At 38.5% G+C, this 129,006-nt stretch overlaps 1 protein-coding gene across 2 annotated transcripts; it reads left to right on the top strand.

The window, feature by feature from the left end:
- The first annotated feature begins 8,675 nt into the window (after positions 1-8,675).
- Positions 8,676-71,300, top strand: Ythdc2 (YTH domain containing 2). Of its 2 annotated transcripts, XM_041660489.1 has the most exons (30): positions 8,676-8,952; positions 10,281-10,371; positions 14,196-14,392; positions 15,944-16,143; positions 19,051-19,217; positions 20,403-20,505; positions 21,511-21,667; positions 24,911-25,018; positions 26,460-26,608; positions 28,547-28,682; positions 33,432-33,558; positions 33,969-34,034; positions 34,786-34,964; positions 35,176-35,272; positions 35,381-35,468; positions 35,555-35,635; positions 38,411-38,493; positions 44,655-44,760; positions 46,265-46,384; positions 46,669-46,941; positions 49,110-49,236; positions 50,732-50,937; positions 51,231-51,426; positions 56,153-56,262; positions 57,890-58,182; positions 60,219-60,396; positions 66,684-66,887; positions 69,370-69,552; positions 70,725-70,818; positions 70,931-71,300. In XM_041660489.1, exons 1-29 carry the CDS (start codon positions 8,754-8,756, stop codon positions 70,803-70,805), a joined length of 4,305 nt encoding a protein of 1,434 aa, XP_041516423.1. In that variant the 5' UTR covers positions 8,676-8,753; the 3' UTR covers positions 70,806-70,818; positions 70,931-71,300. The 2 variants fall into 2 exon arrangements, with proteins under 2 accessions (XP_041516423.1, XP_041516424.1); XM_041660490.1 differs by lacking the exons at positions 8,676-8,952; positions 10,281-10,371 and having other exon boundaries at positions 14,316-14,392; positions 15,912-16,143.
- The last annotated feature ends 57,706 nt before the right edge of the window (positions 71,301-129,006 follow it).

Genomic DNA, 129,006 nt, shown 5'->3' with positions numbered 1-129,006 from the left:
CTAGCAATGCACACAGAAAGCTATTAGCAATCAAGACTCCACACACAAAATTGAGCTGCATGTATGTTCAACATCAAACAATGGAATATGTTTCTTTTCCTGGAGATAATCATCAAAAATGCCCCTTGGTGGACAATTTCTATTCAAATATATTTCAAAATACATCTGGCCTAGACTGGTTTGGTGTACATGTCTGTAAAACAGAGATTACAATATCATTTATTTCAAAGGGGTTTGTAAATTATTCATATAAACCACATTGCATCACTAGAAAGAGCCCAGTGGAATTTATATATCATGAGTTTTATTTGAAACTAGATCAGCTTGTATGTCACATTTTCATGACTTTTATTGTTTGAAATCAGCTGTCATCAGTGCTCTCTTTTAAAATATTTTCTATCCTTTTAAAATTTAGCACGTGTAGTGTTTTGCCTGTTTGTCTGTCTATGCACCATGTGCATGCCATGCCTTTAGAGGCCAGAAGAGGGTGCTTCCTGGACCTGGAGTTTTGTGGTTTGAATGAGATGTTCCTATAGTCTCAAGCATTTAAACACTTGGTTCCCAATTAGTAGTACTATTTGGGTAAGTTTAAGGGACGTGGCCTTGCTGTAAAGTGTGTTATTATGGGAGGTTTCCAAGCCGAGCACTATTTCCAGTGTGTACTGTCTGCTTCATCCTTGCAGAACCAGCTGTGAGCCCTCAGCTTCCTGCTCCTCCCACCGTGCCTTTCTTCTGCTATCACGGACTCTAACTCTCTGGAACCATAAGCCCAAATAAACCCTTTCTTCTGTAAGTTTCCTTGCTCATGGTGTTTTATAAAAGCAATAGAAAATTAACAAAAATAAATGAATGGTGTTACAGATGATTGTTAGCCATTATGCGGGTGCTGGGAGCCAAACTCAGGTCCTCTGCCAGAGCAACAAGTGCGTTGAAAATTGCTGAGCTGTGTCTCCACACTGATGGTTTCTCGTCTTATTCCTAGGCTCAGAAGTAGGAAAGTGGTTTCTTCTTCTGTAGCAAATAGCACAGGGGACAGGTAGACTGGACTGAGTGCACATGGCTATGTGTCACCACCACTTTCTTCGTACTCCTGTGATAATGGGGTTTCCAACCCTCTCCACCTCTCTCTAGTTTGGTGGGCCAGCCATGAACTTTGTGGCAGGTAGTTTATGTTAGTCAAATTCAAGTCATTCCTAGCCAAATATTATGTCTTATGTGGTGGTTTGAAAGAAAATGCCCATTAAAGGGAGTGATACTATAGGAGGTTTGACTTTGCTGGAGTTGGTATGGCATTGTTGGAGGAAGTGTGTCACCATGGGGAAGTGGACCTTGAGATCTTATTTGTTCAAATTTTCAAAAGTGTGACACTCAGACTACTTCCTATTGCCTGCTGTCGGAGCCCATATGTGACTCAGTTTCTATCTGGAGTAATTTCTGACTTAAAGAAGTCATTTGAATTCAAGCTTGCCTGCTCTACTTTTTCTTATAACCTTGAGGGCTACGAGAGACTTCTGATTTAGCCCGAGAGAAAAGAACACTCTATCCAGTAGACCGTATACTGCTGACACAAACCTCAGGAACATCAAGATATAAAGTAAGGCTGCTTCCAAGCAGTAAGCACCTGCTGGAGAGGAGGCTGCTCACTCAAGAACAGGAATGGTCTGTGGATGGTAGGAATAGTTTAGCAACCAGAACTCCCTCGGCTTAGGCTATACACACACCCTCCTTTTAACAATGCATTTGAAAACCTTAGAACATCACCTCCATGTACTATGAACCAACACCCCTATTCTAGCAATGCACACAGAAAGCTATTCGCAACTTAGGTAGGAATGGTAGGAATACTGACTGAACGTCTGTGCTATGCTTTGTTCTGCTTTTGTATATAAGCAAGTTCTGAAATAAACACGGGGCTGTTTGGCTGCTTCGGCATGACCAGACAGACCTCCTGGTTCTATCCTGTCTTCCGTATCTTCTGACTTTTCTTTGGCCTGGAGGATCTCCTCTCCAGGAACCCTAGCTGACTTTGTAGGAGCAGGCTCAGACAGCCTGCAAGTCAAGATGTAGGACACTTGGCTACTGCTCCAGCACCATGTCTCCTGAATGCCACCATGTTGTACCATGATGATAATGGACTACACCTCTGAACTGCAAGTGAGCCACCTCAATTAAATGTTTTCCTTTATAAGAGTTGCCATGGCCATCTTCCCAGCAAAAGAAACACGAAGTGCAAAAGATAGTTTTCTACTACCACCTTGTGGTAGACCTATAAATGCCTATTTTTAGGTTACTTGCTATAAAGATAGAAGAGTTTGTAAATATTCGTGCAAACCAACAGCATATACATTTTGGTGTGTCCATCATTATATATACATCACATGAAAGTGTTAGAGGTGATTTTACAATTACTTAAGCCTAGGGGAATAAGAAAATTTGCATCAGATTTAAATAGGGCAGGGCTTAATTTCCCTGAGAGTATTTCAGGGTCCTTCAGTTCATACTTAGATTTGCCTCTAACATCTAAAGGAGTTGTTACATATCAGAAACAGTGCGTGTCTGATCCTTTGCTGTCTATACAGATCAGTGCCAAGTCACTCATTGCTTATTCCCAACTACAAGATTTCTTCAGGCCCTGGTATCTGCCTTTGCCAATGCTAGACCCCTCTACTGATGCTTATCACAGTGAGTCCCACCTGCCTATACATATCCCACCATTATTCTTTCTTGGGGGGCGGTGATTACTCCGGGAGTGTGAACAGCATCTGTTTTAGCTCATTTTCTCTTCATAATATAAGACTGAAAAACCGGATCCGTTATAATGAAAAGAGGTTCTTTTTGGCTCAAAGTTGTGTTCTCCAGCCAAGGGGCCAAATTACATAGGATTGTGGATGACTGAAAGCAATGCAGAGAATCACATGACAAGAAACAGGAGTCCGGCCCTCCCGGCCTGAGGCAGGTCAGGGAACTAGCCCTGAGGTCATAAGAGTAGGAGCGCTGCCCCTGCCCCTCACCAGAGGCTGCACTTGGAAGAGTGGCCCCCGCACCTTGCCTGGGCAGCACAGTACAGCTGACCTTGTGGTTAAGTGTGGGACAGTCAACCCAGAAGGTTTGAAAGCAGGAGAAACGGCCCCACCCCTTGCTCATTGCTGCAAGGGCTGAACTAGCCTGGGAAATGCTGGAGAGCTCACCCTGGTGGTGAGGATGGGGGAGAACTGGTGAGCTAACCAACCTGCAACTACCCAGGTTCAGAACCTGGGTTGTGAGTTGGCCCACTCCAGCATCCACCCCACCTATGATCTGTGGGTGCACATGAAGAGACTGGTCCTGCAGACCCAAAGCTGCAGGATCTTCATGACACAGGACAACAAAAGGATATCCAAGAGGATTCCCAGTGAGGGCTCAGCATCAATAACATAGCAGAAGCGAGGGTGGTGGTGGTGGTGCACACCTTTAATCCCAGCACTTGGGAGAGAGAGGCAGGGGATCTCTGTGAGCTCGAGGCCAGCCTGGTTTTCAAGAGCTAGTTCTAGGAGGGGCTTCAAAGCTAGAGAGAAACCCTGTCTTGAAAAACAGGGGTTAAAAAAATAGTAGCAGAAACCAGAGGCTTGAACCAGACCAATGTCTCTTTGCAGCATTTGCAAGCAAAGCTATACAGAGAAAAGGGCTTACTGTGTGACTCAGTGTGTCACACTGCAGCTTTCATTATGACATCTTTTCTTCTTTTCCTTTCTTAAATTTTATTTTATTTTGTGGGGGAAGTTGTAGGGCAAAGGGAGGATATGAAGGGATGGGGAAATGAAAGGGATTGAGAAGCATGAATGTGAAATATACAAAGAATAAATAAAAGAAAGCTAAAAAGGAAAAAAGAAAGAAAGGGGGAGTCTACATGTATGCTTAATCCTCCTCCTGCCTTGTTGTGGTTAGAATGAAAAATGTCCTCCATAGGCTCACCCATTTGAACATTTGGTCCCCAGGTTGTTTTGGAAGTTACCAACCCTTTATGAGGTGCAGCTTTGCTGGAGGAAGTGTATCATTCAGGGTGGTCTTTGAGGGTTTATAGCATTGGCCTCACTACCTACTCTGTTTCTCTGTCTGCCTCTTCTCTCTCTCTCTCTCTCTCTCTCTCTGCTCTTCTCTTCTCTTCTCTCTCTCTCTCTCTCTCTCTCTCTCTCTCTCTCTCTCTCTCTCCTTCCTGTATGTGTTTGAGATGTAATCTCCCATTTTCTGCTCCTGCCATTATGGCTATCTAGTCCTCTGGAATTCCAAAGCAAAATAAACTCTTCCTTGAGTTGCTTTTGGTTGTGGTACTTTTATCTCAGCAACAGAAAAATAAAATAACTAAAGCATGTCCATTCCCCGACCCTTCTAAAGCCAGCAGTAGTCAACCTTGGCCGTCTATTTAATCCTAGTCACTTGTAAAGGCCCGACCTCTGAACATTACAGTTGGATTTTGTTTCTGTTGTCTTAATACCTTGTAATGAAGATGAAACTCCATCATGAATTCTAGTGGTGATGACACACACCCAAATCCTAACAGCAGCAAGTCCTTATGAGTTTCTACATTGGTTTTTGGCCCCCCAAACCCTCCAAAATTTTTGTTGTTGCTTTTCCTAATGGGACTCTAGATCAGGGTGCTTTTTAGTGACTCACTTGCCCACTATTATGTGACTTTTCTCCTTCAAGTTTTAGGGAGCCAACACCAACCTAAGACATAAATCCTTAAAAATAAAAGACCCCAAACAAGAAGGGGTTGGAGGGGTTTTAAAAAAGTGGGTGGTCAGGGGACATAACATGGAAGAAAATATTTGTAATGAGAGTAACTCCACGGCTAGGCTTCTCCTGGTCCCAGCCCCTACTAGGCCTGAGTTCCAGTAAAGTTTCAGCTTCTGTTTCTGTACCATTAGGTCTCAGTTTCTGTTTCAGTTTTAATTTCTGTACTGTGTTAAAGCAGGAAGAGGAGCCCCAGCCAATCATGTTCAGGATGAACTAATCCAATCCTGGATGCCTATAAAAGAAGCCTGCATGCTCCATTGGGGTCGTCAGCATTCTGTTGTGTGGTTGACCCCTGCATGCTGGAAGAAACAATGTTCTTGCCAGTTGCATAGGCGATGGTGGTCTTTGTTTTGTGGGGTGATCTGATGTGAGGACGCTAACAGTAACAGAAATAACAAAAGCAGTGTGGTTCTATCTTAAGAGTTTAACTCTAACAGGATAATTTCATAGACAGAAGAGAACCAACTTTCTAGAGTTCTCTGCTATCACATGCTGTTATGCAACGAATCAAACCTAAACTCATTGTAATATGCATTTTATTTGCCAGTGTATTCTGTGAGAAAAAAAAAAACAAAACTTGGGATGTGTGGCCAGGAGAGCCTTTTGATCTTACCTTGAATTATACATGTGGCTGCATTGACTACTCCCCTCTCTGCAACTTGTGGGAGGCTCTATTTTTCTAATATGTTGTCTTCCACATATCTAGTCATTGGTGCTGACTAATGGTGTGTCATAAGCCTTTGTGGGCTAGCCTCGGCTCCTTTACCTGGTGGAAGCAGAAAGCCTCACAGTCAAGGAGGGTAAATACGAAATCCTAAGTATCATTCAAACCTCTGTTCACTGATGTCATGCTGGTGAAAGGTAAGTTCAGAGTCTAAGAACAGAGTCAGTATAAGTATAGAAAGATACGAGCACAAGGAAGTGTGATTCATCAGGAGTAATTCATGCAACAACTGCGGTGTTATAAACAAACACTCCCAACAATCTCAGCGGCTCCCACAGTCTAGTGTTAGTTCTCACTCAGATCAAACTGTGTAGGTAAGGAGACTCTATCACGATCGTCACGGAAAGCAGCATCTTTCTAAAGGGTGTCTCTATCACTGTCTAAGAACTTTCAGCTGACCAGGAAAAGCAGAAAATGGAGCAATGATGGAAGGAAAGCCCAGAAGTGGTGTATGTTGTTTCCACCAGCCTTCCAATGGCTGGCACTCGGTCATGTGGCTTACAGCTAACTGCTAGGGAGATGGGGTTAATAAAATGTCCAAAGACAATGAACACATCTGTTGGTGACCACTGCAATTTGTTGACATCATTAGCGATGTCAAATGAAAATTAAAACCCAACCCAAACAAAAAACATTATTTGGGGCTAAGTTCTTGTACCAGAATCCAACAAACCAGAAATCAAGAACAAATAAAGTTCTATGACACCAAACTGAAGCTATCTTATCCTCTGGTTTTCTGAGAAATCCTGGGAAAGAGAGGGGAAAGAGAGTCAAAGAGAGAAGGGAAGAAGAGGTGGAGGAGCAGGAAGGAGAAGGGAAAGCAGAGGTGGGGAGTGAGAGAGCTGGTCAACAAATTTTTCAGTTGGCCTGTGAAAATTTTCTCTAATCCTTACCCTAAATCAATCAAAACAAAGGAAAAGGAAACGCTAAAAGTAAGGCATGCCTACAACCCCAGCAATCAGGAGGTTAAGATGGAGGACTATGAATTTGAGGCTAGCCTGCTCAACATAAGACCCTGTCTCAACAGAATCAGTAACAAAAATAAGCCACCTTGTGTGAGCCAGTCCGTTTTCTATTGTTGCACTCCTCTTTTTCTGTCTCAAGGCAAGTCATTTTAAAATGACCAATCTGTTCTTTGTTTCTGCCTTCTCCAGTTCTTCTGTTTTCATAAAACAACATCTTCTATGTTATGAACCAAGATATTGCCTGAGTCTAGAATCATAAGAAAAATTAAAATCTTTATAAACAAAATGGTTGTAATTTTTTTCTTCTTGCCCCACATACCCCCAACTAAGAAAACCAGGATCTACTTAGTCTCCACCACCAGGGTCTGTCACTGAGTCACAGTCCTTTAATCATGCCCAGAAGTCCTACCTCGTGGTAAGTTATGCAATGTGTAAATATGTACGCTGTGTGTCTCCACCCACATGCTGTATGTAAAATGATAAGCAGAGCTAGAATACATGTATTAAATATCCTTTTTGAAATCCTATCTTAAAAAGAGAGGAACGTAAGACACAGTAAGCACTCAGTGTCCCACAGACCTTCTGTCACACTCCTGGGCACACATGCAAGAGGCCTTTTCCTGTGGTGTGATGGTTAATCTTGACTATCAAGTTGACAGGATTTATAATCACCTAGGAGACAAACTCTTGGCATATCTGTGAAGGCATCTCCACAGAAGTTTAACTGAGGTGGGATGACTCACCCGAATGTGGGCAGCACACACCGTTGGCTTCGACCCTACACTGATACAGGAGAAAGCGAGTTTAGTGGCAGCACTAAACTTCCTTCCTATACTGTGCATGGGAATGTGACCATTCACTCCTGTCACAACAACCCAGCTTTCGCACAGCTATGCCGCTCTGTGGCGTGATGGACTATTCCCTCAAAAACAAACAAACACAAAAACCTATTTCTGCCAACGGGACAAGCAAGGTGACATTCGTGCTTAGGAGCTTAGAACTTTTGGCAAGAGCATATAAGACCCTTTCAAATGTGGCAAATGATACATGAGATTAGAAAGCATGTCTATGTAAAGGACAACATCATGTTTTAAATTATACTACAGAGGCATCCTTGTGAAATTCTCGGAGGAAGACTGCCTTCTCCGAGACAAAAGCCATCAAAGCAAAACCAAACAGAACAAACTTGCGCATCTGAGCAAAATGAGGGTGAAAGCGTGACCCAGGTTGTTTCACCGAGGGTCTTGAGCGCCATACTGAGAAATTCACGGCTTGTTCCAGCTGCAGTGGAGAGCAACTCAACGTTACTACTCGCTGCCTCCTATTTTGAAAAAAAGAAAATGATCACTTTGGTTGCTCTCTCGAGACTGACAATAGTAATACAGAGTGGAAGCAATTTAGAACATTGGAATTAGATTTATGTTAGCAGGATGCTATTTGAGTCAATGGGAGTTCTCATAATCTTCCTGACTGTTGAGAAGGTTCTATCTTGCCACAAAACATTACTGTTCTCATTGCTATGCCTTCTGCCTCCACAATGGGCTGGCTGTTCCTTCAAACTGTGAACACTTAATAACTATCACGTAATCACGGAAACTATCACGTAAATTACTTTTTTTTTTCCCTTTTGGGTGTTGTTACGCGCAGTTAGGGTTGCCAGGTGGAACTCAGCTAAATCTTTACTTCAGATAACCACGTTTTCGTGTGTCTCAGAACGAGAGATACATACTAAGGACTTACTCGTTATTCAGAATTAAGCCAGTTGATTTACTCATCGTACTCTGTTCCCACTAGAACATGAATTCCAGAAAGGCGGGAAAACCCTTGCTTCAATGCATTCGTTTTGTGAATCTATCCTTGGGCAAGAAGCCCGCTCTGAAGGAGTGAAGCATTAAACAAACGAGGGGGTAACTGAATAATGAGTCCTCCAATTAAATTATACTAAGAACCAAAGCCTCAGGGGCGCGAGAACCGCACCACCCCTCCTGGGACCGCATTCCCTAACGCAGCACCCGCCGAGCCAGCGGCCGGGAGTTCTGGGGTCACGCGCGTCGCCCCTCGGTGACGTCATCACGCGCGCGCCCCGGGCTTCCCTGGGCTTTCGCGGTGCCGGCGCTTTCGCTTCCCCGGCTGCCGTGAGCGGAGCTCTCCCGCTCACCGCCCGCGGCGCTGCCTGCCTGCCTGCCGAGTGGTCGGTCGGCCCCGATCCCTCAGGCTCTCTCCGTCTCTGTCACTGCCCGCTGGCAGCAGGCCTGGCCGCTCCCACGAGGAGCGAGCTTCTCCTCAGGGCCATGTCCAGGCCGAGCAGCGTCTCGCCGCGTCCTCCGGCTCCTGGCGGAGGCGGCAGCGGAGGCGGCGGCGGCGGCCCCGCTTCGTGTGGTCCTGGAGGCGGCGGCCGGGCCAAGGGGCTCAAAGACATTCGTATCGACGAGGAGGTGAAGATCGCCGTCAACATCGCTCTGGAGCGCTTCCGATATGGTGACCAGCGAGGTGAGGCTCCTGACGGGGGACCCGGCCGCCTGACACCCGCCCCCCAGGCCCGCCCCGGGCTGGGCAGAGGAACCGAGGGCCGGGCCGCAGAGGTGAAAACCCCGCGCCTGTCGCCCGACTGTCGCTCTTGGAGTGGGATGCTTTGTGGGTCTGGCGGGTTATGGAGCAGGGCCGGTGAAGGCAGAAGGTGAAAAGGTTGGGTTGCTCCCGGGTGGGAGTTTCTCTTTTCTCCTGGGTACTTTTCTGCAGCCCTAGGCTAAGTCAACATTTTTTTAAGGAGTTGATAAGCCCCTACCATCATCATCAACGTCCCCCTCCTCATTATTATTGAAAAGGTGTAGCCTTACTTTAAGCTGCAGAATCTTCAAAGGAGCGGGAGGAAGTGGAATAGATAAGTAAAAATACCGGCAATATAAAGGGCTTTTTTGAAATTCTAGGCGCATCATATCGAACACAAATTAAACTTCTTTTGACATTTTAAGCGTGTTTCACACCTCATCAGGCTAGAGACCTATTTGCCGCAGTCCTTATAATATAGTACTGAAGTGACCCGTAGTGGCTTCCTAGCTCAATTCTGATTAGCTGGCTTAAATAGGAGACCTCTTGCTGATGAGGCTTAACGGTTGAAAAGGGTAAACGAAATGATTTTGAACGTATATTTGACAGAAGCAATGCCTTGGCGAAATGTCCCAACAAATCCAATGCGAAATAGTGAGTAGGAGCACTGCACAATTTTAAGAACAGAGACATAGGAGTTTCGGCTTGAGAATTCCTAACGCTTGAGCTTACATCATTACTGAAGGAAAGAAATTGTGTCAAGCAAACCAGGAATAAGTTAATCAGATATGTCCTTAGTTATGCCAATTCAAGATTTCAACACAGATGAATAATCTTTGGTGAATTTTAGAGTCATTTATTATATATAGGTTTTTGTCCATAGCTTAAAAAGTAATTAATATCAGATTTCTGGGCTGGAGAGATGGCTGAAGAGTTAAGAGCACTGGCTGCTCTTACAGAGGACCCAGATTTGACTACCATCACCCTCATGATGGCTCAGAACCATTGAAACTCAGTTCTAAGGGATCTCATACCTCTTCTGACCTGTGGACGCTGCACACATATTGTGAACATTTATATATGCTCAGACACACAATACACACACACACGATTAAATAAATATTAAAAATTAATATTAGAATTTTATTAAACATGAGGTACTGAATTAATATATTTTCACGTGGATGCATAATTTGACTGTATACTTACATGTAGTTTTCATGTTTTACACCTATAATTATCTCTATGTGGAACCCTTTTTTCCTGTGTAGAAATGGAATTTCCTTCTTCTTTGACCAGTACAGAAAGAGCCTTTATTCACCGACTGAGTCAGTCTCTTGGTTTAGTTTCTAAAAGTAAAGGGTAAGTTTACAGCTTTTCTTATTTTTACAAAGTTATGTACTACAGAAAAGGATAAATACGTCTGATTACATTTAAACCATTATTTCTGTTTTAACTTCTGTGTTCTTAATTATAGGATATGTAGATAAACTCATTTAAGTCTGAACCAGGGTCAGCTTTTCTTAAGACCCTCTTGGTGAAAGGGAGCGGGAGGCTGCAGAATGGGTCAGAGGTTTGCACAGTGGTAGAAATAACAAGTGAGACCCAACCTCAACTAGGTGAAAGGAGAGCAGGAACTCCAAATAGTTGTCCAGTGACATCTATGTGAACCCCTGAATTTACATATACTCAAATAAGTTTGAAAAAAAAATTAAATTTAAAAGTGAATATACTTTCCATTATTCATTTTAGGTTCTTTACTATAAGACTGGTAGATGGCAGATTTGTCAGAAAAATAAATAAGGTTATTTATTTATTTTAAATTTTATTTTATTTATTTATTTTGAGACAAGTTCCTCTGTGTAGCCCTGGCTGTCCTGGGACTCACTCTGTAGACCAAGCTGGCATCAAATTCAGACTTGCCTGTCTCTGCCTCCCAAGTGCTGGCATTAAGGGCATGTACCTCTACACCCAACTGTGAGAAAGGGATTGATTTATTAACAGCTGCATATAACATATGCAGAGGGAACTTCTTGAAGACATGACAAAGGATAGATCCTTGAATGAAAAGTTGCAAGTTATGGGAAGGGAGCATGGGATATAACTGTGAGAATTAGAGGTTTTTTTTTTTTTTTTTTTTTTTTAGCAAGTTTTGTTATACAGGCTCCTCTGGTACTCTTTCTAGGTTAAGTCTACAGTAGGCCTTGCAATTGAATTATGTAGGTGTTCCTGGTAATGAGTGTTGAGTGATAGATTTTCCTTGGGGTGATACAACACATGCACCCTTATTCACTCAGGAAAAGAATCTAGGACAGACTAAAGATTGCACTGAAGTCCAGCTTGGAGAGCCAATGAAGGTTTCTTCCTTTAAAGAGTTATTATTTATTTTTATTTTATGGTTATGGATGTTTTGTCTGACTGTATGTCTGTGTACCCTGTGCATGTAATATCTGGAGAGGCCAGAAGAGGGTATTGGATCCTTTAAAGTTGGAGTTACATATGGTTATGACCCACCATATGGGTGCTAGGAACTGAACCCCAGTCCTCTGCAAGAGCAGCAAATGCTCTTAACCGTGGAGCCGTCTTTCAGCACCTTTAATTTTTAACTGACAATAATTATGCACACACAGAGTATAATGTGATTTTTTATCCCATGTATACAGTAGGGCTATTAGGGGAATTAGCACATCTGTTGTCTCACAGAGTTTCTATTTCTTTATGATGAGAGCTTTTAGGGTCCTCTGGTAACTATCTAAGAATGTATACCTTCTTGTTAACAATGGTTGGTATTGTGCGACAGAGCACCAGACTTACTTCTATATGTGATTTTATGTGTGTTTTTGAATGTCTTCTTTTCCTTCCTCCCCTAACATTGACTTTGAATTTAGTTAACTTACATTGTATGTGTTTATATTTGCATGTGCATGCCATGGCTGTGAATGTGGATGTCAGAGGACAGTTTTCAGGAATACATTCTCAGTTCTTTCCTTCTACTGTGGGTTTGTGGGGTTGAACTCAGGTTGTCAGAATTGGACAAGATAGCTTTTTTTCTTTTTTTTTTTCTCACTATGCCATCTTGCTGGTCCTCAACATTTACTTTTATGTTTAATAATTGCATATGAGATTCTCTCTTATTTTACAACTTTCGTAGGAAATTCACTTATCTAACAGCGCTCTGTCTGGACAGCTGGTTTCTAATTTTGTTTGGGAAAGGAGACTTCTATATTTTATCAAAGCCATAGCATCAGGTATGCTGGAGAAGATACATGATGAGTGGATCTCAGTGTTTTAGTGTTCATATTAATTTCATTTTATTTTCCTTCTCACAAAGATGATATTTTACCCCAGATATCATGTATATATCATTATCTTTGTGTTGCCTAATGTATAAGCATGAATAGTAATTACCAAGGATAAAATCTTTATCAAGTTCTTATCTTTCTATTATATGTGTTGAATCTAAATTTTCAGTGATAATTTAAACTTGAACCTGCTTAATTTGAATTATTTTTACACATAGAGGTGGCCTGTGTTAGGGTAGTTTCAGTTTGATCTATCAGTTTGGTTGTGGACTTCAGGAAAGAGTAGTATATTTTACTCAATTTTGTAATCACAGCTTCTACCAGTATCTGACATATATTTATAAATTATGGTTGATATCAGAGAAAAAATAGTTAAGACTGAAACATAAATGTTTCCAAGATAATTTTTCAAGAAAATGAAAATGTCTTGATACCACAGATTTTGTTAACGAGCATACAGTGTTAGAGAACTAAAACAGTGTACTTTTGGTCGTATGGTTAATTAACTGAAGAGTAGTACTGATAAACGTCAGCCTACGGACTTCTCTCGTGCTTATTTCCTCTCTGTAGTTAGGAATTTATGAGATGAGCAGCCCTGAAGAGTGCGTAGTTGCTTCTGTGCCAGCTGAAGTTTCAGACATTGCAGAACAATACGAGGGAAGAACCTACTGTAGAGAACATGCTTAGACTTTAGTAGTTCCACTTCACTGTGGAAATAAAAATTTCTAGACCAAGTTATATTTTATCCCTTTTTTTTTTTTCCTGATTCAGAGTCTCAGGTAGCATAGGCTGACCTTGAACTCCATGATTATCAGGCTTTTACCTCCCACATGCTCGGAATACAGGAGGGTGTCATCACACCCAGCTAATCTAGACTGTTCTTTATCCCATTATTTAAGGCATTACTAAGCACTTAGAGAGTAGGTGACAGCATTGAGGACTTATCGTTCACTGTGGTATTCAATAAGGAATGCAGACATTTAAATGTTGGTAAGGTAAGAGCTGCTCTTAGACACAGCTAAAACTACAGTTCTTTACATTTATGTAATCATTGTGCATGTGAGGGCTTAAGCATGCACACACATGTTATAGCACATGTGGTCAGGAGCCAACTTGTGAAGTTGATTCTCTGTTCATCATGTGGGTTCCCAGGATTGAACTCAGGTTGTCAGGGTTGACAATGAGTCTGCCTCCCGAGTGCTGGGATTAAAGGCATGCAGCACCACTGCCCGGCAAGAAATGATTTTTTTCATATTTACTTAAAGCCTGCTCTGTGACAGATGCTGTAATTTATATCTCTCTCCTTAATAATTTGAATAATCCTTCAAAATAGGTATTATTAGCTTGGGCTTAAAACCAGGAACTTGAGCTGAAGAGTATATCATAAGCTTTGGGAAAAAATCTTTTCACTTATAAAGTTTGTGCTTGAAATAATCATTCGCAGTGCTGTGTTACACAGGTTCGGTTCAGCTGTTAAAAGTGGCTCTTTTAACAGGCTCTCCTGGGAATGAACCATTACTAACACACCTCAAAGCATGCTGTGGGCGTGCTAGCATCAGCAGTCTGCTATCACCTTTTCAATATCGTTTCGATCCCCCATCTTTATATTCCTCCCAGTATGTATTAACTGGTGATGATTTATCTACCACAGTGAATGAAATTCAAATTTTAACATTTTTGGATGCATTAGACTTTTACTTTTGTTATTGCTTATATAAAATTGGGTTTGTAGCATTTTGATAGTTTAATTGAAGATAACTCTTGTGACTGCTTAATTTATCTTTGTTGATTGGGGGAATTTTAATATCTCAAAAACTTGGGCATATGTCATATGTGAACAAGTTGACTATATATAGTAAATAAATTATTTCTATTAACATTCAGAAAGGGAGCCAATAGGTACCTAACTGTGAAGAAGAAAGATGGATCAGAAACAGCCCATGCAATGATGACCTGTAATTTGACTCACAATACAAAACATGCTGTTAGAAGCCTAATTCAGAGATTTCCTGTCACCAATAAAGAGCGTACTGAACTTCTACCTAAAACAGAAAGAGGAAATGTGTTTGCAGTTGAAGCTGGTATGTATTTTCTGGGAGCTTCCTTTTTTACCCTCTTATTTGGTGATTTTTTTTCTACTTTAAATTTGTTTTTTGAAACTAATATGGTATATTTTTTCTAGTTTTAATGTATTAAATGATAAAGAATTATGAAAAATTTGGAATAAAGTGTTAAGGCATATTATGCAATCAAACCAAGACTTTTAAAGATTGTAGTAATGACTACTGTTCATTGAACAATTCCCATCATGTGCTTAGTGGTACCCTCACTCCTATAGCCGCATAGTAGCAATCTTCGAGAGGTCAGACTGTGAGCCATGGAGAAGCTGGAGCTCAGAATGGTGAAACGATTCCTTCATGATTACTCAGCTAGCCAATAAACGCTGAGATTCCACTCCAAAGTCTGGGGCTTTTCTCAATTGCTGTCTTGATAAGTACCAGTTTACACTGGGGCTTTAGTTTCTGCTAAGGGCTGGGGAAGAATCTTCAGTATGTTAAATTATTCAAAGATGGTATATAAGTTATAAAGTGAAGCCATAATTTTATTCAGAAAAATACCTTTAAAAGTGATGAAGTTATCTAACTGCCTAGTGTAGACTTTGCATAGTTATTGTTTTCTAAGATATAGGTCTGCATCTCATAAGCCATACATGGCCATAGATATCAAAGAACTTCTATTTATCTTTTAAGTTTTGATTGTTTTGTCATGCTGTTTGACTCATAGGTGCTATGCAAGCACACTACCATTAAGCTATAACCCAAACCCTAAAGAGAGTCTCTTAAGTGTGGACACACAAAAATAGTTTGAGCTGTTTGGAGAATACATTCTTTATGACACCTGCTAAGTTTTATGTGGATATTGGCCAAATGCTCTTTTGGAAAATTTGTTAAGCATTAAAACTTTGTATTTGCAGATAATATTCTATGAATCATTTAGTTGTATATTTATTTTAAACTCATTTTAAACATGTAGACTGTTTTCTTTTTTGTAATGTTGCATTATCTGTAACAGATTTTATAATGTACATTATTTCCTGCTTAAAATTTTAATTTTCTCTGACATTACTGATAGAAACTTATAGTAAATCTGAAAATAATTTATGTGATTAAGATTATGTTTTTTTTTTGGTGATTGTGGAATAATTAATTTTTATTCACTTTAATTTATTATGCATTGGAAATACTTTTGAAAAAGACTTGCTGTGTAATTGATGCCAAACTCATAGCCTATAAAATGATACCTCCAGGAGGGCAGTAGTTGAGGCACTGGGTAGAGAAGAAACATCCAAAAGAAGCATATGAAATTATATGGTGGTCTGGAGAGATGGCTCAGTGGTTAAGAGCACTGTCTGCTCTTCCAGAGGTCCTGAGTTCAATTCCCAGCAACCACATGGTGGCTCCAAACCATCTGAAAAGAGATCTGGCGCCCTCCTCTGGCGAGTGGGTATAAATGGATGCAGATAGTTGTATACATAATAAATTAATTTTTTTTAAAAAAGAAATTATATGGCTTCATTTTCAATGTATTGTTTCAATGTAGGTCATAAACTTTCTGTTTATTCATTTTTGAAGAAAACCGAGAAATGAGCAAGACAAGTGGGCGACTTAACAATGGCATACCTCAAGTTCCCGTGAAAAGGGGAGAGTCCGAATTTGATGCTTTCAGGCAGTCTTTACCAGTTTTTGAGAAACAAGAAGAAATTGTTAAAATAATAAAAGAGAATAAAGTAGTTTTGATTGTAGGAGAAACTGGGTCTGGAAAGACTACACAGGTTTGTTTTTTCTTTGTTGTTTATTGAAGAAAATATAATTCATTCCATTTTATAGTTTTATGTCAAATTTATACTATGTGTTTAAAAAAACTGGCTATTTTACTAATAGTTATTTCATACATAAATTGTTACTGAGTGCTTACAGAGAATTTATAGAAAGGAAATCTTTCAAATTATTACTTTTTTGTTTTGTTATTTTTGTTTTTTGAGTTTGGGTGTATCTATGGAGTCCTGGCTGTCCTGGAGCTCACAGAGATCCTGTCTCTGCCTTCTGAGTGCTAGGATTAAAGAAAGGAGTGTGCTGCCACACCCTGCCTTTATTAGTTTTAAATCAGCGCCTTTGGTTTTAAGGAAACAAAAGTTTTATGTGATTTATTATATTGGAAGGAGGCTGTGTCTGGAGTTTAGATTCCTGTAATTTTATCAACTAGATTGAAGACTTCATCTGACTTTGTAACCATTGTGAGCTTGTTTCCATTTAGAAAATGGTACTGATAATTAGTTCATTTTAGGGTGAGGTTTAGAGATAATCTCTACAAAATGCCACATAATACCAACTAGCACCTAGTGTTAAGATTTACTTTAATGCTAAAGATTTTTGATGTTTCTGTTCTGTGAACCACAAAGCTAGACAGAATTTAAAGAAATCTATTAGCCTATTATTAGTCTATTATTCAGGGAACAAGATATTTTTGAATATTTCCCTTATTTATATTCATAATGTAAGTGATATGGAGGCTATTACATAGGAATTGAAAGAATTTTTTATTCATCTTTTTGTTTGAGAATTTCATGCATGCATTCCATGCATGTTGATTCAATTTACCTTTCTCTCCCCTTATCCCTTGCCATGATTTCTTCTGAACTTCATGAACTCATAAAAAATCCACTCAGTTCACTTATTATGCCTCTCAGGGGCTGTATCCCTGTCTTTCCCTTCACCAGCAGCCACCAGTTGCCGATAGCTCCTCAGCTAGTGCTGGAACTTCCTGAGTCCTTCTTCTACCCATGCTGGGATTTTGTGCGGATCTTGTGCAGATCCTGTGCAAGCAGTCACAGCCTCTGTGAGTTCGTGTGTACAGTGGCATCGACATGTGAACAAATGCTGTTTTGCTGTAGACATCTGCTGCCTATGGCTCCTACAGTCTTTCTGTTCTGTTTACAGTGATTCCTGAGCCCTGGGGGAAGGGATGTTATAGTGCTGTCCCATTTAGAGCTGAGCATTCCATAGTCTCTTATTCTCTGCACCTTGACCAGTTAGAAGTCTCTGTATTAATTACCCTATACTGTGTAATGAAACTTCTCCGATGAGGGCTTAGCGATGTACTGATCTATGAGTATAAAGTTAAGAATGGGGAATTTGTTACTATATCCATTGAGCAAAATAATATTACTTACTCAGTATTATTCCCTAGGGCCTATATCCTAGCCTGCTCCAGGGTTTTGGCTCAGTTAACAGTACCAGGTATGAGTTCTGTCTTGTGCAGCAGGCTTTAAATCCAGTCCGAAAGGCGTGGTTTTACCGCAATAATAGTCACACCACTGTTGTTCAAGTGGCATACCTTGGTAGGCCATAGCTATTATAGCTAGCTCACAGGGCTCACATCTGGTTAAGACTATTAATTATTTTTCTTCCCTAGTAGTATGCATAACACCTTCAGCACTCTGTAAGCTAGTCAGTAAGGAGGATGCTTCCAGGTTAGTACCAACTTGATGTTTCATGTCCTGTGACTCAAGTATGTGATGTTTTCAGCAATAGGCTCCTACCAGGTTCTGGAGGGTAACCAAGAATAGTGGCAGTAGTCTGTAGTGTTTGGGTCTAGGGGACACCACTGACCAACAACTCAAAAAGATGTAACCTTACTGGCCTTTTTTATTTAATAGCCTTTTGTGTCTCCCATTATAGGGCAACTCCATTTAAATTCCTTTCATATAATGTGTATGGATTTTCAGCAAGCTCCTACAACAGTAGGTTCCCATGTGGCATTTTTAGGTCTTTAGCATTAGTTATTTCTTTCCACACTCTCCTCTACCGTGCCTTCTGCTCTCTTACACCAGTTGAATTCTTCCTATTTCTTTATTCCCCTTTCCCCCTGTATTTTGCCCCCTTCCCTTGAAACTACGCACCCTCATTGCCCTTAGTTTCTTCCCTTCTGTTGGTATTTCAATTTAGACACACTTCAGCTAGTATACATGTATGAGAGAGAATTTACAACACTTGTCTTTTTGGGTTTGGGTTATGTCAGTATCATTATGTACCACATGATTACAGTGCTCACAGAGACCAGAAGAAGGTCTCAAGTTCTCTGGGACTGGAGTTATAGGTAATTGTGAACTGCCATGTGGATGCTGGGAATCGAATGAACCCAGATACTCTGGAAGGGCAATGAGTGCTCTTAACTACTGAGCCGTCTTGCTAACTCCAATAAGATTTCTTATTTTAAATATGTATGACACTCCTGAATTTTATTATGGGAAAGTATTTGTAATTCTAGGATTGTGAGTATTTTTGTCTTCTTAATTTTCACTATTAAAAAATCATAGTGGAACTTTGTCATTTCATTGTCTTTATAAGATAATTTGGAGGGAAGAAACAGTAGTGGTTGTTACTATCCAAGATTCATTTTTTAGTATAGTCTGGTCATTTTGGCTTTCAGAAGTATTTGAAGGTCTTCTTTACCTTGAGTATTTTTTGTTAGATTTGATTTAAAATATTTAATTTAGTTCTCAGTGTAAACAATCTCTTCAAATTCACTTTCTCATTGGTATTGGCAGTTATGAGACTTACTGATTTGAAGATTAGTTAATGTCTTGACATGTTATGGACTTTGAAATTTGATTTGTGTTGATATTTCTGGGTATACAAAGTGAATGCTATCTCATAATGATTTAAAATTTTTATTTTAGATTCCTCAGTTCCTATTAGATGATTGCTTTAAGAATGGCATTCCCTGCCGAATATTTTGTACTCAGCCAAGACGATTAGCTGCTATTGCTGTGGCTGAAAGAGTTGCTGCCGAGAGAAGGGAAAGAATTGGTCAAACAATTGGTTATCAGATCCGATTAGAAAGCAGGTAAAGACAGTCTTCCACCATTCAACACGCTTAAAGCTGGCTAAATACATACATCTGACTAAAATAGAAAATTAGATGATGAGGTTAAGTGGAGGGGGAAGTGTCAAGGGTCCCACCTTTGGACAGAGAACACAAGCAGTGAGTGACTGTGGGGAGAGGGAGATTAAGTAGTTGATTTTGAAACTATGAACACATTAACAACAAAATTGGACTTAGCAGATTGTGTTTAGCTATTTGTACACATGTATGTAACAATAATAAAGAATAAGGGTGTCTGATTTGAGAAAGTGTAGGAGACTGCTGGGGAGGAAAGGGCAGGGAGAAGTGGTTTAATTATATTTTATTTAAAAATAAAATTAACTTAAAAAATTACAAAAAGCTAAACAAAAAGTTAAGTGATAATTTTGCTACCAGTAAATCTATATTCAGATACTGATTTTATATCTAAACTTACTGAGGTTTTGTGCACCTGAGCTATAGATATAAACCCTATTACAGTGTTATGATCAAGTACAAGCTGCTTGACCTTATTGAGACTTTGTCTTATAAAACGAGCTACTAGGCCATCTAATGTCTAGGACATTAGTCTATTGAGAAGTTTGGATAGGAACTCAGTAAATAATAGTGACTCAGTTTTAGTGAAATAATGTGCAACTGAGTATCCCTTATCCAAAATGCTTGGGATCATGTGTAATCAGATTTTAGAATTTTTTGGATTTTGGATATCAGTGTAAACTTTACTGGTTGAGCATATGGAATGTTCAGCTAGACACTTGGGAGTTTGAATTTCCAGACCAAGGATGCTTAGCCTGCTGCAATACTTACTAATACCTTCTTAACAAGTATTAGCATTTCTTGGTTTGTAGCAATGACTGAAAACTTTTTTTCACTTGTAATTTTTTTAACTGAACTAAAATTTTTAAATTTTTAACACACTTAAGTTCTTAAGTATATTGCTTACTTAATTAAAAGCTGTTTTTGATGAAATTTGTGATTGTCAGGCATATATATGTATTTTATGTAACTTTTCTAACAAACCACATGTAATAGTACACCAATAATATTCATAATAATATAAATATTATTTGTATTATTTGCTAGAGTGTATATGGTAAGCATTTAAAGTAACTATTTTGATTATGTAAAAGATTTGTAATTGTGCACTTTATTTTGATTTTTAAATAGGGTTTCTCCAAAGACACTTTTGACATTTTGCACTAATGGGGTATTGCTTCGTACATTGATGGCAGGTGATAGCACATTGTCAACTGTGACCCATGTCATTGTGGTAAGACTATTGTTAAATTTGCCATGTATAACTGAGACAGCTTAATATTTAATTACATAATGATATTTTTAGAATAGGGTAAGATAAAAATGAACTATTGTATTTAGTGGGTTCTCTTCAAGGTAATTTGGTAGTGTAATTATTAGAACTATATCTTACATTGCATAAAGGTGCTCTTATCATTGGGTGTCATGGGAGAGATAAACAGGAGAGAGTTTTTTGAAAATATGCTTTTCGTCTATGGAAGTAATGCATGCTTTTAGAATTTTCTAGAAATTTTTTAGAATTTTTAGTCATTATACTTAGCTTTTTAATTACTTCTTTAATGTTACAGATTTCCTAATTGTAGCTATATACTTTCTAGTCATTTAACTTTGTGGTTAAATTTCTGTATTAATTAGCTACTTGTAAAGTAATAATGACCCTCATTAAAGTATTCTAAGCTGTTTTCTAGTTTCTCTCAGATAAAAAATAGAATAAGTCGTTTTAGCCTTTAATTAGCCTTAAATAGTTTTAAATAGCCTTTAAGAGAAATCTTGCCTAACTAAAGGATTCACTTGCTCCCTAGTGCTAACATACACAGGTTTTTGTTTGTTTTTGCCTTCATTTGAGAAAGGATCTTGCTATATTGCTTAGGATGGCCTCCAGCTTGCCATCTTCTTGCTTTAGTCTCCTGAGTAGCAGAGATTACAAGGGTGTACTACCATATATATAAATTGATTTTGTTTATATTAAAACTGCATTTAATAGACAGAGATAATTTAGAATTTTTATAGGTTTTTTTTGGTTTTACATTCTATATGAAAAGGGACAGTACTTTGTCATCTACAATAAGTTGTTAATGTATGATAATATCTAAATTGTACATACTGTAAATGTTCTGTGGTATTGGTTGGCCTTTCCTTATTTAATTTAGCAAGGTAAATTTAGCAGTGCTTTTCTTTTAAAGACCGAGTTGTCCACAGTGTTTTACCTGATCCATGGTTTCTTTTCTATTCATTGCAGGATGAAGTGCATGAAAGGGATCGGTTCAGTGATTTTTTACTTACAAAATTAAGAGATTTGTTGCAAAAACACCCAACTTTGAAACTAATTCTTTCTAGTGCTGCCTTGGATGTGAATCTCTTCATAAGATATTTTGGAAGTTGTCCAGTGATATATAGTATGACTACCAGTTATTTTCTATAATTTCTTTGAAGTAAAATTTTGAAGTGTGATAATGTTATATTTGTTTATTTAAACAGAAACTGGGAGATATTCTGAAGTGGAGGATATTCGTTTATGTTTCCCGTGAGACAGGCTTCTTCATAGTGGTCTTTCTCTACTTTGACCTCTCTTTTGCATTGGTAGCTCTCTGATGCTGTGTAGCAAATCCAGTTATCGAAACTTAAAAAGAAACGAGCTGCTTTTAGTCCTGTGTTTCTCTTCAAACACTGTTCTGTAGCTTCTGCACTTTACTGCCTGATCGATCTCTGGGGACAGTTGTTTATACTGTCGTGTTGATCTACTTGCTGACCCCAGTTTCGAGGCTGTCAAACTCCAGACTTATTCTTGGTTGGTGAGGTCTATTCTAATGCTGGTACATTAGGCTTCCTTTACCTGTACTGCTTGAGCTGTACCTCTTACTTCCTTCACATTTTGGCTTGTCATCATTGGACCCAGATGCCTCTTTATGTTGTCTTTAACCCTGAGACTATGGCAGTTTGAATCTAGGTTCCCTGACTTGAATATTTTTTGTCTCGGGACTCTAATGTATATTAGTTTTAAACAATAGATTTTCCCCTAGTATGACCCACCACCTCTAAGCTGGGGGACCCCTGTCTACTCCTGACCTGTCCTGCTTTTTAAATTAGTTGTCTCAGCGATACCTACAACTGGGTCCGAGTTCTGTAGATAAACATTGTAGCTTCTTTTCTCCTGGACTGCCGAGTTTACCTTCTGGATGAGGCTTCCACTCCCCTTCCATATGCTAGAGAACAGTGCATCCTTTTTTCTTATTTTTTGTTTTGTTTCCCTGCACTTTTTAGCCATACTATGACTCCCTTTGTATGTTTCCCAAGCTCTTCCTCATTTGATTTTCTTTTCTTATCTTGGTACTTCTCCTTCACTGGGTTGTAGGAAGGTATCTTCTAGTCTGCCATCATATACTGAGGTCCTTTCATCATTATTTTATTAAGATTCACTATATAAGTTTTTATAAAAGATAATTAATTTACATTTTTGAATTATTAGAAGCTGTTCATGTATCATTCTTATTTTAAATTACATTTTATTCTGTGTGTGTGCACACACATGTGTGTAGATGCCATAGTGCTTGAGTGGAGGTTATAGGAAAATGTGAGAATTGGTTCTTTCCTTTCATGTGGGTCCCATTTGGGAATTCTTAGCAGTATTATTTTGGCATTGATTTAAATACTAAGCCAAATATTTAGATATTAGGATATATATATACACACACACTACATTGCATCACATTAGCCTTTGTGTGTGTGTGTGTGTGTGTGTGTGTGTGAGAGAGAGAGAGAGAGAGAGAGAGAGAGAGAGAGAGAGATATTGAGTCTCAGATTTCAGTTTATTTGGGATCATTGCTTCTTGAATCTTATTCTACATTACAGTGTTTTCTTAGTTTTCTCTCTGGATTTCTCTTAGTGTGCATGTACTCATATGTTGGTATTTTTGTTTTACCTTTGTTTCCTTAATTTTAATTCCTTTCTGTTTCTGTTCACTCTTTTCCTTCTCTCTTCCTGCCCTTTTTTACAACTCTACTAGCTATTGTGGATGTACATTTAATTTCCCTGGAAGATTTTTTTTTTTAAATGCTCATGGGTCCTACTTTCAATTGTATACTGATGATTGTTCTCCAGCGTTTTGAGTGTAGAAATATTATAGGTACACCACTTCTAATATGTCCTAAACTGAATACTTAAAATATAAATTATGGTTTTCTTTTTGTCTTGCATACCTTGGGTCCACCTATATCTAGACTCATATCTAGAGTCACCTAAGTCTCAAACTTGTACATTTATGTAATAGTATTAACAATATTTCATTGGATATTAGGCACATGGAATTTATCCCTGTGCTCATTGAAAGTTTGCTTGTCTCCTTTCATAAGCTTAGAAAGAAACTGCAACTTTCACTGGCCAACATATTTCTCTTTAGCTTTCCTTGTTACTCAGAGAAACAAAGGTAAGCCAGATATCCAGGTATTATAGTAGATTAAACAAATATTTTGATAACAAATGTAATTATGATTTCTCTTTATTTTACTTTCTGTTTCAATAATCCATCTAGGATTTTTGTTTTGCTTTTTAGTGTTCACTATCACTATTCTTATTTAACCTGTTTTCTTCTTTTCCTGAACTATTTTTTTATATTTATTTATTTATTGTATATACAGTATTCTGTCTGTGTGTATGTCTGAAGGCCAGAAGAGGGCACCAGACCCCATTACAGATGGTTGTGAGCCACCATGTGGTTGCTGGGAATTGAACTCAGGACCTTTGAAAGAGCAGGCAATGCTCTTAACCTCTGAGCCATCTCTCCAGCCCCTTCCTGAACTATTATACATGTCACTGCCTAGTCTGGTTCTACTCTTCTGTTTTGAAAAATCCAATCTCCATATTATTTCTATGGCATTCCTTTCTGAAGACAAATTTTGATGATGCTGACCACTCTCTTAAGTTTTGAGTGACCTTTATTTCAAGACAAAGACCCTTAATGTGACTGCATTTGTTTCTCTGGCTTTATCCTTCCCGCACCTCTCCTATTCTCCTGCTTTCCTTTCAGTTTCTTGAAAACAGTCTTATTCTGGTTCCACCGCAGTGACTTTGTTCATAATGTGTTTTCTTCACATACTATGTACTTTCTGTGGAGTGCAGTTATTTTATGTCCTTGTTCTCCAGTGTCTCATAAAAATCTTTTTTTGATGTGATCACTTCCCTGTAGTACATTGTCATGATATCCCATACTTTTTTCTTATAGGACTTTCTTGTTGGACATTGAACATGTTTCTGTTTACATTTTTTTTTCATGTTTCTGGTCTTCCCTGCTTTGTGTGCCAAAATGGAAGTAGGAACTAGCACTATTTGTACTTAACCATGGTACTCCCAGTCTGTAATGTGATACCAGGCACCTGGCAAGTAGGTAGTAAACACTAGGGGAAAGCTCGTGAGCACTTGCTAGAATATGAAGTCAGTTGTCCCCTCTAGTCACATGTCTACAGAGCAGCGTTGCAGTTAATGGGAAGTATCGGGAGTCACTGGAAACGGTGACTTTGAACTTTTAAAATACTTTGAAACAGTTTTGTATATTTTAAGATGCTTCATTAAATGTGGGAATTCTTACTTTTTTGTGAATTATCTATAGGATACAAATTGAATATTTAAATATTTTTATTCTTTAGTACAGGGAAGACCATTTGAAGTAAAAGAAATGTTTCTGGAAGATATTTTAAGAACTACTGGATATACCAACAAAGAAATGTTAAAGTACAAAAAGGAAAAGCAACGAGGTAAGGTTTTTAGCAAGAAAATTATTATTGAGATTTATTTCTTATAATGCTGTAGTCTTAGCTTAGAGAAGAACAAGGATACTTGAAAACATTTTCTCTTGCATATAATTATATAAAATTATATGATACTTTTGTCCTAAATAGACCTTTTAAGGGGATATTTTATTTATATTTATTTTTATTAAATGTGTGTGTGACGAGGTGTTTTATGTGCATGTATGTCTGTGTACCATGTGCATGCTGTGCCTGCAGAAGCCAGAAGAGATCTTAGAATCCCTGGAACTGCAGTTGCAGCTGACTTTGAGCCACCCCATGGGTCCTGAGAACAGAACTCAGGTCCTCTGGAACGACAGCTATTGTTCTTAATGGCTGAGGCATCTTTCTAACCTTTTGGGATATACTTTTGTATTCTGGCTTATATCCAGAAGTTATAATCTGTGGAAAGGAACTTAAAGTACATGTTGAAATTGAAGAGGTTGAGTGTGTCTGAATCCATAGGCCTAGTCAGGGTTTTCAGAAAGCAGTGGATATGTGGTGGCTCCCCATAGCTTACCTCATTAGGTAGAATTGAGACATTAATGGGAGGGAGTGGAAGGAGTGTCTTGATTGATGACAGCAGGCTTATCTTTCTGGAAAATGTTGGTTTCTAACTTTTTATTTTCTAAAACATGATCTTACTTGGCCTGATTATGACATGGCTCACGTTGGCCTGAACTTGATTAATCTTTTTTCTCTGCTTAGTGAATACTAGGTTACAGCATGTTCGCTATTCCCAGCAAGATTTCCAAATCTGGTATTATTATAGGATTTCATCTTTATTTCCATTTTATCAATATCTGCTTTAAGAAATTCTTACAGTGGCATACTGTATGTCTGTGTATGCATTAGAATTTATGTCTTTTTTTCCTTTTTATAGTATAATTGGTTATACTCTTATTTCTTTGTTTACTATGTATGGTCAGGGGCACACAACTATTGATTCACCACCTAAATTTGTAGTTAGTGATTTCTCTGTCACTGCAGAGGACATCATTGCTTGCATGCAAATTATAAAATGTAGATGTTGAAACTTTTGAAACTTCTGATTTTTCGTATCTGAAACAATTGAGATAAGTTTTATGATTTTCTATGGATATTAGTCATTGACTTAAACAATAAATATATTGTGGGGAAAGATGCTCTTCTTGAAACTCTGGGTTAGAAGCAAACTTCTTCCCCGTAGACAAATTTTTTTTTATGTAGTTTCATATGTCTTTATGTTGCACATAACTTTATGAAAGACCCAATGTATTTTGTAAGAGTAACTCCAAAGTAAAGCCAGCTGTCAAGCAGTATAAGATTCACTTAGGTTTTTGGTTTTGTTTCTTATTTTTTTAAACAAATGAACACATTATCAAAAGGAAAGGACTTATCTACTTATTTTCTTTCCTTTATAATTTAGAAGAGAAACAGCAGACCACACTCACAGAATGGTACTCAGCTCAAGAGAATACTTTCAAGCCTGAGTCTCAGAGACAGAGAGCTGTTGCAAGTGTGTCTGAAGAGTATGATTTATTAGATGATGGAGGTGATGCTGTCTTTAGTCAGCTGGTAAGATGCTATTTTAATATACTGGTTTGTAATGATATTTTGAGTAAAAATTTTGTAGATTAAACAACTTAAATGAGGTTATACTATTTCTTTTTTACTTTGTTAGTAGGAGGCAATTCTCTTAGTTTACTTTGCTTTACAACATATTTTCAGAATCTACAATAATCTACCTGTTTTTTTAAAAAGGGTTGGTGATTAAATTTAGGGCTTTGTAAGCATTTTACTCTTGAGCAATACTCATGATCCAAACTTTATTTTTAGAAGAATAATTTAGCTACTTTTTAAGGTTTGTTTCTTTTTATTTTATGCATACCAACATTTTGCCTACGTGTATGTGTGTGCATATCAGTGAACATAGCCTCAGAGCCCATAGGAGACAATGGGATCCCCTGGTGATTACATGTGCCACCATGTAAGTGCTGGTGGGAGCCAGATGCCGGGTCTCTGCCAAAGCAGCAAGTGCTCTTAACTACAGAGCTATCTTTCCAGCCCCAGGTTTAGAACCCCCCCCTCCATGAGATGTGGGGTTTAAGTTCTGATGAATCTAGAAGAATTATGCTTGAGTTTTAACAGAGACTCCTAAAGGATGCTTTAAAATGGTTTAGCGTATGGAAGATCCATTTGACTTATTGATCAGCATTTGACAGTGATCCTAGCTTTTAATGGCTGAGCAATTTTTCTAGTCAGTGATTAGCATTTTGACTGTGTAAACTGGTGGTTTTAAGAACCGAGTTGGGTATTATTCACAGGAGAAGCTTTTAAGGCCTGGTATAATCTGTTTCTCTGCCAACATAACTCCTTTGAGGGGGAGTTAGGATAGGAAAGGAATTCTTTTTGGGTTTTTGAGACAGTCCATGTTATCTGGAAATTGATATGTAGCACAAGATGGCTTTGAAACTTGTGTTCTCCTGCCTCAATTTTCTTTTTTTTCTTCTTTTAAACACTGCCTGGCCCATTAGTTTCAGCCTCTTAACCCATTTCTAATAATCTATGTAGCACCACGAGGTGCACTTACCAAGAAAGATCTTAACCTGCATCTGTCTGGAGTGGGAGAACCATCGCGACTCACTGACTCAGCTTTCTTTCTCCCAGCATTCTGTTCTGTTTACTCCACCCACCCAAGGGTTGGCCTATCAAATGGGCTTCTGCCTCAATTTTCTGAGTTGCTGAGAGTATAGTTGAGAGCCTCCATGCCAGGAGAAACTCTGATATACTTGATAGTGGTATTAGTGTTAAACTCTATGGTGATGTTTCCTCTGATGTAGCTGGAAAGAAACCAGTGCTGTGTAGGTACATTTACCACCAGAAGCACAATTAGTTAATGTGGCAAAATCATGTGGCTAGTACTTTGCTGACAAGCTCACTTTTAGATAAATGATGACTGTAGTATCAAAATGTAGTGAAGGGTTGCTTGTTGGTTCCGGGCCACCTGGCTAGAGTAGGCCCAAAATAATCACATAGAAACTGTATTATTAAATCTCTGCTTGGCTTATTAGCTCTAGCTTCTTATTGGCTAACTCTTACATCTTAATTTAACCCATTTCTATTTATCTGTGCATCACCAAGAGGTGATCACCTACCAGCAAAGTTTTAGCACATCTATCTCCAGTGGCAAATCCATAGTGTCCCTCTCTCTGCCTTCCTTCTCCCAGCATTCAGTCCAGTTTTCCCTGCCTACCTAAGTTCTGCCCTGCTATAGGTCCAAAGCATTTCTTTATTCATTAATGGTAATCATAGCATATAGAGGGAAATTCTACATCAATACAGTATTATGAAAAATAATGTGTATAAGATGAAATTAGAGACTTATGCTATAATAGTATATGGATGTTGTATGCTTTTTAATTCTTATGATGATTGTGGCCATTTTACTTTCCTTGTAGTAAGCAAATAGTAAGCAATTTGATAATTGTAATCTTTGCTTTTTGTTTTCAAAAGACAGAAAAAGATGTGAATTGCCTTGAACCATGGTTAATCAAAGAAATGGATGCTTGCCTTTCTGACATATGGCTACATAAAGATGTTGATGCTTTTGCTCAGGTCTTTCATCTTATTTTAACTGAAAATGTTAGTGGTAAGTTTATTTAAATTAAAACAATTTCTCTTGCCATTATTTGTGATACAAATAGAGTATAATTTAAAGAGTATGTATGACATGTTTTGTTTACTATAATTTTATTTTTAAGTGCTTTATATTGTTTTGAATATGTTAATATCTCTAAAGTGATTTCCTTTAGGTCCTCACAGATACTACAGTTACTTACAAAAATGTTTTTATATATTTGTGTTGTAATACATCCATGTAATTATTTCTGTATTTGTGTTGTATACATTCATGTAATCTGGTCCTTGACTCCATGATGTAAGAAAAAAATTAGGGTCACAAAGAGGTTTGAGGAAGATGAAAGATGGGTAATAACTTTGGGATTCTTAGAGAGTCATCTAGTAAATGATGATTTTATTACCTTTGTATGGGCTCAGGTTCTGATCCATATACACTTACATACTTGATATCATGTGCTATATGTCTTCACTAATGAATTGTTGTCCTGTTTTATTTGTTGACTTTCTTGGATATTGACAGTCATGCATCCAGTCTGTAATTCTGTAGACTTCTAGTCAGCAGGCAGAATGGTCACAGAAAATCAGCACTGGGAAGGCTTTAGGAGTCAAATATTCTTATCTCCTTACCTAAACCCCTAGCATTGTTACTGTTATGATTATTGACTATTTTGTTTTTTAAACATTTTTTTTTGTTTTTAGCTTTTGATGTTTCAGCCTGGCTTTTTTTTTTCATTTTTTAAAAATATCTATTCTTGGTTTTCCTGGCAGAAAATTTTCCTCCCTCTTCCCTCATATTCAAGTCCATGGGCCTCAATTCTAAGGCTTTCATTTTATTTTTTTATTTACATCTACTCTCTTAGATGGCTATGATGGTTAGCATTAATTGTCAACTTGACATACTCTCAAGTTTCCTGGGAAGAGAGTGATTGTCTACATTGGGCTGGTCTGCAGGAGTTGCTATAATTGATATGGGAAGACCCAGCCCACTGTGGGCTTGGGGTAGAGGGTCCTGAACTATGTAAGAGTGGGTAATTCAAACTGAAAACAACAAAAAAGCAACATTGTCTATTCATTTTTCTCTACTCTTTACTAAATCTCTAATTCCCTGCATTGACTTCCTCAAAGTGATGGACCATGGCTTGGAATTGTAAGCGGAATAAAAGCCCTTTCTTCCCTGCGTTCCTCTTTGTCAGTATATTTATCATAGCAGCAGAACTGAAGCTAGAACAGTGGCTTTAAGTATCTGTTTTAAATGACCCCTAAGTTTTTAAATTTATTTTTTAAGATGATGTCCCATGACTGTTGTCGTAATCCACCAACTATTTTTCTTTTGTCAGGAAATTGTGTTTTCCTTAGAGGGATCAGATTATCTATCCAAAAATCCCACTGGCCTACTTTTCCCTTGCTTCTGATTATATTGTGAAGAAAATAAAGTCCTTTCTATGACTGAATCTGTGATGTCTTTAAATGTAAATGCCACTGTTGACTTGTGTATTTAAAACTTGTTCCTGCTGGTGGTGCTGCTTGGGAAGTTGGAAGCTTTAGGAGGTAGAACTTTTGGTGGAAATGGAACAGTGTGAATGGGCTTGAGGCTTTTATGGCTCAGTCCTGCCTCCTGTCATGCTGTTTTCTGATCTATAAATTGTGACCAAGTGATCTCATGCTCCTGCCTCAAGCCCATGAGCCACTGCCACTGCTTTGCCATGTCCTTACCTTCAGGATGGACTGTAAACTCTCAAACCAAGAACCAGAATAAACCTGTTCCCTTAACTTCTTATCAGGTACTGGATCATATTCAGAGAAAAGTAGCTGATCCAACACCTTCCTTCCCAATCTTGTTTTCCATCACTCTTGTTTTTGTTCACTGTTCTTTTTTTTTTTTTTTTTTTTTTTTGGTTTTTCGAGACAGGGTTTCTCTGTGGTTTTGGAGCCTGTCCTGGAACTAGCTCTTGTAGACCAGGCTGGTCTCGAACTCACAGAGATCCGCCTGCCTCTGCCTCCCGAGTGCTGGGATTAAAGGCGTGCGCCACCACCGCCCGGCGTGTTCACTGTTCTTTAGCAACATGAATTGCTTTTCTTTTTTTAATATTTTTTAATTACACTTTACGTAGTGTGTTTGTATTTGTATTGGAGGACACACATGCCGTGGGTTATGTGTGAAGGTCAAAAACAACTTGCAGGAGTTCTTTCCTTCTTCCATGTAGGTTCTAGGAATGGAACTTAGTTCTCAGTTCAGGGTGGGTGGAAGATGCCTTTCCCTTCTAAGGTGTTTAATGGACCTGATTTCCTTGTATGTGTTGATAGAGTCCTTTAATTTTATTTATTTTGTTTAAGTGGAATCCTGACTATAGACTCAATGGCCTCTTTCATCTAGGTTTCTGGTTAGTTATTGTCTCTCAGAGAGGCTTTTTCTGGTCAATAAAACTGTGCCCCTTTCTTACTATTTTGTTAATCTACTTTGTCATTTCTTTATTGACTTTGATTATTTGTCATTTATTGTTGTTGCTGCTCCTGCTGTTGTTGTTGCTCATACCGTCTTACACTGAAATGTAACTTTGTGAGGACAGAGCCTTGTCTGTTTTACTCTTCTGTGGGTTCACAGGGTTTGTAACAAATGATCAAATATTTGCTCAATAATCCTAAATATGGAAGGTGACAGGAAATTCCTTGCCTCTTTTATTTTCTTTTTTTCTTGTGGGTTTGATTGTTTGCTTCTTGGAGAGGTTCTGGCTGGCACATGATCTTCCTGCCTCAGCCTTCTAAGTGCTGGAATTAAATATGGGACCCAACACACCAGGCAGCATTCTTATTTGAAGGTGTTTTCAGTTGTCCATTAATATGTTGAATTAATACGTTTTTCACATACATACCTTCTGTCTTTTTCTGCTTTTGGTGTGATAAGAGATTTAGTATGTGTTTATGCCTGACAGATTTTCTAGATTGTGAAGACAATTTTTCCTTTTAAGCCTTTTTTCAGCCAACCATACTTGTTTTATTTCAACACCTTTTCTTTGTTGTTTGTTTCCTAACATGACCCATCTAGTCCCTTAGTTCCCTGGTTTGCACCACTTTTGGATAGTTGTAGTTGATAAACAAACACTTTCAAGAACTGTAGCTGGGGCTTAGGGAGATGGTGTAGTGGATAAAAAGGCTGGTCGTAAATCCTGAGGATGTGAGTTTGATCCTGGAATCCACATGGTAGAAGAGAACTGATTCCTTCCTTATGTTAATCCTCTGACCTTCACACAGGTGTCATGTTATGTGTCTCCCAATAAATAAGTAAATAAATGTAAAAAATATGTAAATACATGTTCTCTGGTCCTCAGCTTAATTTCTTAACAAAAACTGTTTTTTTAAAGATTTATTTATTTATTATGTATACAGTATTCTGCCTACATGTGTACATGCACCCCAGAAGAGGGCACCAGACCCTATTACAGATGGTTGTGAGCCACCATGTGGCTGCTGGGAATTGAACTCAGGACCTCTGGAAGAAGAGTCAGTGCTCTTAACCACTGAGCCATCTCTCTAGCCCCCATATTCTTTTTAAAATTACAATTTCTTACCTATATTAATCCAATCAATTGTACTTTGTTTACTACAATGTCTTGATGACTCATATTGATTTTGAAAATTCTAGTTCATTTTTTTAAAGATGGAAATTTATTATATTTTTTCTGTTTTGTATTTGTTGTTTGGAATTATGTTAAGTGTAAATATTGTTTTTTTATTCCTTGAGGATTTCATCTTAAAGGTAGACTTGTACTGCTGTTTTAAAAACAATTTTAAAAAGTTCTGTTCCTTATGTTATGAGCTTTCTTGGTTTACTAATTTAGTGAGGCTGGGTCAGCTATTGTGGTAACAGCATTTAGATTAATATTTGGATATGATTATTAACTCGTGTCTTGTATATCTACTAGTCAACAGACCTCTTCATAAAAATGATCTCTTAGGATTTCTTATTCATTGTAAATGTATTATCCTCTATGGATACACATTTTTAAAGTTCATCATGTTTTTAAAAATTCATTTGAGAAGTAGTATTTTGTTTTAAAAAGAGACATTTTTATCATGCTGTTTTCTAGGCTTTCCCCCATTATTTCAATATTTATCTTCATAATTTAGTAAACTTACTTGAACTTTTAGAGGTTTAAAATCTGAGAAGTACTGTTTTAAAATATTGATAATGTATTTTAAAAACTTAACTATGACTCTTGGCTGTCTTCCTTGGTTTCTCTGTTGATTACTAGATTATTTTGACAGTGGTCCTCAGAATATGTAGTGTTTATTTCTCTTCATGAGTTTTTATTTCCCTCAGTTTTGTATTATAGTATCTTAAGTTATATGAGAAAAAAATGTCAAGAACTTTGCTTGAAGTCTTAAGAACATTTATTTTTAGTTATTGATGAAAAATTAAGTTTTGAATTAATATTTTGTTACTGAGTAAACATGGCAACATGTAGATTAAAAAATTATTATTTAAGGATCCTGCAAGCCAATAGCATTCTCTTTTCTTAATTATATAAGTAAGCATTAGCTACTTTCTTCCTATACCTCCAGTGATAGTCTTTCTACCCTTTTTATGCAAGAGAATCTTAGATTTCGTTCTGAATGGGATAAAGATTATATAATGTTGCTGTCATTTAAAAATGAAGGAACAAATCCCAGGTTAATTATGTTAGTCAATTCTAGTACTTGACTGAAACAATGAAAGTCTTTAACATTTGGAATTTAACATCTTATCTTTTTATTCTTTTAGTTGATTACAGACATAGTGAGACCAGTGCCACAGCTCTGATGGTTGCCGCTGGACGGGGTTTTACGAGTCAAGTAGAACAGTTAATTAGTATGGGAGCCAATGTCCACAGTAAAGCATCAAATGGCTGGTAAATTTAGATTGTGTCCATTCTTTGTATGTCATGGTATAGTTGCACATGCCTTTTAAAAATTCTTATTATTGGGGCAGTGGTGGCGCATGCCTTTAATCCCAGCACTAGGGAGGCAGAGGCAAGCAGATCTCTGTGAGTTCAAGGCCAGCCTGGTCTACAGAGCTAGTTCCAGGACAGGCTCCAAAGTTACAGAGAAACTCTGTCTTGAGAAATAAAAACAAACAAACAAAAACTTATGATTATCCCTATTTTAAAATCTATTGTATAATAATTACTGGTACATCTCTAATGAGTAAATAAATAATCCTGGATGACTAGTTTCATAATTTTGAAAAATTTGTAATTTGAAAATTTGTAATTACATAATTATAAAATATTTCTCAGTTTGGTATCTTTGAATTTTATAGGATGGCTTTAGATTGGGCTAAGCACTTTGGACAAACTGAAATTGTGGATCTTCTAGAATCTTACAGGTAAAACCTTACACTATTTAAAATGAATTCTATCTTTAAAAAAAATCTTAGCCATGTAAATCATATATTCTGTAACAGGTAAGCTACTTACAGCCTTTTACTGAGAGATTTATTTTTATAATTATAAAAATTTTATTCTTGACTGTTATGAACATGAACACAGATCTTTAAATTGACAGTTAATGCAGTTATTTATCTATCTATCTATCTATCCATCCATCCATCCATCCATCCATCCATCCATTGCTCTTTATCTATACATAGGAGTGGAATTTCTAGGGGATATAGTTAACACTGTGTTTATCCTTTGGAGAACTGTCACAGTGTTCCATAATTGCTGTACTAGTCTATATTTATTCTAGGAATGTTCTATTATTTCTGCACCATTCCTGTACTTAACTGTGTCTTTGACCTTAACCTTCCTTTTGGTTGTGCAATGGTATTATTTTGGTTTTGCTATATATTTCCATAGTGAAAGGTGATGCTAAACATTTTGATGTATTTCTAGGTCATTATTGCATGCATTTTCTTGATCAAGTGTCTTTAGATTGTGATTTTTTTTTATCAAATTTGTCACTTATCCAATTTAACATGAAACTGTGCTTGCAACCAACACATAAATTAATTATAGATTGTACATTAAGTGACCCCTTCCTTGGGGCATATTGGAAATTTAGAGGAAATAATGGGTAACTTTAAGTCAGTCTGTCTTTCTTTCTTAATATAAAAACTGACTTGGTATTTTTCTTAGTGCTTCATTGGAATTTGGAAATCTAGATGAAAGTTCTTTGGTTCAAACAAATGGAAATGACCTCAGTGTAGAAGACAGAGAGCTGTTGAAAGCTTACCATCATAGTTTTGATGATGAAAAGGTAGACTTGGATTTGATCATGCATCTTCTATACAATATCTGCCATAGTTGTGATGCTGGTAAGTGCTGTCTGAAAGACATGGAGCATACTGTGTTGAAAAATTAGTATTTAGTTGTTAAATTTTTCTGTAATTCTGTCGATAGTGATGTGTGAATAGTAGTTCTTTTATAATCATGTACTAATGTGTGAAATCACATATTATTCTTTATGAGTTTTGTTGATTATGTCTGATTTTACAAGATTAAATACTAAAAATATTTTTCTCCAAGGTGCAATATTAATTTTTCTACCTGGATATGATGAAATTGTTGGTTTGAGGGATCGTATCCTGTTTGATGACAAGCGGTTTGCTGACAATACACATAGGTAAACTATAAAGCTTTGTACTTGCTGTTCAAGCTAACAGACAGATTCTTTGTTGCTCAAGCTAACAAACAGGTTCTATAGTTCATTTTCTCTTCTCAATTGTAATAGATATCAAGTCTTTATGCTCCATTCAAATATGCAGACATCTGATCAAAAGAAGGTATTAAAAAATCCACCTGCAGGTGTCCGAAAAATAGTAAGCATCATAAGATCTTTTATGTTCTACTTTTGTTATTCATTTGTCTATTTTCATATTAATCTTAAAATAACATTCCATTTCAGATCCTTTCCACCAATATTGCTGAAACAAGCATCACTGTCAATGATGTTGTCTTTGTTATTGATTCTGGTAAGGTGAAGGAGGTATGTATGAATAAGTTATATTTGTACCAAATGAAGAAGATTGAGTTCCAGTCCAACAGCTACTTTAGTAAAACTTCATTTTAGATGCAAATTTCTTTATAGATGAATTTAGCATAATAAATGTTTTACCAAACTGTTCTAACTTATATTTAGTATGTTGGGTATATTTTAGTGATCCAACAAATTAGACAAGAAGATTCACTTCTACTTACTAACTAGTAGTAGAACAGTAAAGAATTAGAATATGCACAGTAAAAATTTGTCACATAGTGGCAATTTGATTTACATATTTTCTATTTTCCTCTTATATTTGGGGATGGGTTGTAGCCCTCTTATTCATTGATAGAACCTAATGCCTTACATACAGTGTGTGTGCATATGTGTGTGTATAGTAGGTGTTCTAAAGGTATTTAGATCAAGAGAAACTTGATTAACAAAGGAAAACAAAATCCTAAAAATTGAGAAAGATGTATGCTGGGACCTCATGCTTCCAGATGCACATTTACCTACACATTTACACGTGCACAGACGCATACATACAAAACCAACAGCAGTGCAAATTAGGGTGAACATCCCAGTAGTTAGCCAACAGTGGAAATCACTGCTCGGCTTTGTGCAAAAAGAGTTTTTTTTTCTTACTCTTTTATCTACTGTCTCTTGATACTTTCATACTACTGTAGCCATTCGTAAATTGCATCAAAGACATCAAAGCATAAAATATTTACTATTAGACCCTTTGCAAAAAATTTTCTTCTCTCAAAAATAAGTGATAGCATTTGCTTGTTTTCAGTATTAACATTACTAATAATTCCCAGCGCCATAACTTTTAATAGATCAAATGATAGAGGTAATTAGTTTTTTAAGGAAGAAATGATAAAATGGATATAAGTAATCATTTTAGTGTGAAAAATTCATGTTTTCAATGTAATTTTAGTATCACCTTACAGAGAATAAAATTTCTTGTGGTTTTGATCAAACTCATTGTAAAGGAAGAGTAAACTGTTTCAGCTATAGTGTTAAAACTAAGTGATGTGTCTTTACATACCAAGACTTGTCAGATGTGCTGAATACCTGCCCTCTCTGTACTGGGTAGGCTGAGACAGGAGGATCTAAGTAAAGTTAAGGCTAACTTGGGCTACATTGCAAGAACCTGTCTCAAAAATGAAAAAGCAGTAGGATCAAAACCCATTGCCATTGTTCTTTGTGGAAGCCTAGGCAGTTTGGATGCTCACCTTACTAGACCTGGATGGAGGTGGGTGGTCCTTGGACTTCCCACAGGGCAGGGAACCCTGATTGCTCTTTGGGCTGACGAGGGAGGAGGACTTGATCGGGGGAGAGGGAGGGAAATGGGAGGCGGTGGCGGGGAGGAGGCAGAAATCTTTAATAAATAAATAAATAAAAATTTAAAAAAAATGAAAAAGAGAGTGCAGATGTATTGCTCTTATGTTATTTAAATTTTAGAAATTAATTCTTCTAGGTGTTATCAAATCATGACTTTAGCACAGTAATAGTATCAAAAGTATTATACATACAAAACTAACAAATGAAACAAATATTATAAGCTAAGCAACATACTTTCTGAAAATTTCTTGACTAAACTTATTAGAAAATGCATTTGTATTTGCTCTGTTTAATTAATTTTATACAAGGGAAAGCAAGGGCATGGAATACTTTTTAAACCACTTCTACAGCAGATCTTTACTTTTGACCATTTGAGGAAGTCTAGTGTTAGTAATGATTATATTTTTCTTTGAGACATTCAAGAAAGGTTAATTTCTGAGTAACTCAGCAGGATGTTACTTCACTTAGAGGTGTTTAGTTTGGTAATTATTAGTCATTCTTCCAGAGATTTACTCTTTGAGATGTATTTTGGCAATTTTTTTTCTAGTCATTCTTATTTCTTAAAAATGATGTAAATATGATAGAAAAAATCTCCAGAGAATCCTATTTTTGCTTTTTATTCTGTGTTTTGTTTGTTTTTTATAATAATTTCTATTTTTTGACATGATAATCACATCATTCCTTCCCTTTTTTCTGACTCATTCCTGGCCCTTACTTTTTTTTTTTAAAAAGTCCTCTTTTTCTTTTTTATTTATTTATATATATTTCTAAATCTATAAATCCAGTCTGCTCAGTGTATGTAGTGTAATCTGTGTCCATGTGATCTCAGGGCTGACCACTTGATATTGGATAACTAATTGGTGTATTTTTGCCCGAGAAAGACCATTTCTCCTGCTCTCGGCATTCCCCAGTTGCCTCTAGGGTTGAGGCCCTGCAAGCTCTCCCTCTTCATGTTAGGATATCCATTAGTGGCATCCGTGTTCTTGTAATCTCTAGGCAGTCATATGGATGTCATAATAAAGTCTTGGTGTCCTGTGAGAATCAGTTGTTATTAAACTGTAGGAGACAGTTGCAAAATGCCCCACACAGCACAGCATGGAGATTGTGTAGATCTTCAAAGCTTTGATGGCTGTCCGTTGTTTTTCATTATAATGTTTATATCCAACAAATGTAAGTTTTTAAGAATCAGTTTCTTCAATGGAGGAAGGGTAGATGGGGTAGGGAGAGAAGGTGGAGAGATTGGGAAGAGGGGAGAGAGGAGAAGTTTTGGTTAAGATTTAAAAACAAGAAAATAAAACAAACAGAACAGAAAAAATAATCAGTTTATTCTAATTAATCAAGAGGGGCTTTTAAGTTTAACTTGGGCATGTTAAAATATCTATATTCTCATTAGTACCAACCATGTTTTAACATAAAGATGATTTAATATTGCAGAAATCCTTTGATGCACTGAATTTTGTTACAATGTTAAAAATGGTATGGATTTCCAAAGCTAGTGCCATACAGCGCAAAGGCAGGTAATGTATATTTTATGTTATAATTACATGCATAATCTATATTCATTTACTTGACTGTTTGATAATAATATTATATAAATTGCATATTGTATAATGTTCCTTTTATATGTGTCACATTAGTCTTAATTTTATTTTATTTATTATTTTTTTAAATAAAAGTCAACATTTATGACTACGCCAGCGATGTAAAGCAGTAACTCAAGGAGAGGCTCTGAAGGTGGCAAGTCGGATTTATATGCTCGATTGACTAGTTTCTTCTCATTTTGAACATGATTTTTTTTCCGGACCACACAGTGAGACTTTATTTCAGAAAAGACATGCTAGAATCAAGAACCATTGCTCTAGACGGTCAAACTGTGTCTATCGTAAAAAATTATAAAATTTAGATTTTATCTATCGATGCTTACCATGATAAAAGTAACATTAAATGCTTTTATGCATCCCCATTTTTTTAAGTTACATTTCTATGTTTAACTTATTTACTGATATAACCAATTAAGCTAATTCGTTCTTTCTATTATGTCTTCTGGAATTTCTTTTTTTTTTTAATTGATATTTATTGAGCTCTACATTTTTCTCTGCTCTCGTTCCTGCCTCTCCACTCCCACTTCAACCCTCCCCGAAGGTCCCCATGCTCCCAATTTACTCAGGAGATCTTGTCTTTTTCTACTTTCTACTTCCTATGTAGATTATATCTATGTAAATCTCTCTTAGTGTCCTCATTGTTGTCTAAGTTCTCTGGGATTGTGGTTTGTAGGCTGCCTTTCTTTGCTTCATGTTTAAAACCACCTATGAGTGAGTATATGTGATAATTATCGTTCTGTGTCTGGGTTACCTCACTCAAAATAATGTTTTCTAGCTCCATCCATTTTCATGCAAAATTCAAGCTGTTGTTATTTTTTTCTGCTGTGTAGTACTCCATTGTGTAAATGTACCACATTTTTCTTATCCATTCTTCTATCGAGGGGCATTTAGGTTGTTTCCAGGTTCTGGCTATGACAAACAAAGCTGCTATGAACATAGTTAAGCACATGTCCTTGTGGCACAACTGAGCATCCTTTGGATATATACCCAAAAGTGGTATTACTGGGTCTTGAAGAAGGTTGTTTCCTAATTTTCTGAGAAATCACCACACTGACATCCGAAGGGGCTGTACCAGCTTGCATTCCCACCAGCAAAGCAGAAGTGTTCCCTTTTCCCCACAACCTCTCCAGCATAAGTTGTCATCGGTGTTTTTGATTTTGGCCATTTTTACAGGTGTAAGATGTAGTCTCAGAGTTGTTTTGATTTGCATTTCTCTGATGACTAAGGATGTTGAACATTTTCTTAAGTGTCTTTCAGCCATTTTAGATTCCTCTGTTGACAGTTCTCTGTTTAGGTCTGTACTCCATTTTTTTTATTGGATTATGTGATCTTTTGATGTCCAATTTCTTGAGTTCTTTGTATATTTTGGAGATCAGACCTCTGTCTGATGTGGGGTTAGTGAAGATCTTTTCCCATTCTGTAGGCTGTTGTTTTGTCTTGTTGACCATGTCCTTTGCTTTACAAAGAAGCTTTTCAGTTCCAGGAGTCCCATTTATTAATTGTTTCTCTCAGTGTCTGTGCTGCTGGGGTTATATTTAGGAAGTGGTTCCCTGTGCCAATACATTCAAATATACTTCCCACTTTCTCTTCTATAAGGTTCAGTGTGGCTGGCTTTATGTTGAAGTCTTTGATCCATTTGGACTTGAGTTTTGTGCATGGTGATAGATATGGGTCTATTTTCATTCTTCTACATGTTGATATCCAGATATGCCAGCACCACTTGTTAAATATGCTTTCTTTTTTCCCTTTGATATTTTTTGCTTCTTTATCAAAGATAGGTGTTCGAAGATGTGTGGATTGGTATCCGGGTCTTCTATTCAATTTCTTTGGTCCTCCTGTCTGTTCTTATGCTAATATCAGGCTGTTTTCAGTACTTTAGCTCTGTAGTAGAGTTTGAAGTCAGGGATTGTGATGCCTCCAAAAGTTCTTTTATTATACAGGATTGTTTTGGCTATCCTGGGTTTTTTTGCTTTTCCAAATGAAGTTGACTTGAGTTTTGGACTTGAGTTCTGTTCTTTTGAGGTCTCTGAAGAATTTTGCTGGGATTTTGATAGACATTGCGTTGAATTAGTCTTAATTTTATACTGTCTTTGCCATGCAAATTGTTTTGGTACTTTAAAATAATTAGCTAAAAAGATTTAAATCACATTTATTTAGTTTTTTTTTTAGTTAGTGTGTGTGTGTGAGAGAGAGAGAGAGAAAGAAAGGCTATGACACACATTTGACATTCAAAGAATACCTTTCAGGAATTCGTTTTCTTCTTCTACCATGTGGTTCCTGAGAATAGAACTAAGTTGCTGGGCTTGGTCACAAGTGTCTTTAACCCCTGGACTATCTCACTGGCACATTTGGGTACATTTTCACAAGTTAAATTTAGGCCATATTGCTGGCTCAAGTGAGACCAGAGGGCAGTTGAGCCCATAGTCCCACTTGTATCTGTGCACCTGTTGACAGTTGTTAGCTACTGGGAGCGGGAGAGACAGTTTTCTTGAAAGGTGTAGCCTCTGTTGACTATGTGTTGGTGGAAGACCAGATATCTGAGACTACTTGGACAGCACAAATTGATCTTAAAGGCTTTTGTTGTTTGTTTTGTTTGGTTACAAAAAAAGTAACAAGGTTGGGTAGGCAGGAAGTGGGGATGGATCTGGGAAGCATTTTGTGTGTTTGTGTGTGTGTGAATATGGTCAAGAGAAAAAAATTGAAACTGTAGTATAATTCATGTTAAGATAAAAGACATTCAAAGGAAGCAGAAATTATAAACATTTAAAATATAGGACAAAGGAATAATTTCTTCAGAATACAAGTAAAATCTTTATAATTAAAATAATTTTCGTACAGGCCAAAATGGTTTATCAAAATGAAATTTATACATGTCCTGCTAATGCATTGTTTCACATATTGTCCTTGAGCTAGCAATCCTTTTGTCTATATCTCCCAGTTGCTGCCTTTACGTGTAACCAATTACCCAAGCATTTCACTATTGATGGACACTACCCAGTTGCCGTATCTTTTATTATAATGTTGCAAAGACCAGTCTCAAAAAACATCTTTACCTCATGTATATCAAAGTGAATACAAATCAATGAAGCACTACGATTTTTCTTATTAGTCTGAGACTAATGAACATGTTTTATTGAGTAGAACATAGAGGCAAAAACATTGGTTTAAATATTTTGCTAATGGGAGTTTATATTGGTATGAGTTCTTCAGAAGCTAAATTAAAACTATTTCTAAGTCTTCTTTTTATTATATAATCCATGCCTCACAGTGTATCTTAATATCTTACTTTTACTTATTACATGTATATGAAGATTTTTCCTGTTGTTTTTTTGGTTTGTTTTTTTGAGACATGAAGTTTTTTTTTTTTTTTTTGAGAAAGGGTTTCTCTGCAGCTTTAGAGCCTGTCTTGTAACTAGCTCTTGTAGACCAGGCTGGCCTCAGACTTGTAGAGAGATCTGCCTGCCTCTGCCTCCCTAGTGCTGGGATTAAAGGCATCCATCACCTCCACCTGGTGACATGAAGATGTTTTTAAGACTGTTCTTTACAACATTATAACAAAAGATCTGGGAACTGGGTAGTATTCATCAATAGTGAAATGTTGGACACAGTTACATGCCTACTTCTGCATTGGCAGCAGCTGTGTCCTGACTCAAAAATACCAAAAGAAAAGATACCCTGTATACTAAAGGCTTTAAGGCATGATTTCTGTGCTTTGTAACTCCATAAAGTCAGACATTGTTATAATTATGTCAAGCTGTTCTCTTTGATACATTGAGCTGATTTATAATATTAAGTGTATATTATTGCAGGTCAGAAATCTTAGTAAAGCTCGTTCTATTTTCAGTACATACCAGGGGCAACCTTTGTTGTGAAGTATGGAGTAATTCCGTGTTGATACTATTTGCTGTAACTGGATTATGCTTTTAGCGGAGTTATGAGTGAATTTAAGAAAAAAAGAGGAAAGGGGGAACCACAGAAAGACATTCCTGAAAGGTTAAGGGACAGTCAGGTAGGACTGTGAATGAAATGAGCAGGAAAGTTGTCTGTATAGTTTAGTTTGAAAGAAGATGGTGAAGACTGGGCTGAAAGTTTGGAATAAGTCCTTAAGACCGGTTTTATTTTTCTCTCTTTTTAAAGAAGTATGCGTGTGTGTAGGTGCCTGTGGAGGCCAGTAGTGCTGACCTCCTGGAGCTGGATCCTCTATACAAGCAGTATTCACTTTTAATTGCTGAGCCGTCTTCTCAACGTTTGTGCCATCTAAAAGAAGCAGCTTTTTGGAGAACGGGTTCATTAATATTTTCACTTCAATAAGAGAGGACAATAGGCAGCATTATTGTAGCAGGGTGAAAACAGAAAGATGGGTAATTCAAGATGTAGTAAAGAAGTATTATTGGGGATTTTTAAATACGTATGAGGGTGGGGAATAAGGAATCAAGTAGAATCAAGACTGCTGGGCTGGCAAAAAGGCTCATGAAAGCATTTGCCATATAAGATAAGGCTGCAAACCAGAATTTGATCCTGGAAATCTATAGTAAAAGGAGAGAACCTACTCTTGATAATTGTCTTCTGACCAGTGCATGTGCACTGTGGCAAGCTTTGCACTTGTGCGCGTGCACGCACGCGCGCACACACACACATTAAAATAAAAAAAAAAAGTTAAGTGTTACCTAGGGTTCTGTTTTAGGAAATTGGACATTGTTGCTACTGTTGCCAGATAATTTGGTAAAGGTTCTTCTGTTGAGAAGAAGAATTACATTTTGGCTGTCTTGAGATTTAATTAACTAGAAAATCCATGTGGAGCTTTCCAAGAAGTTTCTGAAGTGTAGGCCTTAAATAACACCAGGAGATTTAGGATGGATAGAAGTTGAAGCTAAAGGACAAGTAAGATCCCCTCAGATGATGTGATGACAGCATATGAAGAGCATAGGACTGTGGTCTAGCCTCAGAAAGACATCGGCATTTAGGGTGTGGGCAAAGGCTAAAAGTTCCATAGGCGAGGCTGACAGGGTAGGAAAACATGTTGTTAGGAAGTAATTGATGTGGAAAGGAGTGGTTCCAGAATCTGTATGGGCCTGAGCCAGGTCCTCTGCATATATGTTATGGTTATGTAGGTTGGTGCTCTTGTGGGACTCCTAACAGTGGGTGTGGGGGGCTATCTCTGCTACTTTTGCCTGTACTTGGAACCACGTTCCTCTACTGGGTTACCTTGTCCAACATTGATATGAGGGTTTGTTCCTAGTCTTATTGTAATTTGTTATTCTATTTTTAGTTGATGTCCCTGGGAGGCCTGCTCTTTTTTTTTTTTTTTCTTTAAGGGAAATGGAGGAGGAGGAGGAGGGGGAGGTGTGTGAAGGGACTGGGAGGAGTGGAGGTAGGGGAAATAACAGGCGGAGTGTAACATATGTAAAGAATTGAAAAAAAGAGTGGTTCAAGAATATCAGATTTTTGTAGCCTTCATGTTTCCCTCCCTCTGTCCCTCCATTTGTCCCTCCCTCCCTTCCTTCTTTCCTTTCTCTTTCTTTATCCTTTTGAGGTTGTGAGCTCCATAAGGTTGGAAGTATCTCTGTCATTCATCCCGGACATTAGCTATTTCCATGATTAGAAAGATTAAAAGGAGACTTATGTCATCATACTTTCTGATGCTTTCCAAGAAATTGTATGCCACTCTAATAAATGCCAGTCCTATATTGTTATGTAATTCATAATTTGTACAATTCTAATCAATGGAACTGAACATAGAGCTTGATAACATCTCAGTGAAATTGATTAAATTTAAATCAATAAGCATTCATGTTTTGAATTTCACTTAGTTTCAAATTTATGGTACTAATTTTTGATTTTTTTAAGTTATAACTGTAGAGAACATTGTTTGTGAATCTAGCTCAGTAAAATGATAATATGGAGTACCAGAGCACAAAACACCTTTTAAAAGTATTCATAGAAGATAAATAAGGATTAGAACTCAGATGTCTTGATCTTAATTAATTTCCCAGTCTCCTAAATTGCATTAGTTTATAGTTTTATTATTATTGTCCATATTCCTTATCTGAGTCTGAATTTTGTGTTTTATTTTTAAGAGCTGGACGATGTAGACCTGGAATTTGTTTCCGTCTGTTTAGTAGACTCCGATTTCAGAACATGCTGGAATTTCAGACTCCAGAGCTCTTGAGAATGCCTTTGCAGGTAGACCTACAGCTCTAAGCCTTCATCTGTGGGTGAAGGGACAGCTTCCAGTTCAGTTTCTACAGATTGGGCTTGAATTAATCACTTTACAAAATAAAATCATAAGTTAAATTTTATGAAGGGGATATATCCATAAAAAAGATTTTTTATACGAATCTTACTGAACCTTCAGATATTTATTGGAATGCATTTAAATTATTGAACCATGTGTTTTGTGTGTGTGTTGTAGCATTTTAAGAGTCTCAAATGCATAGTATGGATTTTGAAAATTCTGGATATGATTAGAAACTATTTAAGTTGCAAAGGTAATGCAAACATTCACTGAGATTTCAAACTTTCATCAATTGTTTTTCTTTTAGTTTTCTGCCTCTGTGCAAAACTACTAGAAGAATATCAGTCTGATTCTGTATTTTAAAAGACTTACTTATATTATTTTTATTTTACGTGCATGTTGTGTCTGTGTATGAGCAAACTCACTATCTGATGTGAGTGCTGGGAACCTAGTCTGCTTCACTGCAGTGCATCAAGTGCTCATAACCACAGCACCATCTCTCCAGCCCCCACTTTGATTCTTTGGTCTCTTAGCCTGCATGCTTGCTTTCAGTCACACAAAGGATACAGAATCATGGTTTTGACATCCATATCTCTGTGATGATTTTCGATACCCAATGTTTTTACAAGATTTCCTGTTCCTTTTATATATAATTAAAAATTTGTGAAACCTAAATTACTAAATAAACTCTTAAGTCTTTCCAATCCTCCATTCTCATGTTTCTACTCATATCATATTTAATGTTTTTTTTAAGTTGCCTTTATTTCTTTTGTGTATAGCTTTTGCTATAATGTGCTAACCCATTTCCAAATTCCTTTCCTTTATTTCTTTTATGGTACACTTCCATTTCTACTCTTGACATCTCAGTGTATGTGTTTCTTCTCCTAGGAAATTGTTTAACTTTTCCTGCTCTTGCTGAAACTTGATTATAATTTATCTCCGCCCCCACCCAGTATTCTTCACAGCACTCAGTACAATAATTAAGTAACTCGCTGAAGTAATGCGAGGTCTGTTTTTCCCTCTCCTGTAAACTCCGAAAGAGCAAGCACTGTCCTCTTTCTCTGACTTATTACATAGTACCTGTGTGTAGAAAGCACCTGAATATTTGGTGAATGGAATGATGATAGACTGAGTGAGCATGATAGGAGAAAAATTACTTACTATTTGGATAGTGACTCTCTAAGTTTTGTGGGTAAAAGCTATGTGAGAAAATGTTGCCATAAAGGGCAGTGATCATCTTGGTATAAGTTGATTGAAGGCATTACTGGTCATTTTGGTACAAGCTGATTGAGGGTATTACAAACACATACTTCATTGAAGATGCTCCTTCTATTCCTTTGACTCTGAGACTTTGCTACTCTGGGACTGGGAAACCGTTCTCATGGTTTCTTTCAATAAAAGTTAATGCTTTATTTTTACTCTTTCTAATTTTTTTGTTCTTGTGGTTTACAGGAACTTTGTTTACATACTAAATTGTTAGCCCCTGTTAATTGTACCATTGCTGACTTCCTTATGAAAGCCCCTGAACCACCTCCAGCTTTAATTGTAAGAAATGCTGTTCAGATGCTTAAGGTTGGTGTTTTAATTATTCTACTTCAATGGGAAATTAAAGCTAAATGAACATTTATTTAAGTGATTTTATTCTTTTAAAAAATGTCAGTTGATCGGTACTTTAAATACTGCTCTTACAAATTAAAATAGTAGATATAGTCTTATATATTTAATACAAAATATATTTTTATGTGATGTGACAGTAAATGAATTATTTGCATTATTTTATACTTAATGAGTTTTTAACTTAACTATATGATTCTGGGTTATGTCAAATTGTTGGTTGTTTTTCTTCCTTTACCTAGACAATAGATGCAATGGATGCGTGGGAAGACCTGACTGAGCTTGGGTATCATTTGGCTGATTTGCCAGTAGAGCCACATCTCGGTAAAATGGTCCTGTGCGCTGTTGTTTTAAAGTGTCTGGACCCCATCCTAACAATTGCCTGTACGCTAGCTTATCGCGACCCTTTTGTACTGCCTACCCAGGCCTCTCAAAAACGTGCAGCTATGCTTTGTAGGAAACGGTTTACTGCAGGGACTTTCAGTGACCACATGGCACTTCTCAGAGCATTCCAGGTACTGTTAACTTTTGTTTATTGTTAAGTATGCTGTGTTAAGTACATTCTTTGGCAAGTACAGCAGTTTCAAAAATAAATAAAAAACTATATAACATTGTTATTTTTGTTTTATTTAGGAAACCACATTTTATTTATTTTTATTTAAGATTTATTTATTTTTATGTATGTGTTTTTCATGCATGTATGTATGTGCATCATATGTGTACCTGGTGTCTGACTGTCAGAGAAGGGTTTGATTCTATGGAACTAGAGTTTTGGAGGGTTGTGAGCCACCGTGTCAGTGCTTAGACCTGAGCCTGGGTCTTCTGCAATAGCAACAAATGCTCTTAACAACTGAGCCATCTCTACAGTCTCAGAAGTCACATTTTGTCAGTGGAACAGAAGTGGTAGGGAAAAGACCATGAGGCCTCAGTCTTACACAAAGAACTATAGGCAACTAAGAAATACTGAGAGTGGAAGAAATATTCTTCCTCAAGGAAGAGCATACCAATTGCTTAGAGTACCAAATGCTCAGCCCTGAAAATATACATGCAAATAACATTATAGAGACAGAACAGGTTACATATGTAGCAATTAATGAAGAAAGAGGCCATGAATTTGAAACAGAGTAAGAAGGGGTGTATGGGAGAGTTTGAGAGAAGAAAAGGATAAAAGAAATGATGTAACTATATTATATATCAAATAATATATATCAATATAATCAAAATAAGAAAGATATTTTTTAAAAAAATATGTGATTGCTCCTTATAGTTTAACATGACCAACTTATCTCTATTTTGTCACCCCTATTTTCTCCTATTACGTGCTGTACTATGCATGTATATATTTATATCTCATGTTTGAAAGTTGTTTATTGTTTAGTCATGACTTTGCCAAGAAATACTTTTAAAATTATTTTGGAATGACTGTGTGCTATGTAGAGGACACTGAACAAAGACTAGAAGAAAATTATCTTCAATTTAGTATTTGTAAAATTCTCTTTTTTTATACTATTTCTTTTCCTTGTGCACTTTAGGTACTATGCCAAAATTTAATTTTATAAAACAGAAAAGATAATCTAAAATTTTTAAAAATAATAGTGAGATAATGAGTAAGAAAATGATAAGATAGAAGTAACCTCTGAGGAGAGAAATGCAGTATAATTTAGAAATTTAAATATATAGGAAAGAATATATTAGTTTTTAAAAATACATTTTTTAATTCTTAAAATTTCTTGATTAGAGGCTGTGCCTCTCTATACTCTTACATTTCTCTTTGTTTATATGGAAAGCACCCTTTCAGACATTCAATATTTTTCTAACATATATAATTTAAATAATTGTAGGCTCCTTTATGATTATTATTGAGTGATGGATTGTTCAGTTCAGATATTAGATATTATAGATACTTAAGTAATAATCAGAAATCTGGAGTAGAATTTCTGTATTCTGTTCTTTCCAGCTCTTTTGAAAGCTGATGAAATAAGATAGAGCTTTCCTTCAGTTATGTTCCAAGCCAGGCTAGCATATTTTCAAAGGCCAGATTTTTATATTGTATATAAAAATTCTATAAATCCCACTTAAAAAATAAAGGATTTATTTTTTTATTTAATGTATATGGGTGCTCTATCTGCATGTATGACTTTATGCCAGAAGAGTGTATCAGATCCCACTAGAGATGATTGTAAGCCACCATGTGGTTGCTGGGAATTGAACTGAGGACCTCTGGAAAAGCCAGTGCTCTTAACTGCTGAAACATCTCTCCAGCCCTCAGAAGCCCACTTTCTATTTCCAGCCAGTTGGTAGAGTAACGTAGAGGTTGTTATTATGAGTTTCAGGATTCCTAGATATAAAAGTATTTTAGTGGAAAATATAACTGGAAAGCCTCTCACTTATGTGTAATAAACTAGCTATCTTTATACCAGCCAGAAATTATATCTATGAGGATAATTTTACAGAGTTGGTCATTTGAGTCATTTGATGTTCAGTTCTCATTGGAGTTTTGTAAACTCAACTGACTTGATAGCAGTTGTGTATAAACTAAATGACAAGTCTAATTTGATTATAAAATCTTAGACTTTCAAAAATTGTTAGAATAATACTTTAGTGGTTGATATAGTGGCATTGCTTTGTTACCTTATTGAGGTGTGATTGGTATATATGTCTTGTATATATTCTGTTTCTGTAGGCATGGCAGAAAGCACGAAGTGATGGTTGGGAGCGAGCTTTTTGTGAAAAGAATTTTCTCTCACAAGCTACTATGGAAATCATTATAGGCATGAGAACACAGTTGCTTGGTCAGCTTAGAGCATCAGGTAAGGTTTCCTATGTAGAACACCTGCTTATCCTTCATGTTTCTAAACTTCAAGTGATGCCAGCTTCTGTAGTTTTTATATCACATTATGTGTCTGTATTCATGAGTATATACCCTTCTCTATCTTCTGAACTTTTTTTTATTGATAAAATAAAACATTACACAGGTTGTAGCGGTAAACTCTATGGACATGGTCTGTAAACCCTATGGATACTCTTGACAATGAGCAATTTATATTTTTTGTTAAAGATCAGTTTAGATTTAATAAATTGTTATATTTACTTTTGCTTCTACCAAGCAAAAATTATTTAACTCTATAAAATAGCAATTATAAGAATTTAAGTAGATTGATATGGCTACTGTGTGTGTAGTTGGAGAGCACTAAAATGATTGGAAATAACTTGAAGACACTTAATTCTTTTCTGAGAAGACTAATGTTACTGTTTTGTTTTAGAATTGCTTCTTTGAAGGTTTTTTGTTGTTGTTGTTTTGTTTTTTTCTTAATAACATAGTTAACTGAAATGATAGTCAATAGTATCAGAATCTGGATTTATAGGTTTGCTGAAGTATGCAAGGAAAGCAGAGATTTGAGAATTTAAGTTTGGTTTGAATATGGGGAAGTATGAAGGATTTTTGAATTTTAAGTATACAGCATTCATACTTAACTATACTTCTACAGTTGATGTTTGAGAAAATGAAAACATACAAGTAAAAAGAATGTTTTGGGCTTCAAATTGTGAACTTGGAGAATGTTTCTAATAGCAGCTGTCTTAGTTTGGTTTCGTTTGCTGTGATAATGACCATGATCAAAAGCAGCTTGGGGAAGAAAGAACATTATTATTTCAGCTAACAGTTGTTATATCATCAAAAGAAGTCAGGGCAGGAACTAAGCAGAAGCTATGAAAGAATGCTGCCGACTGACTTTCTCTTCATTGTTTGCTCAGCCTGCTTTCTTAAACCATCCAGGACTACCTGCCAGGGATGGATGGTACTGCCTACAGTAGGCTGGCCCTTCTGTGTCAATCAACAGTCAAGAAAATGCCACAGAGACTTGCTACAGGCCAGTCTGATGACAGCATGTCCTCAGTTGAAGTACCCTCTTCTTAGATGACTCTAGCTTTTGTCAGGTTGAGAAAAAGCTAACCAACACAACTGATGATGACTTTACTGAAGAATGTGCAGTTGAAGCCAGGCATAATTACTGTCCATTAACATCCAAATGCTCAGGAGGTTGAAACAGGAGGAACTATTCAGGGCCAGTTGGAATTACATAATGAGATCTTGTCATTATGTAAACACTGTATTTAATCTAGCCTGAACAGATCTAAACTTTTATTAATTTTATACTTTACCTTTGCTTGAATGGATTGTATTGATCATGGAGTTGGATATTGTTAACTTTATAGGAGGTTATAGTTTTTGTTGCCAAATGTACACAATTGTTAAAGTACCTTTGCATAGTAGAGAAGATTGGTGTGCTCTTTTTGTCCATCCAGGTTTTGTTAGAGCACGAGGTGGTGGTGACATTCGAGATGTTAACACAAATTCCGAGAACTGGGCCGTTGTTAAAGCTGCATTGGTAGCAGGCATGTATCCTAATTTAGTCCACGTGGACAGAGAGAATGTAGTATTGACAGGGCCAAAGGAGAAAAAAGTACGATTTCATCCCACTTCAGTTCTCAGTCAGCCTCAGTATAAAAAGGTAAAACATTTTTATTGCTCTTAGACCTTGTGGTGAACCAAATTTAGGTAGTTGAAGATAAAAAAATATTCTAATATTCCAAATTAAATTAGCAAATTAAATATGTTTAATGAAACATTAAATCTTAGAAATAGCAGAGGTAACATTGGAAATGTAGTGAGGAAATCTGATAAACCAGAAGAGCAATGGCTTGCTTTAATGTTTACTAGAGTACACCATCTGTTTCACTAAAGAAATTAAAAGTATTCCCAATAAATTAAGTAATTAACACTTTCTTTTAACTGTCTTAATAGATTCCTCCAGCCAATGGTCAGGCTGCAGCGATTCAGGCATTGCCCACAGATTGGCTTATTTATGATGAAATGACCAGAGCCCATAGAATTGCTAATATCAGGTGTTGTTCAGCAGTGACACCTGTTACTGTCCTGGTGTTCTGTGGACCAGCAAGGCTGGCAAGTAATGCTCTTCAGGAACCTTCATCCTTTAGAGGTAATTGTAGTATGAAGAAGTAAAAATCTGTTGAAATAAATCAATAACATAAAAATATGAAAGCTTGTGTGGTTTGTTTATAACATGAAATAGAAAATACTGAGTTATATTTGATATAGAGAGACAACTAAGAAATGTAAAGATGTATTTAGTATGGTGAGATAGTTAGGGAGTACTAAGGTATAGTTGTATAGTGAGACAACTAGGAAATGTTCTAGGGCATATTTGGTGCACTAAGATAGGAAATAGTAAGATTTACCACTTTTGATGAGTGATTTTCAGTTAACATATTGTTGGTTTATTTTACTTCTTTTTTTTTTTTTTTTTTTTTTTTTGAGGATTTTCTCTGTAGCTTTGGAACCTCTCCTGGAACTATAGACTAGGCTGGCCTTGAACTCACAGAGATCCATCTGCCTCTGCCTCCCTAGTGCTACTATTAAAGGCGTGCCCCACCACCACCTGGCTTTGTTGGTTTCTTTTTAAGTGATCATATAAATAAAGATAATATTTGAAAAGTAACTGATATTCTCATCTTTATACAAATATTTTTAAATATTTTTTTTGCTTATATATTTTAATTATTTTTCTAATGCTATTTTTTTTTTACGTTTCCAGGTTTCTGGTTATAATAGGTTGCTAGATAATGATGCCCATTTTTATTTATATTGTGTTGGTAAATGTGCAAATATTGGGGGAATGTCAGAAGATGGCATTAGGTGTCTTCATCTGTCACCCACTCTACCTAGTCATTTGAGGCAGGCTCTCTCCCTGAGCCAGAGTCTTGTGCTTTCTCAGCTAGGCTGGAAGCCAGAAAGGCCCTGTGATTCTCTCGTGGCCAGAACACCTGGCATGCTATATGTGTGCTGGCATCCTAACTCTGGCATTGTGATTGTGGACCAAACATTCTTAACCATAGAGCTGTCTCTTCAACCCTTGCTGCTACACATTTGAGATTGAAAACCTAGGAGTAGATTAAACCTAGAAGCTACATAGGTTGAAAATCAAGAGGTCTTTCTAAATATGCTTAAGACTGAGATGTTTAGGACTCCCTAATACAGAAGAGTTTTTAGACGGCCTTGGCTATCTGTATCTCGTGGAGTTCAGAAAAGATGCATTGGGATGTACACATTTCAAGACTACCAGACTGTAAATATTTTAAAGGCATGAGAATGTTTTTAGAGAAGAAGAAAAGTGCTGAAGGTAAATATGTTTTAAGAAGGAAATGGTTGGCTCTGTTAACTGTTACTTTGAATGAAAAGATAGAGACCGAAACTTGTAAGTTGAGTTTGGGAATAGACCTTTATCAATGGTCTTATCAAGAATAGTGTCAGTGACATGATTGGTTCAGAGGAGATTGAGTTTCATGGTGAGTTTAGAATTAATATGATAGAAACCCAGTGTGGTAGTATACCCTTGTAATTCCAGTTCTTGGGTGGTGGAGGCAGCAGCATGGTTCTAAGTTCAAAGCCAGTCTGGTGAACAGTGAGTTGTAGTCAGGGCTACACAATGAGATGCCATTTCAAAAAATTTTGGACAAGCTAACAAACAAACTAAAAAACCAGGGCAGGTAACTCCTAAGAGAGTTGCTATGGTAGGATTTTTGGTTTATTGAAATCTTTTATTCTTTTCATTTAATAGTTTCCTTAGCTTAAAATTTAACAAGTAATTACTTGATAAAAACATGTTAATGTTATTTATGTTATGGCTCTTCCTTATACCCAGACCGACCATGCAGAGAAAATGGCTATTATTAGGTGTTAGTATTTAGAATGCTGTTTTAAATATTAAAGATTTCATTTGTCCTTTTGATTCTGTTTTTTTCAAGAGATAAATCTCCCTATAGTTCTTTCTTATTTATTGAGTTTATTTCATCTTTTGCCTATTTGCTTATTTAGATATTGCTATTTTTCTATAAAACTTGAATTATATTTTAATTTTTAAAATTATCACTATTTTATTTTATAAATTAGCTTACAGAATATTAGACTTCCCTATGGGGGCTTCATACATATTTCATTGATTCTTTGCAGCCCTAGTGCCCTCTCATCTCTCTGCCCCCCTTTGTCCCTTGGTTTCTCCTTCTATTTTGTTGTATTGTCTTCCCATATCCTCTTCCCTTCAAGGCAGTTTCTTTGGTTCCCCAAATAGTCTAGGTTCTAGTTTCATGGCCTTTTCCCATTTACTATCATTTAGATAACAGAGGCCAGGATCTGCATAGAGGCTGATATCTGAGCCTGGGTTCACCTTACTTAACGTAATGTTTTCCAGTTGCACAGATTTTTCTGCAAATTTAATTTTTCTGAAGATTTCATTTTTCTTTGTGGTTGAACAACTTCCATTGTATTTATGTACCATATCTTTTGTTATCTTTTGATGCATATCGGGGCTGATTCCACTTCCTTGCTCTTATGAAAAGAATAGTATAAACACATCTCTACAGAAGAATGCTGTTGAAGGAAGGCCGCTTATTCATCCTGGCTAACCAGAACCAAAATAACCACACAGAAATGATATTATAATGGCCAATTAGCTCTGACTTCTTATTGGCTAACTCTTACATCTTAATTTAACCCATTTCTAGTAATCTGTGTATCGCCATATGGCTGTGGCTTACCGGCTAAAGTTCTGGGCATCTGTCTCCAGCTGGGCTACATGGCTTCTCTCTGACTCCACCTCCTTTCTCCCAGCATTCAGTTTAGTTTTCCCTGCCTAGCTCTGTTCCCCTGTAGCTCTGCTATAGGCCCAAAGCAGTTCCTTTATTAACCAGTGATATTCACAGCATACAGAGGGGAATCCCATGTCAATATGCAAGGAACATTTGGATATGTGCATATGTTTGGTATAACTGGGCGTATACTAATTCTATACTTTTGAGGTGCCAACATACTGATTTCCACAGTGGTCTTTCTAAATAAGGGCTCCTCTTTTTGTTCATCCTTGACAGCATTTATTGTCCTTTTTTTTTTCTTTTTTCTTTTCTTTTTTTTTTTTTTGATGGTGGTGCTCATTGTGACAAGGATGAGATAGACTCTCAGTGTAGTTTTAATTTGCATTTCTGTTTAGTGCTTGTTTGTGCTGTTTCTTTGAGAACTTTGTTCAGGTTATTAGCCAATATTGATTGGCAGGAGTTTGTTTTGTTTTTAATTTTTGAAGTCCTTTATTTACTTTAGAAAGTTACCTCTTTTGAAGGCTGTCTGTTGACTGGGGGGGGGGGGAGTTGTAATTGTTTGTAGTCACACTTACCAGCTGTGGAGGCTTTGTCCTGCGCCTTGGGGACTCTCTCCAGGACTGCAGGTGTCTTGAAGTGCCTTCCCTGTCCTTCTTTTTTTAATTTAACATTCTAAGAGGTTATTGTTTTAAGTTAAGGTCTTTGATCCATTTTAAGGTGATTTTTGTGCAGAATGAGAGCTACATATCTAATTTCATTTTGCAAGTAGATATCAAGTTTGTAAGCAAGATTTGCTGCAAAGGCTTTCTATTTTCAACTGGTTTTTGGTTGTTGTTGTTGTTACCTTCGTCCAGAACTGTTTGGGTTTATCTCTGGCTTGTCTGTTACAGTCCTTTGGTCATCTGTTACAAGTCTGTCTTTGTGAGAGTACCATGCTGTCTTTACCACTATGGCTCCCTAGTATAGTTTGAGGTTAAATAATGTTGAAATCTTCAGCTGTCCTCTTTTTGCTTAAAGTCTTTTGGTGCCCATAGTTTTTTGTGTTTCCATATGACTTCTAGTATATTTTTCTTTAGTTCTATAAAGAATGTCCTTGAGATTTTGATAGATATTGCATTGAAATCTGTAGATTGTTTTTAACAGTAAGGCATTTTTAAAGTATTAATCCTCTCAACCTAGGAATATGGCTTTATAGCTTTAAAGGTATTAGCCTTTTTTTGTTACACAAAAAGTTGTTTCAATTACTGTATATTCAGATTGATTAATCTTATACTATATACTTTCAGAGCTGAGAAAATGTAATTTTTCTGTTGCTTCCATGAATATTGTTTTTATTTTTTTAATTTGTATTTTAGATTTATTTTTCTCAATGGGTAGATTTGATTTAATATATTCTCCCTCCTCTTTGGGGAGTGTTTCTCCCTTATCTGTACCATTTATTAAATAATACTTGTATATAGTTTTCTAGAATGCTTAAAAATGCCTATTAAATTTGGAATCTTTATGTAAGTTTTGTGTATATTCTTTTATCTTCTTTAATGTAACTATTACATTTATACTGGACACTCATTTAATATTTTTATTTACCAATAAGTCGGTATCTGTTAATGAAGGACCCACCTATAACTCTAGTTGCCTTTATATTGTAAGATATTTTTTGATAATTTTCACTGCTTTTGTCTTCTTGTACTCCTTTCTGAATTCAGCAGCGTTTTTTAAAAACTTTAATTCAGGAAGTTCAGTATGTTTTATAAAACAGTATCAATATTAGCTTAAACAATATTGATAGCTTTTATAAAGATTAGTCATAATTCTGGAGTCTGTTCTTTTCCTCCACTGTGGTTCTGGACATCAAACAACATGTCATGCTTGTTTAGTGCTGAGCCATCTTATTGGCCCATATTTTATATATTTAAATTAAACATAATCTTTTTGATTAGATGAACTTCCTAAATGAATTGTTAGACTGTAAAAGGGAGTTTTGCACATAAGAATTTTTGTTTTGCTGTTTTGTGAGAAAGTAAAGTGATTGATTTTTTTCCATGTGTGTTGTGACAGCGGATGGCATTCCCAATGATAGTAGTGACAGTGAAATGGAGGACAGAACCACTGCTAATCTGGCTGCTTTGAAACTTGATGAGTGGCTTAATTTCAAATTAGAACCAGAGGTAAGTTGCTTTTTAATAGGACATAGATTTTTTTGTAATTAATATTAATTGAAGTAGCATGTTAAAATTTTTATCTTTAATATTGATCCCATAATGGTAGAAAATACTTGTGGCTTGTTTTTCAGTTTTCATAGAGCTTTCATGCATTCTCTGCCACCCTGGGTTTTTCTTCTGTCAGAGGACTAAACCAACATAGATGCAGCCCTGCATTTATGTGTGACTATTGTCTTGCTCTGTTTGTGCTGCTATTATAACACAGTTCTGTGGGCTGAATAATTTTTGAAAATCAGAAAGTCCTCAGTCTAAGATCAGGGTGCTGGTGCAGGTTACACAGCTTAAACCCTGTGTCCTCAGCAGGGCAGAATGGTGTGTCCATGTATGATGGGATGCTGAAGGACATAAGACATAGACGCCGTCATCCTTTTAGAAGGATATCTAACTAACTAACCATTGTCATTTTCTGAAGATCACATTTCCCAGTACTGTTGCATTGAGTACAAAGTTTCCACATTAAATTTTGAGAGGGACCAAAACCATCTAAGCCACAGTAGTAATATTTTAGTATTTCTGGGTATGTAAACTATTGAGTATTGAGTTACAGGGCACCATTTATTTTTGCCATTTCTTGGAGAAATGAGTTCATTTTGTTTTCATAACTGAATTGGGAGAGATAAATTTTTGTTTTTTAATTTTAAGATTTCTTTGACACAGTTTTTCACCAGGTCTGTTTTTTGTAATCATTCTCTGTCCATCTAGGGGCACAGCTGAGCTGTCAGTGGTCAGCACTGGCTAGCTCTCTGTTAATCATCACTCCATTTATTCATGTATGTATCACATGAGCATACTGCAGTCTAGTTCCCATTCACTTCTGTCCTTTACTTCACTGAAACTGCATTTCCGTGTTATATGCCAGTCTGTCTTTGATAAGCTGCTCTCCCACTTGGCACTATTGTGTATCACCTCTCCTTTCTAATTCTGCTCCTCTCTATATTTCCCCTCCTGAATCCTGCTCCAAATTCTTTGTCTTAAATAAAGTCAATCCTTTTTTTATTCTTCTTCCTTTGTAATCATTTCTTTTTACATGTATGCTTTGCTTTAAATTTTAGGTACTTGTACCTTAACTAAAATTTCACCTTCAAAGTGCCTTTCCCTTTTCTTCACTCTCACTCTACACATTTCCTGCTAACTGTATTTCTCTTTAGATTTAGAACTGATGGCACTTATGTCTCTCAAGTCTATTTCTAGATTAGGCCTTCTTATGCATCCATTTGCATGCTGGCCACCATCAGCTGGTGCTCTGTAGATGCTAAAGCATAATATGAATAGTCTAAGTCATTTTTCCCTTATTTACTGCTGCTTTTCCAGTATTAACCACACACTGTCACCTGCAGTGTTTACTGTCGCCTTTTTTAAGCTATTTGTTTCCGTCTGTGTCTATAGTGCCTAGAATATGATGACTAAAAATTTCATGTATGTAACAGAATGAATGAAAGGAGTGGAAAATTATATTGAATGTAAGAGAGTTCCTTATACAAACAGTTACAGACCATAACTAATGTAAAGAACCATCTTTACATATATGATACACATTTTGCTTGTGTTTGAACTGAGGATGCTTTGATTACAGGCTGCCAGTTTATTGCTGCAGCTCAGACAGAAATGGCATAGCTTGTTTTTACGTCGAATGAGAGCTCCATCTAAACCTTGGTCTCAAGTAGATGAAGCTACTATACGAGCAATTATAGCTGTTTTAAGCACTGAAGAACAGTCTGCAGGTTTACAGCAACCGTCTGGAATTGGCCAGAGGCCAAGACCCATGTCTTCAGAAGAACTTCCTTTGGCTTCCTCTTGGAGATCCAATAACAGTAGGAAAAGTTCAGCTGACACCGAGTTTGCTGATGGATCCACTACTGCAGAAAGGTGAATATGGCATTTTATTTAGATGGGTATGTTTTCTCTAGGACAATGAACTGTTTATACTACTTCATAGTCACACATAATGTAGTGTATGTAAAACATCACAATAAAATGGAATTTATTACTTTAAGATATCTCTTGTAAGTACTAAGGGAGTGTGAATTATTTAGTAAAGTCATTCTTTCAAGAAAAAATTGAAAATGCTACATACCCAGAATTCATAAATTTAAGGTCTCTTATAAAGATAATAAATTCTAAAGTGATCCATTTTAGTGGACACATGTCAAATGACATTTTTTCGTAGACATGCTGAATAGGAAATGCTGGCATTACTCTTTATGGATCAGGTTTTGTGTATCACTATGTACTGTCAGTACTCCCTCTTCACTGATGCACCGAGTGCCTATTCTATGTGTGGACAACAACAGTGAAGAAAGCAGGTATTATTTTCTTCATTCCTGCAAAACTGCAATTTTCCCACTTGCTGTAAGTTGTATATTCATTTGAATCCAGGGTTTGTACTAGGAAGGATGTTAAGCTTCTTTAATATATTTTCATATGGAGTATTTCCTCTTACCTTTTGGGAGAAATTAGGTCAATGTTACTGTGAGATGTCCAATATATTGGACTTGTCTGATTTTAGCCAGCATAATTAAATCTTATACTCTGTTTATTCTTTGTAAATTAGTGGTAAGCTTCAAGGTTTGATTATATCCCTTGTTTTAGCAAGAGTATTTTTAGATGATATTAGAAACTTTACACTGAAACCAGAATATATTGTCTGATTGTACCACAGTACATACTGTACAGTTTTTAAAAATTAAAAAAAAATAATGTGGTATTTGTAGAATTTTAGAAGAATCTTAGAGTTCATTAAGATAACGTTTTAATTTAACAAAGTTCAGTGTCATGCACAGGGTTGTATGCTCATCTAGTATTGTTCTTGTATATAGATTTTAGTCTCTTTGTTATTTTTAAGTCTATTTTTCACAATACTGTTTCTGATTTTTCAAAATGTGGTTTTACCTCATTTTTTAAATGTATCCTATAGTCTGGTTGTTTTGGAGTATGTGTGTGTGTGTGGAGGGGGTGTTTGTGCACACACAAATGTGTATTTGTGTCAATTTCAGAAATTTACATTGGAGATCTTCCTTAGTAGTTTTCTGCCTTCACTTTTGTGACAAGAGCTCTCAGTGAATGTAGACCTAACTTCTTTCTCTAGCTGGAGAGCGAGATCAAGGGATTTGCACCTCTTTGATACCCTAGTTCTGAGATTGCACACACCAGCTTTTTATGTTGGTAATGCAGATTGAGTTCAGGTCCTTATGATTGCATGGTAGATTAGTTTCTTTTGTGTTGCTCTGATAAAATATTTGACAAAGACAACTTAGAGGAGAGAGTTTATTTTGACTTCCATTTCCATGATGGATAGAACCCATAGTGGGAAAGACATGACAACAGGGAGGAAAGGCATGGCAGGCATGGATATAGGAACAGGAAGTTGGCTGGTCATATTTTGTTAAAGAACAAGAAGTGTAGCGAGGCTATAAAGCCTCAGAGCAGCTTATCTTCAGTGGCTTACTTCTTCTAGCAAGGCTCAGTTGTTAAAGTATCCATAACCTTCCTGAACAGCTGGGTACCAATGGTCAAACAGAAGAGCCTATGGGGACATTTTGCATTCAAATCTCAACATGCAACAAGCACTTCACTAACTGGGCCATCTTCCCATCCCTCAACTGTTTCACTCATTCATATATATATATGAATATATATATTTGTTTACATATTTATTTATTTATTCATTGGGGTGCTGGAGATCAAACCTAAGACTTTAGGCATGCTAGGTAAGTTTTATATCATTAAGTTACACTCCTAGCCCATTCTAGTTCATTCTTTATTTTTTTACTAATGTAAATAGAAAAATGAAATTCCCTTAAAGTACTACATACATTTTATGTCATTGGGGTTTTAGATTGAAATAGCATTCCCTTTGTACTATAAACTCATGTATAACTGACCTGTGCTTCTTCTTGCTCAAGAGTACTGATGAAATCTCCATCTCCAGCCTTACATCCACCTCAGAAGTACAAAGACAGAGGAATTTTACATCCTAAACGGAGCACTGATGACCGATCAGATCAATCATCTGTGAAATCTACAGACAGCAGCAGTTACCCAAGTCCTTGTGCTAGTCCCTCTCCTCCATCCTCAGGGAAGGTAGGACATCCACGGTCTGTGTAATAAGGAGTGGGTTCACAGCACATCTCGTGTACATAGTTATACAGAACCATAAAACTTGTACTTTTGTTACTGTGGACTGTGTTCTCATTACTAGCACTTAATGTATTTTAAATCTGATTATTTATTAATGGCGGACAGACATGCAGCTTGTTTTTTTCTTCTTTATTTCTATAGAATGTTTTGGGTAGAACAAAAATTCCACCTTGATAATAATTTTGGTTTATAATTCAAGTGTTTTCTGTGGTTAAATGATTATTTAAAACAAATGAAATAAAAAATCAAAAAATAAAATATAGAAGATACAAAATTTTGATATGGAATTGAAAACTGATTTTAAAAATGGTGATGTGAATGGCTTCACATGTTCAGGACATGTTTCTTTTTATCTGTGTTACTAGTACATGGATAAGAAAGTATTTATGAGATCCTTACATTTTAGTGAACAATGTCTCTGAACACCTGCTAAGAAAGAAGAGATTACATTTCTATTCTTATGTATTATTTTGTGGGGTATTTTAAACCACTTTATTAAGGTACATCTTTTTACAAAGAACTTACTAGTTTATGGGCCACTGAGATGGCTCAGTGAGTAAAAGTACTTTCCTATGATCTCAGGTTGATTCTTGGGACCAAGATGGTTGGCAGGAAAGAATGGAGTCCTGCAGGTTGTCCTACTTTCACACGAGTATGCTGTGACATGAACATACCCTCCTCACACACACAAATAAATATAAGTAATAGAAAGATGATCAGTTTAAACTGAACAATTGTGCAAATTTTCGCAAGTGTGTATAACTATAATGATACTTTAGTCATATACCTAACATTCTTATTACCCTAGTGCACCAGTAACCACTGCTCATTTTTCTTAGTGGCTTGTAAGTGGAATCATGCTTTCTGTGTCTAGTTTATTTTACTAAATGCAAGTGCTTTGAAATTCACCTGTACTGTTGAATGTAGGTCTGCGTTTTACTTTTTCTTTGTCTGAGTAGTATTTTGTTGTATGGATATGTTGATGTCTTTCAATTTTTTGTTTGTCTTTTCCTCTATTTCTTTGAGGGAATTTTTAATTTTCTCGTTAAGGGCCTCAAACATTCTCTTAAAGTTATTTTTCAGGTCATTTTCTTTTGCTTCATCTATATTTGATTATTCAAGTCTTGCTCTTGTAGGGCCACTAGTTTTTACTGGTGTTGTATTGCTCTTTGTGGTGTTATGTGTGTTCTTACCTTGTCTACCTATCTTTTCCTCTGATTGGTGTAGTTGGGGCTGTCTCTTTCTCAGGTGATCAGTCTTCAAGGTGCCAGTGCATCTAAGGCTCAGATGGTTGCTCCTTGTGGTGCAATCAGGGCCACTGTTCCAGTCACCCCGTTGGTCACTCTGTGTTCTTGGAGGTCACTCAGCGCTCCTGAGGTTTGTTCTGCTTCTGTGGTGTTCGCTGTCTCAGGCTTGCTCTGGCCTAGGTTGCTGACTCAGTCATGTTTTCATAAGTGTCTCTGGTCTGGGCCTGCTCCCGAGAGGTCCCTGGCTTGGGCCCAGGTTGCAAAGGTCTCTGGTTCCTGCCTACTCTCTGAGAGGCCCCTGGTTACCTTTTTTTAAAATTAAGTTATACAAACTTTGTATATATTTAGGGCATTTGTTTTAACATGTTTTATTTTTCTTCTATAACCTGTAGCTTTTTTTTAACCTTCTTTTGAAGAACAACTATTTTTTTTTGTTTTTTGTTTTTTGGTTTGAGTTAGGTTCTCACTGTGTAGTCCTGGCTGACCTTCAACTTGCTATGCAGACCAGGCTGCTGTTCTTTGTCTCACAGAGATCAGACTGCTAGTGTTGGAGTTGTAGTGTTTCTAGTTTTGACTGAATCTATTTCATTAGTTTTTTTCACTTATGACTTACTTTTTATAAACTGAGGAGGTTTTGCATAATCTAATATAACAAAAATATTCTGTTTTTTTTTCTAGAAATTATACAGTTAGAGCTCTTACATTTAGGTATATGATTCCACTTCAAATTACTTCTTTTCACATAGATTAAAATTTTTTCTTATCTATACAATTGTTCTAGTATCATTTTCCAAAAATATCACCATCTCCTTATATTACTTTGGTATATTTGTTATAAATATTTTGATCATAAATATATGATCTTTTCATTGGACTCTACTGTTTTTCTTTTGTTGGTTGTACACTGACTTGATTATGTAGAGTGTAATGAGGCTTGTAGTTAGTGTTCATTTTCTGACCTGTCACTTTTTTCTCCTAACCAGCTCTAACTGTAGGTATGTGTAGCTCCTTGCCTTTTTCATGACTTACATTTATAAATGTAATTTTACTTTCTAATAATTTTTACCTTTACTTTCCACAATTTTTTTTTCAATCTGATTCCTGTTTATTCCTCTTCCCCTTATTTCTCTGACTAGGGCCTTTTTATAAAATGTTGTGTAAGTATTGGGAAGAGTAACCATTGCCTTGGTTCTTAGCAGGAAGTCATTAAGCATTTCACCATTTGATGTACTGTAACTATAAACATTTCCTTTTGGACCTAGTTTCTTGGTTTTGATTATGAATCAAAATTAAGTTCAGGGGCTGAAGAGATGGCTCAAAGGTTAAGAGCACTGGCTCCTCTTTCAGAGGATCCGGGTTCAATTCCCAGCACCCACATGGCAGCTCACAACTGTCTGTAACTCCAGTCCCAGGGAATCTGACACCTTTACACCAATTCACAAGAAATAAAGTTAAATAAAATTTAAAAAAAAAAAAACAAAAAAAAATTAAGTTCAGTGTTTCTTTTACATATTTTGTCTGAATCATTTGTAGATGGTAAATTTTGTTCATTTTATGACACTTTTACTTGTATTAGTGTTCTGTTGCTGTGAAGAGACACCATGACCATAGCAACTCTTATAAAAAGAAAGCATTTAACTAGGGCTGGCTTACATTTTAGAGGGTTAGTATATTTTCTTGATGATAGGGAGCATGGTGGCACACAGGCCCACATGGTAGCCAAGAGTTTTACATCTAGGTCCGTAGGCAGTAGACAGACACACACACTGGGCCTGGCTTGAGGTTTTGAAACCCCAAAGTCCACCCCCAGTGACATATTTCATCCTGCTCCAACAATACCACATTTCCTAATCCCTATCAAGGGGCTTCCTTCCCTGTTGACCCAAACACTCAAATATATGAATGTATGGGCACTATTCATATTCAAATCACCACAGTATTTCAGGCGTGCCAGCCTTTTTGTATATGGCTGGATTTGATGTTGAGTCAAAATTTTTCTGCAAGGGATTTTGTCATCAGTATTGTTCATGAGGGATATTGTTTAGTACTTTTTTTTCTTGTGATACTTTTGTAGAGTTCTGAAACTAGGTGTAATAGTTTGAATAACAATGACCTCCCCCTATAAGCTCGTATATTTGAATGCTTATCCACACTTGGTGGATGGACTGTTTGAGAAGGATTAGAAAGATTAGAAGGTGTGGCCTTATTGGAGGAAGTGTGTCACTGGGGATGAACTTAGATGTTTCAAAAGACTGCCCCAAGCCCAGTTTCTTTCTCTCTTGTCTGCTACCTTTGAGTCAGGATGTAAAGCTCTCTGCTACTACTTCAGCACCATGTTTACCTGCCACCATGCACCCCACCATGATTGTAATGAACTAAACCTCTAAAACTGTAAGCAAACCTCCAGTTAACTGCTTTCTTTTGTAAGAGTTGCCTTGGTCATGGTGTCTATTCACAGCATTAGAACAATAACTAAGACACCAGGTTAATACTGTTCTCATGAGATTAGTTGTGAAGTAATCACTTTCACAATTTTGAAATACATGTGTAGAATTGGTATTGTTTCTTCTTTATGCTTATGTAGAACTCACCAGTAAAGGCATTTTAAAATTGAATTATTTTTGAGAATTTCATACAAGAATACTGTGTTTAAATTATTTCTATCCCTAACATTCTCTGGTCCATCAACTCCTGTGCCCACCCCACTCCCTCTCACATTCATGTTCTTTTCTTGTATGATTATTGTTACACATATGTACACATATACCTACACACACATAACTTACTATGCTAGAGTTGACCACTTGGGATTGCATAACTATCAGGGGCTTGATCCCTGAAGAAAACTGATTCTCCTTCATTTATCAGTCATTGATTGCCCATAGCCCTTCATCTAAGGGCAAGGGCTTGCAAAATTCCCCCCCTTCTACACAGTCATGTCAACTAGTACTTTGTTTCTGCAGGCATTGTTTGAGTAACTATATTGTTGAGATTTCATGGGTGTAGATTCCCTGTCATGTCTATAAGGCAATATCTATCAGCAGGTACCATGGTCCCCTGTTACTTTTAGAATCTTTCTGTCCCCTCTAGTGATACTCCTTGAGCTTTAGGTATAGGTGTTGAATTGTATATGTGCCATTTGGGGCTGGGAATCCCATGGTTATTCTTTGCATTTTAACCAGCTGTGTATCTCTGTAATAGCCTGTGACTACTACAAAAAGCTCTTTGATGTGGGATGAGCTCTACCCTTACTGTGGGTGTAAGGAAAAGTGTTTAGAATGCAGGAACTACTGGTGGGAGGTTCGCTATTGTTTTCTTGTCTTAGTCATTATTATGTCTGCTTTCCTTTAGCTGCACTTAGGATTTTCTCCTTAATCACTGATTTTGAGGAACTGGATTTTGATAGTGCTTCTTCTGATCCTCTTTGTTTTCAATTGTATATCTGTAATTTCCATCTGTTCTTAGAAAATCTAAGTCTATTATTTCTCATATCTACCCTTTGTCCCCTCTTTTCTGGAATTCTTGCTAAATATCTATGTGTGTATTTACAGCTGTCTATGTGTATATAAGACATTCAGTATTTCCTAGTTCTGTGATACTCTTTTTTTTCTAATCGTTTTCCCCTCTTGACTTCATTTTAGGTAGTTTTATTGCTATCACTTCATTCGGTGATATTTTTATTTTGAGTGTAAACTATTTTTGTTTTTTGTAATGTTATTATTTGCAGTTACTATTTTCTCCATGTATCTTTAATATCTCCTGCCATTATAAAATACCTCTCTAGTATTCATATTTTTTTTTTAGTTTTCTTAAACGTTGTTCACACAATTTATAATAGGTGCTTTACCATTCTTGTCTACTGTTTCTGAAATCTGACATGTGAGTCTACATGTATTGATTTTTTTTCCCCTGGCTATGGGTCCTATTTTTTATTTTCTTTGCATTTCTTATCAATTTGTTTGGCTTCTAGATTTTTTTTGTGTTTGTGTTCCTTTGAATAGTGTTAGGCTTTGTTCTATTTTATCTAGGTTAGTTACAATTAGTTTAATACTTTTTAGCTTATAAAAATTATTTGTGTGTGTGGTCATGTATATGCATGTACATGTGTGCACTCACATACCAAGACAACTGTCAGGAGTCAGTTCTCTTCTTCCACCAGGGTTCTAGGGATCAAACTCAGGCCATCATGTTTTCTTGGCAAGCACTTTACCTTGCTGAGATATCTTGCCAGTTTAATCCTTTTGAGGTTTGATTGAAAGAAGTGTTATAGTAGGGTCCTGAGCGGTCTTTGTTTTGGTATTATTTTTTTTTTTTTTCCAGTACCTAGGTTTGACCCTTCTAAGGGCAGATGCACTGTATATTATAAGGTGTCTGCTCTGGCTAAGGATATCAAGTATTCCCATCCATGTGGAAAACATGGGAATTATTTGGTGTACTGCTTTCCATCCATTCTTTGCCTACTCTTGGCACGTTTCTTTGAACTCTTGATCAGATCACTGCCTAGCTGTTCACTTTTGGGAACCCTTCTGCAATCCTGGAGCTCTTTGTGCAACTCTGTTTTACATTGCTGTGCCTACTCTAGTCCCTTTGTTGTCTAAGCTTCAGTGAGAGTACTGGACTGTCCCCCCCCCCCCCCGCCCCGTCGTCTTGAAATCGCCAGACAGTAAACTGGAGAGATTTTAGTTTTGCTATTAGAATTGGTAAGTTTTAAAAACATTTTCTGAAAATTTACCCCAAGTGCAAAATAAAACTAATAAAGTTCCTCACTTGATGCCAGGCATTTTGGATACTTGGAAGTAAGTGCTTCATTCTGGCTTTTTAACCTCAGTTTGATTAAGCCTTGTAAAGGTTTAAAGCATGACAACTATTTACATTTGTTGAATATTTGGTAAAGTTTACGTGTTTATGAAGATGTTATTTATGAGAGCCTACTGGCTTTGAAAGGTCAAATTACCTTTCAAGAATGTATGCATTCTTTTATAGGGCTCAAAATCTCCTTCACCAAGACCAAACATGCCTGTTCGTTACTTTATAATGAAAAGTAGCAATCTGAGAAACCTGGAAATTTCTCAACAGAAGGGTATCTGGTCTACAACTCCGAGTAATGAGCGGAAGCTAAATCGAGCCTTTTGGGAGAGCAGCATGGTTTACTTGGTATTTTCTGTTCAAGGATCTGGACATTTTCAGGTGAGCCATCCTGAATCAATGAAATGACATTTTTTTTGCCTGTAGGTTATGCTCTCAAATTCAGAGAAAACCAAAACCAAATCCTAGCTTTTTATTGTATTGGGGCATAATGGAATTGTCTGTGGTGTGACTGGGAGTGAGGTCAATTTCACATTTCTGCAAGGGGGCGTCAGAACTGTGCTTTCCCTTGACCTAGAATGTTTCCAAATGAGTCATCCTTCCTGCTGACAGCAGCTTTGCATCTGTCAGTGGATGAAATGCCATAAAGCTTTGCCTTTGTAAAATGTTTATGTGGACTGGAAATTTATGAACAATGAAAAGACCTGCTTCTTTTTAAAAGAAATTTCAAAATTATATTATATGGTTGTTTTGCCTCAATCTGTCTGTGCATCACATGCATGCAGTACCTGTAGTTGCCAGAAGAGAGTCAGCTCCCCTGGAGCCAGAGTTATAGATGGTCCTGAGCCACCATATGGGTGGTGGGAATTGAACCCAGGTCCTCTGGAAGAACCAGCTAATGTTCTTCACCACTGAGCCATCTCTGTCTCAGAGATGGTTTCTTAACTACCTTTGACTTAACTTGCAAACCTTTGAATTATTTCATAGTTATAGTATTCATAAATAAAAACTACAAGTTTGATGATTATTTTTATATAATAAATGCTGGCTTACAACTGTTGATACATTAGAAACTATTAATATTTGAAATTACATTTGGCTAGAATTTATTTATCTTCCAAAATTTGATAAAGGTTTTTTTGGTTCTTGATAAATTTGTATTATTTTAATATTATATCTTTTCTTTAAAATTCTTTAAAATTATAATTATCCCAATCAGAAAGATACAGATATCTTGGTCAACAGGGAGTGGCACTATTTGAAAGGATTAGGAAGAATGGCCTTGTTGGAGGAAGTGTATCACTGTGGGGTAGACTTTGAAGTTTCAATAGGTGAAGCCAAGTCCAGTGTCTTTTTTAGTCCTGGTGACTGAAGAACCCAATGTAGAACTCTCAGTTACTTTCTGACCCCATATCTGTCTATCTGCTGCCATACTCCTCAGAATGATGATAATGAACTAATGCTCTGAAACTGTAGTGTAAGCAAGGCCATGGTCATGAATCGCAGTATCCTCCAGTACCAAGTAAATCTCAAGCATCAATGGCTCCAAATGTCAGTGCAAAGCAAAGATGAGCACTTTGTGTGTGTGGAGAGGAGAGACACCTGAAAAGGAGAGATGGAGAATTTATGTTAAGGGTGAACTATAAAACTAAAAATCTACTTTGCTGTGGGACAATGGTTTGTACCCTGTCAATTGTATTTTAATAAAATCCTGATTGGCCACTAGCCAGGCAGGAAGTAGAGGCAGGGTGATGAGAACAAGAGAATTCTGGGAAGAGGAAAATTCTTTCTGCAGTCGTGATCCTGATGCAGAGGAAGCAAAATGTGACTGCCTTGCCAAAAATGTTACCAAGCCACGTGGCTAACTCAGATAAGAATTAAGGGCTAATGTAAGTTATAAGAATTAGTAAATAAGAAGCCCAAGTTAATGGGCCAATAAGTTTATAACTAAAAACAAAAAAAAAGGATACAGATATCTTATTTTTTTTATTGAGAAAAGGAAAAAAAAAACAAGTTTCTGCCTCCTCCCAGCCTCCCATTTCCCTCCCCCTCCTCCCACCCTTCCCCCCCTCCCCCCACTCCTCTCTCCCTCCTTCTCCAGTCCAAAGAGCAGTCAGGGTTCCCTGCCCTGTGGTAAGTCCTAGGTCCTCCCCGCTCCGTCCATATCTAGGAAGGTGAACATCCAAACTGGCTAGGCTCCCACAAAGTCAGCACATTAAGTAGGATCAAAGCCGTGCCATTGTCCTTGGCTTCTCATTAGCCCTCATTGTTCGCCATGTTCAGAGAGTCCGATTTTATCCCATGCTTTTTCAGTCACAGTCCAGCTGGCCATGGTGAGCTCCTAATAGATCAGCTCCACTGTCTCAGTGGGTGGGTGCACCCCTCGTGGTCCCGACTTCTTTGCTCATGTTCTCCCTCCTTCTGCTCCTCATTGGGACCTTGGGTGCTCAGTCCAGTGCTCCAATGTGGGTCTCTGTCTCTATCTCCATCCATCACCAGATGAAGGTTCTATGGTGATATGCAAGATATTCGTCAGAATTGCTATAGGATAGGGTCATTTCAGGTTCCCTATCCTCAGCTGCCCAAGGAACTAACTGGGGACCTCGGCTTGGGCATCTGGGAGCCACTCTAGGTTCAAGTCTCTTGCCAACCCTAAGGTGGCTCCCTTAACTAAGAATTGTGCTTCCTTGCTCCCCTATCCAACCTTCCTTTATCGCAATCATCCTTTTTCCCCAAGTTTCCCCCATCCTCCCCTTCTCCCTTTTCTCTCCCCATCTCCCCTTACCCCCATCCCACCCCACCCCCAAGATCCCAATTTTCTTAATATCATCTTTGCTTCCTCTTCCTTTCATTTTTTATACAGGGATTTTCTAGGATGTCTTCTGAGATAGGAAGAGAGAAGAGCCAGGACTGGGGTTCAGCTGGACTAGGTGGAGTATTTAAAGTAGAGTGGATACGCAAAGAAAGCCTGCCCTTTCAGTTTGCACACCATTTGCTCAATCCTTGGAATGACAACAAGAAAGTGCAGATAAGCAGAGATGGGCAGGTATATGCTGGCATCTTAAGTTTTTTCTTTTGATTTTTTTTTTTTTGGTTGTTACTGCTCAGAGGAGAATATGTATTAATATCAATTGCATATGCCATATACACATGAACAAAACTAGTTCTGATTTATAAAGAGCATGAAAGTCTGCTTGCATATGTCTTACGGATTTTTAAAACATTTTCTTAAGTTTTGTTTCTTGCTGTATGAAATCTTTCCTAAGTCACTTCATGGAGTTTTCTGTTGTCTTATTAGTGGAACATTGACCGAAACAGATTACCATCGTGAGGTGTTTTGACTGCAGTCTCAAACTGACAGCATCGTCAGTGTCCCTGTTGTTTAAGCACATTGTATAAATAGTAGCCTTTTAATTCTAATGCCTTGCTTTATTTCTGTTACCTTTGCTTTTTTGATGTTGCCTCTGTGCATTTAAACTAGTAATTTGATGAGAATTAATGAATAGTGGCAAAATATTGTACTAATAGCATCATGTAATATCTTCTTATTAACAGTACAGTAAGCTGTTGGTCCCAGGTTACATGGGAGAAAGTAGGTTCAGGGGTTTGTTTTACCGAAAGTTATATCCAGTAATTTATCTGAAGTTTTGTGGCTTACTACCTCAAACCACCCTGGGAAATAGTTGATTTCTTTCTAGGTAATCTTCAGAGTATTATCCATGCCACTGGAGGATGAAAAGGTGGCATTCTTTTTATTCATATAATATTTTAGTTTATTAATTTTGATTTACATTAAATAATATCAAAGGTAGGAATATGTAGTCACCTAAAATGCTTTCTTGGGGAGGAAGCCTCAAAACATCTAGGTTCAAACCTTCAGAAGTTCAAATTGAGTGCTTCTGCTGAATCTCCAAGTAAGGTAAAATCTGTTGTTTCTATCTAGACAAAATTCTAAATTGATTACGTGGAAATCTGTTACTATTTCATCACAAAAGTTGCAAGATTTTTCACACGAAGTAGAATTTTAAATCTGAATATCAACTCTTTAAAAGCAGAGAATTAGAAATAGTATGTACTGTTTTGTTTGATACTAACATCTGATTTTTTAAATGTGAAATTTAAAGTGATTTTTTTTGCATTTTTATCCACTTTTTTTTACTGGTTTAAAAAACAGCCCATTTTTTTTAAAATGTTTATTTTAACTTATGACTTATCTAGGAGCTAGAACCTCAGGTTGGTGAACAGTTGCTCCAGTTATGGGAACGTCTTCCATTGGGAGAAAAAACGACAGCTGATTGACATTGACATTCAGGTTAGATGATATTTGGCTTGGGGACTACTTGCAGTATTTGTTATCATTAGGGATGCCTTTCAGATTATTCACCTTTTTTCTTTTCTTTTTTGTTTCTTTTTTACTTTTTCAGAACTCCTGGCTGTGGAAGAGCATTATGCCTCTTGTAACTACTGAGTGCACTGACTTGTTGAAAACCTTGATGAGATGTTGTGTGTCATGAATGGGTTTTGTAACTTAGCGTGTTACTTCAGAATCATCATTTTCATATAGAGGAAAAGATCATTTAAATTTTTGTAGTGATTTTAGGCAATGACTATATAATGTTAATTATATGTTTCTGATGAACGAAATAGTAATTTTGATATTTGATATAACATCACTTAATTTAATTTAAATGTAAAGATTTCTTTAAAATATTCAGTTGATTATGACAACTTTTTATTTTTTATTTATTTTTTATTTTTTGTTTTTGTTTTTCTGGACAGGATTTCTTTGTGTAGCATTGGCTGTCCTGGAACTAGCTCTGTATGTAGACCAGGGTGGCCTCAAACTCCCAGAAATCTGCTTGCCGCTGCCACCTGAGTGCTGGGATTAAAGGCACATGCCACCACTGCCCAGCGATGCCAAACTCTTACTGCTGACTATTTAATTCAGGAAAGGCATAAATATATCAGTACATCTAAGCACCATTCTAGAAGAGTGAATTTTTAGGTATATCATTAAACAACCAGAAAAACTAAACATTTAAATTATCTCTTTTAGAATTAGTGTATTTATAAGGGCTATTCATTGTGTTATTTTTAGTCTGGGATATAGTAAAGAAGTAAACAAATGGGGTACTATTTTTCTCTGATTAAAGAATGAGATAAAATCTAAAGAAAGGTAGTTTCTCCCTGCCTTTGATCAGATCAGGCTTAATTTTTTTTCTGACCCTGCCCCTTTTCACTAATGTACAGTATACCTATTCTTTTTTTCTTCTTCCCATGAAACAACCTTCACACTATTATTACTATTATGGCATCATTGTTTTGCTATAGAAACCCAATTTAGAAAAACTAAAATTTAAGGAAATTTATAGAAGTTTTTTAAAAAATGCTCAGCAGCTATTGGTAGATTGGTTGCTGTATATCTTTGAAACTAAAGCTCACAAAGACCACAGTTCTTTGTCTTCTTCCATTTATTTTTCAATCTTTTTTCTCACCTGGTTTATATAAATCGACATTTATTTTTCTAAGTCTGTGTGGACACCAAGTCTCATATTTCTTTACCATCTCAGAATAACTTTGTTTGATGCCTTTCCCACTACATATTAAAGATTTCCTTAGAGACTTTTTAGAGAGAGTAGAAGGACAGGACAAAAACAACAGACATGTCTTTATTACTGAGCTCTAAATAGAGCAAGCTTGACAGTAATTTTCATGGCATTTGAGTCATTATTATAAAATGTATTTAATTTAAAGATAAAAAGAAAACAAATGTCTGGTTCTATATTTGAGAACAAAGATTTGGAAAATCATGGATTGGCATGAAATCTTGAGAACTCTTCTACATTCTCTGAGAAAACATATTGGTGCATTGCTTTACTATATATGCTGTGACTTTTGCCTGTACTAAAAATTGTGTTATATAAATAAATATGTAATATATTTATTACACACACACTTATCCACCCACTCACACACTTTGAGGCATACCTGTAAACTGAGCCAAAGTGAATTATGCTTCATTGTATGTGTATTACATTTCTATTCCTGTTCAAAAAACTTACAATTTTCCATCTAACATATACTTCTTTTCAAGTATATATGTAGAAATTTTCAGGATACTAAATTTGGAGGAACTTTCAAAAAATAAAACTTGTTTAAATTTTCATCTGTTTTCTAATATCTAACCTTATAAATAAATGATGAGTTTGTTGGTAGAATGAATATAATTTGAATGTAATTAAAATTCTGTCTTTTGAAGAAATGAATTTTAAATATACATATGAAATGAAATTCTATGAAGTTGTTTAGATACTCTGTACCATAGCCTTCCTCCTTCCCATGTGACATTTTATTTTTTATTATTTTTATTAAGCTATCTATTTTTCTCCGGTACCCTTTTTTTTCTTTCCCCTCCCCTTCAATCTTCTCCCATGCTCCCAATTTACTCAAGAGAGCTTGTCTTTTTCTACTTCCCATGTAGATTAGATCCATTTATGTCTCTCTTAGGGTCCTCATTGTTGTCTAGGTTCTCAGGTATTGTGAATTGTAGTCTGGTTTTCTTTGCTTTATGTTTAAAAGCCACTTATGATATGTGTTTTTTTTGCATCTGGGTTAGCTCACTTAATATGATGTGTTCTAGATCTATCCAGCCCGCAAATTTCAAGATATCATTATTTTTTCTGCTGTGTAGTACTCCACTGTGTAAATGTACCACATTGTCCTTATCCATTCTTTAGTCGAAGGGTACTTAGGTTGTTTCCAGGTTCTGGCTATAACAAACAATGCTGCTATGAACATAGTTGAGTACATGTCCTTGTGGTATGATAGAGCAACTTTTGAGTATATACCCAAAAGTGGGTCTTGAGGAAGGTTGTTTTCCTAATTTTCTGAGAAATCACCATACTGATATCAAAATGGGCTATACCAGTTTCTACTTCCACCAGCAATGGAAGATGTGTACCCCACATCATCTCTAGCATAAGTTGTTATCAAGATTTTTGATATTGGCCATTCTTACAGGTATAAGATGGAATCTCAGAGTTGTTTTGATTTGCATTTCTCTGATGACTAAAGGATGTTGAGCATTTCCTTAAGTGTCTTTCAGCCATTTTAGATTCCTCTGTTGAGAGTTCTCTGTTTAGGTCTGTACTCCATTTTTTAAATTGGATTATTTGTTCTTTTGATGACCAATTTTGAGTTTTTTGTATATTTTGGAGATCAGCCCTCTGTCTGATGTGCGGTTGGTGAAGATTTTTTCCCATTCTGTAGGCTATTGTTTTGTCTTGTTGACTGTGTCCTTTGTTTTACAGAAGCTTTTCAGTTTCGGGAGGTCCCATTTATTATTCATTTCTCTCAGTGTCTGTGCTGTTGGTGTTATATTTAGGAAGTGGTCTCCTGTGCCAGTGTGTTCAAATGCACTTCCTATTTTCTCTTCTATGAAGTTCAGTGTGTTTTTTTATGTTGAGGTCCTTGATCTATTTGGACATGAGTGTTGTGCATGGTGATAGATATGAATCTCTTTTTTTATTCTAGGATGTTGGGTTCTCTGGAAAATAGGGCTGAGGCAGAGCTGGTACTGGTCTCTCCCTGGGGCTGATTGTGATGGTGAGTGTTGACAACTCAGACCTCCCTCATGGCCACTGGAGAGAAACACACTGAGTCGGGAATCTGTCGAAGCAGGATCTCCTTTATTTGTATTAGGCAGGAACTTATATAGGGTTGTGATAGGAGTCTTGGGATGGGGTGAGGTGGAGTAAGGAAGAAATGCCAGTAATATCCTGCCACGTTAGCAGTGGTTGGGCAGAGGTGGGTTTGTGTCGGACTGAACTGAGTCACTCATATGCAGAAGTTATGACTAGAGACAGGTCACCAAACTTGAGTGAGGCTCTGGAAATTACACTGGCCTCACGCCCTGGCCTCATGAGGCTCAACATACATGTTGATATCCAATTATTCCAGCACCATTTATTGAAGATGCTTTCTTTTTTTCATTGTATAATTTTTGCTTCATTGTCAAAAATCAGGTGTTCATAGATGTGTGGATTGATATCTTCTTTAATTTATTTCTTCAAAGATTTAAAGTTCTTGTCATACAGGTCTTCCTACTTGTTTGGTTAGAGTTACTCCAAGATATTTTATGCTATTGGTGGCTATTGTGAAGGATGCTGTTTTTCTGATTTCTTTCTCATCCTATTTATCATCTGTGTAAAGGAGGGCTACTGATTTTTTTGAGCTAATCTTGTAACCTTTTATGTTACTGAAGGTGTTTATGAGTTGTATAAGTTTCTTGGTAGGATTTTTGGGATCACTCCATTTTTTTTAGGGATTTTTCATTTCCTCTTTAAGGGCCTCAAACATTCTTTTAAAGTTATTTTTAGCTGGGTGGTAGTTTTAATCTTAGCACTCGGAAGGCAGAAGCATGTGGATCTCTATATGTTCAATGGCAGCCTGGTCTGCAAGAGCCAGTTCCAGGACAGGCTCCAAAGCTACAGAGAAACCCTGTCTCAAAAAAACAAAATAAAAAAAAAAATAAAGTTTTTTTTTTTTTTAGGTCATTTTCTTCTGCTCATCTATATTTGGTTGTTCATGTCTTTCTGTTGTAGGGCCACTAGTTTTTATTGGTGTCATGTTGCTCTTTATGAGTGTGTTCTTACTTTGTCTATTTTTACTTTCCACTGATTAGTGTAGTTGTGGCTGTGTTGCCGGTGATCAGTCTTCCAGGTACCAGTGGATCCAAGGCTCAGACGGTTGCTTCTCTTGATGCAGTCAGAGCCATGGTTCCAGTCACCCCAGAGGTCACTCGTTCTCAGAGGTCACACAGTACTTCTGGGGGATGCTCTGCAATTCCAGGTGTCATTCTGGCCTGCTCCCATCTCCATGCTTGCTTGGTGCTGCTTTTGCTGAGGTTGCTTCCTTGGGCCTGATCTGGCATAGGTTGCTGGCTCAGGCCTGCTCCGGGGGAGGTAGCTGGTTCTGGCCTTCTCCCTCAGAAGTCATTCTCACCTGGTCCGCAGAGGTCTCTTGCTGGGTCTGCTCCCTCAGTGGTAGCTCCCTTGTACTTGCTCCTGTCGAGGTTGCTGCCTTGGGCCACTGGCTCAGGCCTGTTCCCACAGAGGTCTCTGGCTTGGGCTTTCTCCCTCTGAGATCCCTGACTCACACCTGTCCTGCAGAGGGCAGAGGTCTCTGGCTTGGGCCTGCTCCCTCAGTGGAGCTCCCTTATCCCATGTAACGTTTTAAATCTCTTATAAGACAGTCATTACATTTGTTTTGTTTGAAGCTTGCTTTAGACACTTCTGGTACTAAGACTAAAGTAGCCATAATTGATAATGCTTTCTGATATATCAATGAATTTGAGTTACCTTGAAGAATATTCATGTATACCAATAACCTGATCTTCCAGTTTCAGAAATCTAAGAAGTGTTAAGTATAAAGCCTCAAAAATTCTGGGTGGTGGTGGCACACTCCTTTAATCCCAGCACTCAGGAGGCAGGGGCAGGCAGATCTCTGTGAGTTTGAGGCCAGCCTGGTCTACTAGAACTAGTTCCAAGACAGGGCCCAAAGCTACAGAGAACTTTGTCTCGAAAAACCAAAAAAAAAAAAAAAAAAAAAAAACACTTTAGCATAAAATCGGTTAGCTACAAATTAGCTATTCAAAAGTGTCAGCTTCTTATGGTTACAAAGTTAAAAGTAATAAACATGGGTACAATGCTTCAAGGACAATATTCAAATCCAAACAATTATTTCATGTTGCAAGATATATATTTTATATAGTTCCTTTCTACAAGAGGGTCCCATGTCTCAATCTCTGTAAAAGGCAGACCTTGTTAAAGTGCTCTTTTCCCATCACAAACCACAGTTTTTCTACCGGTACAAGCTCCTATGTATAGGAAAGATGGGTTTATATATCCCATACTTTACATTGTATTATTCCCATCAGAATATACTGATATCGTCATTGATTCTGTATACTTGATGTCCAGGGAACTTACCCTCAACAGTTGGCACTATGTGTATTCCTGAGGGCTTTCCCCCTATTTTGTGTATACATGCCATACTCTCCTTTCCAGGACTGTGAGAGATGGTTAGTGTTCCAAATATGGTTTTCTTATATATATATATCTGTTTCTATTGAGTCAGTAAAACTCTCAGGATTAGGAGTTGTAGTTAGTGATTCCAGATAAGAGAATTGAGAAACATTAGCCCCCTGTTGAATCTTAGGGAAAAATATTTGAAAAGAACAGGTTTTCCGTGGAAAATTACAGCAGTTGCATGAGTGACTGACAAAACTAACAACTGCCCAAAAAATCCCCAATATAATGGGAGAGAAAAGAGCCTGCAAGCTGCACTAACTTTGCAAGTTCCTACCCTGTCTGGTGGACTTCTGGTCCTTGCCATGGGAGAGTCCATTTCCACAGAGGCCTTGCCCCTTGGAAACCCACTGGATAGATATTCATATGCTGATCCAAGTCTAGATTGCATGGCTCCCAACAGTTTAGGCTTTTGCCAAGACTTCCCTATGTGTCACAACTTTCAGGTCCCTCCCATATCACATCCAGCTTCTCCACCTAGCCAGATTTCCTACATCTTTTTCCAGGGTCTAGGCCTGTGAGTTTCTCTGACCTTCCCCAACCCAGCAAATCTAGCTCTGATCTCACATCCAGTTCTCCTGCCTTGGCCTAGTCTCGTCACTCCTGCCTGTGGTACACCTAACCTCTCCACCCAATCCAATCCCACCCCCCTCACTCCAGCCTTAGACAAGGAGGCACATCCCATACATTAGCTCAGGCCTCTCAGTCTATCTGACTTTATTTCACTCAAGTCATTTCCAACCCCTAGGTTCAACACAGCCATATATTCTCTTCTGCCTTAATTTTCCTGACTAATATCAACCTTAGAACTAATAAAGAAAGGCTCATATGTCCAAATCTCATTGCAAAAATACAAATAATATGAAAGACTGAGCCTGTATTTTCTCTAAAACCTAACAGTCCTGTCAAAATATTTGCCAATGAAAGCTAACCATCTGAACCCTAGGACACATAAGAATTCAAGAAAATTAAAGGAGACACTAAGAAACAGTTCAAAGAATTAAAATAAGACACAAACAACTCAATAAAATGAAGGAGAAAGAACTTAAGGAAAATAATAAATGCCTGAGAACAGAATTCTGTAAGGTGATAAAAATTTAAAGAGAACTCAGGGTGAAATGAAGATGGAATTGAAAAAATCCAATAACTAGGAAGCTCAAAAGGCTTACAAGCAGAATGAACCAAGCAGAAGCATTCTATCAGGGCTGAAAATAGAGACTCTAAACCAAATAATATGGAAAATTAAAAAAATCCACAGGAAAGGATCATTCAAAAAATGTGGGATATCAAAAAAAATAACCATTGAATTACAGGAATAGATGATGGAGAAAAATCCCAGGTCAGTGGCATAGACCAGAACTTAAAGAATATCATAGAAGTAAACTTTAGATTCAGAAAGCATACACACCCATACAGATACAAGAACCATACACAACACCAAATAGACATCAAAATCTCCATAGCACATCTAAGTATTATATTTATCAAAGAAAGCCTACAGAAAGCTGCAAGAGATAAAACACAACTCATATATAAAGGAAAAACTCAGAATAAGAGCTGCCAGAAGAGCCTGGAACAGTACATCCAAAATCCTAAAATACTATGATAGCCAGATTAGAATAATATATCCAGAAAAACTATATTATTGTAGGAGAAAGAACAACTTTCCATGATATATACAGTCTTAAAATTTTTATATCTAACAAACCAAACCTAAAGAAAATACAGGAAGCAATTTTTACGTTGAAGACAGGAATAAAGGAGAGCAAAGAGACTGAGAAAGAAATATGAAGCCATAAGTATTAAAACACAAAACACCACTGAGAACACAAACACTGCTACCAAATATCAACACCATTGTTGTAGTAGGAGCGGTGGGGCTGCATCCCCAGCACCCCGGCCGCCTGCTAGCTTATGCCCCGAAATAATTACATGGAAACTGTGTTCTTTTAAACATTGCCTGGCCCATTAGTTTCAGCCTCTTAACCCATTTCTAATAATCTAAGTAGCACCACGAGTTGCGCTTACCAGGAAAGATCTTAACCTGCATCTGTCTGGAGTGGGAGAACCATGGCGACTCCTTGACTCAGCTTCTTTCTCCCAGCATTCTGTTCTGTTTACTCTGCCTACCTAATTTTATGTCCTATTAAAGGGCCAAGGCAGTCTCTTTATTTAACCAATGAAATTAACACAAGCCAGAAGACTCTCCCCCATCACACCATAACAATTGAAATTACACACTATATTTCAGCAATAAATTTAAATATCAATGGCTTTAGTTCTCCAGTCAGAAGACACAGACTGACTTAATGGATCAAGAAACCAAACTTTATTTGCTATCTACAAGAAGCATTTTTAAAGATAGACGTCATCTTAGAGTAGAAGGACAGAAATATTTTAGTCAAAAGGGACCAGTAAGCAATAGGCATTGCTTCCCAAATATATGACAAGATAGATATCAAAATAAAACTAATCAGATAGAGAGGAACACTTCAATCTAATCAAGGGAACAGTGGGCCTAGAAGACTTACTAGCCTAAACAAATATGCACCAAATTCTGGGGCACCTAATTTCATTTAAAAAAAAAAGTGTCTGCTGTGTTTAAAAACAGATCAACATCAACTCATTAATAGGTGATTTCAATGCCCATTTTATCCAATAGGTCATCTGGACAAAGAATAACAGGAAAACATCACCAGGCAATGGTGGTGCATGCCTTTTATACCAGCACTCGGGAGGGAGAGATAGGTGGATCTTATGAGTTTGAGGCCAGCATGGTCTCCAGAGCAAGTTCCAGGACAGGCTCCAAAGCTATAGAGAAACCCTGTCTCAAAAAAACCAACCAAACAAAGAAAACAGAAAAACATCAAAATTTATTGACATCATACATTAAATGGTCTTAACAGATCCCTACAGAATATTCTATCAAAACACTAAAAAAAATACACATTCAACTCAGCAGCTCATGGAAGCTTTTCTAAAGTAGATCACATCCTGGCACTCAAAACAGATCTTAACAAATTCAAAAACATTGAAATAACTCCTTATGGCCTATCTGAACACCATGTAATAAAACTTAAATTGACAGCAAACAAATCTCTAGTACATATACAAACTCAGAGATTATAAACAACTCACTACTGAGTGATGAATGGGTGAAAGAAGGAACAAAAGGAAGGAAGGAAGGAAAAAAAATAGAATATTCTGGAGCTAAATGAAAACATCACAAAATACCTTATAGGGCACATTGAAAACAGTTCTATGAGGGAAATTTGTAGACCTAATTGCCTACATTAAATAATCAGAATGAGCAAAAATAAGTGACTTAATGTTGTTACTAGACAATCTGGAAAAGGAAGAAACCAAATCTAAAGCCAGTTGAAGCCAGGTGTGATGGTGCATGCGTTTAATCTCAGTCCTCAGGAGGCAGAAGCAGGCAGATCTCCTCATCTATACAATGAATTCAAAAACTATGAGGGGAAACCCTATCTAAAAACAACAAAACCAGTAGACAGAAAAACATAGTAAAAATCAGGGCATAAATTCATGAAATAGAAACAAAACAATATGAGAGGATCTCTGATGCACAGACTGTGACTATACAGAGTGAACCAAAAGGTAAGTAACCAGTTCCCTAGCTTGACAGCCCAGTCTCTAGACCCTAGGCTCCAGGGCAAAACCACAGGTTCCTCCCCCACCGCCTCAGCTTCACTAGCCAGCCAACAGGCAAGCCTCCTGCAGATAGGCTGCTCCAACACCCCCCCCCCAATTGATCAGACCCTGTAATCTATAAGTTCTGCTCTACCCCCAAACCCACCCATCTGTGAGACCTCAGCAGCTCCCTGAGATGCAGTGACTGCACGCAGCAGACTAGAAGCAGCTTCCTAAGACACAGCAACTGTAACAATCTTTCCAAGAGAGGATCCCTGAGACACAGACACTAGCTGCAAGGATTAGGAAAAGAGGCAATGACACTGCCTATACCAATTTTGGAGGAAGAAATGGGTAGGCGCCAATGCAAGAATATATTCAACAACCTAAAAAGCAATATGGCAACACCAGGACCCGGTGGCATGATCATCCTAACCCAGAAGAAGCAAAAGAAAATGACCTTAAATATAACTTTATGAAGATGATAGTGACACTTAAAGGGGAAATGAAAAATTCCCTTAAAGAAATGGAGAAAAAGGACAAAAAAATTGGAAGAAATCAATACATCCACTAAAGAAAGTCAAGAAAACCAAGAAAAAAATTCAAACATGTGAAGCAAACATAGTTCAAGCAGTTTGGAATTTTAAATACAGGCAAGAAAACACAAATCGAGGGAATTCTGGAGAAATAGAACATCTTGGTAAACAAGCAGAAACTATAAATGAAAGCATAATAGAAAACAAGAGACAGAAGAGAGAATTTCCGGTATTGAAGATACAATAAAGGAAATAGATTTATCAAAGAAAATGTTAAATGCAAGAAATTCTTAACATAAATCATCCAGAAAATCTGGGACACCATGAAAAGACCAAACTTAACAATAATAAGGATAGAAAAAGGAGAACTCCAGCTCAAAGGCACAGAAAATATAATAGCACTCGGGAGGCAGAGGCAGGCGGATCTCTGTGAGTTCGAGACCAGCCTGGTCTACAAGAGCTAGTTCCAGGACAGGCTCCAAAACCACAGAGAAACCCTGTCTCGAAAAACCAAAAAAGAAAAAAAAAAGAAAATATATTCAACAAAAGCATAAAAGAAGACTTTCCCAACCTAAAGAAGGGATATGTCTATGAAAGTACAAGAAGCTTAAAGAATACCAAATAGACTGAACCAAAAAAATAAATAAAAAAGTTCTATCGCCATGTAATAAAGCACTAAACATGCAGAATAAAAAAAAAAGCCAGGCGTTGGTGGCACACGCCTTTAATCCCAGCACTCGGGAGGCAGAGGCAGGCGGATCTCTGGGAGTTTGAGGCCAGCCTGGTCTACAAGAGCTAGTTCCAGGACAGGCACCAAAGCTATAGAGAAACCCTATCTCGAAAAACCAAAAAAAAAAAAAAGAAAGAAAGAATATTAAAAGCTACAATGGAAAAATTCCAGGTAACATATAAAGGCAGACCCATCAGAATTACATTTAACTTTACAATGAAAACTTTGAAAGCAAAATGATCCTGGACTGATGTGCTGCAGACACTAAAAAAACCACATATGCAAGCTTAGACTATTATACCCATCAAAGCTTTCAATTACTATAGATGGAGAAAACAAGCTTTTCCATGACAAAATCAGATTTAAATACCTTCCACAAATCCAGCCCTACAGGAAGTACTAGAAGGAAAACTCCAACTTAATGAAGTTAGTTGCACCCACAAAAACACAGGCAACAGATAACCTCACACCACCAAACCCCACCCCACCCCCAAAAAAGGAAAACAAACTACCGCAGAAAAATAACAGGAGTTAACAATCACTGGTCATTAATATAATAATATCAATGAACTCAATTCACCTATAAAAAGACACAGAGTAACAGAATGGATACAAAAACAGGATCCATTCTTGTGTTCCATACAAGAAACACCTGAATCTCAAAGACATTTATTACCTCAGAGTAAAGAGTTGGGGAAAAGTTTCCAATCAAATGGACCTAAGAATCAAGTGGGTTTGGCTCTCCTAATATCTAACAAAACAGATTTATAACTAAAATCAATCAGAAGAGATAGAAGATACTTTATGCTCATTACAGGAAATATCCATCAAGATAAAGTCTTAATCCTGAACATCCATGCCTCAAATACAAGAGCATCCACATATGTAAAAGAAACATTACTAAAGCTTAAATGGCACATCAAACCCCACACACTAATAGTAGAAGACTTCAACACTCCACTCTCACCAATGGACAAGTCAGACAGACAGAAACTTAACATAGAAATAAGAGAATTGATAGATGTCATGATTCAAATGAACTTAATAGACAACTATAGAACATTTCACCGAAACAAAACGAGAATATATCTTTTCTGTACCTCATGGAATCTTCTCTAAATTACTACATACTTGGCCACAAAGCAAACCTCAACAAATAAAAAAAAAATGGAATAATCCAGTTTGTTTGTTTGTTTGTTTGTTTGTTTTTTTCAAGACAGGGTTTCTCTGTAGCTTTGGAACCTCTCCTGAAACTAGCTCTTGTAGACCAGGCTGGCCCTGAACTCACAGAAATCTGCCTGCTTCTGCCTCCTGAGGGCTGGGATTAATGGCATGCACCACCACTGCATGGCCAGAATAATCCCCTGTATTTTATCGGATCATCATGGTTTAAAGTTAGAATTCAACAACAACACTAAAGAAAATCTACAAACTCATGGAAATTGAACAATGCTCAGTTGAATCAAATCGAAGAAGAAATAAGAAAAATTTCCTAGAATTCAATGAGAATGAATGCACAACAACCCAAACTCATGGGACACTATGAAAGTAGTGCTAAGAGCACTGAGTGCCTACATAAAGAAAATGTAGAAATCTCATACTAGTGACTTTATGGCACACCTAAAAGCTCTAGAACAAAAAGAAGGAGATTCACCCAGGAGGAGTAGATGCCAGGAAATAGTCAAATTGAGGGCTGAAATCAATCAATTAGAAACAAAACAATAAAAGGATTTAATGAGACAAAGAGTTGGTTCTTCGAGAAAATTAATAAGATAGGCAAACTCTTATCCAAACTAATTAAAAAGCATCCAAATTAACAAAATCAGAACTGAACAGGGGAACACAACAACAGACACCGAGGAAATCCAGAGAATCATTAGGTCAATTCAAAATTTTGTGTTCCACAAAATTGGAAAATCTAAAATAAATAAATGGACAATTTTCTGGATAGGCACCACATGCCAAAATTAAACCGAGGCCAGATGAACAATTTAAATAGACCAATAACACCTAAGGAAATAGAAGTAGTCATCAAAAGTCTCCCAACCATAAAAAGAAGTCCAGGGTCTGAGGGTTTCAGGGCAGAATTCTACCAGAACTTCAAAGAAGAGCTAATACATGTATTCCTCAAATCGTTTTACACAATAGAAGCAGAAAGAACAGTTAAATTCTTTTTATGAGGTTACAGTTACCCTGATACCCAAACCACACAAAGACATTACGAAGAAAGAGAATTACAGACCAATGTCCCTCATGAACATTGATGCAAAAATACTAAATAAAATACTGACAAACTGACACTAAGGCTACCCACCCTAAGCGGTGAGTGCCTATCTACCGGGCAGGCCTCAGGGACCCACAAAGGGAGTGTGGGCGGGCACCTTCAGCTTGCCCGGCAGGGTCTCCTGTGGTCTACTGGACCCGTCCCTGCCTGCTATGTTCTTCCTTTTGTCCCCGGCTCATTGGGCTACCAGCCGTCCCTGTTTAGGTGCTGAGGAGCTCCATCTGGACGGGTGAGTGTGTGTTATCCAGGGGCGGATTGTCCCGGAAGAGAGCACAAACCCCTCTCCCCCAGCTCCTTCTGCAGGGCTGTCTTTTTTACACACGACCCCCCCCCCCCCAAGCCTGCATTTTCTGCAAGGTCCTTTGCTCAGGAACAGTTTTCTGCTCCTACACTAAGGCTACCCACCCAGAGAGGTAAGTGCCTGCCTACTAGGCAGGCCTCAAGGACCCCCAAAGGGAGTGTGGGCTCCTTCAGCTTATGTGGCAGGGTCTCCTGTGTTCTACTTGACCCCGCCCTGCCCCCCAAGTTCGCTCGTTTGTCTGCGGGTCATTGGATTACCAGGCGTCCATGTTTCGGTGCTGAGGAGTTTCATCTGGACGGGAATGGTTCCTGCTTCTACACTGAGGAAATACACCCAGAGAGTCAGTCACAGCAAAGTCTGGACCAAGACACCAGGCCTCTCCTGGATCCATTTGAAGGAAGAGATGGGAAGGTTACAATGTAAGAATTCCTCCAACAACCTGAAAGGCAACATGACATCACCAGAATCCAGGGATCCCGAAATAAGAAGAATTCTACACCCTACTCCAGAAGAATTAGAAGAAATTGACTCAAAAGTGAATTATATGAAAATAATAGAGGACCTTAAACAGGAGGTGAAAAACTGCCATAAACTATTAGAGATTACAAACAAAAAGGTAGAGGAAATGAATAAATCGCTCAAAGATACCCAAGAAAACCAAGAGAAACAAGAAAAAGCAATCAAACAGGTAAGAGAAGCGGTTCAAGACTTGAAGAATGAAATGGAAGTAATGAAGAAAACACAAACCAAGGGAAGGATGGAAATGGAAAATCTGGGTAAACGAACAGGAACTACAGAGACAAGTACTACCAACAGATTACAAGAGATAGAAGAAAGAATGTCAGACACTGAAGATACCATAGAGAAAATAAACACACTGATCAAAGAAAACAGCAAAACCAACGAATTCTCATCACAAAACATTCAGGAAATCTGGGACACAATAAAAAGACCAAATTTAGGGGTAGAAGAAGAAGAAGTACAGCTCAACAGTCCAGAAAATATATTTAACAAAATTATAGAAAAAAACTTTCCCAACCTAAAAAATACTGACAAACTGAATCCAAGAACATGTCAAAAAGATCATCCACTATGATAAAGTTGACTTCATCTCAGAGATGCAGTAATTTCAACATATGAAAATCTATCTGTTGAAATAACCAGGCTAGCTATGGATAAAACAATTATATTTTATTTATTATAAGGAGAAAACTCATGAAACAGGAACAGAAGATCCAGGCTCTGCTCTATTGCTGGGGAAGCTCCAGAGAACGTACCTGGGTCGTGCACATGTTTTTATCTCCTGGTCCCAGAAAGCCTTGCCTAAAATAGGTTTCACCCCTTAAAGATTATTGGTTAACAAGGCTTTCCCCATCATCTCCCCCTTTTGTCTAAACAAGAGCAATCCAAACCAAATACAAAACTATATACAATAGGAACAGATATCAAGTATAAAATTATAAACAACATGGGCAATATTAAGCAAGGAACACATAACAAATGTTTTAATAAAATACTATTCCAAAGAGTCTAAATCTTGAATCGGAAATAAGCTTGGCTAAATCATAGAGGAATATAGCTATGATTATCTAATCTTCAACCCCATTGAAGTCCTAAGAGGGAAGTAATATTACTTGAGCAGGCAGGAAGTGCAATCAAGCAGCTCCCAAAGCAAGCAATATATGATGGAGACAATTAGCTACCTGAGCAATCACCCAAAGTCTCATTTGCAACATCAAAATACCAAATAATCCAATTAAAAATGGGGTATTGATCTAAACACAATTCTCAACAGAAGACTCTCAAATGACTGAAAGACTCTTAAGGAACTGCTCAACATTCTTAGTCATCAGGGGAATGCGAATCAAAGACAAGATCTCCTAAGTAAATTGGGAGCATGGGAACCTTGGGAGAGGTTTGAAGGGGAGGGGAGAGGTAGGGAAAGGAGCAGAGAAAAATGTAGAGGTCAATAAAAAAGCAAAATTAAATTTAAAAAATCCTCTTGTTGAACCCTAGAGTCCAATCACCCAGGAGGAGTCACCCGAAGAGACCATATCTCACACCACAACTGATGTAAAAGTATGAGGATTTTATTAATTCTGTCATAACAGAGTCTTTCAGCATTATAGGCCAGAAAAGACCCTGAATAGCTGGTACAGGCTACTCTTAAAGGAAAAAGCTACAAAAGGAAGGGGGGTGTCTGGAGGTTGTTCTTTAACTATTATGATTGGCTTATTCAAAAGGGCTATTACCAATAATTGGCTGGAAAGTGGTTGCCAGATCAGATGAGGTAAGGGGGAAACATCTGAGGGTCACTTCGCCCCCTTCCCAGGACCTGAGTCAAAGCACCAGTAACTGAGTCAACACCTAAGGGTTATCTTGCCCTTATTCAGGGAGATGGAAAGTTCCCAACATCTCAGTATGTGCATGTGCAGTTGTTAGGTCCTTAGTTCCCAGGGGGGAGGGGAACACTACTGTTGAGACTGAGAGGGCTCAGAATTGTCCTCAGAATTGTCTTAAAGTTTTATACTCTGAGATGCCATCTGATACCTGTCAGAATGGGTAAGATCAAAAACACCAATGATAACTTACGTTGGAGAGAATGAGGAGTAAGGGGAACACTTCTCCATTGCTGTAGGGAGTACAAACTTGTACAGCTACTTTGGAAATCAGTTTGGTGATTTCTCAGAAAATTGAGATTCAAATCTACCTTAAGATTCAGCAATACCACTCTTGGGCATATACCCAAATGATGCTCAATTATACTACAAGGACATTTGCTCAACTATGTTCATAGCAGCATTATTTGTAATAGCCAGAACCTGGAAACAACCTAGATGCCCCTCAACCAAAGAATGGATAAAGAAAAAAATGTGGTACATTTACACAATGGAGTACTGCTCAGTGATAAACAAATAAACAAATCAAAACAAACAAAAACAATGACATCTTGAAATTTGCAAATGGATGGAACTAAAAAAAAAAAAACATCCTGAGTGAGGTAACCCAGACCCAGAAAGACAAACACACTATGTATTCACTCATAGTGGATATTAGATGAAAAGCAAAGTATAACAAGCCTATAGTCAATTACCCCAGAGAAACTAGGTAGCAAGGAGAACCCTAAGAGAAACATACATGGATTCCCCTGGGAAGGGGAAATAGACAAGATCTCCTGAGAACATTGGGAGTGGGGGGGGGGCAGCAAGGGCGGAAGGGGGCAAGGGGAGAAGTGGAGGGGAAGGAGAACATGAGGGAATGGGATGGTCAAAATGCAGGAAGGACAGAGAGGGTGAACAAGGAAAGAGATATCTTGATTGAGGGAGCAATTATGGGACTAGCAAGAAACCTAGCACTGGAGAAATTCCCAGGAATCCACAAGGATGACCCCAGCTCAGACCCTAAGCAATAGTAGAGAGAGTGCCTGAAATGACCTTCTCCTGTAATCACATTAATGATTCCCTTAATTGTTATCATAGAACCTTCTTCCAGCAAATGATGGAAGCAGATTCAGAGATCCACAGCAAAGCACTGGGCTAAGCTCTCAAAGTCCAGTAGAAGAGAGGGAGAAGCGATAATATGAGCAAAGGGGTCAAGACCACGATGTGGATACTCCCTGAAACAGCTTACCTGAGCTAATGGGAGCTCACTGACTCCAGGTTCACAGTGGGGGAACCAGCATAGGATCAAACTAGGCCCTCTGAATGTGGGTGACAGTTGTATGACTGGGGCAGTCTGTGGAGCAGTGGGACTAGGATTTATTCCTACTGCTTGAACTGTATTTTTGGAACCCATTCTTTTTGGAGGGATACCTTACTCAGCTTAGATATAGTGGGGATGGCTTTGGTCCTGCCTCAAAATGATGTGCTAGACTTTGTTGACTCTCCATGGGAAATCTTACCCTCTCTGAGAAGTGGATGAAGGATGTGTGGTGGGGTGGTGGGGAGGTGGAGGGAGAAGGAGGCAGGAAGAGAGTGGGAACTGGGATTGATATATAAAATTAGAAAAAAATGTTCAAAAAGTAAATTTTAAAAAATTAAAGAAAGAAACAACACAATATGAAGAATCAACTAATCTAAGAATTGGATCTTTAGAAGATAAACATGGCTGACAGACTCTTGGCTTAACTAACAAAAAGAAAGAATGAGGGGACTTAAATTTACAGTGTCAGAAATGAACAGGGAAGTATTACAACAAATACCAAAGAAATTCAGACTATTATAAGGAAATACTTTAAAAACTTACATTCCATTAAGCTGGAAAATCTAAAAACAAAACAAAAGAAAACAAGAAGTGAATTTCTAGATTCAATCAAATCACCAAACAGCTAAAGAGCCCAGGGTCAGATGGATTCACAACAAAATTCTACAAGGACTTTCAAAGAAAATCTGCAGCTAATGCTTCTTAAACTATTCAAAATAAAATAGAAACAGAAGAAGTACATATATACATATATATGAATGAATAGCCCTAATCAAGGAAGTGAAAGACCTCTAACATGAAAAGTAAACTTCTGAAGAAAGAGATAAGGAAAGACACAAGAAAGTGGGAAGACCTCTTGTGCTCGTGGACTGACAGAATTAACCTTGTGAAAATGATTTGACCAAAAACCATTTACAGATTCAATACAATCCCAATCAAAATACTCATCTCATTCTTCACAGAAATATAAACAACTATTCTATAGTTTATATGGATACTCAAAAGACTCCAGATAGGAAACAAAACAAATCCTGAACAGAAAGAACAATGCTAGACAGATTAGCATTCCAGATCCTAAGATACATTACAGAGCAATAAAAATAAAAACCATATAGTACTGGCACAGAAACAGATATATAAACCAATAAAACAAAATGGAAGAACTAAACATGAATACATAAACCTTCGGCTAATTAATATTTCATAAAGATTTCAAAAACATAAGTTGGAGAAAAGAAAGCAACAGGTGGTGCTTGAAAACTGGATATCCACATGTAGAAGAATAGATCTATGTTTATCACTTGACACAAAAACTAACTCCAAATGCTTCAAAGACCTAAATGTGAAGCTTGAAACACTCAAGCTGCTAGACAAAAACAGATAGTACCCTACCTGATACAGGTGTAGGAATGGACTTTCTGAATAGGACCCTTTGCACAAGACTTAAGGCCAACAGTTGGCAAGTAGTACTGCATAAAATTAAAATGCTTCTGCACAGCTAAAGAAAGTATCAACCAGGTAAATGGGAAGCCCACAGAATGGGAGAGAATCTTTGCCAGCTATTTATTTGATAAAATATTAATATTCAGAATACATAAAAAACCAAGCAAACAAAAAGAATTAAAAATCATCTATTAAAAAATGGACTGGGCAACTGAACAAAGATTTCCCAAATGAAGGAAGACAAATGGCTAAGAAATATCTCCCCACCCCCCAAAATGTCCATTGTCTCTAGCAATTAGGAAAATGCAAATCAGGATAACTTTGAGATTCTGTCACCATTGGTGAGAGTTGGTAGAATTGCAAATTGAAAATCATTGTGGATAATTCTCAAAAAACTAAAGACAAATCTACACATGACCCAGCTCTTTCACCCTTGGCATATACCCAAATAACTCGTCCAAATCCACTAGTTCAGCCTGTTCTATTTACAGTAGCTAGGAAATGAAACAACCTAAATATTCTTAAACTGAAGGGTTAATGAAAATATGGCACACACTATAGAATATTATTAATCAGTAAAGAAAAATTAAATCATGAACTTTGCAGGTAAATGGATGGAACTAGGAAAGGATCATATTAAGTGAGATAATTCACATGCCAAAAGACAAATATTGTATGTTCTCTCTCATTTGATGCTCCTAGCATCTGGGGGGAAGAAGGGCAGACAGAGAGCCACCATGGAGACGCCAGGTCAGACATGCTAAATCTTTCCCGGTAAGCCATGACCTCGTGTTGAGCACAGATTAATAGAAATGGATTAAATCAAGATGTGAGAGTTAGCCAATAGGAGGCTAGAGCTAATGGCCAAGCAGTGTTTTAATTAATACAGTTTCTGTGTGGTTATTTTGGGGGCTAAGCTAGTCGGGCTGTCGGGATGACAAGCAGCCTGCTCTTCCTGTCCCATCTGTAACCCCTAACCCTAACTACACAGAAACTGTATTAATTCAAACACCGCTTGGCCATTAGCTCTAGCCTCTAGCTTATACTTCCTAATCACAATCCACCATTCAAGGAAGTTTGGGCAGGAACTCAGAGGCCACAGATGAATGCTGCTTACTGGCTTGCTCCCATGGTTCACTAGCTTGTTTTCTATACAACCCAGAACCATCTGCCCAGGAGTGGTATCACCTGCAATGGGCTGGACTCTCCCACATCATTCATGCATGAAGAAAATGTCCCCTCAAACTTGCCTACAGGCCAATCCTATGAAGAGGTTCTTCTCATTTGAGGGTTTCTCTTTACAGATGATCCAAACTTGCATCAAACTGACAAAAGACTAACCAGCACCAGTACTTATTTTCAGGCATCCCTTTTCATTTCTACTCTGGCCTATAATATCTTATCACTTTTCTTCAGTATAATCAATTTTTTCAGCTTCTGCACATAATTCAGATCCTGCAATTGTTTTTCTTCAGGGAAATTGTTTGGGTTTGAAAAAAGACATCACATTTAAAACATTTTTTTTTCATATTGTAATTTGCTTTTAAAAATCCTACTGTTAGCTCCAAAACCACAGAGAAACCCTGTCTCGAAAAACCAAAAAAAAAAAAAAAAAAAAAAAAAAAAAAAAAAAAAAAAAAAAATCCTACTGTTAGGACTAACTTTTTTTCCACTCTATTTTTCTTTTTTTCCTTTTTTCTTTCTTTCTTTTTTTTTTGTTTTTTTTTTTTTTTTTTTTTTTTTTTTTGTTTTTCGAAACAGGGTTTTTCTGTTGTATCCTCTAGCTGTCCTGAAACTCATTTTGTAGACCAGGCTGGCCTCAAACTCATCAAGATCCATCTCCTCTGCCTCCCAAGTGCTGTGTTTTCCACCGTGTTTGCTGCTTAGCTACATACTCAAGGCTAGTTGACCATTGTCTCTCTGAAAGACTGTCCTGTCTCTTTCGCCCATCTCACCATAGGAGTGTTGTGATCCCCACTGCGTGTGGCTTGTATATGTCCTCCAGGGATCCAAACTTGGGAGGCAAGTCACCTACTCAGTCCTAGGACTTACTTTTTACAAGATATTATTTTATGGATTTATATAGCATATCTTGATTAATAATTAGGCCCCATACTAGTATACAAATATATAACGTATTGAGTTCCATGAAGACTGGAATTCTAATAAATAAATTCAGGTGTGAGATATAGAGGAAATCTAGAGACTGAGATGTGACGTGTAGGTTTAACACATAAAGGAGGCTGGATTATGCTCCCTATGCTCTCATCTTCAGAGAAGTGGCTTCTGGGAATTTAAATGGTTTACTCTAACATGTTTTTAAACAAATGATAAAATATGCCATGTGTTTTTATATTTATTTGTTTTATGTGTGTGAGTACTTGCCCACATAATATATCTATCTACCATATGTACCAGGTGCCCAGGTAGGTCAGAAGTAACTGGATTCCCAGGAACTGAAGTTATGGATGGTTGTGAGTGTAGGGAGGTGAGCCTAGGTTCTCTGCAAGAGCAACAATTGCTCTTAACTCTTGAGACATCTCTTTAACCTCTAAAGTATGTTCTCTTCAATTAGAGATCTACTTGTGATGATTAATCTTAATTCTCAATTTGATAGCACTGGAAGAAGGGTACCTTGATTAAAGAAATTCTTCTGTCAGATTAGCAAGTCCATGGGGGGTATTTTCTTGATTGCTGATTGGTGAAGGAGGCCCCACCTTACTGCCCATGATGCCATTCCCAGGTAGGTGGGCGTGGGCTGTATAGGAAAGCAGGCTAAGCAAGATGGGGATGGGAGGAGAAGGTAAGCACCATTCTTCTTCTTCTTTTTTTTAAATATTTATTTATTTATTATGTATACAATATTCTGTCTGTGTGCATGTCTGCAGGCTGGAAGAGGGCACCAGACCTCATTACAGATGGCTGTGAGCCACCATGTGGTTGCCAGGAATTGAACTCAGGACCTTTGGAAGAGCAGGCAATGCTCTTAACCACTGAGCCATCTCTCCAGCCCCAAGCACCATTCTTCTATGCTTTCTGCTTCATTTCCTGCTTCCAGGTCCTTGCCTAGAATTCTGTCACGAAGGACTGTAACCTGTAAACCAAGTAAACTTTTCCTCCCCCTCACCAAGTTGCTTTTGGTTAGTGTATTATCACAGCAACAGCAAGCAAACTAGAACATTAGCTGGGCATGGTGGTGCAGGCCTTTAATCCTAGCATTCAGGAGGCTGAGGCAGGCAGATCTCTGAGTGAGAGGCCAATCTAGCCTATGAAGTAAGTTCCAGGACAGGGAGTGTAGCGGCGTAAATGAAGGCAGACAGAAATTAGAACAATATATTCAGCTTTAATTGGGAAAGAGACTTACAGAACCCGAGGTTCCAGTGGAGAACAGGAAAGCAGTAGGGGTGGGGGAGAGCACACCAGCAATGTTTATTAGTAAAAAAATATCCTCAGGCAACCCCACCCTACAAGCAAGTTGATTGGCTGGGGCTACCCCTACAAGGGAAGGGTACACAGAGAAACCTGTCTCAAACAAAACAAAACAACAAACAAACCAAAACAACAACCAAACATCAACATTTGGTGCACATATCCATCAAGAGTTCTGGTGTCATTTAATTGTAACTGTCAGGTTCTGACTTAAGCAGTAAAGGGGTCATTGGAAGAATGTAAGCAGTCCACAGAATTGATAGTTAACAGCCAGATAGTAACTGGATGAGTGTTGGTGGAGTTGAAATTTGAATTGATGAAAGGTCAGCTCAACACCCCCGCCCCCATAACTGCTGCCTTTGGTCTCTGCTGGTGCCATTCCTCTCTCTTCAGTCATTTTTCATTTTATATGCTTTTGCCATCCTTTCTCAAAACCTGAAGGCTGATGAGAACAAATGTGCGATCGAGATGGCACCCTTATTTTCAAGTAGGGAGAAAAGCAGGAACTGTCCTCTTCTGCCATGGAAGGTGACCCTTCTTAATTCATTATCCCTGAAACAGGAGCCTTAGATTATGGCCAGATTTCTTTGAAAAGACGTTAGATATGACTTAGGTGATTCTAGGATCCTTTTTATTGGCCCCGTGATTAGAATCATGTGTTCCATGGAAGGTTTTTAATTGGCCCCCAGATGCTGGAAGGGAGCTATTTAGGTCACTAATTCCGTAAACCCTGTGTAGAAACATCTTTGCTGTGCCTTTGGCGTTTCTGAAGGATCCAAAACTTTTACAGATTCTCCAGCGGGTTCACAATCTACAAAAAGTTGAATAGTGCCGAGGAAGTTCAACTTAAAAAGCCTTTACCTTGGTTAATTGTTGCCAGTGTTTCCACATTCTGCTCACTAGATGGTGCTGTTGCGTGCATTTTCAGACATCTCAGCTTTTTGGGTGGGCACTGAAAAGGCTCCATAGTGGAAAGGCATATTCTCACTATCGTTTCAGATATAAGAGAATTTTCAGAAATCTCCCCGTTCCTTCTCCATGTTTTACAGATCCACAACACAATTACTTAAAATTTAAGGGAAGATTTATAGTGAAAAGGCCTTTTATTTATTTACTCACTTGTTTTTGCTAATTTTTTAAGTGTACACCATTGTCTTATGGTTTCTATTGGTGTGAAGAGACACTATGACCATGGCAACTCTTATAAAGAAAAACGTTTAATGGGGACTGGCTTACAGTTAAGAGATTTAGTCCATTATTGTCATGGCAAGAAGCAAGGCAACATGCAGGCAAACATGGTGCAGGAGAAGGAGCTGAGAGTTCTTACATCTTGACCCACAGGCAACAGGAAGTAGTCTGAGGCACAGGATGTGGCTTGAGCATATACAAGACCTCAAAGCCCACCTTCATAGTGACACACTCCATAGTGACAACAAGACCTCACCTCCTAATAGTGCCACTCTATGGGGTTGATTAAAGTTTTCAGCACATATTAAAGTATATGACATATAAAAAATCATATAGCCTAGTATAATATATGTTCACATGAGCTATGCTTATAATAGCTCATTACTTGTATAGACTTATGCTGAAGGGAAAAAAATCAGTTTGAGAAGTTGAAAACCTACATAAAATTGTTCTTTAGGTAAATATTTGCTATATTCTAATTTGCTCAGTCTTTTAGATTATGCAATGACTTTGGGCTATGGCAGGGGACTTAGAGTCAATGTAAGGAGAGATGCAAACTGATGAATCTTTTTACAGCAAATATTTGTGTGGAAAAGATAGTAAATTTTATTTAAAAGTTAATGGGAATGATATGTTAGCTCATTGTTCTTGTCACCATGATGAGTACACAAGACTATTTAAAAGGAAAAGAAAAGATGGATTTATCCCTCTGCTTTAGAGGTTTTGTTTCACATTTGGTTGATTCTATCTTATTGGGCCTGAAGCAAGGAAGAACATCATGGTGGTGGCTGCATGTGGTGGAAATTGGTCTAGAGAGCAAAGTAAGAGGGGGACAGGAGAGGGGAAGGTATGCCCTTCAAAGTTGTGCCCCCAGCAAACTACTTCCTCTAAGCAGGAATGCCTCACTAGACCATTCAGTATGAATGTATTGAGACATTAACCAATTAATTAATTTAGAGGCTGGGGACCAAGCCTTGAACACACAAGCCTTTTGAAGAATCACATTATCTTCAAACTATATTCATAAATAAGTTAGGTCACAGTTTCACTTTCAGTGCCTAGGGCTACCTTATGTGGCTGGTTTACATTGCACTTATTAGAGAAAACAGCAATCTTCCTGGCTATACAGTGACTAATTTTCTCCTAAAGACTTTGACCTCATCTGAAAGAATCCCAATCCATCTCTATTACTGAACTATGGGGACTATAAATAAATTTTCTCCATAGGCTCACAAAAGAACCTTGAAACTCCCCCCTTTTCTTTCCTAGGGCTAATACTTATGAAACTAAAAACATCTAATATTTGATCCTTCCTTTTAGCATAATTATTTGAAAATGACATGCAATTCAATAGGCAAAACACGTTCTTCAAAGGAATTAAATCTAGGAATATTCCTTTGGTCCTTAGCAAAGACATAAATGAGGCAGGACCTAGAAAATCTGTTTGTCTCTGGGTTGAGGGGAGTTCCTAATTTATCATGAGCAAAGGGAAATCAACCAAATATTCATGAAAGATGATGGAAGTTGCAAAATAATCCTACACTAGCTCAGAATTATGTATAAAAATGGTTATTTATATAGGGGTAGACTCACAGATCACAGTCTTCTGCATGAACAGGTAATATGAACAGAATCCAGCAGCCAGAAGTGAATGAGTAAGTGAGTGAGAGAGAAAGAGAGAGAGAGAGAAAACCCATACTTCACACTTTATAGCTGCATTTATAGTATAAGAGACCATGCCCAAGTGGGCTGGTATCTTAAAGGCTATTGGCTAAAGGAGCTCCCATAGCACATCCCCCTTTTATTTAAATAAGAGAGTTCCAAACCCTATACAAAACTATGTTTACTAGGAACAGATATCCAGGATAAGATTAGAATTACAACCAACATAAACAATATTAAACAAGGAACATATGCTAAAGGTTTTAATAAACATTCTATCCTAAGGAGTCTAAGTCTTGTATTGGAAATGGCTTGGATAGACCATAAGAGTATGGTAACTATGACTATCTAATGTTCAACCCCATCAAAGGCCTGAGAAGGGAGATAATATTACTCGAGTAGGCAGGAAGTACCATCAAGCAGCTTCCAAAATGTGCAGTAGATGACAGAGACAACTGGCTGCCTGAGCAATCACCCAAAGTCTAATTTGCAATATTGAAGCAACCAACTTTGGCTAAGGCCTAGAGTAACTGACAGACCATTTTTAGAGACAGGAAAAATTTTCAGAACTGTCTTACTCTGTCTTAGGAAGGTTTGGCAGTATTTTTTCTTGTATCCTGCTTGTCCAGTTCAGACATTGTGCACTTTGTCAATGGTCGAGGCATGGGCAGTTCCTTGCCCAAAGGCCAGTTGTGCCAAGAAGAAAACAAACTCCAAGTGGAGTGTTGTTGGTGCTCAACATTCTCTCGGGAATAGATTGGTGCTGCCAGGAGCAATGGTGTCTTATGTCAACAGAATCCTAAGTTATTTAAATGCCATGTTTTACAGATCTTTGAAGTGGTTGAAGATTATCTATACATGCAGAATACAATCTCTATGTATCTAAAGAACCTAATTAGTCTGACTAAAAGTATAACAAACATAAATGACTATCGACCTATAATACGTAATACCTATATAACTTAAAGATTAAGACTTTATATCAGAATATTAAACAATATTTGAACAACTGTTCAGTAAAGGAGGGCAATGACCTCAAAATGTAAACAATGTATAAGTATCTTGATCAGAGGTAGAAATGTATAATGCAATATGATAAATATATTCTAAAATTGTATTAATATACAAAATGTCTAAAACAGAGGTAGAAACATGCATGCATACAATCTGACAAAATAACTTTGCATAAGTGTATAAATATTGTAAACAAAATATGAGCATAGTCAATAAAACAAATATAATTTTAACTTGTATCAATCTATGCCAATGTAAACTGTCCATAAATAATAGCTCACAAGTATTCATTCTATTACTCATTATTATTAGTGTGAGTAAGTTCACACTAATCTACCTATTATTCCATTCAGTTTTTCCTCTCTCTCTCTCTTTGAGATCTCTGAGCCTACATAATTTCTACCCCAACCCCCAACCCTATATGAGTAATAATCAACCCCTAAATGGTGTCCCAAACCCTGAGAACAAACTTTGTTGGGAGAGGGACATCATCTTCTAGAATTGCTTCCAGATGTCATGGGGGCAATAGTCTTTTAATGGAATCCTGTAAAAGTAAAATGATGGTTAAGTTTCAAGATTGCTGTTTTGTAAAATTGCAAATTTTCTCTGAGTAGTCAATAGGGTTTTCTAAAGTTCTTATTTAGAGTTCTGGCCAGAAAGTTGTAAGAAGGTACCTTGTACCTTCAGTCCCTGCTCATCAGTTTTGATAAATTCCTCAATCTTTTCAAATCTTTTACTACTGCCTTTTATATAGTAGGACTACCTGTCCAGTGTTCTGTTTTAATGCCTTCATTGAGGATTCCAAGGAATCAAACTTGTCCAGTAAAGATAATATCTCATTCGTGGACATAATTTCAATGGTATGCATATTCCTTCCTGGAGAGATACCTTATCTGTTAATCTATCATAACTTTCCAACAGATTCCATTTGTTAAATTCAACAGCAAAAATTATTTCAGATAATTCTGTCAAATTGATGCTATATCTCTCTGTAGTATTGATCTTTTCAGCTAGCTGTCCATTATTAATCCAAAAAGACTGTATCATTTCTAAAAGTACCTCATTCGTGGCCCTGTTATCAAACCATTTTGTTAATGAGATAATGTGAAAAACAAAACTAACCCCTAGAATCAAATAAAGGGATGTAGAAGAAAAATCACATAAGCCCTGCAGAATACCATCCATAGCATAAGCAAAATAATTACTGAATTCCTGGATAGTTATGTTATCAATATTTTTTGTAGTTTTTCAGATCTTACCTGTTGTAAGGCAATTACAGTGAATTGGAGTAGGTGTAATAATTGTTTTTGGCCAGCAGGTGTCACAGTTGCAGTCGTGTGGCTGAGAGATGCTAGCAGAAGCAAACAGCACATGTTGCTTACTTAGGTACTAAAAAATATGCTTTGTTTAACAAATTAAGAGCAGTTATTAAGGCGATCGAAGCAATCCTGAGAGTTGGTGACCAGGATAAAGAGAAAACCCAAATCGTTCTGTCAGTGCAAGTCACAGACTGTGCCTGCTGTGGGGATTGCAGGCAGCAGTGTGTGTGCCAGAGTATAATGTGCTGAGTGTCAGCATGTGGGTTGTGAGCTGGGGAGCACTGAGCAGAGTGTGCTGTGTGTGAGTGCCTGCTGGAGCCATGGGCAGAAGAGTCAGTGCCCAACGTCCCATGCGGCTGGTGAACTGATGCCAAAAAGAGTGGACTGGTCCCCACGTTCAGGCGTGTTATAAAATAATCCCAGACATGAAGATGTTTTTAATTTCCTTTTCTTAAAAGTTACTTCGTATGGATAAAGATACCATAAAGAAAAGGCCTAATGATTTTTACTGTATTTTTATGTCTTACATGTGTGTGGGTATGTGCACTGTGGTGCATATGTGGTCAGAGCACATTTGGGGAGTTGGTTCTTCCCCACTATCTTGTGGGTCTTGGTTATTAAAGATGGTTGTCAGGCTTAACAGCTTATTGAATGATCTCAACAGCAAAAAACTGTCAACTGAAGAATGTTGAACTCAGGGTGAAAGGATACAGAACAAGGAACTACTGTGTGCACAGTGTGACTTCCAAATGTCACTGTTATCACTGGCATGTGGTATTTATGCTCAGGCATTATAATTTGGCTGGCATCAGTCACCAGCTGCACTGGGAATTTCCCAGGTGATCCTAGCATGTAAGCATTTTTGAACTACTTTGTCGAAGATCATTTTCTCATAAAGATGCTTCATGCTCCAAAATGAAATTATAAAAGGATTAATTACTATACTGGGATGAGTGCTCACCCCCCAAAGTGTATCCATATTCTATGTTATCTTATTTAGAAAACATCTTTGTAGGTAGAATTAAGGATCTTGAAATGGATAGGTCATCATAGATTACCTAAGTGGGTCTTAATTCTTGTAGGAAGACAGTAGAGGAGATTTGAGAAGACAGCCTTGCTCTGAAGGCACAGCTCTAAGAAATCATCCCACAGTCCAGGAATGCCTAACAGCCCCCAAGATCTGGAAGAGGTTAGGAATGGAATCTTTCCTAGAGGTTATGGAGAGAATATGGTCCTCCTGGCATCTGGAGTTTGGAATTCTTGGCTCCCTAACCTTGAGAAGATGAATTTCCATTCTTTAAGTTATCTAGTTTGTAATGGCTTGTTACAAAAACACTAGAAATCTTGGCTGTCCTGGATCTTACTCTGTAGACTAGGCTGATCTCAAACCCACAAAGTTCTGGAAATCTGCCTGCTTCTGCCTCCCTGTTGCTGGAATTAAAGACATGTACCACCTAATTCTGATATGATAGCAGATACTTGTGTAAGGAACAAAGTTGCTAAATGCTGGTAGCTTCTTTCTCCAAATGCATCATGACCATAACATTTCTGTGATTTATCTTCCCATGTCCCCACTGTGGGATGCTGGACTGGAGTAACGCTTGACAGACCTTTGTTTGCTAAGGGAAACATCTTCTGTCATATATCCTGTATCCTAGTATAATTTAGGAAATTTTCAGTTGTGTCAAAAGGTGAAGTTGGCTTCCAGCAAACTGGTAAATATGCATTGAATTGATGGGGGGATCATAATAGAATGCTCATTTGCTTAATTAGGCCATGAAAGGATGGCTAGAGTTTCTTTCATCTCTGAGCTCTGTTTCCCCTTGGGTCCCATTCTTTTGACAAGTTCTGTCCTTAGGGATGAGTCGGCAGCAGCTTCAGATCTCAGAGCCTCACAATTTTAATTGCTTCTGTCCCTTAAGTATGAACACATTTAATGCCTCTTTGACAGTGATAGTCGGATGTTGATCCTGAACCTGTGGCTACAGTTGGGGGATGCTGCATATTGACTGCCTTAGGCAGGGAGTGCATGGACTGGAATGTGCAGATGGCCCTGAAGATTTGGTTCTGACTCACAGCAGAATTTTGATGATAAGGTATTCTGGCCTATTATGATTTACCCTTATGTATAAAATACTTGTGTGTGTGTGTTAATTGTGCTAGTATTAATTAATTAATAAGGCTGAAATAGCATTCAGAAACTGTCTTTTGGTATTTTTCTCTTTTGTTTGTAATGTAATCCTGGCCTGTGATAAAAATCTGTCCCTGTGTGATACTTACTTGTATGAGAGATACCCCTAATGCTTCATAAGGCAGACACATCTGAGAAGGGTCACAAAGTTTGGCTTTAAGGATACGACTGTGGGCAGTTTTTAGAGAAGTTTCTTTTCTTGAATGATGACAAATATAAAAATGATGCTCTAACCTTTTGTCATTGAGATTTTGAATGATGGCATCTTTGATTCTGGGATTCATGGACAGTTATACACAACAAAACAGCTCACTGCTAGAGACTGGGGATATGTAAATATTCTCTAAGGTTTTTTTTTTATTATTATTTCATATACCTCTCCCATCACCCCATTTTTCAGTGGAAGAGACTGAATTGTTTTGTTCTATAAGGTGCATGCTCTGAACCTTGATAATTATAATTTCTACAATACCCTTTAATATCATCTGTGTTTTCTATAAATTGCTAACACATGGAATATATTTGATCAGACTTTGATTCAGATTTGACTTGGGGGCTGCTAGGCATGGAGCTACTTCCGTAGTGGTACTGTGTTCTTTATCAGGAAACATCTGTGGATCTGTTCTCTTTTTATTTCTTTTAATTTTTTTGTAACATTAGTGCTTTTGGGTTATTAATGCCTATATCTATCAGAGATTGCAAAAAGACAATGTTCCAACTGTATCATACTCTCAGATTAAAATAATACATAACATAATTGAAAAAAATCGAAGGACTGGAAAGATGGCTTAGCAGTTAAGAGTAGCTGTTGCAGTTGCCAAGGATACAGGTTTGGTTTCCAGTACCCTCACAGCTTATGTTACAGTGAAAAGTGATTCAACATACTCTTTTGACCTGTGTGGCATGCACATGGTGCACAGACACATGCAGAGAACACACTCTTGCACGTAAAAAAATAAATGAATCTTTAAAAAGTCAGTAGCATAAAAATGCGAGCCAAAAAGCATGCATCTGACCTACTCCAAACATCTTCTAAAATAGCAAACAAACTAGATATAAGAAATGAAGTGCAGTAGCCTTGCTTTACATACTTATAAATTGTTGAAATGTCTAGCTTGGTAGAAGACATTCTTATATCTTCTATCTTTTTTACATACATCCTCTGGGAAAACTCCTCTACACATTAATGGAAATAAACAAAGCAAATGATATTCTGGTCTTATTATTAAGACAGTTTTTGAACTTTTCAACTCATGCCCCAGAGACCAAACCTCACTTCTCTTGCTGGATTGAGAATGGTTTAGTCATTTGTCTGTGACAGTTGGGGAGAAAAATCTAGACTGGGTTGTCTCTGTGCTCCTTCTACAGAGGTCACCCAGTTTTCACATTCCAATTCTTATCCCTCATCTCTGCACAAACCCCTTCACCTTGATATTAGAATAATTCAATATACTTAATTGCTGAGATGAAATCAAATCCTTTTCTTGGCAGGAGTTATTTTGTTTTTACTTCCATGGCCTTTTATAAACAAAAATCCTAGTTTTCCCACTGTGGATGGGAAGAAAGTCCTCTTTCTTCATTCCTGCTTATCTCTGATATTGTAACCATCTCCTCTAGCTGGCAAGAGAGCTGATCCTCCCCTTTATCTGCTACAGAACTCAGGAAAGTGGGCCCTACATCTTGCCTGGGCAGCGTAGCAGAGCTGACCCTATTGACAGGGATATGGGTATGTGTGTGGGAGAGATGCACCTCCACCCCTTCTGGCTTGTGCTGGGTGGGAGAGATGATCCCGAGGTCATAAGAGTGGGAGAGCTGTCCCTGTCCCTCACCAACTGTAGGCCTCAGGAGAGTGGCCCCTATGCCATGCTTGAGCAACACAAGAGAGCTTGCCATGATGGTCCAGGTGAGGGAAAGCCGATTTCAAGGGCATGAAAGCAGGAGAACACGCCTGACCCTTGATCACTGCAGCAAGGGTTGAAAAAACTAGGGCAGTCAATGCTGGAGAGCTCACCCTGGCGGTGAGGGTGGGGAAAATTGGCACACTGACCAACCTGCAACTAACTAGGCCCAGAACCGAGCTTATAAGTTGGCCCACTCCAACATCCACCCCATCTATGGTCTGTGGGAGCACGTGAAGGGGTCAGTCCTACAGACCAAAGCTACAGGATCTCCACAAAACAGGGCAACAGAATATCCAAGAGGAGTCTCAGTGAGGGTCCAGCATCGACAGTGTAGCAGAAACCAGAGGCCTAGAACCAGACCAATGGCGCTTTGCAATGAACATTTGCAAGTAAAGACATTTGGACAAAAGGGTTTGCTGCATGACTCACTGTGTCACACTGCAGCTTCCATGACGGCAGTTTTCCTTTTTTTTCTCTTAAAATTTATTCTATTTTGGGGGGGAGATGTTGCAAGGGCAGAGGGCAGATATGAAGGGCCCAAGATGCATGATGTGAAAGACACAAAGAATAAATAAAAAGAAAGTTACAAAATCAGTTAACTATAGGGACTAAATTCTGAACCTATATCTAAAAAAAAAATAGATTTGCTATATTCTGGCCAACTTGGAAATTCTTTTCTTTGTCTCTATTGAAAATTGAGCCTTGCCGGAGTAAGAGTCCCAAAGCAGGAAGAGAACTCTTTGGGGTGGGGTGCAGATGGCAGTGCTGGCTGCTTTTCTCTGCTCTTTTTGTGTATACACACACACACACACACACACACACACACACACACACATATATATATATATATATATATATTTCAAGTACTTCTAGTTGAGATGGTCCCCTTATCATTTTAAAGCCAAATCTGTGGGTATTGAATGGGCACACCTGTGAACAGGTTATGACAGCATCTCTGCAGTTAAACAGCTTATGAGCCTGCATAAGGAGACAAATCTTCACAACTCACAAGGAAAAGCAGGATAAAAAAGCTAAGCAAATGGTCCAAAAGCTTTGAGGCGTGAGAGCTGCATGAAGTTCAGAGCAGAGTCAGTGTGATGAGCGACTCAGCAGGGGGAGAAATATGTCGTTAAAAATAGGTGGATGAAGACAGGAAGGGAAGAGCTTCCCAACCAGGGTGGCAGGCAAGAGCAAAGGGGCTGGGTGAAGTCTATTCAATGAATGAACATTGCTTAAATTGGCAACATTTGTGGGTGAAGACTACAGGGGGATAGGTTGTGGCTACTACTTCTTAGACTCAAACTCCAGTTGTCTACTTGACAACCCCGTTGCAGGGTGGTAAATACTTAGGACATTTTCAAAGTACTAGGACAGGTCCACTATCTCTTTAGCTATCGGCGCCGTTGATGCTTCCTGTCCCCTCAACGTACTTGGGAGAGACCTCCTAGACATTCCTTAACCAGCTGTGTCAATGAGCAAAGCCATCACAATCAAGAATTACTTATGCGCTATTTAAATTTTTTTTTGCAGATTTATTGATTCTGTGTGCATAGGTGTTTTGCCTGCATGTATGTCTGTGCACCACCTGTATCCCTCATGCCCTCAGAGGTCAGAAAAGGGCATCAGATGCCCTGGCACCGGAGTTACATAAAGTTGTGGGCTACCATGTGGATGCTGGGAGCTGAATCTGGATCCTCCCAAAGAGCAACAGGTGATCTTAAGGGTGAAGACTGAAAACTCGAGTCTCTAGAATAAAGCTTCGGTTTCTCATAAAAGAAGGAAACCTACCTTGCATGTTTCACCCAAATCCAGAAGGTGGCAGTTTTCCTCGTATATCTTATAAGTGAGAGAAAAGTTTCAGCTGTGGACACCAAGACCAAGATCTCAGCACAAAGGAGATTTCTTTGCTCAGAGGAACAGAGGGCAGGGAATAAGAGACAAAGACAGGAGATGGAGGATGAAGGAGAAGGGGAAGGGAACAAGGGAGAGGGGGCAGGACAAAGGACTGTCTGTGGAAAGAGAGGAGACAGACCTAGCATGTAGGAAAATGGCGGTTTATAAAGGTAAAGGGGAAAGCCTGTGTTAGGATGAGATATTTAATTTTAACTGGGCATGTTAATTAGATGAGCCAAATTATGCAGAATGAGCATTATCACACTTGATGTTTGCTGTGAGGATAGGAAACGGGATCGCCAGGGATTATGGAGAACAGGGAACGTAGGACTTGAGCTGTCTAAATATATGTGGATGACTAACATGGTAACTATAGGTGGTGACCAACAACGCGGAGGGGGAGAGCTGGGCAGATAGCCCTCTACGGTCTTCTGGTTGGCCACGGATTTGGGGTGATAAGCATGAGCTGCAGGAATTCTCATTTACTCCAGGAAAGTGCCGTTGTGTTGTCGACTGTGATGCAGGCTTGATTGGGAACACAGACTTTACTGGAGGTTACCACAGCCTTCCATAACCTCGGGGCTAATGAATAGGACCACAGTCCCAGAGTGGGACATTCTCACATTCCCTTCAAAGAGCCAGACACGAACCTTTGTACGTCAGGGATCAGCCACTCTGGTCTCTCTTTCGCAAGGATCAGTGGCCAGAGAGTGCTATATAGGTGGAAGTTCTCCTTCCTGCCGCATCTAGGATGGAGGAGTAAGGTCCATTTACAGAGACAGTGGCTATCTCAGGGAAAGTAGGTTTTGAGAGCACAAAATCTGAAAAACTAAACAATAGACAAATAGCTTCTAGTCATCTCAGGGAGATCCCGAAAACTAGACACTAGAGAAGGCTAATGCTAAGTAGATAGAACATCTATTTATTTATCTCATCATCCAATCTGCCTTACATAGAAAAGATTAAAATATTAGTCACCGCAATCAAAATTATCCATGCTACCTAACAAAGTGAGCACGTGAGGAAGATGCCCAAAGGCGATGCAGCTTTCGGGCCACATCAGAGGGCAGTGTGAAGAGAGGGGGCTGTCCCTCCTCCAGCCCAGGGGCTTCCTTTCCATTTCCAAGGCGGTGGATGCCTTTAAAGGCTCACTGGTGCCAGGGGCACCTCCTGCAGTAACCCCAGCTCCCAGAACAGGAACCACCTTTACTTCCACAACAATCCAAAATAAAATACTTTTTTTTAAAAATATAGAAATGAGAAGGTTCAGTGTTCTGGTGGGATTTCGTTTAAGCTCTAAAATAATCCGGCCTAATGAATATGCTTATCATGTATGTATTTTTAGTTTCAATATCTTCTTTTCCCGAATCTTAAAATAAATAAAAATACTTCAGATAACAGAATGGTGATGAGTCTCCTTATATAAAGTGGCTATAACTAGAAATTGTTTTTTTTTTTTTAAAAAAAAAAAGCTGGCAATGCGATATCACTAAAAACATCCCCAGTCTGCAGAGAGAGTTTGGATATGACGTGTGCAGTATTAATTCCAACCCGTTGCTTCCCACATGCCATGGAATATTCCTTAAAAATGTTGAAAGCTGAAAAAAAATAGATGATTATCACTAATGTCAAAATTCTTTTTAGTCATCAAATGTCAATTATGAAATGCTTGTCATGTGTCTCTTGGTAATGTCACCAGAGAAAGAAGATCAAGAGCGCGCCCCTCTCCGCCCCCGCCCCCAGCACTGTGTTGCTGTGCCCGGCTGCAGTGTGCACCTGGGTCATTGCTCAGGCTCCACTCTCTCCTATTCTGCACGCTCTGTTTTCTTTTTCTTTTTCGTAGGAGATATATTTTGATGGGGCTCTTTGCTGCTGCAACTCTCATAATTCATCATGAAATGTGGGAATGGTACAGTTAATATGTTTTGTGACCTAAAAATACCATTTTAAAACTGTTTTCTTTCTTTTGTTGACAAAGGGTTTGCTTTGTAGTTCAGTCTGCCTTGGAACTTGTGGATATCCTCCTGCCTCAGGCTTCTGAGTATTGAAATTTACAGGTTCATATCACCATATGTGGCTACTGTTTTCTTTTCAAAAAGGAAAGACCCAAGTCACAATCGTCACACTTACGTGGTATATGAAAAAATGTGGATATGGCTCATTAAAATGATCTTTTTCTTTACTGCTTTTGTGATATCACATTACTGTGCTAAGTAATGCATGAATAGACTGTTTATGAAAATTGGCTAAATTAGACATGATGGTACTGAAATAGCATTAGTTCCTAAATGTACGGGAGTCCTAATACCGAAGACTCCATTGTTTTCTTTTTGTTTTGCTTTTCGAGACAGGGTTTCTCTGCAGCTTTGGAGCCTGTTCTGGAACTCGCCCTGTAGAGCTCTTGAACTCAGGGATCTACCTGCCTCTGCCTCCTGAGTGCTGGGATTAAAGGCATACAGCACCCCCACCCCCAAAGACACTTTTTAAGAGTTCCTCCCATCTCACGGACCTGCTGGGTTTTCTGTACTTGAGGATACAAAGCTGTGGTTTCAGGGGAGAGTTCTTCTGTGTGGAACAGTAAGCAGAGAATAAGGGGGCATCAGATACTGAGGCCACAGGGTTTTCCTTGTGTGCAGTCTGATCTTTAAATAGGAAGAGCCGTTGTGTTGGCCATGTAGTTATAAAGCCTTTGCTTCTTTTTAAATGGGAATAGAGGTTTACTATGGTAATTGTTCTGAACACAGATCTTTGGAGAAATTTTCTGTGGTCAATTCCATTCAGTCACATACAATGGCAACAGCTCAACTTTCGTGGTGAAGCTCTTAGAACAACACTGTAACTACTCCAGGGATGCTGGGGGAATTAGCGCGAGTGGTTCTGCGAAGTGGTTTGAAGAAAGCCCATGGGATATAAATGCTAAATAGCCCCCATGTACTTTTGGGAAGAGGTGTAGAAACTGCAACGAAACCCTCCTCAAGTTGAGACATCTGCTGATAACATCCACACTCATGCTTTGTGTTGACGAAGTTACTGGCAAAATTTCCAACCAAGCAAAGAGTCTTTCTTTCTTCCTCTGACAATGAAGATAATTCCCACAAAATCTAGAACACTTCATGTTTTTGAAAGTATTATCCAGAGCTATCCTGAGTAGGCACTTGTAAGTTTTTGTTGATTTGACTTGATTTTATTTTACAAAGTTCCTTTTGAAGTTCTACTTACCGTCTTTTGAATGCACCTGAGGATGCTACCACTAGGTGGAGCTCTGTCACTACGAGGACTGCTGGGCGCTGGCGGGGACGGGGGCGGGGGAGGGGTCGCTAATTTTGTAATTAGCCAACAGTGTAGATAACAGAGGTTTAATTTAAGTAATTTCCCTCTCATTATACTTTACACGAAATCATGACCTTTCAAAATAGTGGAGGAGGGACAGGGACCTACTGTAGTATTTTATCTTGCAGAAACCAAGTTCAATTTGATTTAATTCTCCCTTTGAAGGAGAGAAGGCCAGACTGCTGGCAGCTCTGTCTCACAGTGCGTGGCATTCGTAATGGGCTATGGCAGCTTTCCTCCTGCCACTGTGTCTGAGGTGACTAGAGATTTGGAGAAATGAAGGGACCATGGTTCTTCCTCAGGACACGGAGGTGCTTTCCAGTCCTTCCTTCTCTGAAGCCACCGCTTATTTAATTCTCAAAACTAAAATAATAAAATAAAATAAACACTAAAATAAAAGAGTGTTGCTGCTTCTCACAGTCCTTGAAAGTTGCCATAGTGGACTAAAGGACTTTCACTCTTAAAAACAGTTTATAATGATTTAAACTCTTGATGATTTCTAGAATCGTGGGAGCTGAAGCCTTGAAGTAATATATAAGAGTCAATTCTAGCAGAAGAGACCACTGACTTTTAATGTAATTTGAATTATCTTTATGGGGACAGGGAGTAGTTCCCCAGCCTTGCACAGATAACAATGTGAAGTGATATAGTATTCCATCTTACTAATCTATGTTTTGATCTGCTCAGCGTTCAAAACATTCCAAAGGGATGAGGAAGCTACAGGGGAGGAAATAAGTCCCTGGCCAGGATGTAGACTCCTGAATTATTAGAGATGATGAGACGCTTCCATCTGTATTTCTTTGTGAGTACCTTTGCACCTGAACTTTATTAAGACTGTTTCCCTTTGAAAAGAAAGCCGGGCGGTGGTGGCGCACGCCTTTAATCCCAGCACTCGGGAGGCAGAGGCAGGCGGATCTCTGTGAGTTCGAGACCAGCCTGGTCTACAAGAGCTAGTTCCAGGACAGGCTCCAAAACCACAGAGAAACCCTGTCTCGAAAAACCAAAAAAAAAAAAAAAAAAAAAAAAAAAAAAAAAAGAAAGCCAGGGAAGTTACTGAGAAGCACGGAGGAGGCTTGGCCTGGGAGAAGGGCAGAGGCGTCCCTTGTGCTGTCCGAGGTTCTCTACTGGCATCCCTCTGGTGTAGCTCTATCACCATAAGGACTGCTGGGCGCTGGAGAGGACGGGTGGGGGGGGGGTGGAGTCGCTAATTTTGTAATTAGCCAACAGTGTAGATAACAGAGGTTTAATTTAAGTAATTTCCCTCTCATTATACTTTACACGAAATCATGACCTTTCAAAATAATGGAGGAGGGACAGGGACCAACTGTACTCTTGCGGGTACCCAGGGTGGGCTCTACTTTCAGCGAAAAGAGAGTAAACATCTTCCAGAGAGCGAGCCAAATTCTCACGTGATTATTCAACGTTAGAGTGTACTGTATTTGCTTAGAGAACGTCTATGGGCAAAGTGGAGTTTTGGGAGGTTAACGGGGTAAAAAGCAAGTATTACATAAAAATCAAAGTGGAATAACCAGAGGGATGGCCGAACCCAGCCCGATTCCAGTGTTGGAAGGATTGGCATGCCTCCTCATGTATAAATAATAATATCTAAATAAGAATTCAATTAATGTACGAGCCAGGGGGCTCAGGGTCATAACAAGAGAACTCACAGAAATCACTAACCTGGGCTCACGGGAGCTCAAAGACTCTGCTCGGAGAGCCAGGGAGCCTACCCGTGAGGGACAGTAGTGTAGCGTGGTCTATTTGTGGTATCCTAGCGGTGGGATCAGCGCCTGTCCCTAATGCTTTGGTTGGCTTTTGTGAATTTATCCGTCATACTGACTGGGATGCCTGGCCCAGCCTTAATCCAATGGGAGGAGCTTAGTCCTACATCAATTTAACAGGCCGCTTTGTTGACACACCTGCCTCTTCCTGAACAGAAACAGAGGAGTGGATGGGGGCGAGCAGGGGCCAGGGAAAAAGAATTAAATTAAGTCGTTTTTTCCCCCCCTCAATTTATTTATTTATTTATTTATTTATTTAATTTGTTTTTCAAATAGCTGCCAAGCTTTTAGGGCTTAAATACTTCTTAGATTTCTTCTAAAAGATGGAATTGTGTTTTTTTTTTTTTTTTTTTTTTTTTGTCCTAGAGCGATCATAGAAAGTTTGGGAACTTGGTGGTCCTCCTATCAAGAGGCGCTGTGACTTTCCCGTGAGGACGGGCGGGTGCATGCCGGTCCGAGAACCGCTGCTCTCACAGCTCCTTTCTGGACCTTGCTTTTCTCAGGGAACTTGACAGCCGAATTCGTCACCTGCAGAAAATCTTTACTCGCAGTTCATATAAAGGAGGTATAGCACCTGCACCTCTTTTACACTCTACCCCGTTCTGCCTTGTGCTCAGTTGCCCTTCCTTATTTCTTTCCCCCTATTATTCATGAAACTATTTACTATACCATAAAACTTTTGTTTACTTATTTGTTACTTGTTTTTTTTTCTTCTTCTTCTCCTCACCAGTCTCCTGGTGTCACTGTCATTAGCTGACTAATAAATATAAGTAAGTTTAGAGAAGTGCTTGGCGCATGGAGTCCTTGGTAATACTCGCTGAATTAATCAATAATGGCATTTCAAGTCTATTAATGTATGTTTTCTTATAAAATATAAAGTAATAAAATATTAAAAAAACCCTAAAATGTAGGGTTCTTTCAGTTTTGGAAATGCTTTGTGATTCACTCATCTTAAATTTAGTTAACTAGTTCCTTTTGCTACTAATGTTGTTTAAGCAAATCCTTACGCATTTATGGTATAGAACAGTCTAGAGATTGTGCCTGATTCCATTCTTGCTTTTCCTAGTTCTCCATTTTTAATCACAAGACTGCCATGTGTCCAGAGTTACTTACTAAGTCCCTTTAGTTGCCTTTCAGCAGTGTCTAGCATTAGTTCTGGCAAGGATTGACAAGAATCTCCAGGAATTAAGCTGAAACTATAGATTTTTTTTTTTTTTAGTGGAAAAAAGAAAGAAAGAAACCTAGGCAGAAGAACCATGTCTCTTAGATCAGGGAACTACAATCCTTACTAATAAGCCAGAGAGGGATGCTTCTAAATGCTGACTGTTTCAAAGTAGAGTCCCTGGCTGTTGACAGTATATTTATTGACTCGGTATATGAGTTTTTCACCATGCATAACAAGTTATCAAAACTTAGTGGCTTAAAATGACCATGACTGACTGATGAGAAGACTAGGCTCAAGTTATTGCTTAGGATGGCTGTGATGAGGGAGCTGTGGGGTGAGGAGCACCTTCAGGCATTTGCTCTGCCCTCTTTAGGTCTGGCTGAGGAAGAATCAGTGTCTAAGCTCACTTCACTTGTTAGAATTCTCTTCTCTGTGGTTGAGTGGCTGAGGATCCCAGTCAGCTGGCAGCTATTACTGGGTTCCAGAGCTCACCTATAGCTCCCTGGCTTGTGGTCCTCTCCAGAACAAGTTCCTGGCATGGCTGTTGATTTGGGAAGGTTAGAAAGAGAGTCTCGTGTTTGCTGAGGTGGCATTGTAAGTAACATAGACATGACAGTGATGTTCTGTCATAAAGCTCACCGGTGCACAAAGACACTTGAGAAGTCAACACAGGTAAGTGGGAGTTATTACGTCACACTCCATAGCTTGCAGCAGGAAATGAAACACCAATTATTTTCTGTAAAATCCCTAGTTTCCTGTTTGCTAAGTTATCATTTAAGAGCAACTCTGCTTTCTAGATTGTATTTTCTCCTTAAAGCCACACTGGTCACTAAAAGGCCATTTGTGCTCCTGACATGACTTTAAAGAAGTCTCTGCATCTGGCTGAGACTTCCAGGCATAGGTGGCCTCAGCCCTCCTCTTCCTCTGACACAGGTGGTTCTTCATTAAATTCTCTGCAGAGAAATTCTGTACTTAGCAAAAATAAATGAAGACAGAAAGAGGTTTATGAGCTCCACCCCTACTGAGGAGCAGTATTTGATGGCTTGTAGGGCAGAGAGAGTCGGTTTGCTTAAGGCTATGGTCCCTAGTAGGTTGACCACACTCCAGTGGCTCATTCTCAGAACTATATGAACAGCACAAACTGGAGTTGATGGGTTAATAAATTAAACTGAAAAAAATAACTCCACAAAGTTGTGGGGGCAGAGGGGTAGGGGTGTAGATGGAAGGCATTAAGGAGAGAAGTTGGGTTTGAATATGATTAAAAAACAGCAAGAAATTCTTAAAGAATTAATACAGATATTTTAAAGACTTGAGAATATACTGTACATTGGAGTCTTTTAAAAAGTTTTTTTTTTTCTTTTCTGGAAAGTTAGTTGTACCTTTACGACCCAATACTTTATGATATACTATGCATACCAAAACATGTTTAGACCTACCTAGATTTCATGATTCCATATATACATTTTCTTTATCCAAATACAAAGCACACAGCTTTAAGAAACTCTACAGCTTGACTTTGTTGTATACAATAAATTGGGAGTGTACTTATTGCTCCTGTAGGGAATGAGATGATGTTCTCTTAGCCTGAAAGAACATTGCAGCAGCAGAAGGACATGGTGAGTAGAAAGATGGCCTCTCAGAGAGCGAGACGGAATCTCTAGTGAAAGACACTCTTGGTTTTACTTTGTCCACTTTTCTTTCACTGAAACACAATGGTATTAAATACTGGTAGTCGATACAATTTCAGCAGATTGAGAGACACTACTATGTAGCCTGAGATAAAGAGCCCAGAAGTTCATTCTTGCTCGTATCTGTAACAATGGCTCCAATCTCTTGATAAACATTACTAATTATAAAAGTGAATTATGAAAGTTAAGAAAATAGCAAATACTGGAGTTTAATGTGTCATTTTGGAATTAGTATATGCTTTTTATAATAAGAAAAATTTAATGTTATTAATAAAAAAAGTTACCTATCAAAAGACATGTGGGAGCTATTCAGAGAAAATTTAAAAAAAAAGTCATATTACTAAGTATTATGAGGTAGAATCTAATTGAGGAAGAACACTTGAATTATTTTCAGGACCCATGAGACTCACAAATCCATGGAAACTGAGGAGTCTCATTTTGCTTTGGTGGAAAGAAAGAGAGCAAGAGAGCGAGGCTTTGTTCCTTCCCAGGGCGTGGATTTGCATTTGTAAAGGTGTCAGGAAAGCCTTACTTTTAGTCATTTTGCCCTCTCACAGCTTTTGCTGTACTGCGGATCAGTTCATTGACTTCTGAACCCGAGAGCCCATAGTAGGGAGTTACTCAGTAACGCACAGAGCTCAGGATTCAACTATCCTGAAGAACGGATAGTGTTTAAGCACTCCCTGCCTGTGCCCTGGAAGGTCGACCTTGCTCCTTCAGTTGTCCAAATATAAGGTGTCCGTGTACCTATGTGCCTAAGGACTTACGTGCACTTCGCTTTGTGAGCATGTTTGTTTTATTCTCTTATGTCCCATAAGTTTGATATAGACATCATAGGTTGGGTCAGGTTTTTAAAGGCTTTTTAAGGCAGAGATTTCCCGGTGCCCAGACTGAAATTACATCCTGAAGTAGGCTTTGGGAAATTCATGGCAAGCAATGAGGGTTTGAGAAGAGGCAGAATGATCGCAGGGGTCCAGAACCAAGTTGAGGTGGCATAGCATCCAGAACAGACATGCAGTCTACAGCAACATTCAAAAACACAAGCCGTTATCAAAATCCCCAGGGAGGCATAGTAGGAGGAAACTTCCTGAACTTCCTGATTTTGTGTATTTGTATGTGGAACCTGAGGTTTTGCATTCCTAACACGTTCGCCAGGGGTGCCCATGTATCGTTTGAAAACCACATTTTGAGAAATACTGACATACAGGACCAAACCACCTAAGGAACTTTCTTGATTGATGATTGATGTGAGAAGGTCCGGTCCACTGTGGGCAGCACCATCCCTAGACAGGCAGGCCTACATTATATTAAGAAACCTAGTTGGGGAGCTGGAGAAATGGTTAAGAGCACTGACTGCTCTTCCAGAGGTCCTGAGTTCAACTCAAAGCAATCACATGGTGGCTCACAACCATCCCTAATGAGATCTGGTGCCCTCTTCTGGTGAGCAGGTATATATGGAGGCTGCATGCATAATAAATGAATAAATCTTTATAAAAGAAAGGAAAGAAACAGCTGAGTAAGGCAGAGAGTGCTCCAGGAAGCTGCACTCCTCCATGGCTTCTGCTTCAGTTGCTGCCCTACCTTTCCCTTGGTGACAGATGGTGGCCTGGAAGTATAAGCCAGTATAACTTTTCTCCCCAACTTGTTTTTGTCATGGTGTTTATTACAGCAACAGAAAGCTGCCTGTGACACTTGGCAATCCTTTCCTTTCCCCAACGTACACTGGCAATAGCACAAGAGGGAAACAGTTCTCTTGGAGTTGAAAGCAACTGTTAACCGTTCCACTCTGAACTGCTGGATCGGCAAGATACTGCCACAAAGCCAGAATTGCTTCCAGAGAGCTAAAGCCTTAGAACAAGTTTCGTCAAACAGCAGTGAGGTCGACATTCACCTCTTCTCATTCAGGGAATCTCCCAGAGAGTATAATTGTAAATCATCACTCCCTGTGTCCACTTCCAGAAGCCAGGGCAGAGGTACACATTACCCTGGTTTGGCTGTGTAGATGCTCTTTCTGGAGCATAAGGAGGAATGGGTGAGGGGACAATGATGGATGGAAGGTTTCCCTGTGCTGAAGTCATGGGCCTTGCAGTGACATCTGCAGAGGCAGCAGCATTAGTGGTGGTGACAGTGAGTGTACTGGCAGAATTGCTCCATACTTTCATCTCCTCTGTGACTTTGTCCAAAAGGACCACTTCCTTGGCCACCTTCCCTAGCCATTCTTTTTTTTTTTTCTTTTTTGGTGTGAGAAATCCTTCTACCCATGTTTTGCTTTTATTGATTAATGAATAAAGCTGTTTTGGCCAGTGGCTTGGCAGAATAGAGCTAGGCAGGAAAACTAAACTGAATACTGGGAGAAAGAAGGCAGAGTCAGTGAGAAGCCATGTAGCCACCAGGGACAGACTCCTGCGCTGGAGCTGGCCCAAACTTTGCTGGTAGGCCAAGATCTGGAGGTGATGCACAGACTAATGGAGATAGTTTAGGATGTAAGAGTTATCCAGAAATACGCTTAAGCTATTGGCCAACAAGTATTACACATCATATAGTTTCTGGATGATTATTTAATGGTCTGGGCAGCCGGGAATGAACAAGCCACCTCCCCCAACAGATTGGCATGCCAATATGGGGCAAGAATGTCTACCTAAAGTCTAAGAAAGCTTTAAAGGGGGGGGTTCTAGACCCACAAAAACACGTGCCAAGCGCAGCTTCTTGGTAACAGTATTTTTCGAAATATTCTCTGTTCACACAATTTCTTTTAAAAAAATAGTGGCCTCCTGGTTCTCCAGCACAAAGGGCTCTGGCTCTTTCGGGGGCTCCAACTATGGAGCATTTAAGTGGGGTTTGTGAGTATAGTGTTACAGCTTGGGGCTATGAGCATGGCTCTCAGAGGTAGCGAACATGACTCTATCACGTTGGACTGGGCAGAGCCAACAGACAGAACCACAGAGTTGGCCCTAGCCACGCCCACATAGCATTACAAAAAAATCCTTCTGGTCAGAAAATAATTACAGATGCACGATAAAGACAGATTCAGATAAAAAAGACCTCTAAATGGGTCACAGTATTGGATAAATGTACACAGGCTTGGGATAGAGAAGAAGAAGAGTATAGAGAGTTATAAAAAGAAGTAAGTTGTTTTAAAAAAACAAAGTCTTTAAAGAGACAGATTACAGTCATAGGTTAAAAGTAGTACAGAAAAATAAGCCACATAAGGATTGAATATACACAGAGTCTGAATTATGTATATTATTGTGTTTTCTATGAATTTTTGACTATGAGAGACATTTCATTGTGCCGGAAGCAAAGGCCTGTATTTTGAGATCTGCATTTTGTTTATAGTCATCTTAAGCTGACAAGTTAAGAAAAATATTTACCTCTATCCCCTCTGCAGGGTCTAGGAAATCAACCTGGTCTCTTATCTGCTAGCAGAGACCTGCAGGCACCAGGCATCAGAACCTATTAGCATTTTACTTGGTTAGTCAACAATTACAGAGCTAGGAATGTCTCCGGACCTGAATTCCAGCAGACCTGAGCTTCCTGACACCCTTCCCTTCCCCTCTTTGCCCGTTTGCTATATAACAGCTTCTGAGGAAATAATAAATGGAGCGGCTTGATCTGAAATCCTGTCTTGTCATTTCTCGTGTCTCTTGTCTCCTTTCATTCCTCTCCACTAAGTTTATCAGGGACCCCCATTCATATCCCATGGGTCGGGATATCATTGTATATGCTGCTAAGTCATACCAACATACATGTATATATATATATATATATATATATATATATATATATATATATATTAAAGGTATCTTGACTTCAGAATGGGTCTAAGGATTTGTTGCTTTAGAAAAGAGGTTCTTCTTCTGTTTCACAGAAGATGAGAACCTGTGTATTAATTCCAGACTGATGTGGTTTGATGGACCAAGACCCTCTGAAAAGTCCCCATGAACACCCCCAAAAATTACATTGCCCAACAAAGAGCAGGAAACAGTTTGGAGAGAACTATGCCCAAATTCCCAAATATTGTATATGAGTTGTTTACATTTAAAGGGGGATATGATATAGAGTTTTGCATTGGTATGGATATTGGTCTATTGATACAAATTTAAGGTCAATTTTGTCATATGTATATTTCTGCTCTTGATTAAGGTATTATGTTTTGCAGCTCATTTTAAAATGTAATGTATAATTAAGAAACATAATCATCTCTAATAGTCAAGCTTGTAGTAATGTTAGTTAGATTTTCTAGATGTACAGAGATATATTTCAGATGGATAGTTATTCTTCAAACATTTCAAAGACTATAGAATATGGCATTTAAAATATTTAAAAATTTAGGACTTTTCATGACAGTGAGACACATCTGTTCCTGGCAGCACCAATCTACTTCAAGAGGATGATGGGCATTGAAGAGGCTCCTCATGGAGTTTGCTAACCATTTGTACAAGAAATTGCTCTTATCTGGACTGTTTGATGTTATGCTATATGAACTGGACATGCAGGATCCACAGAAAAAAAGGGCTGCTGAAGTCGCCTAAAGAAGGTGAAACAGTCCTTCAGAGTTCCTACTTCATAAAAGAATTTATAAGACATTCTGCAGGACACAGAAAAAAAGTGACTTACAAACTGCCAATATAGGCAGAACTGTCTTTGAACTTTCCTGCTTTGTGGAAAAGTCTGGATACTATGGGCCTGTAGACTGAAGATGGATGCCCCAAGGGTACAGAAGAACTTTGGGTGACTGGGCAGTGAGATGTCTCTGTCAGTTCTAGAGTTTTGGAAGTTTCTTACAATGCACTTCCTATTTTCTTAGGTAATATTATATCCTTCTGGAGTCTTTGATGGGGTTTAAGAACAGATAGTTATAGTTATCCTTACTTATGATAAAAGATAAAATAGATATAAATATTGTAACTATAATTCTTGTTTGATAACTGTTTTATTATATGTAATTTTACTATGTTAAAGTTAAAACCTTCCTTTTTATTTAAACAGAAAACGGGAAATGGTGTGAGAAGTCCTTCTGTCTATGTTTTGCTTTTATCAGTTAATGAATAAAGCTGCTTCGGCCAGTGGCTTAGCAGAATAGAGCTGGGCAGGACAACTAAACTGAATGCTGAGAGAAAGAAGGCAGAGTCAGTGAGAAGCCATTGTGCCACCAGGGACAGACTCCTGTGCTGGAGCCCGCAGGCCATGACCTCGTGGTGATGCACAGATTAATAGATTAATGGAGATGGGTTAATTTAAGATATAAGTGTTAGTCAGAAATACGCTTAAGCTATTGGCCAAATAGTATTACAAATAATATAGTTTCTGAGTGATTATTCTGTGGTCTGGGCAGCTGGTTTCTCTGTAGCTTTAGAGCCTGTCCTGCTGTCCTGGAACCAGCTCTTATAGACCAGGCTGGCTTTAACCTCACAAGAGATTCGCCTGCCTCTGCCTCCCAAGTGCTGGGATAAAAGGCATGTGCTCCTGACCATTCTTATTTCATGGAGTGCTATTTGCTTCCCTGAATGCAGTCTTCCTTACCCGTATACCTTGCTTTTACCTGATTTCTTAGCAGATGATGACTGTAAGTTGGGAAAATGTTGAGGGGAAACAGATAGATGAATGTGGGGTCTTTCTGGTGAGAGACTTATGTGTGTACCGACATCGACACTCGAACAACAAAACCATCACACGTCATTCTGCACCTCTTTGGATACATCTGTTTTCTGGAGGAGGCATAATTAATGTGTAAATGGCAGTGGCAGTCCTTGGCGGAGAGGTAACAGTTAATTACACTTGCCTTCTGTCTGCCTTAAATGGCCCTTTGACCAGTCCAATTGGAAAACACTTGGCAACTGATTTTCAGCCGTTCTGATCACCGAGTGAGTCATTGCTTCACCTGATGTCCTGGCTTCCCGTCAGGTAGGTTAGCCACCGTGAGTGTGGGACAGCTGTCACAAATTGACAGCTCCTGTTTTTCAGCCACCTGCATAGAAAGACCTTTTGCGTCCAAGCCTCACCTTATGTTGGGTTTCTAATGAAACAGACCAGATGATCTCACTTTTGGATAGACCTTGATGATGCTCTCCAGCAGTCAGTTGGTTCAGGCAGACTCCCGGAGCTTCCGTCTAGCTTTGCTGCTGCGGTGGGTTCCAGGTGCTTACCTGGATTCCCCGTGACCTGCACCAGTGATTTCTAAGTCGTATTTTACAGTAACCTTCTGACTTGGCTCAAGTAGACGAGGTTTTCTGCCATTTTCAGTGAGTGTGCTTCTAACAGAGCAAAGCCTGACTTTGGTGGATGGGAATCCAGTTCCTCCTGGAATGCTGCAGCTCCACTCCCATTCCATATCTACCAATTATAATGCTATCTCTGGTGTTTTGGACATCACTCTTTTCATATTTGTGGCTTTCTGTGACTGAGGCTGTGAATGGTTATGAAAGACCCACCTGTCTTTGTTTACATCTATTTTGTTACTGGGTGGCCTCTTTGTTACTGGCCATGTCAATTTGGGGACACTGAGGCAAGTTCAGCATTGCACTTTTCCTGTTTCACCCCAGAGTGGTAGGGGTGATGCTTCCGCAGGATATTCATTTTTGGGCACTGATATAGAATCTCAGCTTCAGGCTTCTGGACCACAGGTCTTCTACCGTCTCATCCACTTGCACTGCCGTGTCTGTCTCTCTGCAGACAGAGAATCCCACCCTTGGTTGCAGGCTCCACAGCTTGGTCAGTGTGTCTCATGCTCTCTCTTCTGTCAATGTGTGTTTCCAGAAGGGGCAAGCACCTCTCTGGCAATGAGCACTGACCCTGTCTCAGGATATGCAGCACAGTTTGGCTGGGTGCTGGTTGGTGGTCAACTTGGCTATTTCTTTATGGAGATCTTACCTAGGCTTAATTTGTGTGTGTGTGTGTGTGTGTGTGTGTGTGTGTGTGTGTATTGTGTATCCATGTGGAGTTTAGAAGTCAACCTCACTTCCTAGTAGAGACTTAAATCAGTACTGGGCACAAGTGCAACAGATTTGTCTTGTCTCAGAGGAAAAATCTGTCCTTGAAGCCACCTGCCAGGGGAAAACATCTATTTACGATCTCATGTGTATGCATGGTAGGGTGTGCATATGCTTCCCGTTATACACACACAGATAGATCATCCAGTGTTATGTAATATTCCATCTGTCAATCAGGGTAAAAAGCCATCTAATTCCTTTCTCTGGCCAGCAGCTCCTCCACATAAATTCATAAAGTGGCCCCACTCCTGAAGCACTCAGGAAGTCGGAGAAACATGTTTTCTGAAGCCCACTCTCATTCTGTGGATAATACTCTAGGTCTTGTCTAATTCACTGTTTGAGATGCAAAGAATTTGGACACAGTGGTTGTTTGAATGATAATGATTCCCCATCCCACCCCCGCCCCCATGGGCTCAGTTGTTTGAATGTCTGAGTCCCAGTTGGTGGTTGTTAGGAGAGGTGTGGCCTCCTTGTTGGAGTTGTGTTGTAGTTTGAATGTGCTTGATCTCACAATTTCATAGGCAGTGACTCTATTAGGAGTCTATTAGGAGTCTATTTGTTGAAGTGGGTATGACCTTATTGGAGGAAGCATGTAACTGTGTGGGTGGACTTTGGGGTTTCCGATGCTCAGAATACTGATCACTGTCTCACTTGACTTCCTGTTGCCTGCAAGATGTAGCACTCTCGGCTCCAGCACCACATCTGCCTGCATGCCGTTATGAGCCTCATCATGATGATAATGGGCTGAACCTCTGAACTGTAAGCAAGCCATCCCAATTAAATGCTTACTTTATAGCTTAGTTAATAAGAGTTGCTATGATCATGGTGTCTCTTCACAGCAATAAAAACCCTAACTGTCACTGGAGGTGTGTTTGAGGTCTCAAAAGCCCACATGGGACCCAGTTTCTCTCTCTCTCTCTCTCTCTCTCTCTCTCTCTCTCTCTCTCTGCCTACAGCCTGTGGATCAGAATGTCAGCTCTTAGCTCCAGCTCTATCTAGTACTGTGCCTACCATGTTCCCTGTCTGGACTAACTCTCTGAAACTGTAAGCATGTCCCTAATTAAATGCTTTCTTTTCTACGTTGCCTTTGTGTTTTATCACAGGAATTAGAACTAAGACATCATATCATGGGACACACTAGACATCCTCCAGTAATATAAGCACACATGACCTCTGAATATGGCCTTTCTTCTTTCCCAGTAGCTTGTAATTTCTAGGACTCTTATAAGAATACCCACGTAAAGGAAAAGGCATGTTCTAACTACATCAGTAAGCTTCACTACCCCTGGTTTTACCTTATCAGATTACAATCCAAAAATTGTAGGAACCCCCCAAAATACCCTATAATTGCTGTTTCTTTCATTCATTTGGTGCTGAAACTCAGGCCCTACCACACTCCTTTTCCTTTTTGTTCCTTTTCATTCACACAAATGATGCTTGAACAGAAACACAGTTAAGAACTATTGATATTTTAGCCTCAAAACCCATGGAAAAAAACCATAGTGTTCCTTCCAAAGAGCCACCTGTTAAATTGAGAAAGAGGGTTTCTAGTTTGGAATCAAGTGCGTGGTCTCCAAGATATTTCTAAAAGCCATACATTTGAAATGGCAACAGCAGTAGCAGCAACAGCAAAAACAACAGACCCTAAAGTTCAATTTCTAGTTCCAGAAATACAAGGAACTAAAAATAGAAGAGTGGGTTGGCCATGTGTGTGATGTGGGGCTGGAGCCTCAAAAAGCTGCAGGAAAGGTCTGGAGTGTCATGTCTCTGTCACTGTTATTCCAGGCAATTGCCAGTTTGGATCGATTGTAGATGAATTTGCAGTGTGACCAACAATTAATTCCTCGTGAAGCTGTAGGCCATGAGACTCCGGATGATACATGCATGGAATTGTAGATTTCCTGGAGTTACGGGGAAGGGCCGTATACCTTGAGCAGTTCTTTCTGGATCCCCTCCTCTTTGCAGAGTTTACCCCAGGGAGGTTGCAGAACATGGATGCATTAAAAGAAACGCTATAGTAAAGATGTTCTAGTAAAGTGGAAGTTGCCTTCCCCTTTACAGCTTACAGAAGTCCGGTTCACTGACTTGGAAACCAAATAACTGGTGATAAATGAAATGACAAGAGTCAAGAGGCTTCACATAAATGGAATTTCCTCTCGTTGCTTCTTCCATGCTGGGGACATTAGGATGTGAACAGAAGCAAATCATAGGCTGGGTTGCCAGGTAACCAGGGTATCCACAGACTTCCACTTTTATCTTATTTTGGTTCAGGAAAGTGGTCTTATTTTTGTTGTGGTTGCAAGAAAGTCATTTTGTTTTGTTGCCGTTGTGGTTGTGTGTGTGTGTGTGTGTTTGCTAATTGGGAAAGAACCCTCCACCTTACCTTCCACCCCCATCTCTCTTTACCTGTCTGTGGATAAAAAGGTCTATAGAACACAAATGTTTCTAAGAGCTTAAATTAGAAAATCAATGGGAACCTCTGGATGAAAATCCGAGGGTGGTAATTAAAGGGCAGCCTTCTGCACATGAATTTAGGCATCCAGAGGGGAAAACCCCATTGCTTGAGCTGATTGCTCAAGCTCCAGTCTACCAGGGTCTTCTGCCTCCTGCCAGGTATTTAAGAGTCCTTAGAAAACATCGGGCTTAAGGGTCCCCTCCAATCCTTGAGTACCCTCCAAAAGCTTGTTGGCCAACCATCCGTTTTGGAAAGGAAAAGCAGAGTTTTTAAAAAAGTGAATCATTAGAAAAAGAAAGAAAAGAAGAAGGAAAAGAAAAAAGAACTAAATAAGATTTTCTATTTCTCTCACCAACATCCACCCACTCACACACAAGGATTAAAAGCTTAAAGTCAGGTTGAGTAGTCTTTTCAACTAATTGAAAAACACTGGGCTGGAGAGGTGGCTCAATGGTTAAGAGCATTGCCTGCTCTTCCAAAGGTCCTGAGTTCAATTCCCAGCAACCACATGGTGACTCACAACCATCTGCAATGAGGTCTGGTGCCCTCTTCTGGCCTTCAGGCATACACACAGACAGAATATTGTATACATAATAAATAAATAAATATTAAAAAAAAAAAGAAAAGAAAAACACTAAACCAGCCTTAGGAATCCCATGGAGTGAAGTATTAAGAGAAGAGTATATCTGCAGCCTCTGTGTGGTTTTTGCTGTTGTCTATGCCTTCGGATGGTACAGTTGGGTGTCATGAGGTTTTGTTATGTACAGCCTAAGCACCCATCTCTCCTGTGTACCTGACAGGAAGCTATAATGTCCTTGGTGCAAACAGAGAAAGTTTAAGGATTATCAATGACATGTGATTATTTTTTCCTCTAAAGCAGGAACTAGAATGGACAAGATTACAGAGCTCAGCATTTCTGGTTGTTGAGTGAGATCAATGGCAGAGATCCTTGGTCTGTCTTTCATCCTGGATTGATAGGAAGTTTGCATCTTTAAAGCATGAGGAATTTTCCCAAATGTACTGAACACCCAATGCACTTGCCAACTGGCTAATAAAGACATTTATTAAACACATGAATATCTTCTCTGGTGAATATCCCATATTTCTGGAGGTCCCACCAAGATCCCAGAGAGCAGATCTCCAGACACTGGGTGTTACAGAGCCCCATGGATTGAGGAATAAACAGGGGTCAGGGGATTCCTAAGGGGTGCACAACATGAGATGTTTGTTCCAGGTTCCCAGGGTGCCCTTTGATCAACTGCTGCCTAAGGCTTCAAAGGGGTCTGACATCTCCACCCCCAAAAGGAAACAGATTAGAATGTCACCTGGTTTGTCACCTGTGGAGGTAAGTCTGGTTAAGGCAGCTTCTATTTGGACACACAAGATAGGTTAGTCATTGATCCAGTGTCCAGGACCCATGTGAGATATCTCTGGATTCTGTCTATTCAGGTGTATGAATATGTGGTTTCCACCCCTGGTTGTCTTTACTGTGTTCTTTCTCTCTGTGTGTCTCTGTGTGTCTTTCTATGTGTTTCTGTTTTCCTGTATTGATCACTGGCTTTCTCCAGTGTGAGACTTGTGGTTCTTCTTGCTAGAGACTCAAATCCTTTTGGCTCTATCAGGTCACCCAGAGAAACCAAAGAACCTGCCACTGGTCCCACTCTTGGAGAAGGAATGCTTGCTTGTTTTGTTGCTTGACTCTTGCTCAGGGTCATGTTGGTCCCTGTGTGGAGGTGGAGAGGGGCTGAGCCTCTCATCCATAGCCTCCTGCCATCTAAGAAGGGAAAAGGATTCCCTAGGCTCCATGCTTGCTCTGAGGAGACCTGGGGAGGGGGAAAAATTCCCCTTGGCTGAGCCTAAAAGAAAAGAGGAAGTTCTACTCCTTTCTCTTTCATAATTAACTTACATCTCCTTTTGAACCAATGATCTGTAAACACCACCTTCTCTGAAAAAAGTAGAAAAACCACCCGTGGACTGGGCAGGGGCACAGCTGCCAGACAACACACCTAGACAGAGTAGATTTTCCCTTTGCTCCATCACTGACCAAGTAGACTTTAAACAACTTTCACTAGGTACTTTTTTAGAAAGATTAAAGACAACTGTTAAAAAGATTTCGTTTGTCTCCCAGTTGATCTCACATATTAAAAAATAAAAAGCTATACAATTAAAAAAATTAAAGATATAAGTAGATTGCTGGAGGTAGCTCAAAGGGTGTTCAACAACAGAGCTGACTGGGACAAGACCTTTTGCAAAAACTAAAAGTCATTGTCATGTTCCCTGATACTGAGATGCAGTTAGACTTACAGATACCCAGCAAAACTTTTGTGTCTTACCCTGTTTAAAAAATATGTCTTTGCTGAATGTCCTGCCTCTAATCAGAAGACACAGTTGGACTCTCTCTCAGTGGGTAAAGATTCCCAGCAGGTTGGGCAGAAACCAAGCCCCTAAGATTGGCCCATGTTCAACCAACCAATTCTGCTACTACCTCTACCAAAATTAAACAATACCCAATGGCCCTGGAAACAAAAGGGAAATTGCATATTGCCTGGCTTGAAGAGACAGATATCCTCGTGCCCTGCCAGTCTCCCTGGAATACATCTCTCTTGTCTGTGAAGAAGCCTGGGAACTATGATTCTCATGAATCTGATTCTTCCAGAGAAACAGTGTACACTGTCTTGGACCTGAAAGATGCATTCTTCAGCATCTCCTTGGCAGGGGTATGTCAACTTAGTTTTGCTTTTAAAAGGACAGACACAGTGGGAGGTTAAAGAAGGCAACATGCCCGGACTAGGTTGCCCCAGGATTTAAAGACACCAAATGCAGACTTCTTGTCCTTCTGGCAGAGGCTTCCTGGGAAAGTAGATTAAAAAGGGTCACTGAGTGACTGCTGTGAGATTTACAGACCTTGGACTGCGGAGTATTGGCTAAGAAATCCCAGCTTTGGGGAAAGCTACCTGTCTTGAGTACCAGCTGAAGGGAGGCAAAGGGGGCCCAACTTGGAGTAGGGTTATTGCATTACTCAGATTCCAACTCCAAGGACTAAGAGACTGGTTCAGGAGTTCCTAGCTACACCTGGGTATGCTGCCTCTGGATACCAATTGGTGGAAATAGCCATGCTTCTATAAGGGGCACTAAGACCCCAATCTGGGCTGAGATTAAGCAAAAGACAAAAAGGGTTTTAATCCAAACTTTGGGGCCATGGAGACACCCTGTGACACACCTCTCCAACCGACAGGACCCTGTAGCTACAGGATGGCACACCAATCTAAGAGCTGCGGCAGCTACTGCAAGATTTATGAAAGAAAATGAGTTAACACTGGGTCAAGATCTTCTACTCACAGCACCCATGACATGGGTGAGGCCCTCCTCTGGGGAGCACCAGCACCCCGGCTGTCTAATGACTGTGTGACCCAGTACCAGTACATCTGGCCCCTCCTTGGGTCCAGTTTGAGAAACCCACTGCCGTCAATCAGTCCACCCTCTTATCTGATGATGCAGGTGCTCATCCATGGCTGTCACAAGATGAAAGATGAAACCAGGTATGTGGGAGCTACAGCAGCTACTTGAACTGATATGACTTGGGCCCAAGCCAAGTACCTCAGCCCAGAGAGCAGAACGGATTGATCTGACCCAGGCTCTCAGTTGCAGAAAAGGAAAGTCTACCACCATATACACAGACCGTAGCTATGCTTTTACTACTGGGCATGGCCACAGTATGATCTATAGAAAAAGAGGGCTTCTCATTGCTGGAAAAAAGACATTAAAAAAAAAAGTTTGGTCGATGACACCTCTCTCGTGACAACTGGGCCAGGCACCAATCTGGTCACAGGAGGCAGTTGGTTCAGGCTACTTATCCACTATTGCTAGGAGTCTAACCTAGGGTCCTCCCCATAGACTTCTGGGAGATTCCCCTGTGCCATGCTTCTGCCCAGCTTCAAAATGCTCCCCCAGAAGTTCTCCTCAGCACTTTTCCCCTCTCTGCCTCCAAACCTGATCCCTCATGTTCCCATTCCCACCTGCCCTCATTCCACTCACGAAATCTCTTCTATTTCCCCTTCCTAGGGAGATCTGGGTGTCCCCAAGTGAACCCTCCTTGTTACCTCATCTCTCTGGGTCTGTGGATTGTAGCATGGATATCCTTTGTTTTACAGCTAATATACACTTATGAGCAAGAGCATAATGTAGCACGAGGGCCTGCTTGTTGGGGTTTCTGTCCTGCCCAGTTCCCACAACTGGCAAGCCCCAAAGAAAATCACACAGAGGACTCCATAAGATTATAAACTGATTGGCCCATTAGCTCAGGCTTCGTATTAGCTTTTGTAACTTATATTAACCCATTACTTTTATCTATGTTAGCCACATGGCTCAGTACCTTTTTCAGCAAGGTAGGTCACATCTTGCTTCTTCTGTGATCTGGGCAGGACTGGGGAAAGAGCTTCCTTCTTCCCAGAATACTCCTGTTCTCATTGTCCTGCCTCTACTTCCTGTCTGGTTTTCTGCCTATATTTCTTACCTGGCTACCAGCCAATCAGCATTTATTTAAAATATAATTGACAGAATATAGAATTGTCCCACACCAACATAACATGTTTGTCTTTCTTGGTCTTTATTATATCACTTAGGATGATTTTTTTTTCTAGTTCAATCCATTTGTCTTCAAATTTCCTGGTATCCTTGTTTTTAACAGTTGAATAATACTCCATTGTGCAAGTGTACCACATTTTCTCTATCCATTTCTTGGTAGAGGGACATTTAGGTTGTTTTCAGGTTCTGGCTATTACAAATAAAACTGCTAAGAACATAACTGAGCAAGCATCCTTGTGGTATGATTGAGTATCCTTTGGGTATATTGCCCAAGAGTGGGATAGCTGAGTCATGTGGTAGGTTGACTCCCAGTTTTCTGAGAAACCACCATACTGATTTCTAAAGTGGCTATACAAGTTCATATTCCCACCATCAATGGAGGAGTGTTTGCCTTGCTCCACATCATCTTCAGCATAAGTTGTCATTAGTTTTTTTTTTTCCATTCTGATTGGTATAAGATAGAATCTCAAATAGAATTGCATTTCCCTGTTGGCAACTGATGCTGGCAGATGCAGAGATCAACAGCCAAATATTAGGCAGAATTAGAGGAGGAGGAGAAAGGACTTTAGGATACAGAGGGGTCAAAGACCTGGGCTCATAGGAGCTCACGGAGATTGAACCATCAACCAGGGGGCCTTCATGGGACAGACCTAGGCCCTCTGCATATATGTTACAGTGGTGTCCCTTGGTCCTCTTTTGGGAATCCTACTAGTTGGAATGGGGGCAATCTCAAACTCTTGCTGCCTTCTGGGACCCTACTCCTCATAAAGGGTTGCCTTGCCCAGTCTTAATAAATGGGTAGGTGCTTAGTGTCACTACAACTTGATATGCCATGCTTTATTGCTACTTATAGGACACATGCCTTTTCCTGGATGGATATGGAGAGGAAGGGATTGGGGGTTGGGAGCAGGGGCATAGAGAGGCTGCAGCTGGTATATAAAATAAACAGATGAATGAAAAATAAATTGGCCCTCCTTGAAGCTATTTGGCTTCCCCTCCAAATTGCTGTTCTCCACTGCCATGTTGGTGACCTGGCTGCCTGACCAATGACTCTAAGCCAGTGGGCCTATTGATACTCTGATGACATACCATGACTAGGTGCTTCCTGAGACTCCATGGTAAAGAAGAAATGGACAGCTCAAATCCACAGGTTAATAGAGAACACCAGAGGGAAAGATCATCCTTCCAGAAACAACAGCAGGACTCCAGCACGTAACCTTCACCAGGCTACTCATCTGGGCTTCACAAAACTTCCTGAGCTGCTCAGACCAAGGTATGTTATACAGACACGCACACACACACACACACACACACACACACACACACACACACGCGCTCGCGCGCGCAAAAAAGAAAGAAGATGATGAAGGAGGAGGAGGAGGAGGAGGAGGAGGAGGAGGAGGAGGAGGAAATGTTCATGTTAAAGCAGCCTGGCTTTGAAGTTGCCACTCAACTCAAATTTCCTTGATCCTAATTTTGAATCTCTTCATCTGCTAAAATAACTTTCAGGTCCCTTTATCTTCAAGTCTTGGATTCTGTATTTCAGTTTCAAGAAGGCTTTTCCCTGTTATCTTTGGATGGATGCCTCTTCTATAGATCGATATACAGATATTTTATGGTTTCAATACTCCATTTAATGCAGAGGACTGTAGTTCCCCATCCTTTTCCTCTTTCCCCTCCTCTTCTTCTTCCCTTTCTCTGTCCCACTGAGGCTCTAACCCAGGGCCTCATATATGCTAGATAAGCTTTCTACCTCTGAGCTGTATCACTGGTGGAGACCTAATAGACGACTTCAACTATTTCTTTGTGCTGTTCTTTTGGGCAAGCAACCGTGCACATGGAAGACTGCTGGCTGTCAGCACTTTGAGGTTCCAGGCTTGCTTTCCCATGTGTTCTTCTTACACAGGGCTGGACAAATTGTTGGCAGTGTACCCTAAGAGTGTGCTGGACTCATGAAAACTTTATTCTTTTTCTCCTGATTATTGCTAGAATTTTTTTTTTTGACATTTGGAACCAAAATGCAGAAGATCAATGTTTGTTCAAGGTCATTTTTTTCCCCAAGAAAAGTTATGCTGAATTTGTACCTATGTGGTCAGTTTCCATACAACACAACTCAGAATGCTCCCCTTTGTCACTCCTGTGTTGCCCTCTAAGAAAAAAAATCTAAGCATTCAGAATGGAAATAGCAAGCCTATTATGTAGGGAGTGAAGATGTAGCATAATGCCATATTGATAACAGGAAGCAAGAAAACTTATGAGCAGGGAGCTTGGCTCCCCTAGTCTCAATGCTCAATAAGTAATGCATTCTTCAGAGCAAGCGTCTTTAGACGCAAACCTAATTTTTGGTAAAGAAAAAAAGCATTTCAACTCTGTGATTGGCCTTTGAATTGTTTCTGTTTTCTTTCTTTCTTTCTTTCTTTCTTTCTTTCTTTTTTTTCCCAATTCTGAAATTGCAGTCAATTAGGTACTTCTTCGCCTTGACAGACTGGAAACCAGAAGGGAGAAATTCAAACAGAAATTGAACTAAAAATGTCTTTACAATACTTCTTTTTCACATTTTTATTTAAAATTTACAGGACACGTTTATTTTTGTATTTGATTAATTACGGCATGTTTTAGACTGAGCCTTATGTAAAATTAATAGTGAGTCTGCTTTATCATGAATCCCTACCTCCTTTATGCATTTATTTTAATCTGCTGCATTACACAATCGGTAGAGGGTTGGAATGGACTCCCCATCCCTTCTGATTACCAATTCTGTTTTCTGAAGCTTGATGACTTGTTGATTTGTGATAGCGAAAAGGTTTCTTCTTCAGATTTTAGCACTACCATCTGGAGTCATTGTATGCCCATGGCATGAAAATGATACATTTCTTTTTTGTGGCTGAACCTAACTTTTTTTGGATTTCTTGTGGGCAAAACTCCCATTTCAATAGCTTTATTTTGAGAAGACATAGAGAACCCAACCAATAGCAATGCGATACAGCAGATTTGATGGTAGAAACTTCTGGAGATGGGGGATTTCATGGATGCTGGAGAACATGAGCTGAGATGGTTCTACCAGAACCACCTGGGAGGTGGACTCTAAGAGTTTCTAAAATTGGATCCTTCCCCAGGGGACTGACATAAGCCCCTGTCACTGGTAGGAAAGAAAATCCTTTTCCTCCATGGCATTC

Source organism: Microtus oregoni, unplaced genomic scaffold (assembly GCF_018167655.1).
Source record: "Microtus oregoni isolate MIOR12 unplaced genomic scaffold, Mior012 000011F_ref0000422, whole genome shotgun sequence".
NCBI classification, from domain to species: Eukaryota; Metazoa; Chordata; class Mammalia; order Rodentia; family Cricetidae; genus Microtus; species Microtus oregoni.
The sequence above is the reverse complement of the archived record's forward strand: the minus strand, read 5'-3'. Positions and strand labels throughout refer to the sequence as shown.

Bases quoted from the DNA above. Each gene is read 5' to 3' on its own strand.
- Ythdc2 (XM_041660489.1), top strand. From the start codon at position 8,754: ATGTCCAGGCCGAGCAGCGTCTCGCCGCGTCCTCCGGCTCCTGGCGGA. The intron at 34,965-35,175 runs GTAAGTGCTGTC...TTTTTCTCCAAG, and splicing joins CTGCCATAGTTGTGATGCTG to GTGCAATATTAATTTTTCTA. The intron at 35,273-35,380 runs GTAAACTATAAA...CAATTGTAATAG, and splicing joins TTTGCTGACAATACACATAG to ATATCAAGTCTTTATGCTCC.